This window comes from Taudactylus pleione, unplaced genomic scaffold, assembly GCF_031769625.1.
Source record: "Taudactylus pleione unplaced genomic scaffold, aTauple2 ptg000615l, whole genome shotgun sequence".
Lineage (NCBI taxonomy): Eukaryota > Metazoa > Chordata > Amphibia > Anura > Myobatrachidae > Taudactylus > Taudactylus pleione.
The window spans coordinates 3,125,451-3,269,629 of record NW_028285017.1 but is presented as its reverse complement, the minus strand read 5'-3'; the positions used below and the strand labels follow the sequence as shown (position 1 = coordinate 3,269,629).

The 144,179-nt window shown below is 43.5% G+C and overlaps 1 protein-coding gene across 2 annotated transcripts; it reads right to left on the bottom strand.

Moving 5' to 3' along the window:
• Positions 1-24,439: 24,439 nt before the first annotated feature.
• LRIG2 (leucine rich repeats and immunoglobulin like domains 2) lies at positions 24,440-136,926 on the bottom strand. Of its 2 annotated transcripts, none has more exons than XM_088454428.1 (19): positions 136,625-136,926; positions 102,033-102,104; positions 93,055-93,129; positions 89,698-89,832; positions 80,255-80,398; positions 79,680-79,823; positions 67,054-67,197; positions 63,977-64,120; positions 56,252-56,332; positions 55,655-55,726; positions 54,322-54,390; positions 53,665-53,828; positions 52,054-52,374; positions 50,469-50,750; positions 48,565-49,014; positions 40,018-40,167; positions 37,032-37,181; positions 35,198-35,452; positions 24,440-30,317 (listed from the first exon to the last, which is right to left on the bottom strand). In XM_088454428.1, the coding sequence occupies exons 1-19, from the start codon at positions 136,798-136,800 to the stop codon at positions 30,082-30,084; spliced, it is 3,264 nt and encodes a 1,087-aa protein (XP_088310554.1). In that variant the 5' UTR covers positions 136,801-136,926; the 3' UTR covers positions 24,440-30,081. The 2 variants fall into 2 exon arrangements, with proteins under 2 accessions (XP_088310554.1, XP_088310555.1); XM_088454429.1 differs by lacking the exon at positions 136,625-136,926 and adding an exon at positions 133,351-133,419.
• Positions 136,927-144,179: the final 7,253 nt, after the last annotated feature.

Genomic DNA, 144,179 nt, shown 5'->3' with positions numbered 1-144,179 from the left:
AAACACGAAAAGTGGCCGGTGCACACCCCTACTATAAAGTGATGTGTATTTATATTATATAGGGTCCAAACAGTAATTTTATGTGAAGCAATATCTTTTTATGCTGTAGAAATGTAGCTAGGCATTTATGTACAATTCATCTTAATATGTTATGGTTTATAACTGTTTTTTTCTGCTTTCTGTCTAAAAGCAAAATACATTTGGGATTTTGCTAGGATATTATGTAAATGTTTTGTTACCGATGTGTTCCTTTAATTATAAATGAGGATACATGTTGGTTGAACATGAAGGCTGATTTTACTCTTGTGCTTTTATTGTTTGGCATTGTTATAAATTAAATATGATATTTAATTGGTATAATACAGTTCAAAGTCTGCACATAACTTGTAGACATTATTTATTGTATACATTAGAATAGTTAGGTGCAGGTTCGGCATGGGCAGCCGGGGAGTTGGAATGATCCCCGGTGGGCCCCTTGCTTCATAACCACACCCTCTATTGTGGAAGCATGGGGCCTACAGAGCCGTTCACTATAGAAAGGCGCAGGCTGCACTGCAGCTGTTTGCTGGGCAGTCATCAAGGCTGCTTTGACTGACCTGGCGGGCAGCTGCACACCAAGTACAGGAGCACATTGCATGAATGGATAATTCCCATGAGACTCTGCAGTGGGATCATGTGCTGTACTCAGATTGGAGAAGCCCATCAGATGCTCCTCTGACTCATGGAGATCAGCAGCAGTGCAGCCTCATTGTAGTGACTCATCAGAGACTGTGCTTGCTCTGCCAGCTGACTGAGGGTTCTTGTGAGTACAGTGTTTCTAAAAGTCTGCTGCTGTGTTTCCCCCTCTCAGCACCCCTTCTTCAGGTTGCTATTCCTCCCTCTCCCAGTCCCAGCACACATTCTCCCAGTATGTTATATCTCCCCTCTCACTCCTAGCACCCCTACTCCAAGTCCCAGCACCCCATCTTCTTGTCTGCTGCTCTTTTCCTTCCTGGTCCCAGCATTCCTGCTCGCAGTCGCAGCATCTCTGCTCCAAGTCCCTGCACCCCTGCTCCAAGTCTGCTGTTCCTTCCCTTTCCAGTCCCAGCACACGTTCTCCAAGTCTGTTTTCCCTTCTCCACCCAGTCTCATCATCCCTACTCCCAGTCCCAACACTCCTAGTCTTAGCACCTCATCTCCTAGTCTGCTGCTCTTTTCCTTCCAAGTCCTAGCATCCTTGCTTCCAGTTCCTGCACCCCTGCTCCAAATTTTCTGTTCCTCCCCTTTCCTGTCCCAGCACACATTCTCATAGTCTGTTGTCCCTTTCCCTCCCAGTCTACTGTCACTTCCTCTCCCAGTCCCAACACACCTACTCCCAGTCACAGCATCCCTTCTCCCAGTCTGTTTTTTCCCAGCATCCCTGCTCCAAATCCTCTTACTCCAAGCCTTCTGTTGCTCCCTCTTCCAGTCCCTGTACCCCTGTTTCCAGTTGGTGGTCCTTCCCTTGCTCCCTTCCTGTCCCTGATTCCCTTCCTATCTCAGTCCAGGAATGGTCTGGGAGCTTGTCTCTCTTCTCTACTATTGACAGGTCAGTGGTCAGGGAAGTCTTTTGGGACAATAATTAATGTGTGTTTATATTTTGTGGGGCCAATGTCTTTTGTTTTTTAATTCTGTGGGAGCCAATGTTTTTTTTATTTTTTTCCTGTGGAGCCCGATGTGTGGGTTCTTTTTTTTTCTTGGGGGCCAATTTGTGCGCTTTTTCCCATGGGGGACTGATGCTGTGCCTTAGAGATGCTAAAATCTTGTTAGCTGTTCCGCAAGTTGAAAAAGATTGAAAATAATTGGTGTATACAATTACAGTGGTGTCCTTAACACTCGGTCTCCCCCTTTGTAAGCTGACCATATGTACAAATGATGTTGTAAATAGTGATTGTGTAATCTAAAACTTTCTAATTTGTTTTTAAATGGGGAGCAAAATGACATCTCATTGAGAATCAAAAAAAGGTTCTGATTCAGAGGTGTACACAGACACGCAGGCAGCAGCAGCAGCAAATGCCACTACATAATCTGCAATTTTATGCAACTGCCACTATATACTCATTCCCTGCTATACATCCATGTGGCTGAATGTGCATCCACTGAGACGCCCATTTTCAGCATTTGTGAAAGTAGTAATACCGATTGGTGCAATCTTAGATGCCACCATTGATTGCACCATAGAAACTTGCACTAGCCCTATGACATGTTCAGTTTGTTGACCTGACCATGCCCTCCTATGTCCGTCCATCTCGTTCACAACAGCGCCTTTGTGTGTACACTCTGTGTAATGCATTAGCCATACAAGTTTATAGAAATGTTCATGCATGCACAGTTGCAAAAAATCACTTAACTATGTGGACATCTGCATTGAATGCGGTTTGCATGCTGCTCTGAATCAGGCCGTAAGTACCATAAAATACTGAGAGAACAATGTTAACTTGGACACATTTTGCACCAAATATACAGGCATAAAATGCTCCATAAGAAAATATGTATTTTTTTTCCTGCAGTTTGCAGAGTTGGGCGTATCCCAAACTGCGTCCATCTCTGTAACGGCATATGCACCAGTTTTATGGATAGGGAACAGTTATATACAGTAGGTGGCAGGTTGAAGCCAGGAGAAAACACTAGTACAAGATTTGCCTGTTTTACTGCAGGATCATCCACTAAGACAGTGATAGCCAACCTGATACACTTTGGGGCCACACTATGAGGCCCTTTTAACCTTTATAAGGGTCAGGGGTTAAAGTGGGCTGGAATGGGGAGGAACTGTGTTCCATCAGCTTTAATGGAAGCCTGAAATAGTTCTGCCACGTCCCTGCACAGAAGTCCCACAGAGAGTCAATCTGTCTGGCAGCGGCTGCTACCCCCTCCTCGGTTTCCGGCTACATGTTCCTCCTCTGTCCATGGCCCGCCCTGCGAGTCACTCACTTTGTGGGCCTGTGTCCCGGTGGCTCCTTTTGCGGCACAGCTTACATGATATCATGCTGTCACCGCCGCTGCATGGTGCACTGAGGAACTGTTAAGAGGAGCAGGGGCCAGGGCAGGCACAAAGACGCAGATTCAATGGTGAGCTGCTGCTAATGGGACACGGGGGTGATAAGATGCTGGTGGCAGAGACACAGGGGCAGGGAGCTGCGGCTGCTAGAGGGACCTGTGGGGTATAAGCTGCTGATGGGAGAGAAGACACAGAGGCAGGAAGCTGATGGTGGGGTATGCAGGGATAGGAATCTTCTGAAAGGACACAAGGGGGTAAGCTGGAGACACACCGGGGGATGGTGTTGGAGTGAAGATACGACAACGGCACAGGTGAGATGCAGGGGAGCTGCTGCTTGTGAAACACAGGAAGATGGTGCTGGTGAGATGGTGGGGGGATGGTGTTGGAGAGACACAGGGGGTTGAAGCTGGTAAAACACAGGGGGGATGGAGCTGATGAGCAGCAGGGGAGATGGCACTGTAGAGATGCAGGGTGATGATACTGGAGAGATGTAGGTGGATGTTGTCTCTCCAGAATGTTTGATCAAAGAAGTTCACATTTTGCCCTACCCAAAACATATAATACTATATATTGTCTGGTTGAACTCTGGGTAGGAATAATATTTCATCTTCATACAAAACAGGTCGCTACCGTACCACGTGATCTCCTATATGCATACTGAATACTGGCTCAAGACACTGGACTTCATTCAGAGGCGGTCGTTAGTTGCAAGCGGTCGCACTGAATCAGGGCGGCTGCTTGCATCCTGAACGACCGCCTCCTTTACACCCACAGCTCTAGTGACCGACATGGGTGATGGTCGCGATGGTCAAGACTATCGCCGCTTACGACCAGACCCTAAGGTTGGGTCTAGGCACTCGTAAGCCCCAGGGAGCTTCCTGCTCTGATCGAGCAGGAAGCTCCCCACTGACATCAGCAATCATGTCAGTGGGGCCACCCCCAAACGGCAAGCGTTCCGGTAGGAAAGCCTCCGTTTGGGCAGGCACGCCCCCTGCCCACCTCCCAAACGGGGCGAGCTGTCACTCACCATTGACAGCTCGCTCCGTCTGCTGTGAGACCCCTAGTGACGGAGCGTCCGTCGCTAGCCGGGTCTTGCGCATGCACACGACGGAGCCAGCTCCATCGTGCGCATGCCCAGTGGGGCAACATCGAGTCAGTTGCGAGCGCTCAGTGCTTGTGACCGACTCTGAATGACCCCCACTGTCTCCCTAGGGAGGCACCATTTTTTCATAGGTCCCTCATTGCATAAAAACCGGCATATAGGTAATAAAAGACTCAAGCTAAGGCGATACATAGGGGTTGCAAAAAAAACATGGGGCATCCAAGTGACATAGACTTGTTTGGGGGGACCCCATAAAAAAAAACCTCAGAGGCACGACAGAAAAATAATTTAGAGTTACACTGATGATATAAAACTTTTTGTTTTCTTTTAAGTGACACTGTCATAGCCGAAGCTTCTTGGGGCCTAAGGATCCCCCAGGCCCCCAGCCATTCATGGGTAAAGTTGCTATTCACTACAGTGTGTGCATGTTTGTGTAAAGAACAGTGGACCTGATTCAGAGCCGGACGCTCTGACAGAGCCCTTGCTCTAAATCAGGGCCGGCATTCTGTTTTTTTAGAGCGGCCTCCTGGCCGCTCGCATAGCTGTGGGAAACCACCCACAGCTATAGCGAGCGGCCAGGAAGAAGCAAGCGGCCAGTCAAAACCATCGCGACCATCGGACTTGAGACGAGACCCTTGTGGTAGGGTCTCATTGCCGCAAGCCCCAGAGAGATTTCGGCTCTCACAGAACCGAAATCTCTCCCACTGACATCACTCGTGCGCACTGGGCCACCATCGACCCGCTTGCGAGCGCATAGCGCTTGCGAGCGGGTCTGAATCAGGCCCAGTTTTCACAGTTGATCTGCCTTCTCAGAGTAGCTACACCTTGCGTGGAAGGGGGAAGTGGGGAGTAGGTGGTGGAGGAGATGAATACCACCACCTCTCCAGGACCACTTTAAGCCCTGATAAGGGCCACACATGTGGATAATGTAATATAGAAGTCCTGCTAGCACAATGGTGATCAATGATAAATGTGTAACTGGCCTTATTTGAAAGGTTAATTTTTTTATTTAAATACTATACTATGATGCTCCTATAATGGCTTGCCATTCCTTGCTGGCCAGATGGCCACACCCCTTCCAGCAACTAGCCATGCCCCTTAGTTGGTATCTGTGAGGGACGAATTAGCTGCAAGAATTATGGACATTTACATTTTGCATTTTTTTTAAGTGTTTTATTGTGTTATAAAAAAGGTTTTTACTTAGGGGAGAAAAACATTCATTAAAATTTCTTTAAGTTTGTGAATTGCTATTAATTTGTGACAGGTGGTTGCTGTTAATTAGGAAGTTGGTTTAGTACACACTATATACTGTATACCATTAAACCATCTCTCCATTATTCCTCTGATGAAATTATTTCCCCATACAATTAAACACACATGAATTCTAAAAACCTTCATGGAAATCAACATATTTTTATTCTAAAAACTCACTATTCCCATTTAAAGCATATTTACAACTTGGATATTCATGCAAGTGGAACGATCAGTTTCAGCTACAGTAAGTCTTTACAGAAACTGGAATTATAGTGAGCAGCCTACTGTATATTATTATGTAAAGTGACACTGTAACGTAGCATTTCGAATTCAGATATAGCCAAAGTCGCATACAGAATATAGGCATGCTGCATATTATTTTAATTAGCAGAAGCTGCTTTTGCATCCTATTCACTTGTCGCTTGCTGTGGAGCCCCGGAGATTCAGATGTTTTATATCACTGCTGGACGCGCTACTGCTGTTTAAGTGGAAGCTGGGCATATCAGGAGATCCACAGGATCATGTATACCTGACAACCGTGTAACCTTGGAGACATAGATACACTGCACAGCTGATACACTGTTGCGATTAAGGTTGAGGCTGGGCATAACACGTGAGTTACAGGATTGCATTTATTTGACAGATAGTTGATGCCTGGTACCTCCATTTGGAGACGTGCCTCCCTTTGTCCACATATATATATATATATATATATATATATATATATATATTGTGTGCACAAATATATTGCATCAATTGATGTGAATTACAATCCTCGGGTATCACACACTACAAATTTTTATACTGGTAATATCAGGTTTTTTAGGATCCACCTCCTTCAGGTTTAAATATATCTTGTAGTATAACATTGATTTATCTGTTTTATATCTATACACATTTTTTGTAGACAGTATTATTGTCTTTTATGTGATATTTATTATGTGACCGGTCATATTGTTGTTTTTAGATATTAAACTTCCTTTTATTTTTTGAAAAACGTATTGTGGTTTATTTCAGTCTAGTCCTCTTTATACTTTAATAAGCGCAGAGAATCTAAATTATTAGTGCATCCTATTCACATCACTTTGAGAATAACACATTTTAAGGGAAAAAGTCACTTGAAAAGATGCTCGGAGCTACCAAGTCGCATGGCACTCACGTGTTATGGAATGCAACTTGTAGCACACGGAGGATAGATGTATGTGGACACATCTGTAGCTTACGTGTGATTAGCTGAAACAATTGCTCTTTGCTTCCTGGAGTAGTGAATGTTGAATGAAAAGCCCTCCCAACTGCAAATGTAGCTCTTATTATCTCAATTGAATCCTGGACTGCCTCCATTAATTTCTTTTTTCAAAATATTGTAATTTTTTTTAATCAAGATAAGGTTGTGTTCTGAGCTGGGTACACACATGAGCAATCCAGGCAGGTAAGTAATGTGATGCACCAATATATTGCATCTCCGTACACACTGTACAATCCGCTGTACGACAATATATATTGTTACATTATTAATGTAAATGCACCGGATTGTCCATCACATCTTCCCATCTGATGTGCCGCACATTCCAATGGGAAGATGTGATCTTGTATGATGAATTGGGTGGTCCTCAGGGTACACTCTATACGATGGTCGTTCCATTCCGTTGCAGATTATATATCACATGATATATCATATAGTGTGTACCCAGTTTGCAATGAGGTGTTGGGGAGTTGGATGAGAAAACATAAACAAGAAGTAGAGCATAAGACATTCATAGAGACATAAGCAAGTACAGGATATTATTAGACAAGTGTGGGACCTCTTTGTTTTTTTAAATGTGTTTTACTAACATAGCCTGTATAGTACAGTATGTGCTATGAATAAACTCTAGGGGGCTAGAATTACTATCTATCTGATTTTCAAAGCTGCCGATGATCAGTGGCTTTGACCGATGGATTTCAAAGGGTACAGTAATTAATCCTAAATCAGGCTTGTATACCATGAATTACTATTACCCTATGAAATCCCCTGGTCAAAGATGCTGATCATCAGACGAATGGTAAATCTTCCTCTAGGATGTCTTGGGATATAATTGTAGTATATTTTAACACACATGGCTTCATATGACACACAAAAAAATATAAGTACATTTATATAATGCCATATCAGTTTATGTTTCAAGTTTGATTATTAAAGCATACCATATAATGAAAGCCATTTAACCAGTTTCAGTATACACGCTGTCCTACTTAAATAAAAGGAAAATGGAATAAAAACAGTTTGTACATTGGCACAGCTCACCACTTAACCATATGAAGATTAGTTAAGAATTAGTAGGACAATAGGGGATAGGAAAACAGGACAAATGTATAAGGCAATTGTAAGGATGCATCTGTTTCAGTATTTCTCCAAGGGAAACAAAGATAATTCATCTTGCTAGCGCGAGGCTGTAATTTAAATATTTAAATACTACTGGGTAAATGAGAATATTAAATATTCAGTGTTCCAAACAGTGTCTGTCGTTTGTTTCAAAGCTGTAGCAGCAAAGCTTCTTTATACAAGTGTTCATTTCAATTCCAAGAGCATTTCAGGATAGCAAGTTTTATGCACATTAAATTTGATTTTCATTTCCTTTGGGTCAAAGTATCAGTTATATTAAAACTTACAGAATCTGGCACCTCTAATGTTTATAGGAAAAAAAATAAAAATAAAGTATAAGAAGCTGCCCCCTGAACATTAACAACAATAAAACCATGGGTAGATTAGAGGGGGCATTCAGGGCGATCACATCAGATACTATTATGCCTCCTGGGCTCTTCCAGGTTTAATGTTTTCATGGCTGTGACCACGCACTGAATAGATGTGCCTGGTGGCTGAGAGGCAGGCAAAGGATTCCCAGCTGCTTCAGAATGGCTGGGCAACATCTTCTGCCTGCTTCCCAGCTGCCAGTCACAGCCATACAGTGGGATAACCAGTAGCAGACTTTTTGATGGATTATGCTAGCCAATCACCATTTGGAGCAGTTTGAGATCTATAGAGATCTGGGGTCTGATTTGTTTTTATTTACTACTACTACTACTACTACTACTACTATAGAGAACAGGGGAAGGTGGGGGATCTTAAATTACCCCACTCCAAAGGAGGACAAGTCTGGATCTGCCATTGAACTGGGCATGGCTTGTGTAACAGTAGGTGGTGTACATGTTTACCGAGTTAGACATCTTGATACCCCTGCTGTCCAGTGTGCAAGTGCTGAGGATAAGTGAAGTATGCCTAAAACCTTTTACAGTAACCATTTTCATTAGACAATCTAATTTAAGCAGACAATAACTAAATGGGGACCAGTTGGATGTAACTGGAATGCAGCTAGGTGATCAGAATGTCATCAGTTTATGCAGATTTTGTGTATAGGTTCACATTTACACAAATTCAGGCCTGAACACTAATAATATTTTTTCCAACTGATCATACATATACTGTAACAGAGCAAACTCTGTTAGATAGAATCATAAAACTGAATCCCAGACAGTTCCAATGTTCTGTGGGAAAGTCCTGATTTTAGACAAATGAGTGTTGTGCATTAAAATTTGTGGACAGTGACCCAATGACTTGGGGCATGGTTAGAGGATACTCTAGACCAGGGGTGGGGAACCTTTTTTCTGCTGAGGGCCATTTTGATATATATAACATTATTCGCAGGCCACACTCCCTCCATATGACGTCACACAGGGCGGGGCCACAGTCGCCAGTGATTACAGCAGTGCCCAGGGCATCCTGAGGATGGTCCTGGGAGCTGTAAGCGCAGCGGTGTAACCATCTGAAGCATCCTAAGGACGCTCCTGACGGCACTGCTGCATAGATTCTGGCTGCAGGGTGCCAATCTAGGCACTGTGCTCGCCAGTTGAGGCTAGCAGAGAGAAGCTCAGAGGGCCAGACCAAATGACTCCACGGGACTTATATATCCTCCGGGCCTGAGGTTCCGAATCCCTGATTTAAACCTGTCTGGCCAACCTGTGGCTCTCCAGCTGTTGTGAAACTACAAGTCCCAGCATGCATTACCAGCTGATCGGTGGGAGGGTATCACAACAGCTGGAGAGCCACAGGTTGGCCAGGCCTGCTCTAAACACTTTAGATTGGGAGTACAGAGATAAATATGCATTATTATTAATAAATACATTTATATAAAATAAATTAAAATAACAATATAGAACCAGTGACACATGAAATATTTGGAATATATCACAGCTATTCCTCAGATGTTCAAATTTCCATAAACAAATCAGTAACAATGTTGATTGTGAGTTGTTTACTAAGGGATGACACGGTTATTGTCAGCTTGAACTACAGAAGGTGTCTGTATATACAGCATGATCTGCTGATGACATCTTCCCTGCTATACCGTCTCATATTATATTTGCATAATGTTTTACAAGTGGTTCAACATGCATTTTGGATGCATCTGGAGAGATAAGTTAATCGACATAAAACATTTTTACTACTAAAAGATATCAGTATGACACTTGAAATACATAGTGCTTAGCATTGCTGCCTTGCAGGGCATAAGACAGGAGTTTGTTGACCAGGGCACTATCTCTGTGTAATTGTTCATTTGAGTCTCTTCCCATAGGTAGGTTACTTGGCATCTGAAAAATTGCCCCTAGGATATTTATTATCAGTTATTTATATAGCGCACAAATGTTACGCAGCGCTTTACAGAAATTATTTTGCCATAAACATCAGTACCTGCCCAGTGGAGTTATATTCTGCATTCCCTTTCACATGAAACACACAGATTATTTTTTTGTCAGTACCTACCAGTATATTTTTGGATTGTAGGAAAAAGGCAGAGCAGCCGAAGGAAACTCACATAAACAAGTAAAGGATATACAAACTCCACACAGATCCTGGGTTTGATTCCCACCTTGACTCTCAGTGCTGTGAGGGAGTAATGCTAACCATTACATCATCCGTGCTGCCCAAGGGAATTTAGGGAAATGGGATGTACTGTAGTCAGGTCAATTACCAAGTACGTTCTATAAAACGATAGCTAGAAGCTGATTGGTTGCTAGGAGGCAACTTATCCATCTGTACTCTTTAGAAGGTTTGGTATATCTCACCCTCAATTTTTGAGTTTGATTGGGACAGAGACTGATGTGAATAATTAAACATTCTCTGTAAAACAATAATACATTGGTGATATATAATTAAAAGAAAATACTAAATCTTACATAAGGTGGTGGCTAAATAGATTTTTACAGATGCCAGCCAAACACTAGTCTAGAATAATACAAATTGAGATTTTATTTTTTTCTTCCCTAGGTTATATGAACCTCATCTCTATCTGCACAGACTACATAGTATGTGTAGATTAATAGATAAGTTGCTAAGATAATAAACATGTATCAAAAATTACATTTAATAAAAACACTATACAGTGTATTGTTAGTTCCTGTCAATGATATCACATATCGCAGCATACAGAACAACAAAGACAGATGGCCCTGTATAGATGTCAATACATAACACTGATTAGGAATTAGAATCCAAACCACAAAGAAATTCCCTACAGGGTACTCATGGACAACATGTTACAATATGATAAAAATATATAGGGTATGCTTTAAAATATTACACTCACCTACTGAAATAGAAAATGAATTTTAAAAAAACAATACAGTAAGCTAAATATGAAAGAAAAAAACTGGACCCAAAAGGTGAGAAAATAAAATATACATATATATATATATATATATATTATATACATACATACACAGTATTTATATATTTTCTATATATTTTTTATAGTTTTATTTTCTCACCTTTTTTAGTTACGATTTTTTTTTCAGATTTTGCTTACTGCATTGTTTATATTAATTTTCTATGTTAGTGAGTGTATTATTTTAAAGCATACACAATAAACCATATATCTTTTAACATATTTTAACCTGTTGTCCATGAGTTATCCAAATTCAAAATTTAGATGTTTAAATGTGCAACTGTCTGAACTCAGATGCCAGAAGCAGTAATACACAAAGGAACAAGTCTGTCACTCCCTTTTTCTCTTGTCAGCAACTAAGCATCTACTCTTCATTTTTCCAACGTACATTTTAAAACCCTGCTTAACTGCAGTATTTATATTCTCATAAACACATTTCTTCTTTCTCTAGTTCTATATAATTTATTTATATTGCTATACTGTCTGGATACAGTTGTAAATCCACCAATAATGAAGCCCTACCATCAGGTAATAATTTATCAAACAGCCAACCACACAGCCACCCAGTCTTCAGTCTTTTCCCCTATGTAATCTCATGGCCTTTGCTATGCTCTGTATGTTATCCATGGGAATATTGGCCCCAGTTACTGACTTCTCCTTATCCAGGATCTTTTACCTCGGATACCCTGTTTCCGCTACCCAGGTAATGAGCCTCACATGGCCTATCTCTTGTTTTTGCAATTATAGCCAACTCACATGTATATGATCTGCATCCAATTAGGCCTTTCCAGTCTTTAGGTCACACATACCTAAGATGACCACTAAAGATCAAGGGAGGGGGTTGTCTAGGTGCGATCTGTAGGGGCCATGGTGCTGTGAATAATGTCATTACAGCCCCACTCCCCATGGTGTAATGCAATAGCCATCAACCCTGCCAACTTCATACACATCACTCCACCTACCTACCTCCGTTGCGTCTGTTTCTTGGAATGCCAGATTTGCCCTGCAATATCTTAATTTTCACTGGCTTTACTTCCATTACCATGGATGACTTCAATATTCTAATTGACTATACCACCTCCATAATTATCTGTCTCTCATTTGGTCTCACATAATGGATTTCCTCTGTCTCTAACTGTAGTGGCTACTGACTTCATCTGTTTTTTTTATCACCTGTACCGTTTGATTTTTTTTTAACTTCCCTTCATTTCTTTCTGACAACCATATCCTCTCGTTTGGCCTCTCTGGGAGTCATCCTCGATTGCCCATCCTCCATCTCTCCCGTATTCAGTCCCTCCCCCAATTCTGTCACTTCCACAACATCTCCTGGATCAGATCATCTCTCATAAAAGATGCAAACTCTTATACACTCTTGTTATATCTCACATCCCTAATTAAACCTGTATCCTCTCCACACTTTACCCAGTGACTGTCACTTCACCTACCTAACACCAAGATTTCGCCCCTTCCAGCTCCTCACCTTTGGAAAACACTCTCATACATAACCAGACTACCCATTAGTCTACAAGGCTTCAACCATGTTTCTTCCAAACTTACTGATCCTCTTGGTAACCCATCACCAACTACCCACTCACACCTACACACCAACTGCATGTCACCTTCTTTTGTGTCTGCCCCTCCTCTCTAGATTGTAAGCTTTCAGGTAAAGTGCACTATAGGATTTTTTTTTTCTTTTTTCCTGCTTACTGCTAACCTACAACATTTCAAGCCCTGTAAATTGTCACCATATTCCTGGGTACAAGCTACTTAAGTACTAGTATAATCTCTGTTGTCCTTGTTCACCTTTTGTACTATTTCATTCATTATTGTTTGTTAATTGTGTAATACACTGTATAGCAATCAGAGCATACGTAGTAGATCGAACTGTAAACTGAAATCAGAATTTCCAATTCTGAGTAGAATAAATGGCGAAGGGAGCTCTTGTTTTGCAGTACCTTAAAACTTGATGTTGACATTTTGTAAAACTATAATTTAGTAACCAAAGTTATTTAACATTTCAGTTTATAAATAATGTACAAATTATCATTTATCAAATAATCTAAATGTAGAAAAAGTTAAGTCTTAATTACAATAATGGAATAATTAGGAAAAGTATAACAGGCCTGCAAAATTTGATTCATTGAATTCCAAAGGTATTCATTTTGCTGATTTAAAAAATTAACGGAATATTTCTCTAAGATGTAAGGATTTCTCATAAAATTTATGTGAAGATTTGGGAAGTCTATTCACATGTATTCTGGTGAAATGATTATTTTATTACTAAAAGTTAAAATACATTCTAATGTATAAAAAATATAACAAATAACCACATTACAATGTTACTTATATTTACAAATTCTTTTACAGTCTTTTTATTTCCTTTCAAAGCTTAGTTAGTTACTTTTATTTTATGCACTGCTAGCTGGTCTTCTCTGACATTCCATCTCCTTCATATCTTTCTACTCATTAGTGCCCCCTAGGTTTCAAGAAAACATTCCAAGTGATTGTTCAGAAAGTGCACTTTGAAGCTCATTGAACAACATACCCTTTCATATATATATATATATATATATATATATATATATATATATATATATTTTAGCACGTTTTCCACTATTTGGCTGTAGTTGGGTTCTTTGAAGTTCCCCAAGAACTTATTTAGAACTTCTTCAAAAGCATTCAAGCCTCTTTTTCAACAGTTTCCATTTTTTCCAAACTCATTGGGGGGGGGGGAATCCAATTGGCCACAGGCTAAATACACTTGGCCGGCAATTCAATCAGCAGGGTTAACTCTGTGTGACATTGCCCATCGGTAGACTTTTCCTTGCAGCTGCAGGAAACACGAGCGAGGAAACACATTGATTCCTCAGTTTATGTGGAATCAGTGGGTTTCTATGCATTAAACCCTGACTTACAGCATGGTGAAAATGCTATTTCACTGAATACCATTTCAATTTGCTAATCGGAGAACCCCCCCCCACAGTCTGTAAGGAATTTTTAAATGTCTGGTCTAATGAAAATGCCTTCTTTCAATTAGGCATCTGGCAGTCTCAGAAACTCCTTACACAGATATTTAACACTCTTCTTCTTTTTGCAAATCTTTTACAAACTTAAAGTCCTACTTTGATGTGAAGATGGGTAGGAAGGTATTTTTTGGGATCAGCTAAACTTTCCGTGATGAGCCCTGTTATCAGTTGATTTTGATCCAGTTTTGTCCCTTTGCTCAGTTGTTGGCTGTATCATTTGCACGAAAAGCATTGGTACTTTGTGGATTGTCCTTGCTGTACAAGAAGCATGGACAGTACTCTAAGATCACCAGATATCATCCATCCACAATCCTTCTGAAAATGTAGCCTTCGTTCTCATAAAGCACATCTATAAGTTTATTTCAGGTTCACTGAATAATCATCTGGGACTGTAGCATGCTGGCTGCTATTATTCAACAACACTACTTTGAGACTTCTTTTCAATGAATTAATAGTCTCCACTCATATAGATTGTACTCAATGTTGAACTTCTGCATCAGTCCATTAAGATCATTACAGTGCACATAAATAACCAGAGCAACAGGGCCCCCCCCTTTCCCGTCCCCAAAACCTGCATCCCCATATATGAGCACATACCACAGAATACTCTTGCTTGGAGAGGTTGCTATAGATGCTGTTGGGCACAGACGATCAGAATGGCACTGTACAGCATACTGCATGCACGGAAATGGAAGAGGACAGTGGGAGGTACAAGGTGTGTCTAGAAGGTGACGTCCAATTGGACTGACATATCATAGGTCGCCTAGTTGGACGTATACGCTAAGCAATATGCATCATATTGTTAGTGAGGTCATCATGTTTGATATGCAGCACATCAAACCTGATGACATCACATGTGACCACAGGAGCGCGCATATTGAGCGTACACACTGAGCGATGTAAGCGTGTGTACCCAGCTTAAGGAGTTTATTTATCAAGTGTTGCATTGTAAAACCCCACTCTTCTGTATGTGTTTCTGCTTGATAATTAAAAGAGCAGTGCTTTTACTAGCCGTGTATTGCTTGTAAAACACTGCCTGTGAGGAATATAGCGATATGGCACATAGCGCAAATTATAGTTTTAATGTCATAACAGAGTGGTAATTTAAAAGCCATAGCATAACTGTTTTATAAATGGGAGGGCAGGAGAGCTGACATTCCTTATTAGGTCATGTATTCTTTGAGTCCTGTTACAAGTTAATGAAAGGCAGGGAAGATGGAAACTAACCCTTTGACATGCAAATGGAACCTAGCTCTGTATGTTCCTGAAAGGGCCTATTCTCACATTTCGGAGCCACAGCTCAATCTTAAGAATTGTTAAATGTAACATATGGCTGTCACATGATAATTATTCTTGGAAGTGTACAAGGCAGGAAACCTTTTGGTTAAAGTATTGCCCAGGTAATGAAATTAACAGGGACAGGCTAAGTTCCCTGTTAATGAAATTAGGAAGTACAACACAGATTTGTCTATCTTATGGTGCATACACACGATCAGATTTTTTCTTCAGATATGGACGATAACGATTTAAAAATCGTTCAGTCGTTCATATCTGATGAAAAATCGTTCATATCTGACATGCCTGAACGATGGACGATCAACGATGCGCGTTCCCGTTTGTCAGATAACGATATCTGACATCTGATGGGTTTGCAGTCAGACTTGGACGATTCCATTCATTTTAATGCAGTTAAAAATCGTTCAATCGTTCAAATCGTTCAAAACTTTGTTCAAATCGTCCAAATCGTTTAATCGTTCAGTCGTTCATCTGACAAATCTGACAAGTCTGACAAATCTGACCGTGTGTACGCTCCATTAGAGCCTATCTGTGTTTCCTTTCAATTATAATAACATTGTCACCAGGGCATGTGTATAGCTCAGCCTTTGTGTCTGCATTTATAGTCAGGCAGCACCATAGGGGGTAAAACAAATAGAAACCAGGCTGATGAGATATGGCAGATCAATGATCAGTCATATTTGGATGGTTTATGTGACAAAAGTGATGTATCAGTGATAGCTGGAAGCTTGGAAAATTTTATATAACTGGACTCCATATCCAGGTTGTGTGTGATTCCCAGATCACTGAGACATACAGATTTGAAGATATGAGATATCTCAGGAATGCACTACGACAACCACATCATATTTACACTTGTATAACAGATAAAATATGGACAACTATGATGAATACCCCATATTGTAGGTAGTCCTTCCACAGGGGAAGTTATTAGGTTTATTCTGTTATAAGTTTAAAGGGATTTAAACTTAGCTGGGAGGTTCCTGACCTCCAATCATCTCATCCACCAATCAGAGCAGGCGGTGATGACGTCACCTGAGGTGTGATACCCTTCTGATAAAAGGAATTGAAGCCCTGTGTTCTGGGTTCAACTGGGGGATCAATTTGTCGCATTGAAGTTTAACCTGCAGTCTCTGCATTTCTTACCATTCCTCCTGGGCGGAACGCTACGTGTTTCTAACGCAGCATGTTTTCCGTAAGTCTACCTCTACCATTTTTATTTTATATTGCTGTATGTACCTTTCTAACCATTCTTTTTTCTGTAACATTCTTTTTTAAGCATTGTACTACCTTTTGTGTAAATAAAGTATTCTTCATTCGTTTATTTCATATATGCTCCAAACCCTAGTCTTTGAAGAGATTATTAGTGACGCTACACATATTGTTAAGTATGGGAAGCAGAGGGTTGGTCTCAGCGAACTGTGTGGTCATCTGGGACGCCGAGTCTGCGCAATTGTGGAGAGGTTAAGCAACAGATTAACTGCGTGGGAATCTTGTTGCTGAGCCTGTGCAATTATTGGGATAATAGAGGACCGGTGGCCTCTTTAAATTGTTTCCATCGGTGGTGGCAGTTTCGTAAGTAAGGTATTTGTATTACGGCGCTCTGTCTATAGCAGAGGTGCACACCCACCATGTCAGGGATACTGGCTACGGGTCCCTGACACTGCCCTTTAAATTATTGGGCAGAAACAAACACAGAAGTGTCGGGTTTTACAACCCAGCACTTCGTAAATAAACCCCTAAGTCACCATCTTCAGAGTAGGGAATGAAACCTCTATTTCTATATTACGAGAAAAAAAGTGCTTATTTTCCTTAAGCCTAAAGGCGGGTGTCCACTAGGCGATTTTGACAGGGGATTGCACAATAACTACGTCTTTATCATTGAATTTCCCCGCAAATCAGGGATGTAAATGACAAAAACGACCATCGATGCGAGTACCCTCTGGTCGTTTTTGCCATCCATCATCGCCCATACATGCTGGTCAACCTGACGATCCTGTCAGGTTCAGCTTGTACGGGGATGATGGATGTGCCTGGAATGAACGAGTGCACATTCAGGCTAGGCACATCACTAGACATACAAAGGACAGCACAATTGCAATGTTGTTGTTTAAACAGAGGGTGTTTGGATTTAGGGGCTGGCTTATCATCCTCTGTAACCAATACGTATCTGACCGCACGCACCAAGGCAGGGATATTAATCCTAGACTTAGTCTCTGCCTCTTGAAAAGGGGGGCCTGGGTTAGAGGTGTCAGCTACTTCTCCATCATCAGAACACATCTCAGACTCTGATAGCTGAGTGGATTGAGATGACACTACAGGATGCTTAGCTGGCCGTACAGGTCTCTCATTCAGCAACATGGCCATAGGAGGAAGCTGACAGACACTGCACTGAAGTAGAGAAAACATCTACCCATGGCGGAGGTATACCCTGTGGTAATCCCGGAGTGGGAATCACAGCCTGCTGTGACACAGGAGGGGTCTGCATAATGAGCGGTAGTGTCTGTTAGGAAATTACAGGCTGCTGTGGTGGCCCCATAGGAGGAAAAGCAGTCGGGACCCAATGGGGCTCCTGTACCAATGTTGGGGGATTTGAGCTAGCCGGTGGATTATAACACCTCACACATAACCCATCCCGAACCAAATCCTCCTCACTGAAAACTGCCGTACATAATCTGCAATGGGTGCAGAAATGTGTTCAGTACCCTTGTTGGACATCTCTGCAGGGTAAAATAACACACAACATGGCACTGGGGGGAAGAGCCGCTCATAAGCGGCTCGCAGCTGACAGGGGCTGGCTATTCAAATTCCTCGCTCGCACGGCAGACCATAAGAACACCCTCTATTTCTCAGCGAGCGAGAAAAATGTGATCGCATTTTATTGAAATACCGCTCCTTGCCGCTCGCAGCTAACATCATCTCCAGGAAGTGTTTAAAGCCATCGTTAACATCGAGTGCCATCGGAAGCACACGCACTGCTTGTGGTAGACCTTACCCTACCGCAAGCAGGGCGAGTGCTTCTCATCAAATTACACCTACTGCCGCATCATATGACGAACCCATGATAATTATGGACGCCCTTAAAACGCCATTTTGACGGTCAGACATGCCTGCATTAGCAGCACCACTCCCCCGTTCACAAGTACCTTCCCCTGTTACCACCCACAAACAACTGTCACTCAGAGTAGCGCTCATTGTTTTACGAGCGCACGATTTCCCAGCGCACAGACTGGTTCATGCATGCGTATTTAGAACCATACGCATGAGCGGATGGGAGAAAATCGCGAGTGGCTCTGAATCAGGCCCTGGGTACAATGCAACCACGAGTATGTACAAATACTAGCAGGGAAGTAATATACTGGTCATGTCTTAAGCTTGGGTAAACTGCTGCCTAAATATGGCATAGTACAACACGCAACAGTATGTGACCGACCTCACAAATATTGTTTATATGAGGTTATATATGAACCACCCTAACAAGACCTGTATTGGGGCACGAAATAGAGAAAAGGTATAACCATATGTTGACAGTAGAGAAAAAAAAAAGACAGACAGGCAGCGCTAGCACAAGTCAGATACAATGCAGGAATTACTGCAAATGGCATTACACTCAACTACACAGTCTCAGTGTCTGGTAGGAAATAATGCTACATACGCTGACCCTGGGGAGAGGTATGTAGGGAGACTGGACCATGCATTGTCCTGGGAGAGCTGCGACTGCACCATGAAGAAAATGGCCACCGGAGACCTTGGAGGGGGCGTGGCCAGAGAACAGCTCAGAGAAGCCAGGCCACATAGGAAAGGCGCAGCTTAAACAGGGAAGCCGTCTCCCCTGGCCGATTATTAACCCATGGTATGCTGGTTTCCCACACCAAAATGTCCCTGGTGGTGTAGTGGATCGTGATGTCTGGCATCGCGGCCCGGAGGGGTGACGGAGCAGCAGCGCAGGTCCCTTGGACAGTCTGCTGCTGCACACTCAAGATGAAGTATAATGAAACTAAAATAACAAGTTTAAGGGCTGCCTAAGCAGCCCCCTGCGTAACGGTGATCCGACCGGGAACCAATGAAACTGAGGTGCCTCTGATCGGGGTGGGATATAGGGAGAGTGGACCCAGTGCATTCTGGGAGCTGAAAGCTTTAACTGCGTGGTGCCCGGATTCAGTTCGATCACCTACACCCCAAGGTCTCCCTGTGGAGCCTATGGACCCTGAAGAAATCCTCTTAGCTGCTAGAAACTGCTGAAACATAGGAGAAAGGCTGCACCCGGTAGAAAACATTCCTTCAGTTAAGCAACATACAGTAAATAGTGTGTCACTGCACATAAAGATAATGCAAGCCTCTTTATCCTTCACACAAAACAAACACCACTATCAGCCCGCACTAGCTACACCTCAAAGGAAACTGGGAAGAGGAGAAGCTCCTAAGTATACCATAAGGGAGCATACCAAACACTGTCTCCACCTATCTAGAATGGAACTTAACCTAATGTAATGGTTGTGGAAGAAAATAACATATGTGGTCATGGTCACTAACAAAAGTATAAGTTTCAGATAACAGTTTCCAGCTTTTTGTCAAATCCTGTATTTTTTTTTTCCCCTTTCAGAAATGTCCGGTGTCACAGACGTCCAGTCAACCACGTTTATTTCTCAGCCCAAAGTTGGTAAAAGATAGGGAAATTCCTTTGGGATGAGAGTATTATATTTTAGGGAACACTTTCTTAAATGAGACCCAATACAAAAAAAACACTACTACTACTACTATACCATAATATATTTGAGGAAACCACTGTATAAATGTGTAACTATGTAATGAGTGGAAACCACCACATAAGATGTGCCACCATAGATACAAGCCCCATAAGGAAGCTATAGAAGTAATGTATTTTTCCAGTCAAATTCCTAATACAATCATAGTTTCCATGCATGCATGTAATATCATAGAATTTAGTGGACTTATATCTGTTTTGGAGGAAGTTAAAATATATAGAAAACTCATTACCAAAGATGTTTTGGAACACCAGATACCAGCATACCTCCTACAAATGAATTGTTCAGATTTTAGCTATCCCTGGTGACTGTATTAGATATGTGTGCTGTGACTGTTTCCTTTTATTCCAGTTTTAAGAAACCTGTTGCATTTACATTTCTCTATTTTAATCTGATCTCCCCATTTTTATTCTATAAGTTTTGGGACTTGTCAAACTTAATTTACTAACATACTGTCTTTGTGTTGTTAAATAATCCATGTGTAAGATAGGCTTGATTGTAATAACTACATGAATACAGAAAATCGTTTACTTTGCAGTAACTGAAATTAAACTCTGGCTACATCTTGGGATCAGAGTAACTGAAGACTTTGTGATGGAATTAATGTCATATATATATCTCAGGTTTTGCAAAATATGCACTATAGCACGTTTTTATGCGCTACAGTAAACTGGGGACCCAGATTTAAAAACTGATCGGGTCCTGTAGGACCCGCTGGCTCTATTTGTGCTGCTGTAGCCAAACGCTGCGCTGCAGCGTCTCCCCCATCCAATGGCCCTCGTCGCACGACTCCTGAGTCTGTATGCACTGCATACTTTGGGCAGCAGAATTGATGGTGGTGCGAGACCCTCAGGCAGCCTGCGCTCCTTCAGCCAGCTGAGCTCTCAGCACGCAGGCGGCAGGGAAGGTGGACACTCCATGGGACAGGAGGAAGCTGCAACAGTGACCCGGCTGGGGGCTCCCAGCAAAAGAAAGTAGGTAAACACTACCCCATCTTTATCCCCTCCCTACCCTCAGTTCTGCCCCAGCTGTTATCCTAACCCTCTCCCTAACCCCAGTACTGCCCCCAGTATTGCCTGCCCCTAACACCCTCCTTGCCCCCAATACTGACCTAGTTATCTACCGTTACCACTCCCTACACCCAGTATTGCTTGCCCCTAACCTCTTCCTTGCCCCCAGTACTGCCCTAGCTGCTATATGCCTCCCATACTGCCCCCTCTACCCCCAGTGCTGTCCCAGCTGCTATCCTGACCCAGCTCTGCCCCTAACCCCTTCCTTGCCCCCCAGTACTGTCCTAGCCGCTATCTACACTGGCCCCCTCCCTACACCCAGCACTGCCTGTCCCTAACCTCCTCCTTGCCCACAGTACTGCCCCAGCTATCTATCCTCACCCCCTCCTTACCCCAAGCACAGCTTGCTGCTAACCCCCACTGTACCCTCCTAGGTACTGCACCAGCTATATATACACACATACATAGATACATACATATATATATATATATATATATATATATATATAAATATACAGCGGTTAAAATAAGTATTGAACATATCAACATTTTTCTCAGTTAATATAATTGTAATGGGGTTATTGTAATTAAATTTTCACCAAATGTCAGCAAAACCCATGCAAAATCCACACCTGCAAAGAAATCAAACCATAGATGTCCATAAATTAATCTGTATGTAAGAATGTGAAATAACACAGAGAAAGTATCATGCTTACTGAACTTTATTTAATACTTAGTACAAAAGCCTTTGTTGGTAATGACAGCTTCAAGACGCCTCCTGTATGGAGAAACTAGTCGCATGCATTGCTCAGGTGCGATTTTGGACCATTCTTCCACACAAAGTCTTCATATCTGTAAAGTTCTGTGGGCCTCTTCTATGAACTCTGATCTTGACAAGGGTCAGGATTGCTTTCCAATTACTGACAGATATCAGCTGGTGTCTTCGCTTTCCATGCCTTTTTGTACCTCCCTTTCTTCAATACTTTTTTCCTGTCGTTTCACATTATTACACATAACTTAATTTATGGACATCTATGGTTTGATACCCTTGCATGTGTGGATTGCATTGGTTGTTGCTGACATTTGGTGAAAATTTCATTACAATAGCCCCATTACAAATATATTTACTGAGAAAAATGTTGATGTGTACAATACTTAGTTTACCCTATGTTTGTGTGTGTGTGTAATATATATATATATATATATATATATATATATTCCCCTCCTCACAGTTTTACTACTGGCAAATGCGTCCCTGAGCGCTGTACTTAAGGGAATTGTGGATCGTGATTCTGGCAGTGATGAATGCGGTCGCAGACTGACTTCCGGTTCCGGACGCATTACATGCGACCACTCCAGTTAAGTGGTAACACTTCTAGAACACTCTTGAGCTATTGTTTTCTCCAGTACCTTTGAAAAGAAGAAAACAACTACATGGCATTCCTGCTACATACTGTAAGCATCGAAACCACCACATCTCCCAGCAGTATAGTAGTTTTTTTTTTTTCAGATATAATGAGCTGCTTTAGCCAAGTGCAATGTAAAATTTATGTGTAATTCTATCTTCATGTACTTGTACTCTGAATGCATTTGGCTTTAAAAGAGATTCTGCTACCTACACCCAAAGGCTTCCGAACAAGTTATTAAATTATTCAAAGAAAAACAGACACACAAGATGTTTTCATACAGATTATATTGTGTGAATGCAGGAACATTAGCTTCAAATAATTGCGTTATGAGTACAAGAATATAGCTATCTGCTGTGTCACTGTTCAAAATTACATGCACTGATGATTGTGCTGCAAACATAGAAAAGTGGCGGATTACAACATCTAGTTTCCACCAAACATGGGAAAGTAGGAGCCTCTATTAAAAGTGACTCCGCTGTTTTCAGACATTCCAAAGCAAAAGATGATTTCATGTTGCAATATTCTACAAAAAATAATTTGGTCTAACCATTTTACACAATGGTAAAGAAAATATTGACTACATAAAATGGGTTATGTACACATGGTGTTAGCCGAAACACAGGTTTTATAAAATAGTGTTAGCATCTTATCGCTGCAACACATGACAAAGGCCTAATGCTGGCCATACACCAGCGCGATTGTCTCAATTGCATGATTTTAGACACCTCTTACGATGCATTGTTTGCAAATCGTGCAGTATTTAGGTACGAATACGATCTGATGCATACTCCCGCCACTCTTATATCGTATCTCATGATCAGACGTGCAGCCCGTATTATCCGTCGTAATCGTATGCAGATCGTGCCGTGTATTTGCACATTCGATGCATCCGACCGGCGTCATCTGAGTGACATTTTCCTCTATTTAAATCCAATATGATTGCATGTTTTTAGTGAGGCATACGATCGATCGTATCACGACCTGTCGTATAGGGGCAAATGATCGTACGTGAGATCGTATGTACACTGTTTGTCAAAAAGCACCAAATTGTGCGGCCGGGACTGCCAGGGAGTCCAAGGGAAATCGTATGCTGAATCGCATCTTATGCTGGTCGTACTAGTGTATGGCCAGCATAACACACATGTAATCGTATGCAGATCGTGCCGTGTATTTGCACATTCGATGCATCCGACCGGCGTCATCTGAGTGACATTTTCCTCTATTTAAATCCAATATGATTGCATGTTTTTAGTGAGGCATACGATCGATCGTATCACGACCTGTCGTATAGGGGCAAATGATCGTACGTGAGATCGTATGTACACTGTTTGTCAAAAAGCACCAAATTGTGCGGCCGGGACTGCCAGGGAGTCCAAGGGAAATCGTATGCTGAATCGCATCTTATGCTGGTCGTACTAGTGTATGGCCAGCATAACACACATGGCTTGCCTCAATGGAAGAGTTCCAGCTACTCGACCTTGCAGCTGGATCAATTGAGGAATCAATTAAAATAAAATAATTGCAAACACAGGCTGATAGTTATTTTTCAACCACATTTATATTCCTATTAAAAATTATTTGGAAATGTAAAAGATTATTAACATCCAAATTTGATATTGAGGAAAACGTGCTGCAATATCAGCCTAATCGATGCAACCTTTGGCCAACATAGGTAGTAATGATTTGCGTGTATATGTCAAACATGATAAACTCTGAACTTAATTCTAACAGGATGGTTATTAAAACCGAAGAAATATATTATATTCTAAATGTATAGATAGAAAAAAAAAAAGTTACCAATACAAGAATATGAGAAAATAATGGGTATAGGATTGAAATCTGTTTATTTTTAATCAGAATAGGCAAAGAATGCAAAATAATTTTCTCTACTGTATGTATAGTACTCTTAATATACATTGCATAAATATCAAAATTATACATTTAAAATTACTGCATGTGCCAAGTGAGCTTATATACTATTGAAAAAACTCTTTGTGAATTTCTGTACTATATATGAAATACGTATACATGTGTCCTCATAACCTAGCCTCAATACGGCGCAATGGAGCGGCTCAGATGTCCAGTGTGCTGTCCGTTTCTTAAAAGTTTGGATCTTATTTGCATCGAAATACAGCAAAACACCATTGTGTATTACAGACGCTGGGCTACGATTTTAATCACACATGAATTAGTTTTAAACACATACAAAGTCGCAGAAGAAACACACCAGACCTTGGTGTGAGAAAAAGCCACTGCATCGTAGCACTTTGTATACAACTTGAGACTCATTCACACACAGATGTACGTATGTCACACATCAAATCTGATCCGTGCAATTTAGCAAAGTTGTTTTGTCGCTTTCAGTTGTTTTATTTGTGCGAATAAGACTCAGATTTTGAGCAAAAAAAAAAAAACTTGGCGCGACTGAGCCATCTGGGACCTGGTGCGCAGAGAAGGGCTGTTTGTCATGACTAAAGGCACAGTATATGAAGACATCCGAAAAATCTACAGTAAATTTTAGTTACAATGGACTTAAATTTAAATCCATTACATCAATTGAATCATATGCTGAAAGATCATGTATGCTGAAAAAACATGATGGGCAAATGTAGCAATAAAAAGACAAAATGTTGGTAAAAATACAATAGTGTCAAATAATAAAATGCTGGTTTACATTTTATTGTTAATAATTTAGAATACAAGTGGAGATCTTTACGAACTAGGCCCAAATGTCTGATTTACATGTCCCAGCGAGATAGCTGTTAAGTAGTAATTCGTTTTAATGCAAAAATAAACTGATTTTGCCTTAAAAATAATTGCTGCTTTAAATCTATAGACTATATGGCCAGAATCACACCAGGACCAGCAAACCGGAGCCTGTTACATTTGGGGGCTGCTAGATTTTGTCATCTATCTAGCACATAATTACAGTAAACATCTGACTGCATAACATTTCTATCAAATATCCATGAACATGATTTCAGAAACATTCACCAACTAATTCAATGTTGTGCAGTAAATCTACATTTGTTGAGAAATATACAACTACAAGCATGATCTAAAAATGAGATGTTCATAAAATAACCTTTGCTGGGTCTTTAAAAGGCTGAGATACCATGTTCTGCCAAATACATTTTTATTATAATGAAATAAAGAGAACATGTAACAAAAAGTGCACAGATAATAACAGAGACTACAAGGAGTGTACAATGATATGACACAAATTCCGCATTACCCAAAGCATCAATGTTGTCAATGTGTAGAATACATGACATTTTGTGGTAGAAGTTACAATCACAGATCTAAGAAAAATTTGCAATTGTATATGTATACCCATCTTAGAGTATTCTACTGTGTCACGGTGGATGGCTAAAAATGTTGCCTTTTGAAGGTCATAGCTTAAATTTCCAGAGATCAAGGAACTGCTGGGACAGATATAAAACAGCTCCACGTCTGCCAGGAGCCATATAAATTCATTGTAGCAGCCCATAACACGTAAGCTACCTTATCAAAAACAGGTGCAATATAAAAGGCAGCAGACTCCGCATTCCTAATATTCTGCTTAGAGCTTAAATAAAAAAAACAAACATATTTGTCCTTTGCTCTACTCTAAATATGGGTTTTAATTTCATGGAAGATTAACCATTAAGTTTAGAGCTTATTCTTAACTGAAACGGTTGACCCAAAGAGTTCTGCATTGAGAATGTTTTCATAACATGTCATTTCTAAAATCTCATAGCAGGCTACCAAACTGCCTGATTAACATAACAGATTTTTGGTATATTTCTAAGCGAAAAAATAAACAAACACATTTACAATAATGAACAACAGTTATGTGTACAAAAATATTTTATCATTACAAGTATATTAACATATTTTACAATGAACCACAAAGCCTATATTCTTTGGCTGCCGCACTCAGTAAATTATTTAACATGGAGTGGAGTTATAGTGCATGGAAAAAAGTTTATGACATTTTTACATATATGTCATAATAGTGTATGAATAGACCTGGAGATATACGATTTGCATGCAACAATCCAGAATAAACCATTTTAAAAAACAGTTGTGAAATCAGATTTCTATTACTTTTAATTACTGTTCTTCTCCACGGCTTGCACATCACTTGTACAAAGCAGAGGCAACACTACTCAATGGGTTAACTTGTTCCTAATGAATTGCTAGGCTGCATACCTAAAAATGATTTCACCCACACAATGGATCCCACAATTCGTGTAGTGGACAGGTGCACTGTAATAGCAAGGAATGTGAACATATAAAATATTCCTAAAAACAGAAGAAGCAGCTGTATAAATACTACAAGGATAAATAGAACTCAAGTTATCCATTTCAAGGGTTCTGTGAAAGGAAAGCAGCCAATATGCTTTGTAATAAAATTCAAAAAAAGAACAAGAAAGAAAAATTATACAAAAACAAGACTTTGGCAAATGAGGTACACTGAGCATATTCAAAGTAAGGTGCAGGATGTGGTGTTATTAAGCATCAATTTATGCTAAGGGTTATGTGTAAATGCTCAATATGCTGGGTTGCATATAATTAAGCCTACCATTTCTGTAATAATAAATTCCTGCTACTTTCAAAAGAGAACGGAGAGCTGCATTTTTGAAGAATTTTGGTTCTTCTTGGGAATGTCTCACACACCATTGATTTATGGTGACTTTAAACTGACAAAAGTCAATACACTCTAGAAATAAGAATTTTTGTGCAATAATTCAAAGTGCATTGCAAAATAGAAAAGGAGGCAAAATACGAGACTACATACTATCAACTGGGCATGTGCAGGCAAATTTCTTAGAGTATCACTCATTAATAAGAGTATACATAAAATGTAAATGCATATCACCCAGTGACTTTGGACTGGGAATGTTTAATATGCTTTGTGTCCAATTTGTTTTTATGTATGCATTTGGTCTCTAACATTAGCTATTTTTTTTTTCCAGCTGATGCCATCATTGTTTCTGGAGTGTGTATTCCATTAGACAGACATTTTTGGGTTCATAGGCCAATGTCGTGTTTTGCAATCCTTTTCATACTGAAGTTGTTGTAATGCCAATGTTGCGTCATACATTGAATACATTTGATTATGTAAAGAAGAAAATGCATTACACTTCAGAAAATGAAAATATTCTGCTGGAAATCATGAACAAATGATGAATAAAAAGTACTATTATCTAAAAGTCTGTATTTGTTGATCAACTAAATCTCCCAACATACCTTTCCCAGCCACTGGTTTCCAAGGAGATTACATGGATATGGAGTTTAAAATCAACTGGAAAGCTCAGTTCTTTTTTTTTTTTTTTTTTTAAATTAAAAAAAAAAAAAAAACTAACTAAGAGACCATATGTACATAAAAGAATATTTTTGTAGTGATCATCAAATAAGGCAAATAATCAATAAATAAGTTCTTAATGTATCTACTGAAATAGATGAAAATTAAACGCTGTGAAAAAAATTACTTGCTGTCCTGTATCAAAGCTTTCACAAGTTGTTCTCATGGGAGTAATTTTGCAGCGAGTAGCAAACTATCAGGACATCGAGAGTGATGGTCTAGTTTTGAGTTGACAGTGTAGTTTAATTCTGCCTAAGTGTAGGATCTACAGCATTACTTGGTGGCTGCTGTCTAACAATGACAACACTTCTGTGTGTTACTTATGGAGCCCAGTTATGTGCCCACAGCCCCACTAATGTGTAGTATTTTTATGGAGGAATAATTACACTATACTGTTAGTTAAAACATGATCAGTTCTCTAAATCAGAATCTGGATATTATTGTTAGGTAGAAAAAGAAAGTGTAGATTTCACCAAAAACTAAAATAATTGCATAAATGTAGATAAACTACAAGCTACATGAACAGGATTCACTTTATGAGGATGAATGTAGTACACAATATTTGTAATGGGGTAACTAAAGTAGAAATGAACAAGAAAAAAAATAGCAGATTAAAAGATTATAATGGTAGCTGGATGCTGCAGTTCAGATAAAGTAATGGAAGTTGTACATTACTATAGGAGTGCATTTAACGTTAAAGTAAATAATTTGGGACTGATTTTCCCTCATAGTAAATTAACTAAGAAGCAAAATAGATATATAAATGAAATACATTTATGCAAGCAAATGCTCTGGATTTATGTATTGGTAACATACGCATATTTTGCTCCTAACAGTATAAAATGGGAAAGAGCATGCTGTAGAAGGAACATACATCGCAGAGCATTACATTGTAGCTACACAATCCACAAGTTACCATTTTAGCTGACACTTTGATTGCTCTCATGGGGAGATGTATCAAACCTTTGAGAGTGCTAAAATGGAGACGTTGCCAATAGTGTAGCAACCAATCAACTTCTAACTGTCATCACATAGACTGCTAGATAAATGACAGCTGGAAGCTGATAATTTTTTAAGCAACTTCATTTTACCTACCTCCAAGGCTTGCTACATGCCCCCTTCAGACTGGTCTCAATTATAATGTTTATGATAAGAAAAAAGTTTCCACAGCAATGGAAATTAATTTCTCCAGTTGGCCATCAAAATATGGCCAACTGTGTATATACAGCCATATACAAAATATGGCCTCTGTACATAGCTACAGACCAATGCACTGATTATCCAAAAAAAAAAAAAAAAGAAAGGTTGCAACCAATCAGATTGTGTAATTTTCTAGGTTAGTCAGTTTAGAAAACAAGAGAAAATTTCTAAATTGGTTGCTATTAGCTACGCTTGCACCAGTTGTAAGTGCCCCGAAGTATGCTTCATCCTACTGTTATCTGCTTTGGTGATATAAAAGTTTGATTTCTCGAAAAATGAATATACTACTATGGAAAATAAGAAGTTCTGCAAACTTTCCTTTGTCTTGGAATGTCTCTATGGAAATTCTACATTTAAAGACAAGTTGCAAGTTATATTCCATAAATTATTTTAGATTTTCTGGCTAGATCTGGTAAAGTAAGGTTGTATATGACTGGTGTCACAGTCACTGCTTCAATGTTCACCAAAGTAAAGTTAAAATCATTAAGGTTTATCACAGTACATATGTATTTGGAACTGTACCATGTGTATAATAACAAGGTTTAACGAATAGCAACAAGGTACATGCTTGCTTCTCTGCATGTGTTCAAACAGTTGCACTGCATACATTTTATAGAGTTGATCCACTTGGCTGTGCACCTGCGAGAAAATGTTAAAATATGTAGTTCATCTCAAAGCCAGGATCCTGCTGATTCATCCATTGCAACAAATGTCACAGTCCATTGATTCAACTTGTTCTCTGATGCAAATAATCGTAGAAGCGACAAGTGCTCACATAATGACCGATCCAAGCTAGATAGTATTTTACCCACCTGCAATCTTATGCAGTGGATTTTTGCATTGGTCCACTCAACGGGTATGTAAACAAATTTACTGTAGCACTGTTTGGCCATGGAACAGATTCTGAGGTAGTCAATACAAAGTCTGTTGACTTGTTGATTTAATTGGTCTAATTAGGTTGCTTCCTTGTAATCACCAATATTTGGAGTCCTGCTCAAGTCATAAGCCTGATCACATGACCTCAGGCTAGGTCTTGGGAGGGGATGCTCTTCTGCCTTTAGTGAAGATACTGCTTCATTTCTTAACATTGTCTTCTCATTGACTGTTACAGGATGGTGGCAGAAGTGAGGGTGTGTGGCAGATAAGATTCCATCTGTCTTCATATTCCATGACGGACATGGAAATGAATCTGAAAGTGCAATAAAAGAATAAATTAATAAAACAATGCTAATTCACCACCTGTTGCCCACAGCTAAGCGTTATTTATAAGACCGATTTAGAGACCCAAACTCAGCTACTACATAAGGAGATTTATGTGCTTACCTGTTAAATCCTATTCTTCGATTCCATAGGGGACACAGACTTTACGCTGGGTATAGGTTGGGGGGTTAGAGTCTGGGCACCACATAATTAAAGATTGAAATCCATCAGCCCAGGCTCCCCCCTATACTCTGCCCCCAACCACAGACACTTCAGTTAAGTTAACAAGCCTAAGGCAAGGAGTGAGGAGGAGAAGGACCGGCATGAAATTCGGTCCAAACACACAGCAGATGTGAACAGAAGAAACAGAAGCAGAGCAAAGCCCCGCAAGCCAGGTGTGTCAGGGTGGGTGTCCCCAATGGAATCAAAGAAAAGGATTTTACAGATAAGCACATAATTCTCCTTTTCTTCTTCCTCCATAGGGGACACAGGCTTTACGCTGGGGCGACCCAAAGCTAATCCTCTAAGGGATGCTCCTGCGCTGAGAACTCTTCGCCCCAAAAGCAGCATCAGCCGAGACAAAGGTGTCAAAGGAATAGAACTTAAAAGTATTGGCAGAGGACCACTCGGCCACTTTACACAGCTGCTCCGCAGAACACCACGTCACACTGCCCACAAAGTTCCCAAAGATCCATCTAGCCAGCGACTGCTTAGCAGCTGACCAACGCCATTAGTGAAAGTCATACAGAAGAAAGAGTATCTGTCCTACACAGGTCCTGTCCACATAAATCCGGCGGGCCGGCACAACATCTAATGATGCCTTCTCCGATGTAGAATCTGGAACCTGGAAAGAAGGAACCATAATCTCCTGATTGATGAGGAACCTGGAAACAACTTTAGGAAGGTAGCCTAATTGCATTAGGACGACAGGTCTGTCCTGGTGAGAGATCAGAAACGGAGAGCGACAGGACAATGCGCTCAAGTCCGACACCCGCCGGGCAGAAGCTATGGCAAGCAGGAAGACAGTCTTCCAGGTAAGCCAACGAATGTCCACTGTGTCTAAAGGCTCAAAAGGCGAAGACTGAAGGGCCCTCAAAACCCAATGGTAAATTCTACCCAAAGAGGGCATACGGGCATTGAGCATAGTGTTACTGACTGACCTGGAGTACCCCTTAGCTCTCAAGATAATTGTCTCAAGAGCCACCCCGTCATAGCGAGACGGGCCAGATCCGGATGGAAACATAGGCCCTGGGACAGAAGATCTGGCCGCAGTGAAAGACTCAGAGGAGCATCGATGAAGAGGCACTGAAGACCCGTGTACCAACCCCTATGCAGCCAATCGGGAGCCACTAGTGTAATGTGCCGCCTTCCAACTTCAACTTGCAGAGGACCCGTGGAATCAGAGAGATTGGGGGGAAGATGTAAGAGCGGGAAGGTCCACCAAACTACCAAGGAATCCACTAGAAAGGCCTCCAGGACTCTGGTACGTGGGCAGCACCTCAGAATCTGGCGATTGTGCCGAGACACCATCATGTTGATGTCTGGCAAGCCCCAGCAAAGATTCAGGAGTTGAAATACATCTGGATGTAGGGCCCATTTGCATGAATGAACGTCTTTGCGGCTTAGCCCACATCCCAATTTTGCACCCTGAGGATGTAGACCTTTGACAGGGACAAAAGTTGCCTTTCCTACAAAGAAGAATGCGACTGACTTCCCTCACGGCGATGAAACTGCCGCCCTGGTGGTTTATGTAGGCGACAGCCGTCGCGTTGTCGGACTGTACCTGGACTGGGCGACTCTGGAAGAGAGGCAGAGCCATACAAAGAGCTCTGTAAACCACTCAGAGCTTCAGAATGTTGATCAGGTGCTGGCTTTCTTGAGCCGACCACTGAAATTGAAATGTTTGCCGACAGGTCACCGCCCCCCACCACCGAAAACTTGCGTCGGTGGTGAGGTGTATCCAGTCCGGAATCCAAAAGGGGCATCCCCTGATCAGATGGGACCCCTGGAACCACCACAAGAGGGAATGACGCACTTCCTGAGAGAGAACAATCATCTGAGACCTGAGCTGTAGATGGGATCTGTTCCACCGCGCTAGATGTCAAAGGCGGAGATTAAAGAGCCCAGAATCCGCATGCAAAAGTGTATTGACACTGATGCAGAAATAAACAAATTTTGGTCTGCAACTTTGTCAGCTGGGAGGAACACTCACTGAACTCTGGAGTCCAGCAAGGCCCCCAAATGCACCATCTCCTGAGATGGAGTCAGAGAGGATTTCTTCCAATTGATGACCCATCTGTGGGCCTGGAGAAGGTCCATTGTGCCCCGAACGTGTTCCTTGAGAACCTCTGGAGACTGGACCAAGAGAAGCAAGTCATCCAGATAGGGAAATATTCGGATTCCCCTGCTCTGACGATGAGCCACCATGACTTTTGTGAAGACACAAGGAGCCATGGAAAGTCAAAATGGCAAAGCCCGAAACTGGAAATGTTCCTCCTGGACCGTAAACCTGAGGAATCACTGGTGACTGAGACGGATGGGAACATGCAAATAGGCATCCTGGATGTCTAATGAGGTCATGAAATCCCTGGTTTTATAGCTAGTATAATGGATCAAAGCGATTCCATTTGGAACTTGGGAATCCACAAGTACATGTTTAGAGACATCAGGTTGAGAATCGGTAGGAAGGACCTGTTCGGCTTCCGAACCAGAAAGAGACTAGCATAGAAGCCGTGCCCCGCTGAGCCAAGGGAACCGGAACAATGACCTTGGAGGCCAGTAGAGAGCGAATGGACTTCCCCGAGGCTCTTGCTTTCTCCTGATTGAAAGGAAGACCTGCAAAAAAAAACAGGTTCTTCTGACGTTCAAGGTGAAAAAGACGTCGGAAGGACATTGAAACAAGTAGGTGCCAGCTTTGCACTTACTGCATCCCGAGAAAACCACTAAAATCAATACCGGGATTCTCTGGTTTTCACCCGGCTTGTACCCAGCCACACGGAAATATAGAGCGGCCATCCAGAAAGCCGCTTGAGAGCTCTCTCCCCAGCCAACCGTGAACATGGCTTCATATCACCATGAAAGCCAGAGATACAGCGAGTTCGAGGCGGGACACTATTTACTTGCTCTGCCGACCATAACTGGGTCACATGGGAAATTAGAGCGGCACTCCAATACCATCTTCAGTGGCTCCCCGTTTGTCGGGTTGAGCTTCACTGCCAGCCAACTGTGGACGCAGCTCACACCAGTGAAAATAAAAATAAAAAGTGGAGTGAAAAAAATGTAAGCTGTTTGCACAGCTTACACACTGTACCGTTGTTGGTGCCTGCAGCAACATAAAACTGAAGTGTGCCTGTGGCTGGGGGCGGGAGGGAGCCTGGGCTGATGGATTTCAAGCATTAACTATGTGGTGCCCAGACACCAACCTATACCCAGCGTAAAGCCTGTGTCCCCTACGGAGGAAGAAGACTACTATATTTAAGTATGAATGTATCGATGTTGATCTAAAAAATTCAATTGTTTGGCAAAGACGAGCATCTACTACTATATGGCAAGGTCCCTGAAATGTTCTACTACTTGTGGTTCATGCCAGGAAAAAAATGTTAAGTTTGGATGACGCTATGATTATTTATCCAACAGAGTGAAAGAAGATTAATAATTTGCATAATCTTATGAATTAAAAAATATTAAAGTAGTACCTTCTTAAATCGTGTTTTAGAGATATAAAATCTTAATACAAAATAGTGGTTGCTCATGATCAACTTAATAGTTTCTCACAGGTGCTTGTAAAAGGAGGGGTTTATTCTAGGCTAGAAGAAATTTGCAAATATTATCATGTAGTCTTTTTGCTGGTTTATTTGCAATGTGGTGGAGAGAGAACTTTTTTTTTTCTAGCCTAAAATATGAAACCTTTATAGTCTATTTAAAAACAGCTGTCCAATTAATACATTTAAGTCAAAGTAAACTTATTGTGGTTGTTTTCGCCACTGCACGAAACCTTGGAAGATTCATACAAATTCGAAACTAATCTGCCAAGAGCCCTTCTGTAAAGCTATTTACATAATTAGCACTAACCCCTTCACCTCCAGATTATGCTTGCTATTTCTATCACATAACATACAGATGTGTCCTCATACATCTAGCCTCAATACACCACGCAGCATGACTTGCCTGGAGTGAGTGAGCCGCCAGGTCTCGTGCACCTCTGCTAGCGTCGGGCGTCTTTTTTGCAAAAAATGCGTCTAAATCGCAATGCGATGGTATTAGGACGCACCATCTGACTGTGCTGATTAATTTGATATGCAACACTTAATATCTGTGTGTACCAATCTGTATATGAAGCACAACGGAACTTGGAATTAAAAAAAGCTAAGCTACAGCTGCTACACTGTAGCACTTTGTGTGCGACTGGGTTTCTGTGTCTGTATACGGATACACAAGTGACGCATATCAAATTAATCAGAACAGTCCGATTAGTCGCATCGTATTGCGATTTAGAAGGATTTTTGCAAAATAGACGCCCGCCGCTAGAAGAGCCTCACGGAACCTGGCTCGCCGAGAGGCGCTTTCAGGCGCAACTGCAGCAAACATTTATATTGCTATGCATGCAATCAATGATTCATATTCAAAAAGAGAAAAATAATTAAAAGTATTATGATTATTGGGGAAAAATGCCATAGCTTTAATCTATAAAAAAAAGAAGAAATTAATTTTTCATCCAGTGGGCTTTGTGAAAAGAAATTCTGGTGAAAGATGACATAAGGATACACACATTTATTATAAGTAGAAAGCAAGCAGGTGGACAAATGGCATTCCAAAAATAATCTCAAACATGAGATTTGCAATCACATATGTAAAAGTTGGATTGCTTACCATAGCTGGGCTTTACTTCCTCATCTCGATCATAATTTGTCATGAATGCAGAGACATCCCTCTCAGGAGCAGATACAGACACCTCATGAGTGTGTGGCGGGTATGTGTCCTTTGGAATATGCGTTATAAGGCTGGAAAACGTTTGGTCCATTGGATCCTCCTCGGTTATGTATGTATACGGACAGTATTCCCTGGTCCGGGAGTAGATATTGGCATTGTCATAACAATCAGAACAGATCATAAGTTGTCCAGCACCTACAAGTGTAAGAAAAAGTTATCAACACTGGATCAGTTTGTTTTATATTTCAGGTGGTAATAAACTGTGAGCTTTCATTGTGGGAAAAGTGGCACATTAAACACTCATGACCTTTCCTGACATAGTAAACCTTATTGCATGACTGTGGGTCAACTGTGTACCATAATAAAGACTACTGATGCCAGCGTTTGCATGTATATATCCATCATGCTCTTTTACTTCTCTGCAGCAAGTTGCAATGTTAGGAGGTTATTCAATATGTAGACACAAAGATAAGTATAAAAGACTTAAGACCCCCCCCATACATCATGCAATGTATTGTTCGATCCTGCGATGGGATCGGACACGCAGATCCGCTGGTCGGCCTCCATCGATGTTCTCCAATCTGGAGGAGAATTGGTAAAATTACACACATTAAATTTCACAGATTTGCAAAGCACGATCATATTTTGATCATTCTCAGCAAATCTATGAAATCCAATATATTGAATTTCACAGGGGATCGCAGAATCATGGCAATCAGGCGCTGGTGTATGGAGGCCATTACTTTCAGGAATGCACAGCATTTTAACCTGCAACAAAACACTGTCCTGATGGGGGAGGAGCATCAGCTGTTTATGATTAATAAAGTAGAATGCAGTTCCTAGTTCAACAACCAAAATGTAAGGTTGAAACCATAATGCTGACCTGTTAATTATGTGATTTAAAGCTTTTTAAGTGTTGGCTTTACAACTTAAACATGTTGCTTTACCATCATGTTTGACGTTGTAAAGCTGACATAACTAAAAGGCTTTAAAAAACTAATTATTAACAGGTCGGCATTACAGCTTTGACTTTACACTGTCCCCTTTCTAAGTATCGACATTTTGATTGATGAACACTCCTACCCAACCCGACTGAGTAATGCTTTAAGCACCTTTATTGGAAGGACAGTTTAACACTAATTTTATCTTCATGGCCCATATTTGAACATTTCAATTCTGGTGTTTAGTTTGCCTTTAAAGCATTGTATATAATCTGTAATATCCAAATGCCGGATAATATAATCAAAATAAGATTATTGCTGTATACGTTATTAAATTTGGCAAATAAAAGACTACAGGGCCTATATCATCTTTTAACAGTAGTAAACAGATAGTTAAGCAGAGCAACCCATTGGTAGTATCTGGGTTTCATTTTACTACTGAATATCTGGTAGCAAGTTCTAGTTTTTCTGATCAAAGTCTTCCCAATGTCTGCTTTTTTTAAGTTAAATAATATTTGGACTATCCTATAAATTAACAGTCCAAAACTATGACAGGTTTGGTAACTAAAATAAACATTATTAAATTTAGAACTATTAAACAAAAGAGGATTCACTTCAATATTTTAAAACAACTGTTGCAGAACATCACTTAACGAATAAAACATTGTGTTAAAAACAGTCAAAACAGTTAATACCATCCCCAGTAAAAGAAAGGAAGAAAAAAACACAACCACCAACCTGGCTGAACATTAAGAAGAAAACGTAAGAAAAAAAAAAATAAAAAATCAGCAATATGGCAGAAAATCACTTTTCATGCAATATATAATTCTCACCTGGCACAGGCAGACTGTCTCGTATTTCTGTTGTGTGCATACCTCCAGTGCGTCCATATAACTGGGGTATTCTGCCGTTCTGCATATTAGGTGCATATTGCGTGTTCAGGATTTCTGCATCTGCCTCGCTACCAGTGTCGACATACAACCCTTCAATAGAGAAGAAATATACATGTTGGGTCAAATCCATGTGGCATGGCCCAGCCCTGGTTGTTTGACCATTTTTATTTTTTGTGTTCGATGACCCCTGTAAGTTACTTGACAGAAAGCACCATTACTCTATTTTTATTTACCTTCATATGAAGATGGTAGCCATTTTTTGTATCATGGTGTATGACATTTTTCACTGTTGCAAACGTTTGCAATATCTCATAGTCATAGAAAGCTGGGATAAGAATACATTATTTTCAGCACATTTCAAGCTACATTTTTGTTACTTCACTTCCTTATGACTGAAATATAAGCCCAAAGTTAATTGCCAGATTTAAAAAAAAAAAAAAGTATTTAAAAAATGTATTTCAGTGGGAAGGCATAACATTTCAGAGCTGTAATTTTTTGGGGGGGAATAGTTATATACTCAAAAGATTTGCCAAACAAATTTTGAGTTACCTATCTTGTCTACTTTAGTTTATTAGAGCACTTTGAAATTGCTTGTTTTTCACCTAAATTGACCTCTAATATCTCTGGTGGGGGCCTCATAAAAATTTAAAATTCACAGCATACCTAGTATTCTATGAGTGATAACTGTAAAAACAATTTGGAGTTTGATATTCCATGTGGAATGAAGTTACACCAAGCTGAAAACCTTGGAAAACCCATATATTACATTTAATACCTCTGTAGGTAAATATTAATTAAAATAGCCTACTTATTTTTTTTTGTCAGAATGTAAAATAGTGATTAGCAAAGGCAGAAATGGCTTGTAGTTATACATTTCTGCCTTTGTTAATCACTATTTTACATTCTGACTAAAGTATATAGCGATTGCCAAATAAAAATAAAAAATACAGCTCTGAAATTTTATTCCTTCCCACTGAAATACAATCCAGAAAATATACTTTTTTTTTTTTTTTTAAATCTCACAAATAAATTTGGGCTTAAATTTCAGTCATAAAGAAGTGAGGTAGGGAAATAGTTATACGACAGCTTAAAATGTGCTGAAAATAATGGTTTTTATCCCAGCTTATGACTTTTCTGAGCTGAGATATTGCATTTACCCTAAACCTCCGTAACAGTGAAAAAGTCATACGTCATGATACAAAAATGGCTGCCATCTTCATATGAAGATAAATAAAAATAAAGTAATGGTGGTTTCAGACTACTAACTTACAGGGGTCATCACACACAAAAAAATTTAAATTTTTAATAATGGTCAAGCAACCAATTGATTTGGACCATTTGATATGGATCGCCCAGTCACTTTTTTAAAGCCCATTAATTGTAATAAATACGTTTTTAAAGGGAATGACATCCGTGTTTTAAAAGTGTTAAGAAACAGTATTAAGAACAATGACCTCTATTTCACTAAGCTTTTCACTGTTGTGATTAGGGGTGTTCTACTGAATGTCCATAGCACCATTGCCTACTGTGACATTTAAACTAGTTCTTTCAAGCAATACAGTGCCAGTAAGCCAATTTAGGTCATCAATATTATATATAGAACTAAATTATATACCCAAATTATTATACAAGCTTTCCAAACTGTTAATTTTTACACTTTGAATTATTATGCAATTGAGAAATGTTCTAAACACTTCATGTATTTTATCACTTCACATAAACTTAGTAAAATATGTAAATAAAAAATAGCGCTCTACTATAGATTGAGGGTGATTTGGCGATTGAACTTCTCCACAACTCCCATTTCATGACTGTGGTCGCCGCCTTTTATGGCCGTCAAATCCAGTAGCAAAACAAGTAATTATTTTGTTTAATGAACCAGCAATGTGAATGAATAATGTTTAAAACTATGCTGTTTGCACAATATAGATTGCTCTGGGGTAGGGTTAAATGAAGAACCCCAGAAAAAAAAGTCTTAATGTGCACATAATCATGAGAAAAGTGTATTTTTTCCCAGGAGATATATTTTTTCGAAAATAATCTACATAAAATAACACTTTAGTGTAAAGCCGGCCATACACGGTGTAATTTTATGTTGGTAAAGATGTGTTGTACGATTGCCCTTGAAATTCTTCCCTTGAAATTCTCCATACGACGTGGTCATATGGTGTATGATTGATCGTTACGATCATACGATGCATACATGTGTATCACATTGTACACAATAGATCGTAATCTTAGGGTTTTGCAGTAAGATCTACAATCCAGCTATACTGGGGGGAAGCACATCGGCATCGTAAACGCACAGAATCAACACACGATGTGCACGATTGATCATTATGATTGATCGAAATCATACACATCGTGCAAAAAATTGCACCTTGTATGGGCTGCTTTAGAAAAAAAACAATGGTACACTGTGACTAGGATACAAAATTTAATTCCTAAAGAAAACAATCCAGCATTAATTTCTTCAGGAATATTTTTTTTAATTTGTATTCTAATCAATCACAATGTAAAATGGTTCTTGAATAGGTTAAACATCACTGGTGTAACACTTTGTGGAAGAAATACTTATAAACCTGGGCTGTGGAATCGGTAAGCCAAACCTTCGACTCCTTAATTTAAGCTTAGTTTAGGTCAATATACTGTATAATAGAAAAAAACATGTAAACTATGACAGCAGGATGTGTTATTTATACCGTAGTGTAGTGGATGACTAACAGGACATGCACAAGTATATTTCTTACAGATCAAATTTTCGAATGTTCAGAATCAATAATTTGACAATTACACTAGTTACATTATTATTAAATAGGACAACCCTATCAAAAACAGTCAACTGTAAAGTCTATTTTTTTTTTCTTTCTGGTAAAAAAAAAAAAAAAAAAAAGTGTTTGTGCCTGCCATGCAAAGTAGCACTTACCATCTGTTCCTTTATGAACACAGCCACTGGCAGGTGGCATCAGTTGCTGATGGCTGCCAGCCTCAGAGTTACTATATCCTTCCGGTGGCTCAGACAGTGTTCCCTGGGAGGACAGGTAGCTGGGAATATCAGCTGGTAGGTTCATGTCCTCTGTGGAAAAGAAAAATAGATGAATGTAAACAATGACACGGCAGTCTCTTAACCAATCACAAATCAGCCTGGCTAAAAATATAAAACCTAATAAATGGTAAGTACTAATGTTTAAAGATGCGCTTTAGCTGAACATTTGAGTCACAGAGGTTTGTGCCGTACCACCTCCGGTACTCAGGGGAGGCAATTCCTGCCATTCACTTTTCATGTTGAATTTTCAGCACCATGGGCATAGCCTCTGTCTGCATGCTGGTCTGAGGTACACACATGTATTTTGCATGTGTGACTGGTGATACTGCTAACATATTGTGAATTCAGAAACTATAGTGTCTTATATGAATTTGGAATACAGAAGTTTGGTATATTATCAATTGGGGGCACTGTTCTGAGGCATATCAAATGGGGGCACTACTATGTGGCATATTATCAGTTGGCAGTACAGATGTGTGGCATATGAATTGTGAACACTGCTTTGTGGCATATTATGAATTAGGGCCACAGATGCGTGGTATATTAAGCATCTCATCCCAGAGTAAAATGTAAATCTAAAATAGTAAAAAGAATATATTTTAAGATATACGTAGCTCTTGTGCAGCCTATTCATTACAGTAATACTCTGTATGTCTATGAGCTGTATGTAGTCCAACTATTTCCATACAGAGTAAACTTTTATAAGTTGTTCAGATAACAAGAAATGAAGCATGCCAGATTGTATACATATATTATTATTTTGTAAAGGGAAACCGAGTATGTTACTTTGTGTTGTCATACATAAAGTTTGGCATCTCAGCGCAGTCAAAACAGTAGATAAGGTGCATCCAAACTTTTTTTTATTGGAATTCCATATTGAGAAAATGACAACTTTTTCTCAGTCAGCCTTCTGCATTTGGATAAGGGTTCTTTGCTGAGTAATTGTATTCTAAGAAATGCTAAAACTCTAAAATACTGTTTACGTTTACTGGGCTTTATTTTCACAATAAGAGCAGACAACCTGCACGCGTTCTGTACTGTATATAAATATTGTATTTAGATGCTTGCTATATGACATAGATGGTTAAATTACTACTGGACTCCCCAATGTAAATTAAATATTATATTAGAAACAAGCAAGGACCACTGCAACCATAAATTAGCACAAGACTGTAGGCCTTTATTTAGGTCATCGAATCCTTTAGTCACATGGGGGAGGGATTCAATTGTTTTTAACGTAAACTTAATTAATGGATGCCCAATGGAGCAATTCAATTATCGCTCCATTTGGGCACGAGAGCCACGGGCGCACACATTTCTGCTTGAAGCCTTCTGAGATGGCGAGCAGAAATGTGCTAAAAACTCTGCACTGTAGTTGGATTTAGCTGCTTTACATGGCTAAACCTGATGCCTTTAGGCGCGCCATACGCAAAAATTGGCGCCTAAAACAATTGAATAGCGCAATCCGAATACCCGTCACTTTAGATGGGAGATCAAGCGTGAAAGAAAATTAGATTCCCCCCTTAATAGCAATAGAATTTCCAGTAGGGCATGCATCCCATAACATATTATTCTGGAGAAACACTGTTAATATCACTTATATTAACATGGTTATTTATGCACTCACAGTTAATAGATACATATACCAATGTAATTATATAGAACTACTTTGAACCGTGCAATCCTGCCAAACCAGTCTCAAAAGTGTTGGGAAAGCAATCAGTAAATCGATTAATATCGTTTACTGTAGAAATCGCCACCACAACTGATGAGAATGGGAGACTATTAAATAGATTCATCACACTGTATGTAAAAATAAAAAAGTTCTTCTGTCACTCTTCTTCCAATTTCAAAATAATGCCTTTAAAATTCCTCTTATTTGTAAAAAATATGAGATATGGTAAGAACTTACCTTTGTTATCTCTATTTCTACGAAGTCCATAGGGTTCCACAGGATACCTTGGGGTATAGGTGATGACGTCAGGCATCGGGCACCATAGAGTTAAGTTTACAGCCTCCCAGGATGCACTAGGGTCCCCCTCCTATACCCCGCCCCCGAGCGAAGGCATCTCAGTTACGTACCAAGCCAGAGGCCGGAGGAGGAGAAGGAAGAGAGAGAAAAAAGATCTGGACACACACAAGAATCACATTCTCACCAGAGGAAAACGGAAAAACCGGTGACCAGAGTAAAGCCCATCTGCAGCACAAGGGCGACAGGGCGGGAGTCCTGTAGAACCCTATGGACTTCGTAGAAATAGAGATAACAAAGGTAAGTTCTTACCATATCTCATATTTTCTACTTCAGGGTCCATAGGGTATCCACAGGATACCTTGGGGATGTCCCAAAGCAGTATCCTTCAAGGGTGGGGACACTCCTGTGCTGAAAGGAGAATCCGCCGCCCGAAGGAAGCATCCTGAGAGGCAAAGGTGTCAAACACGTAATACCTCACAAAGGTATAGAAAGAGGACCACGCGGCAGCCTTGCAGATCTGGACTGCAGAGGCACCACGTCGGGCTGCCCACGAAGGACCCACAGACCGAGTGGAATGAGCCCTCACAGAGGATGGAACCGGAAGGCCCTCATGAAGATAATCTTCTGAAATGGCTATACGAATCCAGCCTGCCAAAGTTTGCTTTGAAGCAGGCCAACCCTTTTTACGGAAGCCATAGAGGACAAACAAGGCGTCCGACTTACGAAACGAGGAAGTGCGGTCAACATAAATTCTTAAGGCCCGCACAACGTCCAAAGTGGCCTCACCCACTGAAAGGTCGGGTGAGTTAAAAGCCGGCACAACGATTTCCTCGTTGATATGGAAACGTGAAACAACTTTGGGAAGAAACTCAGGACGAGTGCGCAGCACTGCCCTGTTTCCATGAAAAATCAGGAAAGGGGGTCTACAGGATAGAGCCCCTAAGTCAGAAACAAGGCCGGCCGAAGCAATGGCCAGAAGGAAAATTGTTTTAGCGGTCAGCCATTTAAGGTCCACTGAGCCCAGTGGTTCAAACAGCGGTCCCTGGAGAGCCCTCAGGACCACAGCTAAATCCCAAGGCGCCACCAGTGGAACAAAAGGCGGCTGAATTCGAAGAACACCTTGCATAAAGGTGCGCACATCAGGGATTGTAGCAATCCTACGATGGAACCAGACGGACAGGGCAGACACCTGCACCTTCAGAGAAGCAAGGCGAAGCCCATGGTCTAGTCCCGCCTGTAGGAAAGCCAACACTCTAGACAGACGGAACTCCCGAGGTGCATAACCTATCGGCCGACACCACTGGAAGAACGTATGCCACACACAATGGTATATTCTTGCAGAAGGAGGCTTCCGAGCTCTTAGCATAGTTCGTACTACAGAGCTGGAAAACCCCCTGGACCTTAAAGACAAAGACAGCCGAGTCAGGTCCGGGTGAAGACAAGGACCCTGAGACAGTAGGTCCGGTCGCAGCGGCAACCGCAGGACTGTCCACGGACAGACCCTGAAGGTCTGAGAACCAGTGCCTCCTGGGCCACACGGGAGCTATCAACAGGAGCGTTTTTCCTTCCTGTTTGAATTTACGGATTACCCGAGGAGGAAGGGAAAACGGAGGAAATAGATAATCAAACCGGAACGTCCACTGGACGGACAGAGCATCCACCAGAGACGCCTTTTCGTCTCTTGTGCGAGACCCGTACACCGGCGACTTGTTGTTGTGCCGTGACGCCATGAGGTCAATCTCTGGAAGACCCCACCTGTCCACCAGAAGTTGAAAGACGTCCTGGTGCAGTGACCATTCCCCCGGATGAACGTCCTGGCGACTGAGAAAGTCTGCCTCCCAGTTTAGGACTCCTGGGATGAATACTGCTGATATGGCCGGGAGATTGCGCTCCGCCCAAACCAGGATTCGGGACACCTCTATGAGCGCCGCCCGACTTCGGGTTCCTCCCTGCCGATTTATGTAGGCCACGGTGGTGCCGTTGTCCGACTGTACCTGCACGGGGTGACCTTGGAGAACCCGCTGTGCCTGCTGGAGAGCATTGAAAACGGCGCAGAGTTCCAAGATGTTTATTGGAAGCTCCGTTTCCGCCTGAGTCCATCTTCCTTGGAACAAGTGTGGACCCGTGACCGCTCCCCAGCCCCGCAGGCTGGCGTCCGTTGTCAATAGGACCCAGTTCTCCACCCAAAACGGACGACCCTCGTTGAGATGGGCCGTCTGCAACCACCAGGCAAGGGACAGGCGAACCTCCAAAGTGAGCAGCATCATCTGGGACTTTAGACTCTGAGGCAGTCCATTCCATTTGGACAGAATCAATTGCTGTAGAGGTCTGGAGTGAAACTGGGCATATTCCACCATGTCGAATACTGACACCATGGGGCCCAGTAACCTCATCGCCGAGTGTAGAGACACACGGCGACTCTGCAGACAACTGCGCACCCTCAACTGCAAGGCAGAGATCTTTTCCCCCGTCACAAAGATCCTCTGCTGACTGGAGTCCAATAAGGCCCCGAGGTGCAGAATCCTCTGAGACAGGATCAGGGTGAACTTTTGCCAGTTTATCAACCAGCCGTGGCATTGCAGTACTGCAATCGTCAGATCCAAGTGGCGTAGAAGGAGCTCTGGAGACCCTGCTACCAACAAAAGGTCATCTAGGTACGGCAACAAGCCGTAGGAGACGCCGCCATGACCGCCATAACCTTGGTCAATGCACGTGGGGCTGTCGCCAGGCCAAAAGGTAACACCCAGAACTGAAAGTGATCGTTGCGGATTGCAAACCTGAGGAACTGTTGGTGACGCAAAAGAATAGGGACATACAGGTAAGCGTCCTGTATGTCCAACGACACCATGTAATCCCCAGGTTCCAGCGACAGAATAATGGACCATAGGGTCTCCATCCGAAACCGTGGTACCAGCAAGGACTTGTTGAGGGCCTTGAGGTTGAGAATCGGACGGTACGACCCATTGGGTTTCTGCACCAAAAATAGATTGGAATAGAAACCCTGGCCCCTCTGGGAGAATGGAGCACGCACTATAACTCCAGCTTGGAGCATAGTGTGCAAAACCCTCCGCAGTTCCACGGCTTTGGTCTGGTCTAAGGGAAGACCCGTGGTGAAGAATCGGGATAGGGGCCTGTGCCGAAAGGAGAGGGCGTACCCGTGAGAAACCACCTCGTGAACCCAAGTGTCTGTCGTGGTTGCCGACCAATACTGGGCGAACTGCAGCAGGCGGCCTCCCACTTTGGGATCCCCCAAAGGGAGGCCCGGACCGTCAGGCCGCAGGCTTGTCATCAGACTTAGGGGCCGGCGTCTGGTACTCCAGGCCTGTTTCCTGGGCTTGGCCGATTTATTGGGCCCAGCCTGTCTGGGAAAGGACCGTGCCTTAAGGTGCCCACACACATAGCGATATTTTACACGATCTGGCCAATTCCGACGAATCGTGACGACAGATCGTGTAAAATATGGCCAAATCGTGAGGAAATCGTGAGTCCTAACTCACGATCACGATGCGAGTCCGCGCTGGTCGCACATCGCATCATCAGATCTGCCGTGCAGTAGGGCAGATCTGACAATCTGGGACAAAATGCACAGGGAAAAAAAAAGTTAAGATGCACGATAGATCTTAATGTTTTTTACTCCAAATCGTGTGTAGGAGCTGCCGGGGGAGAGTTCAGGGGAAATTGCACACATCGTGGGATCGTGTGCAGATCGGTATGTGTGTGGGCACCTTTAGGCCTACCCTGGGCCCTATAAGGCCGAAAGGACGACGTACCCGAACTGGAAGGGACCGCAGCAGACGGGAGACATGCAGACTTGGCTGCCGCCAGTTTGGCCACAATTTTGTCCAGATCTGGACCAAAGAGGACTTCTCCATTAAATGGCAAAGCTTCCAATCCCTTTTTGGAATCAGCGACTGCCTTCCAGGATCGCAACCATAAGGAGCGACTAGCAGCCACAGCTGCCGAGGAAATGTGAGAAGTGAGGGTACTAATATCCAAGGCCGCTTCATTGATGTAAGTGGCCGAATCCCGGAGATTGCCTATCACTCGGACTGTTCAGCCGAACAGTCGGAATCCAAAGACGCCTCCAAACTGTCGGACCAGCGCTCCATAGCTCTGGCTACCCAACATACGGCCATAGGCGGTCTGGATGCCCCCCTCGCATGGGAATAAATGGACTTCAGGCAGATCTCCACCTTACGGTCCGTAGCGTCCTTCAAGGAGGACATGGGCAATGTGGCACTTCGGACTAGGCGTGTCACATGAGAATCCACCTGAGGGGATTCCCACATAGAGAAATAATTGTCCGCAAATGGATAAGCCACAGCTAAACGTCTTTGAGGCTGATACCGTTTGCCAGGATGTTTCCACGCAGCCTCTAAATGGTCTACTAACTGACCCGAAAGAGGAAACACTGTGGCGTCACCCTTAATATCCTTGAAAAAGGCATATTTGGACTTGGACACCGGAGGATCATCATCCTCAATAACTAAAGCTGCACGAATAAGGCCAGGAATATAAACCTTAGACTTAGCGTCCAACTCTTTAGTTCGGGGAGTTTCCTGGTCAGAAAGATTCAGAATCTCCCCATCATCGGACGTCCTGTCGTCATCCTCCTAAGGAGCAGACAGAGACGCCACCGGCCGCAACACAGACTCCCCTTGTAACACGTCCGACAAATGCTGTACAGAGCTTATCAGCAAATTAACCCACGCGGGCTCCTGAGAGACCTGAGGAGGGGAAATAGGGAGACTGTGGGGTACCATCAGTTGTCTCGGGAACTCCTGCATGGGTGACGACACCACTGACTGCTAGGACAATCCCATCTGAGAGAATGCAGGTTGCGGAGCTAACTGGCCCAACTAGGGTTGTAAGCGCTTTGGCGAAACAAGCCCAGGGAGGTTCCTGTACTGGAGCCGTGACAGTAATTGGTCGCGCCAATAAAAAACACTGCCGATAAAGCCCCTCCGCGCTACCCTCCCGCTCCGCTATAGGTACCTTGGACGTAGTACACAGAAGCTGGAGAGGAAAATCACTCTCAGACATGATGGCAAGTATGTGACCCCTCTCACTGATACTCGTTAGTATAGTGGGAGAACCGCCCTGCAATCAACGCACCGCAAGGGCTTTAGCAGAAGAAGAGCAGGGACAGTGAAAAAGCTGACAGTAGAAAGTGAAAGTACTGGCAGCAGACGCTAGCAGCAGTCACATGCAATGCAAAGAAATTAATCCCTGCACTATCAGCGCTGATCCTCAACTACGCAGACCCAGGGCCTGGTAGGACACAGTGCTGCATACACAGACCTGTTCCAACGGAGGAGAGGTATGCTGGGGGACCCAGACCACGATGCCACCGATCAGCAGCTTTCAGCAGCGTTCACCATGCTTCCATAAAGATGGCCACCGAGGAGCAGAGAGGCGGCCGGCCAGGGGGAGGAGCGCTGCCATAGGGCCAATCGGCAGTGCAGAGAGGGCTGTGTGCAGCGGGGGAGGCGCCGGCTGTATACAGAGAAGGCGCGCTCCCCTGGCATGCAATTAATCCCTGGGATGCCGCAGCGCTACCGCTCAGCTGCGGTCCGCTGTCCCAGGGGGTAGTGGAAGCGCAGGTTTGTTACCTGGCTCCACGCTGCAGCCAGTCCCCAGGGAGCCCCCTGCCTGGGGACTCAGGACCATGTTTCAGCGGTGACCCACCGCGGGACCCCGCTGCTTACCTACTGCCCCCCTTGAATCCGACCATGGTCCAAAACATCTGGGGTCACCGCCTAGCTGTGACCCCAGATGCTTACCAGCATCCCCGGATCAGTACCGGTGTTCTGTTACCGGCGGGGGTGTAGGGAAGACAGCATAGACGTCAGCAGCGACTGTCCATGCTGTACTTCCAGATAGGCAGCCACAGCTGCCTTGAAGAAAACTTCAGGGGCTATCCTTAGCCCCCCTCTAAACAGGTGCTCCGACTCCGAGCCGGGCACCAACGAAACTGGGATGCCTTGGCTCGGGGGCGGGGTATAGGAGGGGGACCCTAGTGCATCCTGGGAGGCTGAAAACTTAACTCTATGGTGCCCGATGCCTGACGTCATCACCTATACCCAAAGGTATCCTGTGGATACCCTATGGACCCTGAAGCAGAAATACTACCTGAACTATAATAATACATATATGTAAATGTTTATGTCATGTTGCCTTCTATCTTGTACTTTGCACATGTTCAGCGCTTGAAGACTTGAGTATTATTGTGCAGCTCATACACCATTTTAGTAGCCTCTCACTGACTTCTACACTGGCTTACTTGCTTTATACTATCATCTGGAAGTATAAGGTCTCTTTACATTGTTGTTGTTTCCGTCATAACATCACCATTCTATTAAGGAATCTGCAGTAGGTGTAATAATGAGGTATTGCAAACCAAAAATAAAAATACAGACCAACAAAGGGTGAATATGAAATTCTTAAACACTTACCAGTATTGGTTATGCTGTAATCCTCACTTTTCCTCCTCATATGGTAAATAACAATCACCCAAACCAAAGATGTTCCCACTACACAGCAAACAACAACGATTATGACAATGCCAACCGTAGTCCAACCATCATCTTCATAGCCAATGACAGTCTGTGAAGAGTCACAGTTAGGCGATGACAACACAAAAAGGTTGATGTGACCCCTCTCAGTTCCAAGGGTATTAGACATGCTACATGTATATTTCCCAGCATCCTCTGGACCAGCATCAACAATGATTAGCAGCTGATTTGCAGCGGCGAAGAAGTGTCGCTCTGTTACCACGAGTGGGCCGTCATCTTTAGTCCAGTTGAGGCGAGGAGCTGGGCTTCCCCCTGCGATACACTGCAATACAGCAGTCTCCCCACGAGCAACTGTCCTATCTTCTAAGGGCCTTATAAAAGATGGAGTTTCTGGATAATGATGGATATAAACAAACCGTTATAATCTGCATAAATGATTAAACAAGTGCAGCTAAATTAGAGTCAGCAGGAACATATCGACTTTGTCACATATACTGTGAAGTCCAGTTATATGCACCCTAACAAAATGCATATCTAAGATTCTCAGTGCAGCCAAATCATATTTCATGCTGCAGCATTAATCTTTATAAGCTATGAAATTAAATTTTTGTAAGAAAGTGCCACTACTGAAATAGAATGGTACCTTTGTGAATGAATAGTTGAAAATGACCATCAAAGCAGCATGCCTGAAAGTGATACATATATAAATTTCTATCCGTACTCAGGTGGGAAGTTTGAAATATCCCATCATTTGATGTGAAGTACTAAATTTGTAGTGTATCTTCTACCTTACCCATGTGGTCTTCACTATGTGGGCAAGGCAGAAAGACAATTTAAAAAACGGATGGCACAGCACCGCTCCGCCATCAGGACTGCCTTATCGTCTTGGTCCAGTGAACAACCTGTCGCGCGGCACTTTGCTTTGCCAAACACAGTATTGCCACCCTTAGATACTGTATTATAGAACAGGTACCTGTCTCCTTAAGAGGGGTTGATAGGGCCAAAAAGCTGCTTAGGCTGGAGACAAGATGGATATTTTTGTCAGACACTTTAGCCCTGAGGGGGTCTTAATGATTCTCTGGGTTAAGTTGATATGTTTAATAAAATGACGGCTATAATTATGCTGCTGACGTACACTGTTTAACAGATTTGTATGTTTATTACATGTTTTTGTTTTACATATGTTCATTGTAACATTTTTTATATCTGCTGGAGTGAGCACTACATGGTCTCCATGACTACCCCACACAGCTGTTACTTAATTGCTGTGCTGGGAGGTTCTGGCATCCATGCAGCTGCACAACTGAGCTGATTACATATCTGGTGGTCTTACGTGGTTGTTAATTTTGTGTGTCCTGATGGGAGTGCTGCCTCATCTCTATGCTGGATTACTTTGAAAGTACACTGACAGGAAGAAGTTGGCCTTTAGAAACTAATCAAGAGCCGCCTTATTCTGTCGGAAAAATAATTCTACTATTGTCTATCATCTATTTTAAAAATCTCGGCACAAGCTTTTTCTGGATTTAGAGCCTGATTCAGACTTGGGAATAGAGAGAGATATCTCTCTCAACTGATCATCTTGGTGAAACCATGCAGAGGGAGGTGTCCAAACTGACATCTAAAGTGCAGTGTAATATTAAAGCTGTGCAGTATTTGTGGGCTACATATAAAAGCAGCCAGTATTTACCCTACATGGGGAAAAAAAAATTTATTTACACCCCTTGCATTGCAACATGGTCTGTCCAGGTACACAGTTAAGTGCTATCTCTCTCTCTACTCCCAACTCTGAATCAGGCCCTTAGTTCTATGCCGCGAACAGAGTTTTTTTATAAACATTTTCTTACCTAAAACCGTGAGAGTGACATTGGTGGAAATGCTGCCTGCAGGGTTTTGTGCTGTACAACTGTATAGCCCCATATCTTCAATCTTTACATTGACAATAAACAGGACCTCGTCTTCTGGCATAACATGCATGCGGCGCTCTCGGGCTGCAGGGAAATCTGTCCCACCATCTTTCTGCCACGCAATTTGTGGAGTCGGGTTACCTTCGGCTGCACACTCTAAGCGTGCCATGGCTCCGGTGCGAATAGTCAGGTCCATCGGGGTTTTCAGAAATGAGGGCATCTCTGTCATAAAACATGAAAAAATGCATGGATAAATGCAGGAAAGAACAATGAACATGTATTGTTTCTTTTAACTTAATGCACCATTCACCAACTAGAGATTATTTTAGTGGACCTGTCCGTTATACATTTGCGTCGCTACCTCTCTATCATAAAGGCTATTAGAATTGTTTAAATAATCTGTGGGTAGATGTCCATGTGACACTCATCTCATGTGATCATTCAGAGCCAGTACAGAAAGCAGACTTGTGATGATGACCAAGGATGTTTCTTACTAGCACAGTCACTAGGTTCCTGCCAGTACATGTTCTGTTCATTTCTCAATGCTTATTATCAAGCCAAAGTCATGCTAGCATGAAACCTGTATACAAAAGAAACTATACAATCGGAGTGCATAGTAAATGTAAATATAATTTATTTGTTTGTTCAGATATATGCAGTGCTGTGTGACAAGCATGTATTTACTTACACTCTATAAATATTACATTCTGTGAATTTGTTTTGTTTGGAATGGAGTTAAAGAGAGATTCTTGATGTGATCAATATTACTCCGCTACACTAGACAAACACAGGCACTCAAAATGAACATTATAAGAGAAAATATTCATAATGAACATGCGAGCAATGAGAACAAAAAGATGCATGGCATTATACACCAGCTGAGACAGGAATATTGCCCTCTCCAACAAGTGGCAATGGTCAAAGTATATATTAGAGGGGAAAAAAAAATCAAAAAAACCTATAAAAAAATTAAGTATATATTTTTTTTCTTTCATGAAACATATCTAATATCCCTGTGATCAGCGAAAGTTACTGAGTAAATTAAAGAGTGTTCATATCTGGGAGTGACCAAATTAGTGCCTTGCCGGGATTAGACAGTCGGGAAGCCGGCGGTCGGGATTACATCCTTCGGCTTCCCTTTCACAGACCAGTTACATTGACAACAGTGTGTGCGAAATAGGCAAGGACAGAATTGGTGGACCATTGCGGACAATAAGGTAATTTGAATGACCACACATAAGTAAACTTCACTAATTGGACACTAATTGGTACACCTGCTTGTTCAGGCTAATATCTAATCAGCAAATCATGCTTAAGAGCATACAAACATGGTCAGTCAGTTGTCGTTCAGACCAGACACTGCTTGTTTTTATTTTTGTTTATTTAATGCAATTAAACAAATTACAGAAACCTACAGTAAGCTCCAAGGACTAGTTGAAAAAACAAATCTCTAAACGTGCCTGACTTCTAGCTTATCATCAATACCATTATTTTAAAGACATTAAACACAGAGGAGAGAGCTCACCATTAACTGTGAGTTTAGCTTTGCTGGAATAATTGGAGCCAAAGTGGTTGGTTATGACGCACTGGTATTTCCCTTCATCTGTAAAATTGACATTGAAAAGATGCAAAAAAGTGGTGTACTCTAAGAGCTCGGCCCCGTGTTTCTGATATCTGGCAAAGGTTTCTACTTTTGCATCATACAGGACTTCACCGTCTTTCCTCCACGCTGTAGACATGGGCGTGTCGCTGCTGCTGCCTGCAGCACATATGAGTGTCACATTCATTCCTCTCAGAGCCACAGTTGTTTCTGGATGAACTTTGATTTGTGGTTTGGGAAAATTATCTGGGAAGGCAGAGGGCAGGAGAAACAGAGGATGATTATTAGGGATACTTTAAACATATAGAAATGGAAAGGTAGGTTACATTGTAACCATAGCAGTCATTTATTGTAATGATTTGCTAGACATAACATTAATAAGTCCCTTTCTCCCAACGGAGTGTTCTCTGCGCGAGTTGTCGGGTGGTCCAGCTGGCAAAAATCCCCTACCACTGTGACGCGGGCCAAAGACACGCTGCACTGAACCGTGTGGCACAACCATAAGCTGCACTGCACTGACGTTCCATAAGTGAAGCGCGACTTTCAGCCATGTCACAGTGATGAGCGGCGAAGACTGCAGGGCAAAGAAGATCCCTGCAGCTATATAAAAGGAAGGGTGCTATTGAGTGAATAGAGTGGTCTCCCGGCCTCCACACTCTGCATTTTAGCGGCTATTTGTTTGTGGGTGCTGTTAAAAAAAATTAATTGCGTCAAAATAGCACTTTTTGGCCAGTATCTGGACACTTAAAAATGTCCAAAACGCAATTATTGAGCAGTATATGGGCAGCACTGCCATCTGTGTGCAGCCAGTAGGTGGGTTGGACTATCTGTGTCCAAAAAGCAATATCTGGGTGCTGTTAACACAAAAAAAAAAAAAAAATATGTGTGTTCAGCCAGCTGCTACCCATACTTCCATACTTAAAACTTGTGTAAGGAATCACATGAAGCAGAGCACACTAAATGATCTGATGCGGATTTCACTAAAGGTACCAGACCCTATAGATTATGACTGGGCATCTAAGAAGAAGAATTAAAAAAACATTTTTTTATATATATATATATATATATATATATATATATATATATATATATATATATATATATATATATATACACATATACACACATATATGTATATATACATACATACATATATATTTACATACACACACATACATATATACATAAGCACATGATATATATATATATATATATATATATATATATATATATATATTTATTTAAGTCCTCAAGTTTAAATCAATATAGGGTCCGGATTTCAATATTTGATTATTGCATTGGTCCCCCCACCTAGCTGGCAATTTTTTCTAGGGAGAACACTACAACTAAAACAGCAGATACCTGATATGTAACAGTAATTATTTTGGTCATAATTTAATGAAGTCTTTACTTTATTAACTGAAACACAACTAGTTTGGATGGTTATAATAAAAAACATATAATTGCTTCTTCCTTTTATAAACTGGCAAAAAGTACAAAATAGATAAATTAAAAAAAGCTGGAGAAAATACTAACCACAGATAAAATCTTCAGAAATCACACTGAACAGAGAACGTCCAGAGAGACCATCAGGGTGAGCACAGCTCACATTAACAGAATGTTGCAAACCACTGTCAATTAGCCACTGGGGAAACCACTTTAGCTGACAGTCACAAAGCAAATTGCTTGTGTTTAGGATTCTGCAGAAGATTCACACAGCAAGTTACCAAACAGACAAAAAGCAGCATCTTATTTTAGAACAATCATGTATACAAGGTGGGATATATCTACAGCAATAAAATGTACTTCAAAGAAGACGTTAATATGTACCCAAGGTTGTGACACTAAGAATCGTGACGCAATGTTCTAAAACATTCTAAATACCAAGTTAAGCTCCTCAATGGAATAAGCATAACCAAAAGAGCTATTATATTGAAATTCTCTAAACAGCCCACTTCCAAAACAAAATCTTAACCCAGGTTCTCAAACTCGGTCCGCAAGGCACCCTAACGGTTCAGGTTTTAAGAAAACATTCTAGGTTTGAGCACAAATAACCTAATGAGTAGCTCAGCTCAATTCAAGCATGGACATCTTTAAAACCAGGACTGCTAGGGTGCCATGAGAACAGAGTTTGGGAACCCCTGACTTAAGCTAATTAGACCTGATCCAACCAAGAATTAGGACAATACTTACAACTCTTTGAGATTAATGTGAGAAAAGGCGTTCTCCTGCACAGACATAATCCCATTATTACTCAAGTCACTGCGAAGAGAAATAAACACATCTCACATTAAAAAATAAATACATTGCAAACAGAATTAAAGCACCTCTGAAAAGTCTATATAAAGTGTTTATTAAGTGAAGCAACCCCATTAACTATGCATTATAGAAACTGAAGTTTATTGGTGTCTGTAGTATGTATCTGAAATAACATTGAATCAAAGTGACCTTTTAACACTATATTATAGGGCGCATTATCACAATAATCAGTATTGTAAATACTTGTTGAAGAAAGTCACTAACATTGGTATAAGTGGTTAGAAGTGTTGAAACACCGCACTGGAACCTTAGAATAAATTTGACAGACCCTAGAACTGTCTATGTAATTAATGTACAGAGGGTAATACCATGTTTGCATGGATTCTTCCTCATGCTTCAGTTACCTCCCATCTTCTATAAAACATATGGATAGGAAATTTAGCTTCTGACTAAACAAGCACTTTGGTATTGTTGAGGCAGGGACTAAACATTGCGATCGTGCAGCTCTGTGTAATATATGCATGCATTATATGAATATGATACAACAGCAGCACTGGTGCATTCTCTTACGAAACAAATAATGGAAAGTTCTTTTATAATCTACATCTGTTTTTCATTATGCAAAATTTGTATGAGATATTTCTCCACTTAAAAATGTCAAAGTAAAACATTTTATATGGTGTTTTGCCAAATGCAATAAACCACCTACATTACCTTCCCATACAATAATATGTCATCATATAGTCAAATTGTCCCTCTTGAGCTAAACCAAAACTAAACACTGGCTTAAATCATTGTTGAGCTTGATGGACAATTTAGTTTAGAAGCATTTTGATAGTCACAAGTCACTTATTCTTTAAATGACAATTGCTGCTTTGACAGAGGCTGGCAAGAGAAAATATTTGAAAGGGCGTTCCCTGCAATAGTAAGCAGCAAATGATTGGTTATGAATGGTAAACAGGCAAATATTTGACGATTTTTATGCAGCTTTTTTTTTTTATTTGAAACAAATACACACCCTACAACTACAAACTGCATTGTATTCACATATATCAGCATGCTGAGATATAGTCGCAGTTTATCAACATTTTTGACATTTAGATGAGAATACAGTAATATTCTCATCTTTCTCATACATTTCTGTATTTTACCATTTCCAGTATCAATATGGTGACCAGGACGGACTGAGAATTGCAACACATTGTGTATGTATTTGAATAAAGCAATGTGTCTATGATTTCTATTCACATAACATACAAATACTTACAGGTGCTGAAGAGAATCCAGGCCAATGAAAGCTTTCTTTGTGATGGATTTAATCTTGTTCCCTTGCAAAATCCTAAAACAAAAGTGGTAACAAATCAGCTAATAAGGTCTCTGGTCTAAGTGATGATGTACTTCTCTATTATGCATACACCAAGGAAACTACAATATTTAAATTAGTAAAGACCCTTATTTAAAATTCCAATTAATCTTTCTTAATGAAGCAGTGCAGGGAATCCTAGGATATACCCAACATAGCCTAGTTTTAATACTTGCAATCAAGATCAAATTACTGTGCTTGGGGACCAATCCCAAAAAGTGTGGAAGGTTACAACAATACTAACCAAGTGTCACTAACAGATGCATTCTAAGCCTGTGACCTCCGTAAAGATGACCAGAGGACAATAATGTAGCAGCCAGCAAAAATGGAAATGATCAGTTCGATATCTTTAACATGTACCCATGTGCTCCCAAATTAAACAGTAAATACAATTAATTTTCTTCCCAACGAATGGCAGATCTTTATATTGCAAACAAAACAGTGGCTGAAGATCCATATTACAATATCACACTACCAGAAATTTATGTATTGAATACTTACAGTGTATGTAGCTTCAAGAGACCAGCAAATGCCTCATTGGAATCTTCAATAGCCCAAGAGATCTCATTGTTTCGAAGGTCCCTGTGATAGGCATTTGTTTTAGTAAATACTCAGTGTCAGGTCAGAAATAGAAATGGATTAACTATATGATTTTTTGGGAAAAAAATAAATCTAAAAGGTCTTAGATTTATGCAACATTTTATTGGTAAGTACATGGTATAATTGATATATGAATCAATTATGTTCCATTTGCAGTGATTTAATAAAGGCATTCATTTTATGTCCTGGCATCAGTAAGGTTAAGAGTATAAGTTAGTGCACAAAAAAAAAACTAAAAATAAAAATGAGTTGCAGGAGACAACCCAACTTCCTTGTCTGAAAGAGATCCCTGCTCATGCTTCGTTAAGCATCAGTGATTGGAGCCCTGTTAATCAGTGCCGCCCTCCTGCTTGTGAACATCTGATGACCCTGAACTGCATAGTCTGCCTGTCATCTGCTTACGCCTTTCCAAAGCTACAAAAAAAAAAGTCTTAATTAATGTATTCTTGTTCTCTTTCATGCGGCTCTAACTCCCCGAGATTGTTTTTAATTATTGCATTAGAAAGGTTGCACAAAGGTTAACAGAATATGAATGCATTCAAGGGTTTTCCTCAGCTAGAGTGGAAACAAAGAAAAAATCTTGGATTATTAATTGGGAACAAGCCGTTAGATTTCCACACGCTCACCACAGTGTGGGAATTGAGTGTGAACGAATATATATATATATATTTTTTTTATGGTTGAGGGTTTATTAGACTTAACAGCTGTCCATTTAGATATATAGACTTTACTGTCATGATTAAAAAGAAAAAGTACATTTATATTGAGAGTAAACCCATTACATAATTGTTTCTATCGTATGAATGTCCCTTTCTGTAGAAAGTAAAAAAAACACCAAGATCAATATTCTATTTTATGTAAGTTCCTTATATAAAAGCAGATCTTTCCCTATCGCATCACATTTCACCACAGAAACAAAAAAAATCAGAGCATATATAATGAGGCTATAAACACCAAATGTTACCAAATAAACAGACTTTGTAAATATCTAAATCACTTGGCTAACAAAACACAAAACATGACCGTCCCCAAATTGAACCTATAAAGCATTCATAAAGCACTCATTCAAAACATCTAGCAAATTAAACTATCCGACCACTATACCTTATGATTTTAATTGGGGTGTAGACAGAGATACTTTGTGATCTGCAACATGTAATAGTACTGCAGCTCATAAAGAACATCATAGAGGATAGGAGACAACCTTCTGCTCTTTAGTCACTCAAACCACCATGGTGCTAAAGAATTTGACAGATCTGCTCGTTAAGGTAGTTATGTTTCACTGCCTGCATTCCACGGGAACAGGAGAGTCTTTCAGCCAACACATATTTGTGACCTAAGCATTCATTTGCAGATGTTTGGTATGTTACAAGATATTTGCCTATGAAGACAGGTGTTACATACATTGCTAGAAACGAACATACACAGTTAATGTGCCATTATACAGACTTCATTTTAAAATACATAGTTTGTAGAGCTTATACCCAGTAAAAGGGTACATACTGTATATCACAACAGACAAGTAGGGGGGGAATTCAATTGTTTTTCTGCGCCCCATCTTCCATCCGAACGGATGGGGAAATACCGTACTTAATTTTTTCAGGTTTTCACACATGCCACTCCCAAATAGACTAGTTTTAGCTGCCTAAAACAGAAATCATGCATTTGCGCCAGTCGGCAGAAACAACTGAATAGCTCCGAAGGGCACGCAAAAAACCTGGGGTGTGCAAAAACAATTGGATTCTTCCCTCAGTATTTAACAAGTACATATGTTAAACATATGGTGCAAAATAATCTAGTAATAAAACTGACAGCCATTATAAATGGATAATAAAGGCCATAGCCTCAAGATGTTAACGGGGGACACGTTTAGTATCCAGACACAGGGGATGCCGGCATTTAGAATTCTGTCAGCATCTAGACGCCGGCATCCCGAAGGTAAGTAGTGAGGTTTGCGCGGGGGTTAGGCACTTGAGGGAGGGTTAGGGTGCAGGGAGGGGAAGGTTAGGTTTAGGCACTAGGGGGGAGGTTATGTTCAAGCACCGGGGAAGGAGGGTTAGGGTAGAGAGAGAGGGAGGGTTAGGATACCTACCGACAGATATTTGTAGCCTAACCCTGTCGGGATGCCAGCTTCGGGATTTTGACCGCCGGCATCCCGTACCCATACACTACTGCCAAGAGTTGTTAGTTAATTTTATCTAAAATGCATCATACATCAGATGTATTTGATGGTGCACTTCTAATAAAGCATCTGTATCTGTATGAGGCATCTATCTGCTCTCTGCCCTTCAACTGATTACTGGTTCCTAGCTTAATGTGGAATGAAAGTTTTCTTGTATGTATTTTTGCCATTTTCATTTGCAGAAGAGAGCTGCTTGCTTCTTCTGTTACCACTTATTTATTGTTACAATTTCCTGAAGGTAGAATTACCCAATGTCTTCTTTGTGGGTTCTGAATAAAAAGGACCACAGTGACAGGAGCTCCTTTTATTATAAGGTATATTTGATAGTATATTTAGATTTCAAGTATTTTTATAAGGGTTATCCACCTTGATATAGGTGAGTCCTATTAGGATTAAAGCACTATAAATACAATATTAGATTTTGCCACATTTAAAAATACATTGATTTTTCTTTCTGAAATACTTTATGGATTTTTAGCCTGGTCTTCATTTAGTTACAGTTGTTTATTTTCATTACCATTTGATGAAAAAGTTGGTCTCTGGATACAATTATATCAAATGCAGAGAGATAAGCAGAGCAGTCTGTACCCAGAGAAAAAAAGAAAAACTCAAGATATAAAAATATGACTAATGGAGCATACACACGGTCAGATTTGTCAGACTTGTCAGATTTGTCAGATGAACGACTGAACGATTGAACGATTTGAACGATTTTACCAAAGTTTTGAACGATTTGAACGATTTGAACGATTGAACGATTTTTGACTGCATTAAAATGAATGGAATCGTCCAAGTCTGACTGCAAACACATCAGATGTCAGAAATCGTTATCTGACCATCGGGAACGCGCATCGTTGATCGTCCATCGTTCAGGCATGTCAGATATGAACGATTTTCCTTCAGATATGAACGACTGAACGATTTTTAAATCGTTATCGTTCATATCTGAAGGAAAAATCTGATCGTGTGTACGCACCATAACACAGAACCAGACCTGATCCTAAAAGGGCCTATCCATTAGCAGACAAATTTGAACGATGAACGATTTATCGTTCAGTCGTTCAATTTATCTGCTAATGGATAGGCTCTGAACGATAAAATTGCGCACTCCCGCGGCGGACAAATTTGGTCTTTTGTCTCTCCAACATGTTGGTCAATTATCGTTTATCGCTGACAGATATTAGAAATATCTGTCGTGGTAAACGAAGAATGATTTTTTTAATGAAAATGAATAGAAACAAAAAAAAAAAAGTCCACTCCCAGAATGATGTCATGCAATATCGTACGCAAAAATCTGTCATGTACATGACATATCTGTCACAGCAGCCCCAGGAATTTTCAAGGGATAAATCTTTTGTCTTTCATCTTACAGAAAGATCTGCTAATGGATAGACCCCTTTAAGCAGCTGAAAACAAAGTTGCAGAAGTTGCTACACTGCTCTAATTAGAATATTGCTGTGTGTACCAACGGTAGTACTAAATGAACCTCTTCAATAGAGGGATTGGATACCAATGTGTGGCAGAAAAAGTAAGTTACACCAAGTCTGATGAAAAATAAGGCACTTTTTTTAACCAAGGAGGATAACAGAAACATAAACCAAACAAATAGTAAAAGATTAAAAGTAGCAGTCTTTCAACAGGCAAAATCAACCTGGTTTTGCGTATTAAAAGACTGCTACTTTTAAACATGGGACAGTCTCACACAGGGCTCGCCGATGTTTCAAAGCCGCAGCCTATTACATTTACTCCATGATCTTATAGATGTCCAGAAAGCCCCAACACTCCCACGGTTGATGAAAGTTGGGGACTGTGGGTGCAGGCCTGTCATTGGCTGTGGCACTTGAATATGGGCCAGATTTGGCAGAAATATGAGAAGGGATGTTTAACCAGATCCCCAAATTGGAGGTCTAAAATGTGGTTTGCATGAATATACCTAAGGAAATAAGATCTCTAATTCAGGAACAAAAGGGACAGGATAAGGTAGTGGAGCTATGAAAATGTTTGCAGATGTGTTTTTAACCAATTGGTGGAGTTTGTTTTTTTTAGTTCCAATGTCCTGTCAGAAATCTAAAGAAAAAAACAAATAAAGTGATGGGTAAACAGGTTGGCACACATTGGAAAGCTGAAGGATGAGGGATATACATGTGCAATTGAGTATATCAGATGAAAGACATAGCAATACAACAGTTGCACATGTATTTTTGTGGTCTTAAACCTTTAAAAAACAAAGATGGCAAATCATTAAGGAATGATTCGCAGCAAATTGGGTCCTACAAATTGAAATTGCAAGTCAAAAAATTTGATTAATTTCCAATATCGAAAATGTATGTAGAGGTCTTTTATTCATGGTAAAGGGCTTCTTGTATTTCCAAATGGGAGTTGTCTGAGTATTTTACCAACTTTTTAAGAACTTGTATTTGCCCAAAAAACACTTGCTTGCTATAATTTTCCAATGTTAATAAAAATGGTAAAAATCAACCACCTAACACTTTTTAAAGCCTCCAATAATTTGCTCAAGCCCACTAAAAACATTCTATACTGTTTTGATGTCTTATTTACCATTTTTTGGGGGGTCCAGGATAATTTCCCCACTTTCCTTCACTTCATCTAAGTAGTGCACCGTAGAATCAGTGTCAGTCATAGACTATATACCGCGAATGGCCGTTTACAGCTGAATTTAATAAATCAATGGTGCAACTCATTAAATTACCCGTGAGATGTGTGATTTTTAAAACATACACACACTTGCAAAATCGATTCCAATTGAATTGACCCTTAAATGGCCATATAAGTCTACAATGCCTCTGCTACATCATTTTAAAGAGATCCGATTGTTTGAGACAACTTTTAAAATAAACTGTTGCATACAGGCAACAGAAGTGGTTCAACCATTAAGAATAGGAAATGGGTTAGCAGGACAGCAATGAAAGAATGCTTCAGATCACATAGAATTCACATGGACCGTGGTAATATACTGAATAGTTTCCAAATCCTTTTCAATCTATGGAAATTAGCCTCAGGTTCTGACTGCATCTTGCACGTCTTATGTTTCCTTCCCACAAAATAAAATTATGAAATATATTGTTTATACAATTTACATTCCATAAAATTCAGGATCAAACTTACACTTAGGAGGGTTCCGTTAAATAAATATGAAATGGCTGACAATTTGTATGGACAATACATATAGAATTACATGTTTAAACTTCCAGAACATCTTCTTAAAAGTGATGAGTGTACAGTGACTCATGGCACATTCCTCACATATCATCACAGCAAAAACTTCAACTCTGCAGTACGCTCGCCCACATCCATTAGTTCATGCATGGCAAGCGCTTTAGCCCTGGAGCACATTGGCATATAGCACAGTGGTTTTAAAAGGGAAAATACAATTTCTACAACAGGATTTTAATCTCTGTTTTACTCAATACTTCGTTAAAAATAAAGGCTCAGGAAGTTTTGCATTGTGAACTACCTTCTTTTACAGAATATGTTTTAATATGGAAGCTGCCACACTGCTAAGATCCCCTACAGATAGCAAGTGTGGCCAGTTAGGACTGCAAATGATTGTTTAGTTGCTATTGCAAATCCCTATACAGCAAACCTCTCAAGGTTGATACAACCAATGTTTTAAATGAAGAGCAGATAAAATAAGTAGTAAACTTTAAGTTAAAATTAAAAAAACATTTAAAATGTTTATTTTCTGAACACTATCTAGCCTCCCATCCCAAAATGGGCACTCAGGAGCACAAACCAACCAGATTTACCTTACAAAAAAAAACTATTTTGTGATTGGTAGAGTAAATGCAATAAAGATGAATATCCAACCAGATTATTATAGTTATTCAAAACACTACCAATATGTGTCTTAAAATGATCGCTAGCCAAAGCCTAGAGTCATAAAGGCATATCTAGAAAAACAAATCACAGATTGAGACCTGCCACCTCCTATATTTCAAAACTATGTTTATACCACTTAACTGAAACAGATCTCCCCACACTCCAAACACAGTCATAATATTTCAGTACTTATTTAAGATGCCTCTTTACAAAGAAATGGTCTAAATTTCCTACCACGAATGCCAAGGCTCTGCAATCCAGTCTCATCCTATATGGAACCAGTTATTTACCCAGACACCTTGGGATAAAATAAATGGTCAAGTAAAACTTGTAGATTCATCTACAACCTGTAAACCCAATTTGATGTCTGAAATCTATTTTCTTTATTATGAAAAAAAATTACATCGGGAACGAGTTAGGGGAGTTATCTATTTTCTGTAAACATTTTGGGAATTTTCAAAATTTGTCAAAATAGTGGGAACATCCTAAAATGTGTCTGGAATAACAAGTCACTAAAGTCTGAATTCCTACTGACCCACTTGTATACATCCTAATCAAATCATTGAAATATTTGCTCGGACTAAAGGATAGGTTGCCACAGCATATGTGCAATCCAGATATATTCTTATTTGCTAGAGATTTGAACCCCCCCCCACAAGGAATGTAATTTTATTTGTGTGGACTCTTCTATGGAATACATTTATGGCATGTTGAATAACATCACAACATACCAAAAAGTGTTTAAGACAAAGGGCCTGATTCATTACCGTTCACAACTGCGAATGCAATAGCGATTACGCATGAATTTCAACTGCGAATTCATTGTGATCGCTATGCCACCACAGCACTACACAAGGACGCCCACTTTACCTTACAAACATCCGTAATGCTCAGCAAGACTCTGCGAAACCATCGGTACAATCGAGTACCATCGCAGCCTCACACACACACTTGCACTAGCTCTGACCTTACTCAGAAATTGCTAACTTCATCGCACGCTATGAGGTCTCAGGCTGCGTAAGGCTTTGCAGTGAATAATTTATGCACGCCTCTACAATGGCGTTCAAGCGCACTGGCACTCCTGCGTTTCTTAAACCTCCCCCCACCCTGTCACCACCCAGAAACGGCACATCCTGTCAATCACTGAGATAGGTCTGCGTAGTCACAGAGATCGCAGTCCCGATCGCAGTGGCCGGTTCGCGCACTGCGATACATAAGCATGTGCAGTACGCAACAATCGGCCGATTGTGTGCGTATTAGCAACTGTGATACTAGCTGAACCTGGCAGACAGTGCAGTCTTATTCTTGCAGGATTTGAAAATATAAACCTCTTCCACATAGAATCATTGTATTTGAAGTTAATAATGAAATACGAGGGTAACCACTAAATCGCAAAGGCCTACCACAAACTGTTGCAATATCTCATGTTAAACTAAATTAAGAAAATCTGCACAATATATATAGTTCCAATTAGGACTACTGGAACCTATAATTCCTGCTTGGGTTTAAGTTTAATCTTGAGAAACAGAAAATCTGATGTGGGAATTTAGTTAAAATTGTAGCTTAGACTACACAAAATAGAAGAAAATGTTTAATCCACTTACAATGTCACAAGGTTTGCGAGTCCCTTAAAAACACCTTCAGCCACATGATTTATCCGGTTATCACCAAGGTTCAATTTTTCCAGCGAGGTCAGCCCAACAAATGCAAATTCATCCAAACGGTTCAGTTGGTTGTCAGACAAGTCTCTGGGAGAAGAAAAATATGCAGAATGTCAGCCAGGCAGAACAAATCATGGCACAATTTTTTTAAATTGCATCCACTGCTTATGCAAAGAAAAGGAAAATAATGTTTCAGTTGCAGCACGAACCTAAACACCAGCACCAAATGATGTATAAGAGTATAATGGGATTTTTCTTTTTACACTAACATTAGAGGATAGTTCCACTTCACCTTACTTTACAAAGTGAAATCGCTCTAATGAAATAGGACCCTGTTAAAAGTTATGATTCCATGCAGAAGCAGTTTACCATACGCATTACGTTGACCCATGTTGCCAAGAGCAACTACAATTAGGGAACAAGGCAATTTGAATTGTTGTGCCCTCTGTTAAACATGGTAGAGTAATGTGGGCCATACATCTACGGGCGAAGTTCCATGTTCTGCCAAAGCAGATCATCGATGATTGGCGATCCGTCGGGTAATCAGCAAAATACAAATGTAAAAATCCCAAGTCGACGATTCCGATCATTTTTATGTCAGAATCGTCGGTATCAGGATTACCCAATGCGCTGGGTTCCACTGATGTCCTGAAATTGGCAGAATGGGAAATTGTAACAATAGCTGCCAGATGTATGGGCCCCATAATTGACAGCGCCAGATTTCAATCAAGTGACCCTGCTGTGGAAAGCGCTGTAGCAAATTTAAACTGTCCTGATCTACCTACTGCTGCTACTAGCAAAGAAAAAAATCCATTAACCACCATCACTGTCGGTAATATACACAATCGAGCAAATCGACAACTGAACCGTGACCTTAAAGTACAACAAAATGACCAGTCGTAAAAACAGATACACACAGATGGTCATAAGAGTTGGTAAAAAAAAAAAGTTGGGATCGGAGCCTAAGGTCATGAAGCACTGTATACAGAAATATATGACAATACTGAAATAAGCTATATAAAGACACAATGGTCCAGAGACAGGAGATAACAAAATTAATAAATAATTTCTGTATTAAGATCGAATGAGCAGAAACCTAAAATGCAGTCAGGCAGGACAGAGAAGCAACCCTTAAGGTGCCCACACACAGCGATTTTTTTCCCGATCTGGCCGATTCCGACACATTGGAACGACAGATCGAGTTAAAAAATGCCCAAATCGTGAGTCCCCACTCACGATCACAATGAGATGCGCGCCCCCGCAGGTCGCACATCGCATCTTCAGGTCTGCCGTGCAGTACGGCAAATCTGACAATCTAGGACGCAATGCACCATAAAAAAGTCTGGCTGCAGGAGATCGTATGAAAATTGGACAGCCGATTGTGTGCTGATCGTGTGCTGAGCTGCCGGGGAGAATTTCAAGGGAAGTCGGACACATCGTCGGATCATACGTATATCGGAATGTGTGTGGGCACCCTTAGAGCAAACATACTATATATAAAAAAAAAAAAATGTACACAATTCAAAGACATATCATGCACTGATGTGCAACAAAAACCATTATTATATCTAATCCACTATGTGCTAGTGACAAGCTATAACCTCATGTGTGCCAGGCCAGTACATCTTAATATTGCATTCCTGGTTCTTCTGTGTTGGTTCAGACTACTTTTGAAGGAAGTTTTCAAAGGCCTGGTTACAGGAATTTTAGTTTAACAAACCATTGTTCTAAATTTTATGCATTTACAATATTGTGTGTGCTGTTTTAAGTACATTTAGTGTTTCAGTGCTCTCAATGGTCAGTATTTCCTACAGTGACCTATCATGTAGAGTCACACGAACTAGAATGGTTAGAGGAAAGGATTACTACTCCAGTCTTCTATAAAATCACTAGTGTCCAATTTAGAGAAGGAAAAGTCTAATTGCTTACAGGAACGATAGCTAGCTCGCAGGTTTCCAATGGCTTTTATAAACACTGTGTGGCATTGACACTGTTCATAAAGTCAACTGTTTTAACCATATCTAGGAGGTGACCAAGTATGTTTAAGACAAATGGTAATGCACAGTAATCTTGTTGGACTGATTAATATATAAGGAAAAAAAGGTAATGGTTATATTCTAGCCTAAATAACCATACAGGTCACACAATACAGAGATGAACCATATTCGTAGTTTGTTGCATAAATAAAATAGTGATGCAGATATCTTATCTACCTGCTATAACAGGGATTCTCAAGAAAAACAATGGAGAGGGCAAAAACGAAGCAAGAGAGACCATATGAAGTCAGCCGTAATTCACGTTCATGCTTGTTTATTCTGACATGTTTATAACAATAATTAAAAGAAAAGTACCACAATAAAATTACTTATATAGTATTTATACAATACATAATAAGACATAAAAACATTATTGGTGTTCTAATAAAGAGTTAAAGATGTTACCACTTTTGGACAACATCTGAAATACAACTAGGCAAAAGATATAAAGCAAATTGCCCCTTTACAGAAAACTGCCTAAAATTGAAAGCCAGCTTACACAGATGTAATGTTGGCGTCAGGCAAGATAAATATACTACAATTAATATTTTCCTGTGCTGTAATGTAAACAACAAAAAACCCCACTAATTTTGCTGTAATGAAATGTGGCTACTTTTTAGTGGTTGGTTTTCAGTTAAGGCTTGTATGCCTATTTTTCTCTTCCTAACCATTACACTCCAAACACATAATAGTTAAAATACGTAATAGTTAAATTCAGGGGGTCTGGAGCATTGACAAAAGTTCAAAAGAACAAACAAACATGGTGGTCCTGGAAGTAAATGTCTGAATGTCAATTGGTCAGCAATGTGAAAGAATCTGGGAAGCCCATCTTGAATGATCACCCAGTGGAGCTATTAAACGTATGCTGTTTATCACATTAATGATGGAATGGCACCCAGATGCAGAAAAGAAACACCCAGAGCTGGAATCTTGCACAATGTCCCACAAATACACATGCTAAGCGGAATGCACTTGAACACTTACAGATCCAAGAGATTCTGGCAAAACTCCCATGCATCTTGACTGATCTTTTGCACTGCATTTTGGTTCATGTAAAGTTGTTGCAGAGACCGTAAGCCATACAGCCAGCCTTTGTTAATGTCTGTGACATTATTATATTCTAACTCACTGTAGGAGAGAAAAACAGAAATATAAAAACAAAAGCTACAAGAAAAAAACGTGGATCAATGGAAAAGCAAACCTCTTATGAAAAAAATATCTACTAATAAAAGGCTAAATAATGATGAAAACTAGAGTAATAGCAATTATGTGTTGCAAAGGTTATACTAGACTTGTCTGCCGGGTCTGCCTTAAGGGCATGTAGAAAAAAAAAAATGAGCGTTATGGTAGACTTACCATTGATAACTTTTCTTCGAGGTCCATAGGGTCCACAGGGATACCATGGGGATAATGTGGTGGGAGTGATCCAGGCACCAAACAGTTAAAGCTTTCAGCTCCCAAGATGCCTCCTCCACATATATCCCGCCTCTGGCCACAGTTATTCAATTTTGTAACCAAGCCCAAGGCAAGAGAAGGAAAGAGGAGAAGGAAGAACAATCATACACCAAAACACTCTCAAACAAGATGAGGGAATCCGTGACAAAAGAAAAATTACCCAATGCAACCAGGTGCGTCAGGGTGGGTGCCCTGTGGACCCTATGGATGTTGAAGAAAGTTATCAATGGTAAGTCTACCATAACTCTTATGGTGCATACACATGTAGCGATAAAAATGCACGATTTGAATGATGTTATCGTTTAAATTGTTAATTTTTAAACTCACCGACGACCAACGATGCACGGCCACGTATGGACGATAGCAATATTGTCAATCGGCCGTGCATGCAGGTCACCTTGCTCAATATTGAGCAAGTTAATATAGGGACCCGCGATCGTTGATCACAGGTCGCTATAGTAGTCGGTGAGTAGGTGGTGTGCTGGATGATCGATATCGATCATCCAGCACACCAGGGAGATTGCAGCACAATCAGCCAGCAATACTGTATCGCTGGCTGATCGCTACGTGTGTACGCACCATTATTTTCTTCTTCCGGTTCCACAGGGATACCATCGTGATGTCCTAAAGCAGTTCCCCTAAGTGTGGGGACGCTCCTGAGCAGAAAGGAGTACTCGTCGCCCAAAGGAAGCATCCCGAGAGGCAAAAGTGTTAAAGGCTTAGAACCTGAGAAAAGTGTGAACAGAAGACCACGTGGCTGCCTTGCACAATTGCTCAGAAGAGGCACCACGACTAAACACCCAAGATGGCCCTACAGACTGAGTAGAATGTGCTGTCACTGTGTTTGGAACAGAGAGATCAGCCTGTGTATATACCTGAGAGATAGTTATACATAACCATCTAGCGAGAGTCTGTTTGTTAGCCGCCCATCCTCGTTTGTGAAAACCATATAACACAAAAAGAGCATCTGATATTCCAAGAGAGTTTGCACGCTCTCTATATATATATACATATATAACGCTGATCTCTTGGAGTCGTGAGTCTCATTTATTTTTCAAGTCCTGAGAGTGCCGCTGTTTTTCCACATATATATATATATATATATATATATATATATATACATACATACATACATACATACACATATACACATATATCTATCTAATATCTCTCTATCTAATTATATATATTATTTCTGAAATCCGAACCCCCCCGATCCGAGTCAGGCTCGACTTTTCCCGCCTGACTCGGATCTGAAATCGAGGCAAAACGTCATCATCCCGCCTTCCGAGTCTCGCGGGTTTTGGATCCTATATAAGGTACCCGCGTCGGCGCCATTTTCTCACTCGGCTGTGGACAGTGAAGAGGGAGGGTGGGAGTTAGGGCTGGCTGGGCTGTGTAGTGTAGTGTAGTGCAGAGTAGTGTTGTGCTGTGCTGTGCTGCTGTTGTCCATTACTTCAAAGTCCATAGGGGCTGGCTGTGTTGTGCTGTGCTGCTGTTGTTAATAGGGGCTGTGTCCACTACTTCAAAGTCCATAGGGGCTGGCTGGACTGTGTTGTGCAGTCAGTTCTCCATAGGGGCTGTGTCCACTCCAAAGTCCTGTGCAGTGTCCCAGTCCTAAAGGGGTGCTGTAGTGTTGTCCAGGGGGTGCTCTGTCCATCAGGGGTGCTCCCCCCAAGTGCTAAAAAAATAATATTTTTTCTGTGTTTGTGAATTGTGTGCGCAGTAGCCACACGTGCATCAACAAAGTAGTGCCAAGCGTGCGCCTGTGTCATAAGTAAAGGGCCGGCTGGCTTGACCGTTAAAGGGTGCTGTAACCCCCAAAGTACACTCCAACCCAAATAACAAAATATTTTTTCTGTGTTTGTGAATTGTGTGCGCAGTAGCCGCACGTGCATCAACAAAGTAGTGCCAAGCGTGCGCCTGTGTCATAAGTAAAGGGCCGGCTGGCTTGACCGTTAAAGGGTGCTGTAACCCCCAAAGTATACTCCAAACCAAATAACAAAATATTTTTTCTGTGTTTGTGAATTGTGTGCGCAGTAGCCGCACGTGCATCAACAAAGGAGCAGCGCCAAGCGTGCGCCTGTGTCCCATAAGTAAAGAGCCGGCTGGCTCATTTCTTAAAGGGTGGTGTAACCCACAAGGTGCACTACTCTCCAGCAAAAATAAAATATTTTCTGTGTTTAGCCGCACGTATATATCAAATCGATATAACATAAATGGAGGACCAAACTTTCTCCGATAAAAATAAAATAGAGAAAGATCAAGAACCACTTCCTCCTAGTGCTGAAGCTGCTGCCACTAGTCATGACATAGACGATAACATGCCATCAACGTCGTCTGCCAAGGCCGATGCCCAATGTCATAGTAGAGGGCACATACAATCCCAAATGACAAAGTTCAGGAAAATGACCTTGAAAAAAACATTTAAATCATCTGAAGAGAAACGTAAACTTGCCAATATGCCATTTACGACACGGAGTGGCAAGGAACGGCTAAGATCGATCCCTAGTATGTTCATGACTAGTGGTTCAGCTTCACATGACGATGGAAGCCCTCCTCCCACTAAAAAAAATCAAAAGAGTTAAGCTGGCAAAAGCACAGCGAAGAACTGTGCTTTCTAAGAAGATATCACAAATCCCCAAGGAGAGTCCAAGTGTGGTGGTGGTTGCGATGCCTGACCTTCCCAGCACTGGACGGGAAGAGGTGGCTCTTTCCACCATTTGCACACCCCCTGCAAGTGCTGAAAGGAGCACCCACAGTCCACTTGCTGATATGCAAATTGAAGATGTCACTGTTGAAGTACAACAGGATGAGGATACTGGTGTAGCTGGCGCTGAGGAGGAAGTTGGCGAGGAGGATTCTGATGGTGATGTGGTTTGTTTAAATCAGGCTCCGGGGGAGACAGTTGTTGTCCGTGGGATGAAAAAGCCCATCACGGTCATGCCTGGGCAGAAGACCAAACATTCCACCTCTTTGGTCTGGCAATATTTCTATCCAAATCCGGACAACAACTGTCTTGCCATATGTACCATATGTAAAGGTGGAATAAGTAGGGGTAGGGACGTTAACCACCTAGGAACATCCTCCCTTATACGGCACCTGCAGCGTGTTCATAATAAGTTACTGTCAAGTTCAGAAACTTTGGCTAAGACCGTAAGCAGTCCAGGGACACCTAAATCCCGTTGTGCTGTTGTATCCAAGCGCCTGCAAACCACACCGTCAACTCCCTCCTCGTCAATTTCCTCCTTAGTCAGGATCGGAAGTAGTCCTGCAGGCCATGTCACTGGCATGACTGACTCTCCTATTCCGGGATTCCTCCGGAGGATCCTGCATTGCTACGCCTCCTGCTGCCGCTGCTGGGAGTCGTTCATCATCCCAGAGAGGAAGTAGGAACACCACTACTTTTACTAAACAATTGACCCTCCAACAGTCCTTAGCGAGGAGGATGAAGTACGACAGCAGTCATCCTGAAGCAAAAGGTATAACTGAGGCCTTGACTGCTATGTTGGTGTTAGACGTGCGTCCGGTATCCGCCATTAGTGCAGTGGGATTTAGACAATTGATGGAGGTAGTGTGTCCCCGGTTCCAAATCCCGTCTAGATTCCACTTCACTAGGCAGGCGATACCGAGACTGTACAGAAACGTCAGAAAAAGTGTCCTCAGTGTCCTGAAAAATGCCGTTGTACCCAATGTCCACTTAACCACGGACATGTGGACAAGTGGAACAGGGCAGACTAAGGACTATATGACTGTGACAGCCCACTGGGTAGATGTATCACCTTACGCAGCAACAGCAGCAGCGTCACCAGTAGCAGCATCTCAGAAACGCCAGCTCGTTCCAAGGCAGGCTACGCTGTGTATCACCGGTTTCAGTAAGAGGCACACCGCCGACAACCTCTTAGAGAAACTGAGGGAAATCATCGCCCAGTGGCTTACCCCACTTAGACTCTCCTGGGGATTTGTGATATCTGACAACGCCACCAATATTGTGCGGGCATTACATCTGGGCAAATTCCAGCATGTCCCATGTTTTGCTCACACAATAAACTTGGTGGTGCAGAATTTTCTGAAAAGCGACAGGGGCGTGCAGGAGACGCTTTGGGTGGCCCGAAAAATTTCTGGCCACTTTCGCCATTCAGCGACTGCATGCCGAAGACTGGAGCGCCAGCAAACACTCTTGAACCTGCCCCGCCATCACCTGAAGCAAGAGGTTGTGACGCGGTGGAACTCAACCCTCTATATGCTTCAGAGGATGGAGGAGCAGCAAAAGGCCATACAAGCCTATACATCCACCTATGACATAGGCAAAGGAGGGGGTATGCACCTGACTCAAGTGCAGTGGAGAATGATTTCTGTGTTGTGCAAGGTTCTCCAGCCCTTCGAACTTGCCACACGTGAAGTCAGTTCAGACACTGCCAGCTTGAGTCAGGTCATTCCTCTCATCAGGCTTTTGCAGAAGCAGCTGGAGAAAGTGAAGGAGGAGCTAAGACGGAGCGATTCCGCTCGGCATGTGGGACTTGTGGATGAAGCCCTTCATTCGCTTTGCCAGGATTCCAGGGTGGTCAATCTGTTGAAATCAGACCACTACATTTTGGCCACCGTGCTCGATCCTAGGTTTAAAGCCTATGTGGTGTCTCTCTTTCCGGCCGACACAAGCCTGCAGAGGTGCAAAGACCTGCTGGTGAACACACTGTCAGCTGAAGCGGAACGTGACACGTCAACAGCTCCTTCTTCATTTTCTCCCGCAACTGGGGCTGCCAGGAAAAAACTTAGCTATCCTAAGCAACCCGCTGGCGGTGATGCAGGGCAGGCAGGACCAAGTTTGGACATCTGGTCCGGACTGAAGGACCTGGCAACAATTTCTGACATGTCTACTGTCACTGCATATGATACTGTCACCATTGACAGAATGGTGGAGGATTACATCGGTGGCAGCATCCAAGTAGGCATGTCAGACAGTCCATACCTGTACTGGCAGGAAAAAGAGGCAATTTGGAGGCCCCTGTACAAACTGGCTCTATTTTACCTGAGTTGCCCCCCCTCCAGTGTGTACTCCGAAAGAGTGTTTAGTGCAGCCGGGAACCTTGTCAGCGAAAGGCGTAGGAGGTTGCTTCCACAGAATGTGGAGAAGATGATGTTCATCAAAATGAATTATCAGCTCTTCCAGGGAGACCAGCCTCCAGAACGTACAGAGGGACCTGTGGTGGTGGATTCTAGTGGGGACGAGTTAATACTCTGTGAGGATGAGGATGTACACACTGAAGAGGGTGAGGAATCGGTGGATGAGGAGGATGAGGATGACATCTTGCCTCCGTAGAGCCAGTTTGTGCAGGGACAGATTAATTGCCAGCTTGTTTTGTGGGGGCCCAAACGAACCAATCATTTCAGCCACAGTCGTGTGGCTGAAATGATTGGTTTGTTAAAGTGTGCATGTCCTGTTTATACAACATAAGGGTGGGTGGGAGGGCCCAAGGACAATTCCATCTTGCACCTCTTTTTTTTCTTTGCATTATGTACAGTTTGGGGCCTAGTTTTTCAAACTGCCAACCTGTCTGCCACTGCAGTATCACGCCTAGATAGGTCACGTGTTTGTGCCGCCCACTCGTGCCGCTTAGCATAGTCATCCAGCTACCTCGGTGCAACCTTTTGGACATAAAAACACTATTGTGAGGTGTTCAGAATAGACTGGAAATGAGTGGAAATTAAGGTTAATAATAGCATAGGAGCAGAAAAACCTATAAATTCTGTGATTTTAGCTGTTTTTATGCTTTATTTCAAAGAAATACAGATCCAAAACACAAAACACGGAAGGGTGGTTTTGGCAAAACCAATCCAGATCCAAAACACGTAGAAAGATCCAGATCCAAAACACGAAAAGTGGCCGGTGCACACCCCTAATATATATATATATATATATATATATATATATATATATATATACACACACACATATATACATATATATATATATACACACACATATATATACATACACACACATATACACATACACAGAGAACACAAACTACATCCATGGAGGCTTCCCCTACAGAAAGATCTGAAGCCTGAAAAGCTGGAACCACAATTTTTTCATTCGTATGAAAATGGGACTCTACCTTAGGAAGGTAACCCTCCCTTGTATGAAGAACAACTCTACCCTGGTGAAAATAAAAAATGTCAGTGCTCTCTTGTCACTCCCCAAGTCAGACTCTGTGTGCAGAAGAAATAGGTGTCTTCACCGTCAACCATTTCAAGTCTATAGAGTCCAGAGGTTCAAATGGGGGAGCTTGAAGAACCAAAGATAAATCCCACGGTGCTACCGGTGGGACAAAGGGTGGCTGAACTTGGAGAACCCTCTGAAAATTTTTTTTAACATCTGGTAAAGAAGCAATCTTTCTCTGGAACCAGACTGACCGTGCAGAAACCTGCACTTTCAAAGTGGCCAGGTGAGAGACCAAGGTCTAATCCAGCCTGGAGAAAAGTCAGTACCCGGGAAACCCTAAACACCTTGAGGTCATATATTCTGTGGGAACACAATAGAACAAGAGACTGACAAACCCTGTAATAGATGCGGCAGAAGGCAGCTTTCGTGCCTTAAGCATTGTCTGAATCACAGAACTGGAAACACCTTTGGCTTTTAAGATGGAAGATTCAAGAGCCACGCCGTCAAAGACAGATGAGATAAGTACGGATGCAGGCAGGGAACCTGTGCTAACAGTTCCGGCCATAGAGGAAGAGGATACGGACTGTCTATTGATAGATTCTGTATGTCGGAGAACAAATGACGTCTGGGCCAAGCAGGAGCCACTATTATTATTACTGTTCCGCCTTCCTGCTTGAATTTCCTGAGGACCCTTGGGAGGAGGGAAATCGGAGGAAAGAAATCGACCAGCTTGAAGTCCTAATTTAATGCCAGTGTGTCCACGAAGATTGTCCATATTATAAAGGTGGAATATACTACCTATACAGAGGAACAAGCTGTTCAAATAAATACATACCTACTGGAGAAGATTTCCCCACACAAAGAAGTAGTTACATTTATGGGTCTGTTTTTTATGGATACAAGGAGAAAAATCATTACAATAAGTTGCCATTTTGAAATCTTGGTAATGTTTTTAAATACTGCTCAAGATAGAGCATTCAGATCATTCTTGTGTTTTATTAAGTATAAGGCTGGGGATATTTACCCTGTATGTTTAACCTTCTAAGCCAGGGATCAGGGAACTTTTTTACCTTTTACCCCAAAATATATTTAGATACGCCGACGTTACCCCCTTGATTTAAAAGGAAGGAAATTCTATAGTAGTGCCCCCATAGTTATGCCCCTGTAGTACGCCCCCATATAATGCCCCTGTAGTAGTGCCCCCATATAATGCACCTGTAGCAGTGCCCCCATAGTTGTGCCCCTGTAGCAGTGCTCCCATAGTTGTGCCCCCATAGTTAAGCCCCTGTAGAGCCGCTTGTACAAAGAAAAAAAAAAAACACTTACCTTAATCCCCGTCCTGTGCGCCAGGCTGCTCCTCGGAACTATGGGAGAGAAGTCATAACGTCTCTCCCATAGTGCGCATGGGGAGAGCCGGAAGCTGGAGTTCAGAAGAGAACTCCAGCCTCCGGCTAACGCGGTGCTGCATGGAAGAAGCTGGGCACCCGCTGGTAATAACATCTCAGCGGGTGTCCGGCTTGGAGCCTCCCTGCAGCGCCGGGCTGGAGGTCACTGGCTCCAGCTCGCCCTGTTTTACAGGGGGGGCGGCTACACAAACGGAGGCGTTCCTAATGGAACGCTTGCCGTTTTGTGGGTGGCCGCACTGACATCAGCAGTGATGTCAGTGGGGAGCTTCCTGCTCGATTAGAGCAGGAAGCTCCCTGGGGCTTGCGGTTGCCGAGACCCAACCTTAGGGTCTCGTCGCAAGCCCGGTGGTCGTGATGGTTTTGACCATTGCGACCATCACCCTGGTGGGTTGCAAAGCTGTGGGTGGTAACCCACAGGCCGCACTAAGAAAAAAAAAGTGGCCGCCCTCATTCAGAGAGAGCGATCGCTTCTTGCGACCGACTCTGAATGAGGGCCTATGTCTGGTAGTACACATCTGCTTCCCAATTGAGAACCCTCGGAATGAATATTGCCGAGATAGCCGGAAGATGAATTCTGCCCAAATCAGAACTCTTGTCACTTCGTTCATTGCTGCATGACTTTGCGTGCCTCCCTGATGATTGACATAAGCTACTGCGGTCGCGTTGTTAGACTGGATCTGGAGTGGCCTTCCCTGGAGCAGGTCTATTGCCACAATGAGTGCTTTGTATACTGCTCGAAGCTCCAGAATGTTTATGTGCAGATGATTTTCCTGATTTGTCCATCTTTCCTGAAAAGTGTGATGACCTGTCACTGCACCCCATCCGCTTAGACTGGCGTCCATGGTGCGAAGCACCCAATTTAAAATCCAGAATGGGCGACCTTTGTCCAGATGATCCTTTTGTAGCCAACACGAGAGAGACAAACCACTAGATTGAAGAAGAATCCTCTGGGACCTTATTAGATGATACTGTCCGTTCCACCTGGAGAGAATCAATTTTTACAGAGGCCTGGAATGGAACCGAGCACACCCGACCAAGTCGAAGGTGGATACCATTGACCCCCAGGACCTGCATCGCTGATAGAATGGATACCCTTCACATGCGTAGCAATTTGCGTACTCGCAACGATAGGGCCGCAATCTTGTCCTCTGGCAGAAACACCCTTTGTGCCTGAGAATCCAGAAGTGCCTACCATCTGCTGTGATGGAGAAAGAGAGGATTTCTTCCAATTGATGATCCAGCCGCGCTTCTGTAGACCGACAATGGTCAGTTGGAGATGGTGTTTTACTGTGCCAATATCAGAAGGTCGTCCAGATATGGTAGTAATCTGATTCTCTGACGCCTGAGATAGGCCGTCATAGCCGCCATTATTTTGGTAAAGACTCGAGGGGCCATAGATAGACCAAATGGCAGTGCCTGAAACTGGTAATGTTGTTGCAGGACAGCAAACCGTAGAAATTGCTGGTGGGATGGCGTAATAGGCACAAGCAGATACCCCACCTTGAATGTCCAGGGATACCATAAAATCCTCAGGCTCCATTGTCAAAATATTTGACCGAAGAGTTTCCATACGAAACTGGGGTACAAGGATACATTTGTTGAGGGTTTTCAGATTTAGAATAGGGCGATGAGACCCATTCGGTTTGTGAACCAAAAATAGATTGTAATAATAACCCCTTCCTTGTTGCAACAAAGGAACCAGAATTATTACCCCTGCCTGCCGCAGGGAGAAAAAGGCTTCCTGAAGTGCCAAGTTCTTGACCGCATCTGATGGAGGATTTGTGCAAAAAACAACTTCTGGGGAGGATGCCTCCGGAAAGTGAGGGCATACCCCCGAGAGACCACTTCTCCGACACAGGCATCTGTTGTTGTTTGATGCCAGTACTGCGCAAACTGAAGAAGATGGCCCCCCACCCTGGGATCCCCCAGGAGGATGCCCACTCCATCAGGCCGAGGGTTTGTCGTCCGGCTTAGAAGCTGGACGTCTGGCCGGCCCAAACCTTAGTTTGTCGCCTGGTTGTCCTGCAAAAACTAGACGGCCTGAAAGAATACTATTCCTTTGCTCATCCCTGAGGACAAAAGGCCCAAAAAGAAAAAAGCCTAGGCTTTAATGTAGCCGTAGATGGCAGGCCTGCAGATTTTGAAGCTGCCAGAGTAGCTATTATCTTATCTGATTCTGCTCCAAACAGTGTATTTCCATAGAGAGGTAAGGATTCCAGAGCCTTCTTTGACCCTGTATCAGCTTTCCAGGACCTTAACCAAAGGACCCTACGAGCTACCACTGAGGCTGCTGATGCTTTAGAAGCTAAGGGTCCTGCATCTATTGCAGCTCCTCACAAATAGGAGGCTGCTTCCCGTATGTGGGAGATATATGTGAGCTGTTTTCTGGTAGCATCTGGTAGAGAAACCGTCCATTCTTCGACCGCTTTGGCTACCCAAGCCACAGCCATAGCTGTACGAGTAACAGCTCCAGATTATGAAAATATTGCCTTAAGACATGTTTAAATTTTCCCATCTGTAGGATCTCTGAGAGAAGATGCTGATGGAATAGGTATTCCTACTTAGTACATTCAGAAGCTGGAAAAGGAAACAATGATGCAGCTAATCTTTTAGTAACATAAAACTGGTTATCCGGGTTACCGCATGCCTCTTTCATAAGTTCAGTGAGCTGCTCGGATTTAGGCAACTCTGCTTTTACCACCTTTCCGGTGTTTAAAACTGGAGCCTTCTTACTAGGAGCTGGTTCATCATCCTGTATATCTAGGATTGATTTAACCGCCCTCACCAAAGAAGGAACATCCAATGTAGAAGGATGGTCCTCCTCTCCCGAGGTAGACCCCGAAGAAGAACCCTGCGCATACTCTGATCCCTTTGATGATGCATCTGAATCCATATGCTCAACAGCATGATAAAAAGATAACTTCCGTTTAGGCACCTTAGTGACTAACGGTCTGCTTGCAACAGCTGACTAAGCCATACCCTGACTTAAGTGAGCATAAGCATCCATTCAGGAAGGATGTATAGGAGGTGCAAACATATAGTAGCATGCTGTGGTACCCCATACAAGGAGGCAGTATCAGAGTATCATACGAACCACAAACTGCTTCATTACCTGAGACAAGAAGGACACACAAGATGGCTCCTGTAAAGGGACTGGTATACTGGACTGATGAGGTGGCTCTTCATAACAGACAGCACACAAACCATAATTTATAAAGTCCTGAGAGGACAAGTCCGCCAAACAGAATTTACATGAAACTGGCACAGGGGCCTCCCCCTCCTGATTCCCTTTAATTGTTGACATATCAATTATAAAGGTAACAATGCAAAATAATGTAACAGTCTTCACAAAACAAGTAAAAAAACCCATACACCTGCAACAGAGGGATGAGGAGAAAAACACTGATAGTTATAACTGAGTTAGAAATAAAAGGAAGTATCAATACTGCAGCTAGCAAACAGTCACATACAATGCATATGCAATTTAGTTGCAATGGGCTCTAAATCAACTACTCAAAACAGCACTACATACCTGACCCATGGAGAGGTATACAGGGAGACTGACCCAAAACCTCCTGAAACCAACAGCTGCGCACCGATAGTGGACTGTGAGCATCTCATATACACAAGGCGGGTAGGAGGCGCGAACCAGATGCGCGAAAACCTCTGAAGGAACTGCATCTGGGTTGAGGGAGGAGCTGCAGGGGGAGAGCCTACCTCCCCTAAGCTGCATCAACCAGCCGGGTAAGCTTGCCTCATGGCCGCAGAAGCGTTTGCTGCCGATCCCTGGCGTCAGACGATAAGTCCCCCGTGGTCTAGTGAGAAAGCAGATGCTCCAGGCCCACACTGCAGCGGCTTCCGGCGCCGGAAGCCAGGCCTGCCACGCGCGGTCCTCCGTTAGTGCGGAATCGCCTTACCTGACATCACTGTGCATCTGGTTGCAGTCCGGCCGCCAGCATCGCTGCTAGCAAGCTCTGCCGTGACCTGCCAAAATCACCAGAGATGTTACTGGTGTTGCGGCCTGGCGGAGGTAGATGGAGTCACAGTGCATGCATGGAGCACTGCTACGTCAAAACATAGAAAATAAAATAAAACATAAAATAAAAGATTAGTCCCGTTACAAAGGTGCGTCTGAATCCTGCCGCACCAAACAAACAGGGGAGGGGTATATGTGGAGGAGGACCAGAGGCATCCTGGGAGTTGAAAGCTTTAACTGTTTGGTGCCTGGATCACTCCAACCACATTATTCCCATGGTATCCCTGCGGATCCCTATGGAACCTGAAGAAGAAAAAGTGGTTGTATTTTTGTCGCTTTCCATCCCTTTTGCATACTATACTGTGACTCACTTGAAGTCCAACCCCACAAACCCAACCACTGACTTCCCCCAGCTACACTCATGCAACTCTAACACACAACCATCACTAATAAATATGCTTATTTCAGCCTAACCTACAAATAGAAGAAATGTGGAGAAGCAGTAGAATCTAAGGCCATCTAATTTTCACTGCATGCACTATGTTTCTAGATATGTAGAAATTAGATAGTAAACTTTATGTCAAAGATTAGTAAAACAATTACGTACAGATGTTCCATATTGTCCAGCCCAAAGAATGCACCATCCATTAGCTTGTTGATTCCATTCCTCTGGAGTTTTAAAGATTTCAGCGAGTCCAGTCCTTGGAAAGTCAAGCTTTCTATAATTTGCATTCGATTACGTCTCAACTCACTACAAGAATGAAAAAAGTACAGTTACATATTTTACTTACAAAATGTATTGTTTTGAAGTAGTAGGCAGAATAAATCGTAGTATCAATATGTTAATTACATTGAACATCCAGCTTTTTAAAAAAAAATACCTATAAACTATAGGGGCCCATACAACTCAGATGTATTACCCCAAATCCCCGTTCTGTTAATGCTGGCAAATTGTGGAAATTCAACATGTTGGAAATCCTCAACTCACCGATCCCGAATCACGGAATTTTTAACATGCAGTTTTTCCCTAATCTACTGACATATCGACAATTGATAACTGACCGGAAGAACGGGAAACAAGGGCTGTAAATGTATACCCGCATAATTCATGTTGTCTGCTGGATGGACACAGCACATATACTCTGGTCACACACAAAAACAAGTAAAAGGAAAAATACTCACAGATACTGTAAATGAGGGAGCTTTAAACTTTTGGGTTGAACCACACTAATTTTGTTCCTGTTCAGTTTCAAAACTATTAATGATCCAGATAAGTTGTCTAAAGACCCAAATTCTAAAGCAGCAATTTTATTATTGCTCAAGTTCCTGAAAAATAAGTAAAATAGACAAATAAGCTCAACAGGATGAAAGCCAGATTGTTTACAAAACACAATTGAAACCTAATTTAAATATTTGACTTAACCAAGCAAAACATTAGATAAGGACTAAACTAATATCTCCATATTATCAGGTGCAGCCCTGATACCTAGAAATCTTTTTTTCCCCAAAAAAGTTATTATAGATATGATTAACATGCAGAACTGCAAGCTTTGCCACAGAACACTATAAACATAGATCACCTTTATGGTAACATGCTTCCCACCTATGCTTCACTGACATGGAAAAGTCTGACTAGCCATGGTATGTTACCTCAGCCTGCTGGAGGCTGGACTTCCTGGGCCCACGTGTACAGCCATGGTCAAAAGTTTTGAGAATTACACAATTATTGGTTTTCACAAAGTCTACTGCTTCAGTTTTTATGACGACAATTTGCATATACTCCAGAATGTCATGAAGAGTGATCAAATGAATTGCAAAGTCCCTCTTTGCCATGACAATGAACTTAATCCCAAAAACATTTCCACTGCATTTCAGCCCCGCCACAAAAGGACCAGCTGACATCAGGTCAGTTATTCTCTCGTTAACACAGGTGAGTGTTGACGAGGACAAGGCTGGAGATCACCCTGTCATGCTGATTGAGTTAGATTAACAGACTGGAATATTTAAAAGGAGAGTGGAACTTGAAATCATTGTTCTTCCTCTGTTAACCATGGTTACCTGCAAAGAAACACATGCAGTCATCATTGCTTTGCACAAAAAGGGCTTCACAGGCAAAGATATTGCTGCTAGAAAGATGGCACCTAAAACAACCATTTATCGGATCATCAATAACTTCAATGAGAGAGGATCAATAGTTGTGAAGAAGGCTTCAGGGCGGCCAAGAATGTCCAGCAAGCGCCAGGACTTTCTCCTAGTTTACTCAGCTGCGGGATCGAGGCACCACCAGTGCTTGCTCAGAAGTTGCTCAGAAATGGCAGCAGGCAGATGTGAGTGCATCTTCATGCACAGTGAGGCGAAGACTTTTGAAGGATGGCCTGGTGTCAAGAAGGGTAGTAAAGAAGCCACTTCTCTCCAGGAAAAACATCAGGGACAGACTGATATTTTTCAAAAGGTACAGGGATTGAACTGCTGAGGACTAGGCTAAAGTTATTTTCTCTGAGGATTCCCCTTCAGATTGTTTGGGGCATCTGGAAAAATGCTTGTCCGGAGAAGGAAAGGTGAGTGCTACCATCAGTCCTGTGTCATGCCAACAATAAAGCATCCTGAGAACATTCATGTGTGGGGTTGCTTTTCAGCCAAGGGAGTGGGTTCACTCATAATTTTGCCTAAGAACACAGCCATGCATAAAGAATGGTACCAAAACATCCTCCAAGAGCAACTTCTCCTAACCATCCAAGAACAGTTTGGTGATGAACAATACCTTTTCCAGCGTGATGGAGCACCTTGCCATAAGGCAAAAGTGTCTAAGTGGCTCTGGTAACAAAACATCAACATTTTGGGTTCATGGCCAGGAAACTCCCCAGACCTTAATCCAATTGAGAATTTGTGGTCCATCCTCAAGAGGCGGGTGGACAAATAAAAACCCACAAATTCTGACAAACTCCAAGCATTGATTAGGCAAGACTGGGCGGCCAGTCAGTCAGTATGTGGCCCAGAAGTTGATTGACAGCATGCCAGGGCGAATTGCAGAGGTCTTGAAAAAGAAGGGTCAACAATGCAAATATTGCCTTTTTGCATAAACTTAAAAATTAATTGTCAATAAAAGCCTTTGATACTTCTGAAATGCTCGTAATATTGCTTCAGTATACCATAGTAACATCTGACAAAGAGGTCTAAAAACACTGAAGCAGCAAACTTTGTGAAAACCAATACTTGTGTCATTCTCAAAACTTTTGGCCATGGCTTTATTTCACCATTGTGAATTGCAAGTATAGTTGTGTTGCAACACATTTGCTTGACATGCACAGGTTAGAGCTGTTAAAAACCATAGATTTGCTTTTGAAAGATGTCAGGCACTGAGCATAGTGTTCCTCTGTGTAACTTCTCACATGTATTTTACTAGCTTAAGCAAAAATGTCATAGAAGGCACTGCATGCATCATGATCTGTACATGACTGTTCACATAAGCATTTTTAAAATGCAACACTGGTTAAAAAACATTGAGGGTTTTTTCTTGTAAATAACAAAATTAATTCTTGTGTAGTCTTAAGTCTGTGCAAGTTTCCGCTATTTCATCACTAATAACTCCTCTTAGTACTGTATTTTGCACTGCCAATGGCATGCGACTATCATAGGTATGTGATACTTTTGAAACAACTGGTGTGTGAAGTCTTCTTTTGATCTTTAATCATTCTTCAGACAGCGCTTACCTATTACGAATCGCTTTATAGAGAATATTTAAATATTTACATTGTCTTCTGCGTCAACCTAGCCCTAGTTATGACATTTTAGGGGCATGTGGAGTGGTCTGATGTTATGTAGTGGGATCAGATGGGCATTTAAGGGCATGTGGGTGGCCTAATGCTATGTAGGTAGGCACATAGGTGTTCAAAAACAAATTGTGATAGGACCCAGAAACAGTGAAGTAGAACCAATTTTTTACGTACTCTGGTTACATTTTTTTTTTTCTTTAAATAATTAAGAAACATGTAAATATAGATGATATTGTAAATTGCACACAACAACAAGAGATATGGTAAGAACTTACCTTTGTTATCTCTGTTTCTACGAAGTCCATAGGGTCCACAGGGTTGACCTTGGGGTATAACTGGATCTGGATCCATGGGCACCACGCAGTTAAAGCTTTGCTGCTCCCAGGATGCACTTGGGTCCGTCCTCCTCTATACCCCGCCCCGGCCACAGGCACCTCAGTTGGTAAGCAGCTAAGGCCGGAGGAGGAGACTAAACAGAGAGAAGGAAGACTGGAACACACAAGAAACCATACTCACAGAAATGGGAGACGGAAAACCGGTGACCAGCCACACAGCCCATTTGAAGCCAGGTGCGTCAGGGCGGGCGCCCTGTGGACCCTATGGACTTCGTAGAAACAGAGATAACAAAGGTAAGTTCTTACCATATCTCTTGTTTTCTACTTCAGGGTCCATAGGGGGTCCACAGGGTTGACCTTGGGGATGTCCCAAAGCAGTTCAACTAAGGGCGGGGACGCTCCTGTGCTGAAAGGAGTACCCGGAGCCCGAAGGATGCATCCTGAGAGGCGAAGGTGTCAAACACATAGAACCTCAAAAACGTTTGAATTGAAGACCAAGTGGCCGCCTTACACAGGTGAACAGCGGAGGCGCCACGTCTAGCAGCCCAAGAGGGACCCACAGAACGAGTGGAATGAGCCTTAACAGAGGCTGGCACAGGTAAACCCTCCTGTGCATAAGCCTCACAAATAACGGAACGAAGCCAACGGGCTAATGTTTGCTTGTTGGCAGGCCAACCTCTCTTGTGAAAACCGAAGAGGACAAACAAAGAATCCGACTTCCTAACCGAAGCAGTCCGATCCACATAGATTCTAAGTGCCCGGACTACATCTAAGGAAGCCTCACCAGCTGAAAGATCAGGCGAATGAAAAGCTGGCACAACAAGTTCCTGATTAATGTGGAGCTTTGAGACCACTTTGGGCAAAAACTCAGGACGAGTGCGGAGCACCGCTCTGTCCTGATGAAAAATCAGAAAAGGAGGGCGACAGGAAAGCGCCCCCAACTCTGACACCCTCCTGGCAGAAGCAATTGCTAGGAGAAAAACGGTCTTGAACGTCAGCCACTTGAGGTCCACCACCTCAAGAGGCTCAAAAGGATGACCCTGCAAGACCCGTAGCACCACCGCCAAGTCCCAAGGAGCCACAGGAGGCACGAAGGGAGGCTTTATCCTGAGAACACCCTGGAAAAAGGTGTGAACATCCGGTAATGTAGCAATCCGACGCTGAAACCACACGGACAATGCAGACACATGAACCTTCAGAGAGGCCAGGCGTAAGCCGAGGTCCAAACCTGATTGAAGGAACTCCAAGATTCTGGAAACCCGGAACACCTGAGGATCATAGTTTCTGGATTCACACCACTGAAAGTAAGTGCGCCACACCCTGTGGTAAATCCGTGCGGAGGCAGGCTTGCGTGCCCTAAGCATGGTACCAATGACTGAACTGGAGAAACCCCTAGACCTCAATACGGCTGTCTCAAGAGCCACGCCGTCAAAGACAGCCGACCCAGATCCGGGTAAAGGCAGGGCCCTTGAGACAACAGGTCCCGACGCTGAGGAAGAAGGTACGGAGCGTCGATGGAGAGACACCTCAGATCGGAGTACCAAGGACGTCTGGGCCACGCCGAAGCAACCAGCACGAGTGTGCCGCCGTCCTATTTGAATTTCCGCAGAACCCGAGGAAGTAAGGATATCAGAGGAAACAGATACGCCAGGTGAAACGTCCATTTCACCGACAGCGCGTCTACCAGACTGGCGCCTGCGTCTCTTGTCCTTGACCCGTAAACGGGCAACTTGTGATTGTGACGGGAGGCCATCAAGTCCAGCTCCAGCAGCCCCCACCTGTCCACGAGTAGCTGAAACACCTCTAGGTGAAGCGACCATTTCCCGGGATGCACGTCGTGACGGCTGAGGAAGTCCGCCTCCCAATTGAGGACTCCGGGAATGAAGACTGCCGAGATCGCTGGAATGTGACACTCCGCCCAAGCAAGGATGCGAGACACCTCCGACATTGCTGCCCAACTTCGAGTTCCTCCTTGGTGGTTGATATACGCCACCGTGGTGGCGTTGTCGGACTGCACCTGAACCGCCCGTCCGTAAAGAGCGGGACCGGACGACTGCAGGGCCCGATAGACCGCCCGCAGTTCCAGAATGTTGATGGGAAGAAGAGCTTCTTCCGCAGACCAACGACCCTGAAGTGACAACGAGCCGGTCACTGCCCCCCAACCCCGAAGACTGGCATCCGTCGTGAGCAGGACCCAGTCCGGGATCCAAAAGGGACGCCCCTCGACCAGATGAGCTGTCTGAAGCCACCAAGCCAAAGACTGCCGAACCTCCGGGGACAACACCAGCAACTGAGAGCGGATCCGGTGAAGTAACCCGTTCCATTCCGATAGAATCAGCCCCTGCAGAGGCCGGGAATGGAACTGGGCAAATTCCACCATTTCGAATGTTGACACCATGGAGCCCAAAACCCTCATAGCCGAATGGACCGACAGGCGGCAACTGCTCAGGCAACTGGGTATCCTCAGCTGCAGGGAGGAGACCTTCTCCGGGGTCAGGAAGATCCTTTGCTGCCGAGAATCCAGCAGGGCTCCCAAATGAACCATCCGCTGAGATGGAATCAGGGAGGACTTTTTCCAATTTATCAGCCACCCGTGCGCTTGCAGGCAAGCGACCGTCAAGTGGAGATGATGAAGCAGTACCTCCGGGGAACTCGCCAGCAACAGGAGGTCGTCCAGATACGGTAGTAGCCGTACATTCTGGTTCCGAAGATGTGCGGCCATGACCGCCATAATCTTCGTGAACACCCTCGGTGCCGTGGAGAGACCAAAGGGTAGCGCCCGGAACTGGTAATGGTGTTGAAGGATAGCGAACCTCAGATACCGCTGGTGCGAAGGTGCTATCGGAACATGGAGGTAGGCGTCCTGGATATCCAGGGACACCATGTAATCCCCCGGTTCCATCGCCAGAATGATGGAACGTAACGTTTCCATCCTGAACTTGGGAACTCTGAGGAATTTGTTCAGAGACTTCAAGTTGAGGATAGGGCGATGAGAACCATTGGGTTTCCGCACCAGAAAGAGAAGAATAGAACCCCGTCCCTCGTTGTAATTGAGGAACGGGAACAATGACCCCTGCTGTCAGCAAGGACTCTATAGCTTCCTGAATCTGTAAAGACTTGGTCGTATCCTGAGAAGGACTCGTGCAGAAAAACTGGTGGGGCGGTCTGTGCCGAAAAGACAGGGCGTACCCCTGGGAGACCACTTCTCGAACCCAGGCATCCGTGGTGGTATTGTGCCAGCACTGGGCAAATAGAAGAAGTCGGCCTCCCACTCTGGGGTCCCCCAGAGGGAGGCCCGTCCCATCAGGCAGAAGGTTTATCTTCCTGCTTGGAAGAAGGGCGACTGGCACTCCAGGGCTGCTTCTTGGGCTTAGAAGCGGCCTTGGTCGTCGACTGCCTCGGGAAGGACTGACCTTTTGCCTTGCCCTGAACCCGAAAGGACCGAAAAGCAGAGCTCCGTACCTTGGTAGGAGCAGAAGCCGAAGGGAGGAAGGCTGATTTAGACTTAGCCAGAGTGTCCACAATTTTGTCCAAGTCTGGACCAAAAACCAACTCCCCATTAAAAGGTAAGGCCTCCAGTCCCTTTTTGGAGTCAGCGTCAGCTCTCCAAGACCTCAGCCACAAGGACCGAAGCGCCGACACAGCTGCAGCCGACACCCGAGAGGTTAGCAGGCTTGCGTCTAACGATGCTTCCCCAATGTAGGAAGCCGCATCCTTCATTTGACCTATCAACGCTCTCTGGATCTCCGGAGCATCTTCCGGAAAGGTATCCTCCAAAGCATTGGCCCAGCTCTCGATGGCCTTAGCCACCCAAGAGATGGCCATGGACGGACGGGCCACCGCCCCCGAGAGAGAGTAGATAGACTTCAAACAAGTCTCCACCTTCCTGTCCGTGGGATCCTTCAGGGAGGAGATCGACGGCAAAGGCAACGTAGCGCTTTTAATTAAGCGGGTAACGTGGGAATCCACCGCTGGAGGAGTTTCCCACTTCCTGCAATGAGCCTCCGGAAACGGATAGTTCGAAGCCAACCGCTTCTGCGGTTGGAACCTCTTGCTGGGCAACTGCCAGGCCCCTGCCATATGATCCGTCAATTGATCGGACAGGGGAAAAACCGTCGAAGCTACCGTGGCCTTTTTAAAATTTGGGTATTTTGACCTGGGGGCGGGCACATCCTCCTCAATGTGAAGGATGGCCCGCACCGCCCTAACCAATGCCGGCACATTAATGGAAGACTTAGCCTCCATCTCCTGGGCCCCGGCATCCGAGTCAGAGTCTTCATGGATCTCCCCGTCATCCGAAGACACGTCCGTGTCCGTGAACTGAGCCGCCAGTGAAGCCGGAACGGAATGCTTGGACGCCCGTGGGGGCAAATCACTGTGCAACATATGTTGAAAAGCTGATGACGAAGCTGCCAGACTCTGAACAGAGCTGGAGAGGACGTCCACCCAAGGCGGGGGTACTGCCTGAGGATACCCCTGAAAAGGTACCATCGACTGCTGCGGCACCGTGGGGGTTTGCACGTATACCGGCAAACCCGCATAAGGACCCACAGTCTGAGACCCGGGAGGAGACTGCACCAGACGAGTCACACCCGGGGAACGGGGCATGGTAGGCTGGGGCAACGCCCTAGAAGGGGCCGCAGTCGGGACCGCAAGTCGGTCCGCGATTGACGCCAGCACTTGCGTAAACATTACCCACGGAGGATCCTGGGGTTTAGAGGGTCCAGGTACCAACTGGCACCGCCCGCACAGACCGTCCTGAGACAAATCTGCCCCGTCAACCCCTGCCGAACAGCGTCGGCAGGAAAACAACACAGGAGCCTCGGAGCGCTCATTCCCCTCATCAGACATGACACAAACTTTTTGCAAAAAAAGTGTCTCACCGAAACGAGGTAAGGCGTATAACACCCACGCACTCCCAAGTATGCAACCCAAACAGCCCACAATATGGTACTGAGGAGCACACCGCAGTATGTGACGGACCTCACAAATACGTAGATTTATATAAGTGAGGTACACAGAAAGAACACCCCTCCCCCACGCACCTGCGGGCCGTAGGAGAAGGAAAGGGATAGGTAAAAAGCTGACAGTAAGTAGAAAATAAGCACAGACAGCAGCACTAGCAAAAAGTCACATACCATGCAGAGAAGTTATACTCACTGCACCTTCCGCTACAATCAACCTCCCAGATTCAGTGTCTGGGAGGGCTATAGTGCTGCGAACACTGTCCTTTGCAGGGGGAGAGGTATGCAGGGGGACTGGTCCACTGGAAGCCTGCCTGGGAGCTCTGCTATGCTGCCTGAGGAAGATGGCTGCCGGAGAGCTCTGAGGAGGAGTGGCCGAGCGACGCCAGCACACATGAGAGAAGGCGCGCTGGGCTGAGGGGAGGAGCGCTGAAGCAGGGAAGGCTGCCTCACCTGCTAGTACTAAACCCCCGGGGAAGCCGGTTCCCCGCCGGTACTTACACCCCGGGGGCCAGCGGACACGCGGGGTATGCCTGAAGAGGGGGAGCCCGCCGCCGCTACTAGCGCCGCCGGTCTGTCCCCAGAGACCGGCGGCATGAAGACTGCATTTTCCCCGCGTGCAGTGCTGACAGCGCTGCACGCAGCTTACCTGGCCCCTTCAGTCCGGCAGCAGTCCTTGGGAGGTCCCGGAGCCACGCTAGTACTGACTCCGGGGTCCCGCTGCGATCCCCGGATCAGTACCGGCGTCGCAGCGCCAGCGGGGCTGTTGGAGCGGCAGCGTAGACGTCCAGATGGACAGTCTGATGCTGCCGCTCTGAAGACAGTAAAAATAAAATAATAAAATCTTCTTCTTTTTTTTTTTTAAAAAATAAAGAATAATAAAACTGAGGTGCCTGTGGCCGGGGCGGGGTATAGAGGAGGACGGACCCAAGTGCATCCTGGGAGCAGCAAAGCTTTAACTGCGTGGTGCCCATGGATCCAGATCCAGCTATACCCCAAGGTCAACCCTGTGGACCCCCTATGGACCCTGAAGTAGAAATACTATTGTCATTTTTGTCTTAAAGGCTTTTAAAATACAAAAAAACAAAACTATGAACGTAGTCACAGAACTACTAAGGGGGCCCCTCGATTCTGCTCAATGTTGGGTCACGATGTGCGCATGGTCATATATCATGGTGTCCCAAAATCGCCAATTGTCCTGTGCACCTCTATGGGCATCGAGGCAAAATAAGAAATGTTGGTGAGTGCGATAAGCTGTTCTAGAACGCACATGACGTCCATCGCACAGAACTGAAACACACCCAAAGAGGTTTTCTGCAGGATCAAAACAATCACAGTACTATTAATACAGTAGGCGCTGTATCTTGCTTATCCCGATACTAGGATGTTGTTCTATATGATTATATGCATGCCAATCTAATAATATTGTTTTCTGCATATTGCAACCAGACTACATAATTTCAGCCAAGCTATGCCCACACCACATTGAATTTTACAGCAAAGTGAATATTTTGTGCCCTAAAATCTTTCAAACAAACTAATGCATCACTCACAAGTACTTCAAAGGAATTCGTGGGAAGGAAGAGCTTTTTAATTCTGTGAGAAGATTGGAGCTCAGGTCCAACGATTCCAGCGAAAGATACTGCTGAAGCAGCTCTCCATTCAACTCAGAAATTTTATTATGTACTCTGCAAAAATAAAAACACACTATAAAACAATCCACAATGCAATAAAAGTCAATGAAATAAAACTGCATTGCTGCATGACCTTACAAAAAGCTAATATTTAACTAACCTGCTATGAAATGACAGGGCATGCTCTTGCAAGTGGTTTATTTAGTTTTCTAGAAACTGCTTAGAGAAATCTTCACTGTAAAAGACATTTTACTCTTAATGTAAAGGTGCTCCAAAAGTATTTCTTGGATTTATCTAGCGCTCCCTCTAGGCTGTTTCAGCAAGGCGCTGCTCCCTGCCTGACTTTAAAATTTAAAAAATGCGCCCACTGACATCAGTGTGGCCATAGCGTCCCATCTCCTAGGGAAGCTGCTCCCTCTAGTTCTGGCCGCCGTGTTATCGCGCTCCCCACTGTCTGCAATTGGATTGAATGCAGTTGTCTGATTTTAGGGGATGGGTACATGTTCCCAGCGTTCAAAATCTCGACAACGGCATCCTTACAGGGTTAGGACACGGACACCTGTCGGTCGGTATCCTAACCCTTTCCCTTTTCCTACCTGATGCCTGACCTTAACCTCCCTCCCTAGTGCCTAACCCTAACCCTAGTGCCTAATCCCTAACGCCCTAAACCTGCTACTTACCTTCGGTATTCCAGCAGTTGGGATGCAGGTGCCAGGATTCTGATAGGTGTCGGGAACCCGGCACCTGCATTCTGACCGCCGGAATCCGATCTGCCTGGATACTGAACATATGCCGATTTTAGAGACAGGCAGGTGGGCTGGGAAGCTGCAGCTTACTGCTCTTTTTCCAAAGAGAGGAGGAACGGAGCCCCCGGACAGGGAGCAGCATCCCTTCCCACACCTGGCCCACTGCATGGTTGCCTTCCAGGACATGGTGGAGAGCCCGCAGTCTGGGCTCCCGGGAAAAGTCTGGGAGTGCTGGGAACATCCCTAGAGTGGTGGAAAGAGGGACGTACCACAAGGTCACACCCCCTCCCCACAAGGCCAAATCCCTTTTTCAGAGGAAGTGTGCCCTCCTCTGTGATCAGCACCCTGCCCTACAAAATCGTACACTATTATCTGTACACTGTCCCAAAACAAGCATGTATTCATTAGGCTATATTCACAGCCAAGTCAATATTATATTTTGTTGATGTGCCCATTAATCAGAAAACTATTATTATTGTTTTAATTTGTTCTTAGTAAAAAATTGTGGGGGGGATTTTGTAACCAACAGAACCTTTTGGTAGAATAGCAGATAAAATATTTACATGTTAGTTCCTGCTGCCGGAAAATATTTTTTGTTTAAAAGTAAGAGAGGGGGCAAGCATAAGCACACATCATTTTGAATAGTAAGTGTCATCATACTCTAACTGGCCACTGGCGATTACCACCTGTAAAGGCCTCTATATATCTGTGATGCATTAGGTCAACTCCCCGATCTCCAGAGTCGAGGCATCGGTGAAATTCAACATGTTGGAATTCACTGATTTGATGATCAAAATATATATCGTATTTAGCAAATCAGGGATTTTTAATATGAAGAATTTCAGATTCCCAGACGGATCAGCGATCATCGATGGCTTATCGCCATTTCTGACCAGCGGTTTCTGGTGAAACGGTGTATGGGAACTTTATGCCACCATTGAAACACTGAAATCATTAATAATAAATACTACTTAAAGGCAAAAGTAGCATTAAGGTAACAGAGGTAGCAGCAGAACAAATACGGAAGCTATTAATATTGGACAGAACTGGCAATACTACCACTGAATTGCCAAAAGTCATGGGATTGCAGAATGTAAAGGTAATGGTAGATGGCGTCACCATACTGTGATGTCTTGGAAATTCTCAGACCTGCATCAGTTGTAATCTGATATCTCGTCAGTCACTTTGAACACTGGCTAGGCTGCTCATGACAAGTGAATTATCGGAGTACGAACGGGGCATGATAGTGGGTGCCCAACGGATGGGATATTCCATTTCTAAAGTTGTGCGGACATATAACCTTCCTTGATCTACGGTGTCATGTGTGTACCGGGGATACCTCATGGAAGGCATTACCACCACCCACCATGGACAGTGCAGTGGCTGACCATGGGTGCTTAATGATCGTGACGAGCAGCGTCTGGCCTTGATAAACACTGACTCAAATCACATCCACATTCAATGCAGGCGGTACCAGACACATATTCAACAGGTCAGTGCAGTGTTCTTTAGCTTCCATGGGATATGGGAGCAGCAAACGCACCATAGTGCCCTAGTTAACACAACAACAAAGGACACTGCGCCTCACCTGGGCTCGTGACATCGCTAATTGGACCCTGGAGGACTGGCAACATGTGGTGTGGTCTGATCAGTAACAGTTTCAGTTGTTTCAGGTTGATGGTAGGGTTAGGCTGTGGCGCAAATCCCATAAGGCCATGGACCCCAGTTGTCAACAAGGCACTGTGCAGGCTGGTGGTGGTTCCATAATGGAGTGGGGTGTGTTCATGTAGCAATAGTTGGAGCCCCTGGTCCGCATGAACATGTCATTGACCAGTAACCACTATGTTGCATGGCTTGATGAGCATTTGCAGTCCTTCATGGACTTCATGTACCCCCACAACGATGGAATATTTTAGCAGAATAATGCAGGTTGTCCAGAATTGGTTCGAGAGGCATTCTGGAGAGTTTCGACGAACGGTGTTGCCACCACGTTCACCAGGTATGAATCTAATCGAGCATTTGTGGGTCATGGTGGAGAGGTCCACTGACATCCAAGATCCTGCACCTACAAATACCAGGGAGCTGTGGGAAGCTATCCAGACAGCATGGGTCAACATCTCTCCAGGAGGTCTTCTGTCCACTTTTGGAATCAATGCCAAGCTGAATTGCTGCACTTCGCTGGGCTAGAGGGGGTCCTACACAATACTAGGCATCTATCCCATGACTTTTGGCACTTCAGTGTACTTGTAGATCATTATACTCAAATTGCCATTTTATTGAGCATTATTGCTGCCATATTACAGGTCAGAATCATTAAAAGAGCACGGCTGCTATTACCACCTGTTTATATGTTAACCAAGCCGATGTCGAAAATGCTAAAGGTGGGCCTGATGTGGTTAAACAAGGCACATTAAAATCATGTATATTACATCTATACACAATAGAAGTTCCCAAACTGGGGAAAGCTATAGTATCTAGAGAGGATGGAATGGCATCCCTACACATATAAAGCATATGTGATTGCACTTACAGTGATAGAAGGGTGATGTTAGATGTTGGTTCTCCAAGGTGAGGGATTGCAGTTAACTCATTATAATTCATTTTCCTGAAAGGAGAACAAAAAATCATCAATGCAGTAAATATAGTGAGTGAAAAATATATACATATATCTTTATACATACATAAACACATATACGCACAACTGCCATGTACACTTCTTTGGTGAAAATGTGCCCTGCTGAGAATTTGTACCATAAACATGAAAGAAGAAGCGCCACTCTGGGTATTCAAGAATAATCAAGTGTATTACACTGAATTTACCTTTTCGGAATGATTAAAAATATATCATATGCTTGTAGAACAAATTAAATGTCATATTACCTGCCTTATAACAAAGACACCCAACCAAAACGCAAGAGCAGAGACTGAATACGGGACACGACATTGTCTCCACTACCTGGCTGCCATTGACAAACCAGTAGAGTGCATAGAGACCAACCTGGATCCTTAGAAACACAGAGGCGTGTGATGAGTTAGAGAATTGCTGTGGTGGGAAACAGATCACAGCACTACATATAAATCCCAGCATACCAATAAGTAACCAAATGACTATATGTACACAAACTATGAACTACAACAGTAAGAAGATCACAGGTGGATTAGAACTATAGAAGGAGCTGATCTTCAGAAATATAGTAGCTATGACTTACACAAAATAAATTGGAAAAGGAGAACTATAAAGAACATAGGAAGAGTAGGAATTGAACAAAAATGAGAATGTTGCAGATTACAGGAGTGCCGAACAGACCAAGAGGAATGCACAGATGCAGAGTGAGAGGTATAACTCACATACATGGAGTCAAAACTCTTAGATGAAGCACACTACAACATTTATGCAGTCCTGTGCCTTCAACTGTTACAGCAGTGATTTTTAACTGTTGTAGTTTAGTGCACATATTGTCACCAGGTTACTTTTTGGCAGGCTGGGCTTTATTTGTAGTTGTGTGATCTGTTTCATGGCACATGTCTAACTCATCACATACCGTTGTGTTTCTAGGTACGCAATGGTTCTCTATGCATGCTGCCGGATTTACAGGAAGTGGAAGCCGGGCCCTCAGTCTCCACGCTCTCTAGTGGTGGTTGCGAGTCCTGGTCATACATACAGGTAAGATTATATTTGCTTTCTTTAATACCATGATGAAAAATTGTCTATCATTCTGAAACAAATTATTTCAGTATAGTACACTTTATTATTCTTAAAGACACAAAGTTGCACCTTCAGCCACAACAGTAGAACACCTTTGAACGTATTAGGAAATTACAGTGTGCAGGCCAAGCAATCTGTATTTAGAAGAGTGCAACTGTTTTTTGGCAGGGCAGCCAACCCGTCTAACCATAGCTGCTTTTAATCAGAGCAGCATAGAGTCTAGTTCCTACCAATGTTATTCTGGTTTAGGAGGTATGAAAGGGGGAAAGCCACACGTTATAATATTATAAATTGTTAGTGTAGGTAACCATCTGAAGGAAGTGCCATTGCCATGGTAGATGGGATCTGCAGTTTAATGTGCACCATGCTTATTTTAGAGGTTACAGTATCAAATGTATAAAATTGCAGAGTTAAACAGATATTTGTTTTAATCTTGTTAAATAAGGTCTTAATGATTAAAATGTGCACCTGCATCTCACAACGTGTATTGAACTTTCAGTCCCATTTCCAAATATTCAGAAATACGGAATATTCCAAAATACAGAATTTGTTTTAGCATGACTGAGATGATGACACTTTTGCTTTTTGTTGGTTCAGTGTACACAAAGTTTGGTTAAGGCACAAAATTATTATAAAATAATGTATAAAATTACCTGCAGGCTGTGTGTATAAGGTGTATATAAAACAAATGCATTGTGTGTTTAGATTTGGGTCCCATTCCCAAGATCTCATTATGGTATGCAAATATTCCAAAATACGGAATATTCCAAAATCCAAAATACCCCTGGTCCCAAGCATTTTGGATATGGGAGACTCAACCTGTATTTGGAAATTAGAAAGTGTGCACCAACCCCCTGAAAATATGAGATATGGTAAGAACTTACCCTTGTTATCTCTATTTCTACGAAGTCCATAGGGTTCCACAGGATACCTTGGGGTATAGGTGTGACGTCAGTCGCAGGGCACCAAAGAGTTAAGCTTTCAGCCTCCCAGGATGCACTAGGTCCCCCTCCTATACCCCGCCCCCAGGCCAAGGCACCTCAGTTAGTTACCAAGCCATAGGCCGGAGGAGGAGAAGGAAGAGAGAGAACAAAGATCTGGACACATACAAGAATCACATTCTCACCAGAGGGAGACGGAAAACCGGTGACCAGAGCAAAGCCCATCTGCAGCACAGGTGCGACAGGGCGGGAGTCCTGTGGAACCCTATGGACTTCGTAGAAATAGAGATAACAAGGGTAAGTTCTTACCATATCTCATATTTTCTACTTCAGGGTCCATAGGGTATCCACAGGATACCTTGGGGATGTCCCAAAGCAGTATCCTTTAAGGGTGGGGACGCTCCTGTGCAGAAAGGAGAATCCGCCGCCCGAAGGAAGCATCCTGAGAGGCGAAGGTGTCAAACCTGTAATACCTCACGAAGGTATGGACAGAAGACCACGTAGCAGCCTTGCAGATCTGAACTGCCGAGGCACCACGTCAAGCTGCCCACGAAGGACCCACAGACCTAGTGGAATGAGCCTTCAGAGAAGGAGGGACCGGTAGGCCTTCATGAAGATAAGCTTCAGAAATAGCCATACGGATCCAGGCTGCCAAAGTTTGCTTTGAAGCAGGCCAACCCTTTTTACAGAAGCCATAGAGGACAACAAAGCGTCCGACTTCCTAAACAAAGAAGTGCGGTCCACATAAGTCCTTAAGGCCCGCACAACATCCAAAGAGGCCTCACCCACGGAAAGACCCGGTGAGTTAAAGGCCGGAACAACTATTTCCTCGTTAACCTGAAACTGGGAAACAACTTTGGGGAGAAACTCGGGCCGAGTGCGGAGCACTGCCCTGTTCCCATGAAAAAAACCAAGAAAGGGGGTCTACAAGAAAGAGCCCCTAACTCAGAAACACGTCTGGCTGAAGCAACGGCCAGAAGGAAAACAGTCTTAGCTGTTAGCCATTTAATATCCACTGAGCCCAGTGGTTCAAACGGCGGTCCTTGGAGAGTCCTCAGGACCACAGCCAAATCCCAAGGCGCCACAGGTGGAACAAAGGGCGGCTGAATACGGAGAACACCTTGCATAAAGGTGCGCACATCCGGGATTGTAGCAATCCTACGGTGAAACCAGACAGATAGGGCCGAAACCTGTACCTTCAAAGAAGCAAGGCGAAGCCCATGATCTAGTCCCGCTTGCAGGAAGGCGAGAATCCGAGACAGACGAAACTCCCGCGGTGCATAACCTCTCGGTCGACACCACTGGAAGAACGTATGCCACACGCGATGGTATATCCTCGCGGAAGACGGTTTCCGAGCTCGTAACATGGTACACAGCATAGAGCTGGCAAACCCCCAGGACCTCAGCATGGCCGTCTCAACAGCCACGCCGCCAAAGACAGCCGAGTCAGGTCCGGGTGAAGACAAGGACCCTGAGACAGAAGGTCCGGTCGTAGCGGCAACCGCAGAGGACTGTCCACGGACAGACCCTGAAGGTCTGAGAACCAGTGCCGTCTGGGCCACGCGGGAGCTATCAACAGGAGCGTCCCTCCTTCCTGTTTGAATTTCCGGATTACCCGTGGAAGAAGGGAGACCGGAGGGAACAGGTATGCGAACCTGAACGTCCACCGGACGGACAGAGCATCCACCAGAGACGCCCCTTCGTCTCTTGTGCGAGACCCGTACACCGGCAACTTGTTGTTGTGCCGGGACGCCATGAGGTCGATTTCTGGAAGACCCCACCTGTCCACCAGTAGTTGAAAAACGTCCGGGTGCAGGGACCATTCCCCTGGATGAACGTCCTGGCGACTTAGAAAGTCCGCCTCCCAATTTAGCACTCCCGGGATGAAGACCGCTGATATGGCCGGAAGATTGCGCTCCGCCCAAACAAGGATCCGAGAGACCTCTACGAGAGCCGCCCGACTGCGAGTTCCTCCTTGCCTGTTTATGTAGGCCACGGTGGTAGCATTGTCCGACTGGACCTGCACCGGGTGACCCTGGAGAAACCGCTGTGCCTGCAGGAGAGCATTGAAGACCGCACGGAGTTCCAAGATATTTATTGGAAGCTCCGCTTCTGTCGGTGTCCACCTGCCCTGGAACAAGTGTGGACCCGAAACTGCTCCCCAGCCCCGAAGACTGGCGTCCGTTGTCAACAGGACCCAATTTGGAACCCAGAACGGACGTCCCTTGTTGAGGTGGGTCATCTTTAACCACCACGCAAGGGACAGGCGAACCTCCGGGGTGAGCACAATCGTCTGGAACTTCAGAGACTGAGGCAGCCCGTTCCACTTGGACAGGATCAGGTGCTGCAGAGGTCTAGAGTGAAACTGGGCGTATTCCACCATGTCGAACACCGACACCATGGAGCCCAGTAACCTCATCGCCGAGTGTAAGGACACCCGGCGGCTGTGCAGACAACTGCGCACCCTTGACTGTAAAGCAGAGATCTTGTCCTCCGTCACGAAGATCCTTTGCTGTCCCGAGTCCAATAAGGCTCCAAGATGCAGAATCCTCCGAGACGGGATTAGAGTGGACTTCTGCCAGTTAATTAGCCAGCCGTGCCGTTGCAGCAGTGCAATGGTCAGGTCCAAGTGGTGTAACAGGAGCTCTGGAGATCGTGCCACCAATAACAGGTCGTCCAAGTACGGCAACATGCGGACTCCTTGCAGCCGCAGAGAAGCCGCCATGACCGCCATAGCGTCCTGTATGTCCAATGACACCATGTAGTCCCCAGGTTCCAGCGCCAGAATGATGGACCGTAGGGTCTCCATCCGAAACTTCGGGACCCGCAAAGACTTGTTGAGTGCTTTGAGGTTGAGAATCGGACGATATGACCCATTGGGTTTCTGTACCAAAAATAGATTTGAATAGAAACCCTGGCCCCTCTGGGAGAATGGAACAGGCACTATAACTCCAGCCTGGAGCATAGTGTGCAATACCTTCCGCAGCTCCGTAGCCTTGTTCCGGTCTGATGGTAGACCCGTGGTGAAGAATCGAGCCGGGGGTCTGTGCCGGAAGGAGAGGGCGTACCCGTGAGAGACCACCTCCAGAACCCAAGTGTCTGTCGTAGTGAACGACCAACACCGGGAGAACTGCAGCAGGCGGCCTCCCACCCTGGGATCCCCCAAGGGGAGACCCGGACCGTCAGGCCGCAGGCTTGTCATCTGGCTTGGGGGCCGGACGTCTGGTACTCCATGCCTGTTTCCGGGGCTTGCCCGATTTCTTAGGGCCAGCCTGTCGAGGAAACGACTGTGGTTTGGGCCTGCCCTGGGCCCTAGATGACCGAAAGGACGATGGTCCAGAACCAGAAGGAGCAGCGGCCGACGGGAGACAAGCAGATTTGGCTGCCGCCAGCGTGGCCACAATCTTATCCAGATCCGGACCGAAGAGAACTTCTCCGGTAAACGGCAACGCTTCCAGACCTTTCTTGGATCTGCGTCCGCCTTCCAGGATCGCAGCCACAAGGTGCGACGAGCAGCTACCGCTGCTGAAGAAATTCTAGACACCAGAGTACTAATGTCTAGAGCCGCCTCGTTGATGTAGGTGGCCGAATCACGGAGATTGCCAATCAACTCCGCTTGTTCGGCCGGACAGTCGGATTCAAAAGAAGCCTCTAATGAATCCGCCCAGCGCTCCATCGCTCTGGCAACCCAGCAAATGGCCATAGCCGGCCGTGCTGCCCCCCCTGCAAGGGAATAAGCGGACTTCAGGCAGATTTCTACCTTGCGGTCCGTAGCATCCTTAAGGGAGGACATGGATGGCATCGGCAATGTGGCACTACGGACAAGACGGGTCACGTGAGAATCCACCTGTGGAGGGGATTCACACTTAGCAAAATAATTATCCGCGAACGGATAAGCCACCGCCAGGCGTCTCTGCGGCTGGTATCTTTTGCCAGGTTGTTTCCATGCCTCCTCTAAATGGTCCACCAACTGACCCGAAAGAGGAAAGACTGTGGCATCGCCCTTCACATCTTTGAAAAAGGCATACTTAGATTTAGCCGCTGGGGGAACTTCGTCCTCAATCACCAAGGCTGTGCGGACCGCCCGAATAAGTCCAGGAATATATACTTTGGACTTAGCATCAGCGTCCTTAGTATGGAAAGGTTCCTGATCGTAAGGATCCAGAATCTCCCCATCATCAGACGTCCCTTCGTCATCCTCATAAGGAGCGGACAGAGACGCCACCGGCCTTTTATGAGGCCGCATCACAGACTCCCCTTGCAATACATCCGACAAGTGCTGTAAAGAACTCGTCAGGGAGTTAACCCACGCTGGCTCCTGAGAACCCGGGAGCGGGGAAATAGGGAGACTGTGGGGTACCACCAATTGTCGTGGGAACCCCTGCATGGGTGACGACACCACAGACTGCTGGGACAAACCCATCGGAGTAAACGCGGGCTGCGGAGCTAACTGGCCCACTAAAGCTGTTAACGCCTGAGCGAAACAAGCCCAGGGCGGCTCCTGTACCGGTGCTGTAACCGTAATAGGCCGCGCCATGGACAACACTGCCGGCAAAGGCCCTCCGCGCTACCCTCCCCCTCCGCTAACGGTACTTTGCACGTGGTACACTGTAGCCGGAGGGGAAAATCACTTTCAGACATGATGGCACCACGTATGTGACCTCTCTCACCAATTAAGTATTAAATAGGCGAGAGACCACCCTGCAGCACCGCACCGCAAGGGCTTTAGCAGAAAGAACAGGGACAGTAATAAAGCTGACAGTTTAGTGAAGAATAGTTACAGGCAGCGCTAGCACAGTCACATACAATGCAGAGAAATAACAATTCCTGCACTAACAGCGCTGATCACTCAACTACACAGACACAGGGCCTGGTAGGACACAGCGCTGCATACACAGACCTGAGCCACAGCGGAGGAGAGGTATGCGGGGGGACCCAGACCACGATGCTTCCTTCCAGACTTCCAGCAGCGTTCACCATGCGTTGCAGAGAAAATGGCCGCCGAGGAGCAGAGAGAAGCTGGCCTGGGGGAGGAGCGCTGACACAGGACCAGTCAGCACAGTGCAGAGAGGGCTGTGTGCAGCGGGGGAGGCGCCGGCTGTGAGACAGGGAAGGCGCGCTCCCCTGGCATGCATTTAACCCCTGGGACGCCGCAGCGCTACCGCTCTGCTGCGGTCCGCTGTCCCAGGGGGTAGTGGAAGCGCAGGTTGGTCGCCTGGCTCCACGCTGCAGCCAGTCCCCAGGGAGCCCCCTGCCTGGGGACTTAGGACCATGTGATCAGCGGGGACCCACCGCGGGACCCCGCTGCTTACCTCTGTCCCCCTTGAATCCGGCCATGGTCCGGAGCATCTGGGGTCACCGCTAGCTGTGACCCCAGACGCCCACCAGCATCCCCGGATCAGTACCGGCGTTCTGGTACCGGCGGGGTGTAGGGAAGACAGCATGGACGTCAGGACTGACTGTCCATGCTGTTCATCCAGTTGTGCAGCCACAGCTGCATGAAGAATAAGCTTCAGGGGCTCTTCTAGCCCCCACTCCAACAGGTGCACCCGACTCCGGCCGGGCACCAAACTAAACTGAGGTGCCTTGGCCTGGGGGCGGGGTATAGGAGGGGGACCTAGTGCATCCTGGGAGGCTGAAAGCTTAACTCTTTGGTGCCCTGCGACTGACGTCACACCTATACCCCAAGGTATCCTGTGGATACCCTATGGACCCTGAAGTAGAAATTATATTTATACAGTATTGTATTGGAAATCCTCATATAACTGATGAGAAAGGTACAATTTATTAGGCCATATAGATTTTGGCAAAGTGAACAAGTCACCTGCAGCTGTTTGGATCTGAGTATATTCTAGTACCTAATTATCAAAGTTCCTACACATTGATCTAAATGGCTGCTGTATCTCCACCCTGACCCACACCGGGTCAATGACTTAAAACATCCTTTAAATAACTACTACGGCTTAATTAAACTTGCATGTATATAAAGTTTTATTAAACAGTAGACAATCATATACAATTCATCCTGTAAGTTTGCCATAGTCATTAAAATTTTAATTTCTCTCTACATATGGTTTACTGCATATGGATAATATTTGATACTAGCACATCCTTCTGAATGCAGCAGTTGTTCCAAGGAAAGTTAGCAAACTTTTACAGTATGCGGTAGTGCAAAGCTCTGCACAATGTGGATATTTTCAACATATACTAGACAGTTTTTCCCATGTGTACACTAAGCTCACAAATATTGCAGGAACTGTCATTATATACTGTATGTATGCTCCCCCACTCTCCCCAGCCACAGAAAAAAAGCAAACAGGTGTGTATGCACACAAAATGTTGTGATGACCCATCAGTGTTATTAGCCCAATTAGCACCTGTACATGTAATTTAGGTACATCTGATCATCTTAAGGCACACATCCACTAAAAGACATCAAAACGACTGCATGATGACAACATTGTAATTGTGCAGTCGTTTGTCAGTCTGTGATGTGCCTTCACTGAACGAGCAGTCGTTCAGTGTAGGCACATCAATCATCTCCTAACATGCTGAACCTATCGCAAGGTTGTCCAGCATGTTTGCCCGAAAATAGATGTCTAAATGAGCAGCGGGAGCGCGCATCACTGCCCGTTTTAGACATTTTTCTTAACGATTTGCAAGCGATTTATGAATGATTGAATTGCTCAATTTAATCGTCTAGGGGATGTGTGCCTTTAGAGTAAGAAAATTGTTGAAAAAAAACACTTTAGTAATGGTTATTAGATTTCAGATATGAAATTACTTCTACAAACACATTTCCCTCACCCACTTCAATTACACAGGTCTGTCTGGAAATATAAAAAAATGTTTAGAACTTACACTTCTTGCAGAGAATACAATTCTGGCACCAAACTGCTGTTTGAAACAGTCAACCAATTGTGGCTAACTTCCCTAAAGGTAAAATGGAGAGAAAGTTTAAGTTACTTATGCCGCAGAACCGCCCACCACTTAGAATACAGGCTACAGAATTTCACTATTAGTTGTCCTATTACATGCAATCTGCCAGAAGACCACTTACAACTGTATTCCAGAGGGCGTATGCTTTGCAGTTGTAATCATATAGCTGGTAGTGTACACAACACAAACACAATGCAGAAAGTATCATTTCCAGATTAGTTGTTTGTTTTGTGACCCATAACAACAAAAAAAAGAGAGCCCTGTTTACAACCATTAGTACATGCATGTTAGATAGCTGAAGCCTATACTGCACAGTAGGGTTGTATGTAGGGTTATCGGACACTCAGAATTAGCTCAGTCTATTAGGTAAAATCGATTAAAATTAATAATAATAATAATAATAATAATAATAATAATAATGTAATTTTGAGGAAGGGGAGGGCATCCTCCTTCAATGGTAGTAAGCCTTACTCAAAAGTAGTTATAATTATATTAAAAAAAATAATAATGAAAAAAACTTAAATTTCCGGGGATCTCACCCAACACAAAAGTAAAAATAAGCAAAGCTTAGACATTTTGAATTATGGAATATAACATAACAAGGAATATCTGATTTTCAATTCAGCGCAATGTTGAATAGCCTCGGAAAGGAGTTCTGGTAACTATTCAATTGACCGCACTGTTGAGCCCAACTAGAACCACTTACGTTGGAGCATGCCAGTTTCCGTGTCTTAAGCTGGGTGTCATGCCAACAGGCATTCTCTGACTAAAGTGCCAGCCGCAATGCGGTTAGCACCGCGCTAAACCTGAAAACAGCATCGCGGCCAGCACTTAAGTCGGATTTCTAGTCGCACCTCAGTATGGTGCGAGCAGAAATCCTGTAGTTTGACAGGGCTATTCAAAATCACATTTAATTGAATTTCCCCCATGGCATCTCCATAGCTAAAATACAAAGTTCCAAAAACAGATTTACTAAAGCTCCTAAATGGGAAAAGTGTAGATATTGCCCATAGAAACCAACCAACCAGATTCTAGGTTTCATTTATAGAGGGGATTAAATTGTTTTGCGCTGTCTAAAGTAACTGGAGCAATGCAATGGTTTGTGCTGATGGGAACGAGAGCAGAGGGCACCCATTATTTCTGCTTTGACCCCTAATGAGGTGAAGAGCAAAAATATGCGAAAAGTCTGACTTTTGTGCATCCAAACGTAGCGTGTCCAGTACTTTACATGTGTTTAGCTGCTTTACACGTCTAAGCCTGGTGCATTTGGGTGGACAAGTAATAGATGTCCATTAACTTGCGTCTGCCAGCACAAATTGAATATCGCCTGTACCCTTTAGGCAGGATACCAGGGACGAGAAAACAATAGAATTCCTCCCACATAGTGCATTCTAAAAAATATATATTTGTTTCCTTTTTGGAACAGTCAGCCAGGAGTGGGGAATCTACCACACAAACAGTTTTTATAGAATATATTTCCATTAACACAGAAAAACTAAACAAAAAAGAAGCATAGTGCATACTGTAGTGTAGAGTAACTGAGGGGCCTATTTAGGACACCTAAAATCATGCAGTAAAATAGTCATTTCTGCATGAATACATTTTAGTATTAGGGCTATTACCAAAAGTGCTACCTCCTACGTTCAGCTAACAAACACATAATATGTGTTGACACTTAACACTTAAACATCAGGTATCAGCCACAATCAAATCCTCATTCTTTCATCTGAGGAACATAGCCAGAATCAAACACTTAATTCCCCCAGAAGATCTGCCTAAAGTCATACATACATTTATATCATCACGCCTAGACTACTGCAACGCCCTCTACCTTGGACTTCCAGCAAAAGAATTGCACCGCTTGCAGATGGTACAAAACGCAGCTGCCAGGCTATTAGCCAACCAGCCCCGTTTCAGCCACATAACACCCACTCTCTGCTCCCTTCACTGGCTGTCTGTTAGATGGCGAATTGCTTTCAAGATTGGCTTACTAACTTACAAAGCCCTACATGACCATGGCCCAAGGTACCTAAAGCAGCTTCTGATTCCTTGCCGTCCCACTAGATTACTGCGATCTGTTGATGAAGGACTATAACAGTACCTAGAATCTCCCGGAATTCGTCTGGGGGTCGAGCTTTCAGTTTTAGGGTTCCAACCTTATGGAACTCACTTCCCCGCACAGTTCGAGAGGCCTTCACTCTAGAATCCTTTAAAAATAGACTGAAGACCGACCTATTCACCCAAGCATTTCACTAATGTCCCTTGTTTAAGCTTATTTTGCATTTTGTACTCTAATGGCAAATGTAAAGCACTTCGAGTTCTTTAGGAGAAGAGCGCTATATAAATAAAATGATTATTATTATTAATATTGCAGTGCTCGTAACGTAGACTATTTGTCGTTCTGAAACTGCAAATCTGCCCGACATCGCTCAGCTTCTTGAAAAAGCTGACACGTGCAGAGAAACGCGTTGAAGTTACGGATTCCTGTTATACACCTTACTACCCGCTGTCACTTCAGCGGCTGCTCTCCATTTCAATTGTCGGCTCCGGCTCACAAGCTGTACCAGCAGCCTTCAACTTACCGGCACTTATTGCAATTAATATCTCAGCACAGATGCTTGGAGTTACTAACATCTTAAGAAACCCCACGACAGGCGCCTGCACCATTGGCCCGGGAGGGCTATTGCTCTGCAACACAGTCTGCTCACACATCGCTCTGGTATCCTGACAAAAATTAGACCACTTACATTATGAGCTTACGGAGCATAATTGACATTCATTATTTATACAGTGCACCGTGTTGAGACTGACGAGGACTAAACAGAGTCTCTCTTCACCACGCTATATCATAGGGCTTAAATCTGCTAAAATATTTTTGTCTCAGCCGGCACACATTGGGTGCATTCACACAGTGACCGTCACCTACTTCTGAGAGCTGTTTGATTACATTGATACATCATATGTGACCCTTCAAACTGGCAACTGTGTCTTGTACACAGATCTAGACAGCGATTAGTTACACTGTATTATTTAATTGATTTATCCACCTTGTGTACCGATTTTTATCATTCATACATTTTCCTTTGCATATGGTGTTTGGTGTATATATTCTTTTACAAATTATTCATGTTGTTTTATTATTCCACGGAGACTACATGTTGTGTATTTTATTTTATTGCATTTATATTTCATGCTTTTTGTCGTACACATAAAGCAGCGCCACCTGTATATTTATTTTTTACTCTGTTTGATCGCTCCAGTGTGTACCCAGCTTAGTAAGCAAGAAGTGAATTAAGCGGAAATGAAGCACAAAAATTGCAGTCACAGCCTCCTATCAGAAATACTATGACTGTAATGGTAAATTGCCTTGTTAAGTCATCCATCCATTAATGCTACAAACAGAATCGATAACAGATATTAATTAATGGGGTAAATTAGGCAAATGATAAATAGACCCCAGAATATTATGCAAGAGAAATGCATTAATCCAGATTTGCCTAGACAAAAATCACAATCTCATAGTATAGCTCCATAATTCAACCTACACAATGCAAGTACTGCGGCAGGATCTCGTCCCAGACTCATGGATTTCTGTGCATAGCCCTATGTGCTACATACAAAATTCTGCGAGTGCAGAGGTACCGTAAGTGCAGCATTAAGCAGCACTTACTTGGGCCGCGAGAAGACTTGTGTGTAATTTAATTGACCCCGGTATATTTCAAAAGTTATTTAGCTGCAATTCCTGCCTACGCATTTATTTTACGTCATGTTCAACAGATAATAATGGTAACAGCATTTATGACTCCTCCTCTGCTAATCAGAGAGTTTTCCTTTCTCCTCCGCCACCTAGTAAGGCACATTCAGCAAATTCCCTGCGTTCACACATAGCTAAATAAAATGTGGTTTGTTCTTATGGTTCAGAGAATGACCATGTAATAATGAAGTGCCACAAAGACTAGCCTTACTACTTGTCTAGAAGAAGAGCAAGTTGATCCTTAGATCATTCACTATTGACAGACTGTGAATGAAGTGGCTAAATATTTCACAAGCAGAAAGGGAGCATGTATCTCAGTGAGATCATCCAATTCCCTGTAGAGATTTCCTGAGTATTCTTATTAAATATTAAAATTCCTCATACACCGATTCCCATTTAAAACATCCAGACACTCTTTAACTACACCTACAATATATAAAATAATAATATATGTATGTGAATATAAACTGTGTGGTTCATATATTGATGAAGCAAACAATATCCTAGCATGGCTAAGATCAAGTGTATAAATTGATGGACTAACCTGGTTGCCTTTGATTGCGGCTAGCATTTGTGCCAGAGAAGATCTGATTGACTTTGAAAATGGGATGACGGTTGAGGTGTTTTTGACAGGAGCTTCAATTTAACAAGACCGTTCCTCCTGCTAGTGTTTGATAAAAATTGACGTTGGTGAGCTGCACTCCCTGTATGATAATGGTAACTACTGAGAGTCTGTGCTGCCACTGGATACTGCTGAAATCATCTACTTCGTTAGTAATTACATAGAAAATTATTTGTTTTCTGGTGCAAAATAGTCTCTCTGAGGCGAGTACTAAGTTGTATATAAAACACTGCGGGGAGTGTAAGGGGTGTTTTTGAAGTGGTCATATATAAAGAACTGCCAAGAGTGCAGGTTTTGGGTAGGGGTAGATAGAGATGGGTAAGTATAAAGAGAATATGGGAGGAAACAGGTGCTGGGGAAGTAGTCAGCATCCCGGCGTGCAGAATGCCGATGGTCTAAGTATCGGTGCCAGAATCCAGACAGCATCGGGATCCCGGCTCTAGAATCCTGAATGCTGGGATTCCGAAGGTATCAAGGGTTAGGAGGAGGGTTGGATTAGGCACCAAGGGGGAGGTTTAGGGTGTGGGAAGGGGGAGGTTAGGTTCAGACACCGGGAGAGGGGGGGGGGTGTGGTACAGGGGTAAGGGTTCGTGTTAGAGAACTTACCTGATGGCGTCGGGATTATGACTACAGGGATGCCACTGTCGGGATTCTGACCGGCGGCATTCCGACCGCCGTGATCCCATACCCAACCTGGTGCGGGGACTATGAAACATTTTTATACCCACACATATAAACTTGTTGTGTGAAATACGTGATCACCCAGTGCACAAGAACATTTTATTAATACAATAAGGTTCATTTACGCTTTTAGATCTCTAAAATTGTGTGCCAGGTATGTGGATGTCACTCTTCAGTGTGTCAAGGGCAGGATCCAAATCATTACTTAATGGTAATGAGTGATCATCAACACCCTGTGTTGGCATAAGGTAAGTGGACTTTCTTGTAGAAGACTTGTGCTTTATCAAAGTGGCACACTAAATTTGTCTGCAAGGGAAATTTGTCATCTTATTTTTGAGGAGTATTCCAATACAAAAGACAATTTTGTATTATTCAACATATTACTTATGATATCCAGCACTTAGCATGAAACCAGTGCAGCAAAACATGGGGTGGGTAACAATATAGGGAGTGGAGCCTGAACCAAAATGATTGTATGAAAGGACTCAAGAAGGGCAGGTAGAGCATAGAGAGAGGATGATGACCCGTAGGATTGCTGCCAGCATTCTTCCAACAGGCAATCTGCAAGCTACTACAGCAACACACTCTAGAGAGCATTGTTAATTTATGTTCTCCGCCAAATCATGTCAGTCTCATGTATACATTACCACACAAAAGGCTCTACAGGAGTGTTAGAAATGCAATGTTTCCTGCACAATTTCAGATATTGGTACCATGGTGCCTATCTTGTGGTCCAACACTCTTGGAAAATGTATTCAACCCACTCACCAATAAATTCTAGTTATCACACTTAGGGGCACATTCAATTCCAAGCGAAAAGTCCCATACTTTTCGCATGCCGGACTTTTCTCCGACATTGCTGGTTTTCAATGCGAAAAAGTATCGCGCGCATGCCCGTTTTCCCCCGTATTCAATTACAAATCGTCGAAAACGGGACCCAGCTAAACTCAACATGCGAAAATTACTGTCAGATTTGGGGAAATCACTCTCGATTCCCCCAAATAGCCCTGCTGAATGTATTTGGGGTACTTAAACGCTCTCAATAGCTGCTATTTAGCATATTTGCATAAGTGGTGAAGAATAGCATTTAGCAAGGGGTTCTTTTGGTGAAAATAAGTAGTCCCAGCAAATTTGGGATACCTGAAAATGGGTGCCAGCATATTTTTACGATGCTAAAGTGAAGTTTTAAAAATTGTAAAAATACACCCGCCGCAAAAAACCTACAAACTTACAAAGACCTGGGGCATACTTGGGGACCCCGCTGGAGTCTATTTCACTAGTTTTTAAGTTTGTCCCCCAAATTTGGACTTTTTTGCCCCCAAAATAAGAATTTGTTCCCGCTGCTTTGCACCCCAAAACCCCAATTCTGCACTTTTTTTCGACACCTATTCATAGGCAAAACTTTTACGCAGGTTTCATTGCATTGAGTTTCCGTACCGGCGGAAAATTTTCGGAATTGAATACGGAAGAAACTTTTCGCGAGGCAAAATTATGTCACTCGCGACACTTTTCCGCAGAAACTGACTTTTCGCACCTAATTGAATACGGCCCTTAGGGGGGTATCCAATTAGCCCTGAAGTCGGCCTGACGCCGGCACTTATCTGGGTTTTTTTTTTTTTTGCAGTACCTGATGTGTCCCGAAAAAGAATCCATGATAACTGCCGTTTTTTCACCTGAAAAAAGGCGAAAACACATAGGTGCCGTGATAAGCTTGCGGACCTATGTGTTTTTGGGAGAACTATCCTATTATTTAGACCGAAATAATAAGATTGGGTGAGAAAAAACATTGGCGAAAATCTGGGATAATAGTAGAAAAATCCCCGTTTTTCACCGATCACGGGGGTCAATAAGTGCCCGAACAATGTTCGGGCCTAATTGGATACCGCTCTTAAGAGGGGAATTCCAATTCATTTGCATCAACACGATCTACTGTTACAAAACGGCACATTGTATCCATTGGGATCGCACGTTTTCCCTTTCACCCCATAAAGGGAAACTTGTGATGTTGGCAGTACCATAATTGGCCACTTGTGCTCAGCTGAGCAGTACATTGCATGGAAATGTAATACCCTCCTAAAAATCTCTCAGCCTAGAATTTTGCCAGATTTATGTTCGGCATACTCCCAAAAAAAGAAAAATATTATAAAATGAGGGGAAAAAAAAAAGAAGGGGGTTTGAGCGCCCTGATAAATGCAGGAAAATATTAATTTAATTTTCAAATATATAGACTTTGGGCCATCTCCACTGCCATGATCTAGATCCAAAGAGGATTATGTATGACAACAAAATAAAACAGTTGTTTGAAGAGCAGAGATTTTGATGTTACTGATCCATATTGAGAAAAGATGCAGCTTCAAAGCACTGTGGACTAAAGCACCATAAAATAACCCACATCATAAAGGGCAAATATACTTATTTCATAAGCTAATGTAACAGTAAATGAAAAACAGATTTAAATACAAACTATAGCTCATGGCTTTAAATGTTTATGGCTTATTTTTGCTTGATTTTTTTTTTAAGTTAAAATTAACAGACTGTACTTATAGAAGATATTTGTTTTACAAATGAACACTCATCTGACCACCTTTGGGCAACTTTAATTTATGTCTTTGGGCCCTATTTACCAAGCTTTTTTCATAAAATTATGAAGAAACTGCAGATTCTGCATAATTTCAAGAATTGTTGGTATGTACTAATATCAAAATGTAGGAGTTTCACAGCAATCTCCAGCAGAATGCTAATTAGCACTGCAGATTGCAGTCCCCATTATTAGCAATTGGGATTACGCACCGACCCCTATGGAGTTTGGGCCTCCTAGTTTACACCATCTGAAGATGGTGTAAACTGCTTTAAGCCTATGGAGGCCAAAGGTGGGTACACACCTGACAGATATATCAGGTGATGTTGGTCGTTTATACACACTGAACGGCCATCATCTGCTTGTGCCCTCGAGTCACGGCGGCAAGTTCCGTCGGCCGGGTCAAGGCCGTGTCCCGCCCCCTTCCTCTCGGCTGCCGCTGTGTGTATACCGGCGACCTGCCGATAGACAGATATGTCTGCAGACATATCTGTCCATCGGCTGTGCAGCACAGCCAATGCGATATGTCGGTGACCAACGACATTCACCAACATATCGCGGGTGTACAATGGCCGACGTGCAGCAGATATATTGGCAGATCAACTGATCGGCCAATGTATCTGTCAGTGTGTACCCAGCATTACAAGCAGGAGACATATCTGCTGGTCGGTGGAAACGGAGACTGTACACATGAACAGAGTCAGCTACCCCCGGAGAAGTCTTTTACAAATGTGAAAAACTTCAACAAAATGCCATGGGTATAACTTGCAGGGACAAGAGTTAGCGCAACTGCTGTCCTTGCGGTTTCCCCTTAGCACATTACCGGGAATATTTTTATAAAAAATTTAAATATCCGCCGCCGTATGGTTCCTTCGTAATCGCAGCAGTCCCGCGATTATTAATACATATGCCCCTATGTGCCTTCTTCTACTTTACTTTAAGTGTTTTTTTTCTCCCCAAGTCTGACTTATTTTCAGACTTAAGTTGCATACACACGGAACGATATATCGTTACGATTTGAACGATAACGATATATCGCTCATATCGTTTCGTGTGTATGCAATGAAGTCTAGCGATGCCCACTCCCCCTGGACGATAACGATATCGTCCATCGGGCATGCATGCAGACCAACCTAGACGATATCGTGCATTTTCCATAGGGGTTTGCGATCGTTGGTCGTTCATCGTTGGTAATATCTTTGGTGTGTGGATGAACAGTATCTTTAATCCAGCACACCAGGAATTTCAATGGAATATCGTTCGCTGAACAGATAGTTCCGTGTGTACCAGCATAAGGTCATAAAGCAGAGAATAAGCCAGAATTGTGGCAGCTGGCCTCTACACACAAAGAAATCAGATATGAGAGCGCAGTGTACTCCACATCATATGGTCTCCCACCTTCCCCTGCGAACTCCAGACTGAATATAAGCAATTGCTTGGCTGCTCCCCACAAAATAAACAATTACATTAATGATTAAATGATTAATTAGTTAAGTTACAAGATCAGATCATTTGTCAGTGAAATATGTGTTATGTGAGAGGTCCAAGCAATATGTGGAGGTCACACAGTATGTGGACCAGTTTAGATATAAATGCGGTGTCTGAGGGCATCTCAGGATAAATTATATAAGAGTGCAGGGGTCATTTTGGGGCTATTTTAATTATTGAAACTGAGAATAAAAGTTTAGCATCATATAACTGAAAAGCAAAAATTGTAAGCATGAATTTTATATATAGCTACATTATATTAAAAAGTGTTTTATAACTGGGCATTACCTTCAAACAGTGGTCAATTTACATGAAATGGCCCAATATCTAGAGCTGGCCACATACATCAATTCAATTGTAAAACTTGACTTTGTTTTTTTTTTTTTCTGTCAAAAGCAATAAAAAGAAAATGGATAAAAATATAATAAAATCTATATAAGCCTTCACTGCCTCACATGGGAATGACAAAAAAATTTAATTAATCTGTGTGTGTACTTGCAGCAATGAAGCTATTGTAAATGCAACATTTGGGGACCTAGATTTGCACTCAGGCCCTACAAAAATTAACATTCTTTTTCACTTGCATATAGCGTAATTTTTTTTTTGTACAGGAAATGAATAAGGGGAAGGCTTCATTGGTTAATGCCATCGAAAATGATTGTTTGTTATCGGGACTAAGCGTTTAGTAGATTGGTAAATTGGGCATTTTCTCAGACCCTACTTAAAGCTTTTCAGATCATTAAGAGAGGTCTTGGAAAAAAATTCTCCAAAAACTGGTGACGTACCCCCTTGTTAAATTTTCAAAATGGTAAAATATTGCCAAAACCCAAGCGCATGGAGGCTGCAGAAAATATGAGATATGGTAAGAACTTACCTTTGTTATCTCTATTTCTACGAAGTCCATAGGGTTCCACAGGATACCTTGGGGTATAGGCGATGGCGGCAGACATCCAGGCACCACAGAGTTAAAAAAGTCTCCATCCTCCCAGGATGCACTGGGGTCCCTCTCCTATACCCCGCCCCCGAGCCTCAGGCACTCAGTTTCGTCACAAGCCATAGGCCGGAGGAGGATAAAGAGAGAGAGAAGAAAGTCTGGAACACACAAGAATCACATTCTCACCAGAGGGAGACGGAAAAACCGGTGACCAGAACCACAGCCCATCTGCAGTACAGGTGCGACAGGGCGGGAGTCCTGTGGAACCCTATGGACTTCGTAGAAATAGAGATAACAAAGGTAAGTTCTTACCATATCTCATATTTCTTCCTATAAACAGAAGTGCGGTCCACATAGATTTTCAAAGCCCACACCACAGCCAAGGTGGCCTCCCCAACCGAAAGGTCCAGTGAAGTAAACTATGGTACAATAATTTCCTCGTTGATATGGAAACTAGATACCACCTTTAGAAGAAACCCAGGACGAGTGCGCAGCACAGCCCTGTGTCTATGAAAAATTAGAAATGGAGGTCTGCATGAGAGAGCTCCCAATTCTGAAACCCTTCTGGCCGAAGCAATAGGATGGAATACAGTCTGAATGGGTAGCCATTTCAAATCCACTGAGCCCAGTGGTTCAAATGGCGGTCCTTGAAGAGTCTTCAAGACCACAGCCAGATCCCATGGTGCCACAGGTGGAACAAAGGGAGGCTGAATAAGAAGCACCCCTTGCATAAAGGTGCGGACATCAGGAAGCATAACAATCCTACGATGAAACCACACTGAAAGTGCAGACACCTGTACCTTCAGGGAAGCTAGGCAAAGACCCTGGTCTAAACCTGCCTGTAGGAAGGCCAGAACCCTGGACAATCTGAACACCTGAGGAGCATAACTTCTAGTGCGACACCACTGGAAGAAAGCCCGCCACACTCTATGGTAGTCTCAATAGCCCCGCCGTCAAAGACAGCCGACTCAGGTCCAGATGAAGGCAAGGACCCTGAGACAGCAGGTCCTGACGTTGAGGCAACAACAGCAGAGTGTCCACTGAGAGACCCTGAAGATCCGTGTAACAGTGCCGCCTGGGCCATGCTGGACCAATTACCAGTAGCATGCCGCCTTCTTGCATGAATTTGCGTATCACTCGAGGAAGAAGGGAGAACGGAGGGAAGAGGTACGCATACTGGAAGGTCCACTTGACCGCTAGAGCAGCCACTAGACAAGCCTTTGCATCTCTTGTTCTTGACCCGAACATCGGCAGTTTGTTGTCGTGTTGTGAGGCCATGGAGATCTATCTCTGGAAGGCCTCACTTGTTCACCAGTAGCTGACACACTTCCTGGTGAAGAGACCAATCTCCTGGATGCACGTCTTGACTGCTGAGAAAGTCTGCTTCCCAGTGGAGAACTCCTGGTATGAACACTGCTGATATTGCGGTGAGATGCTTTTCCGCCCATACTAGAATGCGGGACACCTCTGTCAGAGCCGCCTGACTGCGAGTCCCTCTTTGGCGGTTTATGTATGCCACCGTGGTGGCGTTGTCCGACTGTACCTGCAAAGATTTTCCCTGCAAGACCTGTCTTGCTTGCTGGAGAGCCTTGAATACTGCCCGCAGTTCCAATATGTTGGAAGAGCAGCTTCTACCGATGTCCACCTTCCCTGAAAGAAGTGTGGACCCATCACCGCTCCCCAGCCCCGGAGACTGGCATTCGTTTTCAGAAGGGCACAGTCTGCGATCCAAAAGGGGAGCCCCTTGTTCAGGTGGACAGTCTGTAGCCACCAGGCCAGAGATAATCGCACCTCCGGGGAAAGCATCATAGTCTGTGTATTTATCCTTTGGGGCGACCCATTCCATCTGAAGAGGATCAGCTTCTGCAGACGTCTCGAGTAAAACTGGGCAACCTCCACCATGTCGAACATGGATACCATGGGTCCCAGTAACCTCATTGCCAAGTGAATAGACACCCGGCGACTCTGCAGGCAAAGACGGACCTTTGCCTCTAACGCAGAGATCTTTTCTCCCGTCACCAAGATCCTCTGATATTGGGAATCCAACAGAGCTCCTAGATGGAGCATCCTCTGAGATGGTACCAGGGAGGACTTCTTCCAATTTATCAGCCAGCCACGAGACTGCAATACAGAGACTGATAGTTGCAGATGGCGCTGAAGTTTCTCTGAGGACTCCGCCAGTAACAGGAGATCGTCCAGATAAGGTAACAGGCGGACTCCCTGCAACCGCAGGTGAGCTGCCATAACGGCCATAACTTTGGTGAACACCCGAGGTGCTGTAGCCAAATCGAAGGGCAGAGCCTGAAACTGGAAGTGGTCCTTGACCACTGCAAATCTGAGGAAGCACTGGTGTGCTGGGACAACAGGGATATGCACGTAAGCATCCTGAATATCCAGCGACACCATGAAATCCCCAGGTTCCACTGCTAAAATAATGGAATGCAGGGTCTCCATCTTTAACCGAGGAACCCTCAGAAATTTGTTGAGGGATTTGAGGTTGAGTATTGGCCGGTAGGACCCATTGGGTTTCTGCACCAGAAAAGATTGGAGTAATACCCCAATCCCTTCTGAGACAAAGGAACTGGCACTATAACTCCATTCTGAAGCATCGAGTGCATTACCTTCTTGAGTTCCTGGGCCTTGTCCTGATTCGAAGGAAGGCCCGTGGTGAAAAACCGGCGGGGAGGCCTCCTGCGGAAGGAGAGGGCGTACTACTGAGAGACCACTTCTCCGACCCATGTGTCTGAAGTGGTCAGACACCAGCTTTTTAGGCGAATTTCAGAAGTCTGCCTCCCACTTTGAGGTGCCCCAAAGAGAGGCCTGTCCCGTCAGGCCGAAGGTTTGTCACAGGACTTGGGAGTGGGACGTCTGGTACTCCAGGCCTGCGTCCTGGGCTTTGCAGGTTTCTTGGCGGCAGTCCTCCTAGGAAAGGACTGTACCCTGGGTCTGTTCTGTGGTCTATAGGCCCTTTTTGGAATCAGCATCCGCCTTCCAAGAACGCAGCCACAGGATACGACGAGGCGCCACTGCTGCCGAGGAGATCTTGGACGCCATGAGGCCCATATATCTAAAGCTGCCTCATTAATGTAGGTAGCTGAGTCCCTTAAATTACCCACCAACTCCACCTGTTCAGGTGACGAGTCTGGGTCCAGGGATGCCTCCAAGGTATCAGCCCAGTGCTCCATAGCTCTTGCCACCCAGCACACGGCCAAAGCCGGCCTGGACACGCCTCCTGCAAGGGAATATTTGTACCCTGCGATCCGTTGGATCCTTTAAGGAAGACAGAGGGTATAGGCAACGTAGCACTCTTTACTAGACGTGTAAATCCACTTGTGGCGGGTTATTACATTTTGCAAAATAATTATCTGCAAAAGGGTATGCCACCGCAAACCGTCTAGGGGGCTGGTAACGCTTACCCGGCGTTTTCCACGCCTCCTCTAAATGATCCACTAGCTGATCAGATAGGGGAAACACTGTAGTATCACTTTTAATATCCTTGAAAAAGGCATATTTTGATTTAGCTACAGGAGGAGCGCCATGCTCAATAACCAAGGCCGTGCTCACCGCACGTATGAGCCATCATCTGTCGTCACAGCATCCTGATCTTGATGAGGTTGCAGCAGACGCTTCTACACCCGCACAGACGACTAGCCCTGTAACACCTCTGACAGCTGTTGTACTGAGGTAGACAGTGAATTAGCCCTCACAGGTTCATGGATGACTTGAGGGGGCGACAACGGGAAACTCTGAGGTACGATTAACTGTTTAAGAAACCCCTGCATAGGGGACGACATCATAGACTGCTGTGAGACCCCCCATCTGGGGACACGCAGGGGTTGTCGTTAACTGGCCCACCAGGATAGTAAGTGCCGCAGCAAAACAAGCCCATGGTAGCTCCTGCACAGTTGTAGTGACAGAAGTCGGCCGTGCCACCGCAGGCACGCCTTACATAATCCATCAGAGTTACCATCACCCTCTGCCGATGGTACCTTGCATACAGTACACTGAGGCGGAATGGGGAAATCATGCTCACTGTCAGACATACTGAGTGTGTGACCGGGAGCTGTATGTGACCACCGCACTTCACAACAAGTTGTATAGTGAGGTATAAATCCCCCTTGCAACACCGCACCGCAAGGGCTTGTTAGCAGAGAAGAAAAACAGGGATAGGGAAAATAGCTGACAGTATGTGAAAGTAACAGACAGCAGCGCTAGCCCAAAGTCACATACAATGCAGAATATTGAATACCCTGCAGTATCTGCACTTCATCAACTAACCAGACCTCAGCCTGGTAGGAAACAGCGCTGCATACACTGACCTTGCACCGGAGAGGTATGCAGGGGGACCCGGACCACGATGCCCGCGTTAACAGCTTCCAGCAGTGTTTGCCACATGTATTAAAATGGCCACAGAGGAGCAGAGGGAGTGCTGGTCCGGGGGCGGAGCGCATGCAGATGCCTAACCACCTTGTGGAGAGGCCGTGTGCAGCGGTGGAGGCGCAGGCTGCTTAGCAGGGAAAAGGCGCTCCCCTGGCATGCATTTAACCCCTGGGACACTGGACATTTACTGTTTCTGTCCAGTCCTCAGTCCCAGGGGGTAGTAGAAAGCGCAGGGATCAGTAGCCTGGTTCCACACTGCAGCCAGTCCCCAGGGAGCCCCCTGCCTGGGGACTAAGGACTGTGCTATTCGGCTGGGACCTTGCCGCTTACCTGAACCCCTGTAAATCCGGCCACAGTCCGGCCAACCGGGGCCACCGCTAGCTGTGACCCCAGTCACCCACCAGCATCCCCAGATCAGTACCGGCGTTCTGGTACCAGCGGGGTATAGGAGCGACGACATGGACGTCAGTACAGACTGTCCATGTTGTCTGCTCATTAGATGTGCAGCCACAGCTGCATTGAAGAACTTCAGGGGCCTGCAAACCCCCACTCTGAACGGTGCATCCGACTTCGGCCAGGCACCAACGAAAACTAAGTGCCTGAGGCTCGGGGGCGGGGTATAGGAGAGGGACCCCAGTGCAGGAGGATGGAGAAGTTTTTAACTCTGTGGTGCCTGGATGTCTGCCGCCATCGCCTATACCCCAAGGTATCCTGTGGATACCCTATGGACCCTGATGTAGAAATATGCACAGGTACCCCAGCTCGGGTACATGCTGCTGATAATGCTTACAGTAGCTGCAATTTAAATCGTCCAAGATCATCCTACCGTTCCCAGCACATCCCAGCGACTAGGGCCCCTGCCAGATGCATGGCAGCAGCAGTAGGGGTTGTGGCGACACTGGTGAGATGCAGGGGGCAGGAGTGAGCAGCAGGGGACTGTGGTGAGATACAGAGGACTATGGTGACATGGCGTAGGTTGCTATGAGATGCAGGGGGCTGTGGCAAGATGAAATTGCTCCGTGCAAAGTCAGAATGGGTCACTAGTAATCGGTAAAAAAAAAAAAAACACTGTTGAATCATACAATTTATCATTTCCGCACAAGTTTAATGAAGGAGGACCTCATATGGACTAGCACAGTGTTTCCCAAAGTTTTCTGAATCACAGCACCTTAGAGTAGCAGCATGTTTCTCAAGGGAGGCAATCGGGAAGCCGACTGCCTAAATACCAGCAGCCGGTTTCCCGACTGTCTCATCCTGGCAAGGGTGAAATGCCAGGCGTCTAGATGTAGACGCCCGCATTTCCCCGACGCCGGGAGACCGGCGCCCGGCATCACGTTCGTAGTGATGCCGTGCGCCGTGAGCGGACAGCCGCGGGAGGGGGGGGGGGAAGGATTAGGGCTCCCGGGGGGACTTAGGGTTAGGCACCCCCCAGGAGGGTTAGGGTTAGGCTAGGGGGAGGGAGGGTTAGGGTTAGGCACCCCCGGGGGGGACTTAGGGTTAGGCACCCCCCCGGGGGACTTAGGTTTAGGCAGCGGGGAGGGGGTGGTTAGGGTTAGGCACTTAGAGGGGGGATTAGGGTTAGTCACTTGGGGGGGGGAAGTTAGGGTTAGGCACCCCTAAGGAGGGTTAGGGGTGTTAGGTTAGGTTAGTGGATACTTACCTGTCCACGATCGGGATTTCCAGCGCTGTCGGGCTTCCGCTGCATCGCACTCTGCCTCTGTCGGGCTGCCGCTGACGGGAATCGAACCGCCGGCCATGCGGCCGACGGTATTTCATACCAATTCCGTTTCTCATAGCTCACCTATACTTCTAAATTAAGTAACTGGTTTATCAGTCTTCCTTAAGTTACATTATGTGGCGGTGGTGGACCCGGTTGTGCTTCTGCTTGTTCACATATTTTAGGATTGGCAGTTATCCTATCACATTTATTATAAATAACCCGATTGGACCACCAACCCGTGGCACCCGGTTTGGGAACCACTGGACTAGCAGGTTTCAGTTTGACTTGGAGGACTGCAATATTTCTGACTACTAACTGACTCACATTTTTGCATAAATTTATCTCAGGACCTCAGTCTCTATTAAACTACGTGTCTAATGTATAAAAATCCAAGCCACAGCATCCACATGTAGCTGAACAAGCACAATAGCCAGATACACAATAACAATTTGTGCAGAAAGCTCGGCTTACAGACTCTCCTGAACTATTTAAAGCTTCTGGCAGACACCAGCCACTCAAAACCTATTGCAGTAAGAGATACCTGAAAGCCTCTTAGAATGGACTTATTATGGATTAACTAAAACCAGATGTCTGTGAACGGAGTATGTGCTCATAATTAAAATACTATGTAGTCTCTGCAGAGGGCTTTGCAGGAAGCAGACAAACATTTCAAGCAGAAATCCGTTTACCTATGCACCCTGCAGCAACTCCAGTCTGATTGGTGAAGTGACAGCCTGTTATGCATACCCTGGCTCAGCTGTCTGTGTGCTTGGGGGAAGGGAAGGGTGGATAAATACTTCAAAATAGGAGTATAATGCTCAGCAATTTGCTGCACGGAAATGAGCAATGAGTTTCAACTTGATAAAACCTTTCAAAACATGAGACAATTGTCACCTTGTATTACCTATTTACTCATACTTGCCACCTGAAAACTAACTGCTGGTAAAAGAAAGTATTACAATGTATTGATAAGTAGATCTCACAGTTATCTCCTAACTGTCAGTCTCTGTATTCTGATTCTAATGACTGAACAGTGAGTAAATGGAACAAACGCCTATGTGCATAAATTCTCTCTCTACTATATCCCATCATATTACATTCATCTTTTCAGCAGGGTGATTTCCTAGTGTTGCCACATAACCCTAAACTATACTCGTATCAAAGGGGATGCAGGAAGCTGCAGAGATGGCAGTGTGACAAGTGACTTCAAGTACAGTACCTCCCATTGACAGGTTGTGTGCCTGGCTTAACCAACTTAATACAATTAAATAAAAATATGTTGATTTATTTTACAATTCATGTCCTGAGTAGTGTCCCAATTGCAACTATCATATAGTACCAAGGCAGGGGGTCCAGAGACAAACTCTTATTATATTTAACCATGGTATACAACTAGGGGTATTTCATGTGCACAAATAGTGCCTTTTCCAAATCCCAGCCTCCCCAAGCAAGGCTTTGTAATCCAATTACCTCCATATCTCCCAAGAGAAATAAATTCCACAATATTGGTTACCCACCATGGACACAAGACTACCATATTTTTTACATCAGTGTTCTCCCCAGAAAGTTTTTCCAGCAGATTGGCATAATGAATCAGATGAGGAGTAAAGGTGCCCATCCACTAGAAGATTAAGTTTAGTGATTTAACGATAATGATCGTTCAATCGTTTGCAAAAATGTCTAAAATGACCAGTGATGCGCATGCCTGCTGGTCGTTTATAGACATCTATCATCCGTGTAAACATGCTGGACAACCTGATGATAATGTCAGGTTGAGCATGTTTGCAGATGACTGATGACCATGCACTGTACGACTGCTCGTTCAGTGTAAGCTCATCACAGACTGACAAACGACTGTATGATTACAATGTCGTAATCGTGCAGTCGTTTTCAGATCTGCAAGTGGATGGGCACCTTAAGAACTTGTGCCTCCAGGGGTGGGCTGACCATATCACAGGAGGTAAGCATCAGCACATCGTGTACCCCACTCCTGAATCTCACTTGCTGTTTAGTGGACTCCGGGTAGGAGAGGGGCGGGCTGTGTGTCTATGCTTTTCTCCAGTGTGGGGTAGGCCGTGGTTAAGGCAGAAAGTGTAAACCAGTGTGGGGTGGCCATGGTTGAGGCAGAGAGCCTCAACTGTGCATGGAGCTGCCCCCTCTTGAAAAAAATCTTTTTTCAAGTAGGGGCAGCTCCATGCACAGAACATTTCTGTTGCTTGCAGCATCCTCTGCTTGCTGGTGCTTTAAGCGCCTGCATACTCTTGTTTAGGCAACCAACCCTTTGTGCCTGCTGCTGCAACTCTACGACTGTCCATCACAAACACTAGAATGGAATGACAGCTGGGTGGTTAAAAATGCTGTGGGGAGAACACTGTACATAGCAGATGCTACCCAGGGTTTTCGCCTGTGCCTCCTTGAAGGAAATCCTGCAATAGCACATGAGAGCCCTGTATAATTAGAAAGGTGTAACTGCATACTGGACTGTATCACAATCAGAAAATGAAGCACAACACCTACATACCCCTAAATTCGTCACAATACACAGATCAGTCATAACATTAAAACCACTGACCGGTGAAGTGAATAATATTGATTATCTTGTTACGATGGCACCTGATAAGTGGTGCAGGTCCCATAACCTGTAAAATGTACAGCTTCTGCGTTTTTGCTTACTGAAATCGTCCCACCTGTTGGTGGCTATTCCTTTAAGTAGCTTTCATCAGGGGTCATCTGTGATACTATCCCGTGCCTATTTATAATGGACAGCAATGTTAGCCAAGGGAGCTCATGGGAAAGTGACTATTCTAAAAATAAAGCATATTTTCTTTTTATTAATATGGAATGTCCAGACTTCCATTTGTAGTGCCCCCGTGAGAACATGTATGCTCTAATTGGCAACTACTGGCTTGGTGAGCAACAAGACTTTTATACTGCTAACATGGTGACTTACTTTTTTTTTCTTTTTATTGCTATATAGCCATTAGTTGTGCTAATATTAAATCTTAATTTCATAGGGGTCTTGATAATTAGACTTCTTACTGATTTAAAATTATACCATTCAAAAACAACTGGCAATATAAATTTAGCTAACCAAGCTGTTAGTGAATTGAATCACAGCATAATCGCTAATTACATTAAGTTAAACTACAATGAAGGAAAAGCCAGACAGACAAAACTTGTTGTGTGCTGGTCCCATTAATTAAAAAGATGTTCGTATTCATTTCTACAGAAAATAAAGCAAAAGCCAGGTGGCATCAATTTTTAGGCGTTATGGCCCCCAACCACTTGGAAATTGTCAAGCAGGCCATAATCCTACAATCATTCAGATAAAACTGAGCGTTTCCCCACTCTTATTTATACTTTCATATGACCACATCAATTAAGGATTATTATTAGGAGCAACTATGTAATGGCGTAAAATGAAATGAATGCAGAGAACATACAATAGACACAAATGTAGATATACCGCATACAGTGTTAAAGACAGCATACGATTCAGGATAAGGAACATCTGGTGTGGATTTACAGAACTTAACATTATTTGTCCTGATTTAGAAGAGCTTAGCAATGTTGAACCTTCATTTTTCAAACATTCCCCTGATCAAGTGCAATCTGGCCTTTGGCAGAACCACTCATCTAACTGCAACCAAATGTTCCCTGGACTTGGACTATGTAAGCAGAGGATTTATAGTCATCGCAGCCCATGAGATTTTCCTCCCTATACTGCTAAAGTAGGATTTACTTTTCCAGCACTGAAATATCATTCTATTACTTCACAGATTTATAAACCACATCACACGGGTGGCGTCAAGCCAGATATATAGCAATCTAATCAAATAACCTCCATATTCCTCTTACTGCTTGGTAGGTCAGCCTGCTAATTCTCAACCTTATTTGAATACGGTGATCTTCCCAAATTGTAGTGTTACAGAGTATGCCGGCACAAAACAAATAAATATTAATGAGCAAATACATGAAGAACTTACATTGGCTATATAACATTCTAGCACGCATCAAGGTGTAAAAGACAGTTGAGCTGGGTGGATGGCTGTATTCAAGCTACGTACGTGCTGTAGTTGAAAATATTGATGAAATATCGATAAAGTCAAAGGGAGAGATGTTAATAGAGCTTATTGTGGCTCGGTGTCTACTTTGTAAGAGAGTTGTGGTATAGGGTATGAAATGGGAATCCCACCTACAAAATATATACGAGGGGTCGTATATTCCCAAAACAAAATGCTATCTATGCCCAACAGCCACATGGTTCATGAGATACTCACCATAAGTTTGTGGCAGACAGCCAGAATAAGTTAAAAGTAAACTGCAGGGATAGCATGAAAAAGCCCTAGCAGCCATCAATACTTCTTAGTTGTTAGGGATTGCAGCAGAGGGTACTTCATGAACCATGAGAATGCTGGGCATGGTACTGGTAAGTCTGCTACTGTGAACTGAACCGCCCCATTGATACTTATAATGAAAACAGAATATAAATAACAGATTCCGCAGTAGTCATAACAACTTCATCCATTTAAAATAAGTAATTTTTTTTTAAATTGTTACACAACACCTTTATCCACTCGCTTTGGAAATTACTTTCATTTTGTAAGAATACACAATAAATTGGTAAAATTACTACTGACACAATGCATTCAGGAGTAAAAAAAGTGTATCAGGGAGAGAAACTTTAAAACTCATAAGGCTAGGACTGACTCCTTAACGATAAATTAATTGGTATGCCTAGTTAAATGATTTGTAAAGTAAGTTATAAAATGTTCTTCCATTTTGAAAGCAAACATTTATTGTTAACAACTGCATATGCGATATAACTTTACCCGACATTTTAAATTCTCTCATTAAAACTTACCTAAAATTTTAGACTTTCTCCTAATAAATCCTATTCTAAGGATGATATGGTAGCAAGGGAGAGTGGATCTTTTCTGCTGTTGCATTACATTTACAAGAACTGTAAAATGTTCAAACACAACAGATATTACTGCCAGGAAGGTCCGATGTCACCTAAATTCCATAAAGGCGCAGCTGACTATAATGTCGTTCAGCTGAGCATTATTGATATATTTATGCAGAGGAATAAATATATAAACTTGAAGCTATGTCTTTACTCAATCAGATCCATTTTTATATGCTGATATTAATACGATTGCAGTAAAATCCAACCAATGACCTCGGCGCTAATGAACCATAAAGAATATATACAATCGACTAAGTGCTTCTAGGTCATCATTATTGAGATATCTATTTAACCGTGGATATTATTAGTTGTATTGTTATGAATGTGATGTGTGGTCAAATATATCAACTGTGATTAAATTATTAATTTTTGCATACAAGAAGCCCTGACTAATGTTATATATATCTGCCATCTTACAGTCTAGTAGTGTGTTTCTAATTAGTGCGGTCTTGTTTGGTTATTTACATTGATATTAATACGATGTCACTTACAAGCTATTGCCAATTTGACAATGTAGAAAACCTACTATGCAGAACAGGCATAATATTTTAAAAATCTAAATAAATAAAATAAATAAAGTTTTAATTTTGTTTGAGAATCAAACCACACTTATTGTGCGTACACACGGTATGACCAGTCAGTGATAACGATATCACTGATTGATCTCCCTGCACCTTCCCGATGTGCTGGATGATGGATATCGATCATCCAGCACACCACCAACAACATGCCAGCGACCCGCAATCAACAACCGCGGGTCCATATGTAACCTGGACGGTATCGACCAGGTTGGCCTGCATGCATGGCCGATGGTCGTTATCATCCATCGCTGGTCGTTTGAGGGTTGGATAGCACAAAAATATGCACGATCGGAACGATAACAATATGTGCATTTTTATCGTACCGTGTGGACACACCATAAGTTTAGAAATGGATTGTGTTCTAAAACCTTTTAGCTCATAAATCCTACCCTTTCACAAAGTAAAAATCGTAGGGCAAGAGGGTAAAAAAATGTAGCTCCAGTTTTTAGTTGAGAATGGTGTTGCAAAAACTTGCAAAATATTCTTTACTAAGTATTTTTATAAAAACGAACTGAGAATTTTTATTGACACATTTATGCAATTCTAAAAAATAAATGTTAATAGAAGCAATTAGTTGGACTATAATTTGAGGGAAAGATGGGGCTCTATTCGGACCTAGAGTCACTGAAATTTAGTAGCTACAGTGAGTCATCAATATAGATTGTAAACTTGCGGGCAGAGCCATCTTACCTCTTTGTCTGTCTGTCATTATCCAGTTTTTCTACTGTTTTGTTCCCAATTGCAAAGTGCATCGTTATATGTTGACACTATACAAGTAACTTATAAATAAATAATACTTAATTGAAAGCAAACATTTGACAACGTTTTCCACCAATTGTTGCCAACTACGGTTAACACATGATAATCTCTATGATAATCTCTTCTGTGATCAATGGGATTGACTATTTACAGCAACCATTTCCATATCTTCCATATGCAAACACACGCAATTAAGCTTAAAATGTATATGGATCGCTGCAAATTAATCAGAATTAGATTTTTTACCTTTAACAAAAAGCCTCCTATGATTAGAAACCATATCATTCTTAAAGCATTCACAACTCAGTGAAGCTTTAAAACATGACCCTTTCACAAGAATGTAGAGAAGAGAGGCAAGGGCAATAAAATGCCAGTGTCCTTGACTAAAAGTGCAATAAAGAGACAGTTCTGCTATTAGGTTTTGTGTCACCAAGAGAAAAAAAAAAAAAAAAAAAACAGTACTACAATGAATTTAAAAGGAGAAATAATTAGACAATCAGACATCTATACAGTTGTGTATGATGAAGCACTATGTGTACATAAGCAATGCCCCATCTGTTCTATGCACCAATCAGTCCGTGCTTCTTATGGAGCAGTGAGTCAGGTAAGTATGGCAGCCCTGCTCATTGTGGGGAAAGTGGCCTGTATGATTCATGGTGCTTATATTAACAGGATTAGACAGTGGCGCAGAGAGATACAACTTCAAAAAAAAATGGGATAACTTAATTTAGTTGGGAATGAGATCATGTAAGAGTATTTAAACCAACAGCAAGTCCTGGGAAGCTTCCCTTGTAGTACCAATGTGGCTTAAATTAAATGCATTTAACATACGGAAAGTTTTATTGAAGAAAAAAGGATTGGTTAGGACAGAGGTTCCCAAACGCGATCCTCAAGGCTCACCAACAGTTCAGGTTTTAGAGATATCCATGGCACAGGTGGTTAAATCAAATTGACTGAGGTACTAATTAAGTCACCTGTGTTGCCACAGGTAGGTTTTCTACATTGTCAAATTGGCAATAGCTTGTAAGTGACATCGTATTAATATCAATGTAAATAACCAAACAATTAAGTCACCATGGATATTGCTAATACCTGACCGTTGGGGAGCCTTGAGGACCACGTTTGGGAACCTCTGGGTTAGGACACCTCAGTAGGTGCCCGAAAGCCATTTCAACCACTCTCTGGCAGTGCACTATTTGGGAGAGTGAGGAGGTCCCAGATATGTAGTGGATTCAATGTTTGAGACAGTCGTAGGATTAATGGAGCAGTGGTTATAAACATAAAAAAGTATATTTCACTTTTTCTTTACTAAGTTTTAAAAATGTCATCTAGTCCAATTTAAGTCTCCCTTGCATTTGGGGCCTTTCTACCATACAAGGAACATCACAACAAATAAATTTTACAACTGCTGATATGCATAGAAAATGGAATACCATCTATAGATGTGTCCTCATAATCTAGCCTCAATACGTCACGCAGCAAGACTTGCCTGATGTGAGTGAGCCACCAGGTCCCGCGCTACTTTGCTAACGCCAGGTGTCTTTTTTTGCCGAAAATGCGTCCAAGTTGCAATGCAATGTGAATAGGATGCACTTGTATATCTGTGTGCACCTGTCTGAATAATTATAGAACTTTGTATACAGATTCAGAGACTCCATCGCACACAGATATAAAATTGTTGCATATCAAATTAATCAGCACAGTCTGCTGCTGCGTCCTAGTAAAGATGTCCGGCGCTAGGAGAGTCACGGGACCTGGCGCGTTGTGAGGGGCTTTTTAGCACCACTGCAGCAAAGATGTAAGGACACATCTGTATAAATGTGAAGATAAAATGGGAAAATAAAGGCACTTCACGTATTAAACTAGGGCTCAGCCTGTGTCGAAACACTGGGGTCTTTCCCCCACGACCCCAAAAAAATATTGACAATAAAAATGGTGTAGACACCTGGCGCTCCCTACTAGGACCAAGAGGATATGGGACAGGGGTAATAGGACTGTACTTAGTGATGTGTGGATTTATAACAAGGCCTAAAAATTTGTGAAAGTGTTAGATAAAAATTATATTATACATCCCTATTGGGGGGGTAATCCTCCTTTTGGATTCTTTATTTTCTTGTTCATGAACGTCTCCGTCAGATGTTGGCGTGGAGGGCATTAAGACTAGAAGGGGTAACAATATGTAGTGTGTTCCAAAAATCAACGATTCACAAAATCCTATTCTGGATAATAAGGCATATTCCACTTCCCGAATTATGGCCCTCATTCAGAGCCGGACGCTCTGAGCAGAGCGCTCGCTCTGAATGAGGGCCGTCCATACGAGCGTGCAGGATGATGGTCGCGATGGTCTTGACCATCGCCAGTGCGACCAGAAGCCTGTGGTCGGGGTTTTCCACCACAAGCCCTGGAGTGATTTTGGCTCTATCAGAGCCAAAATCACTCCCACTGACATCACTAGTGATGTCAGTGGGCCGGCATCTGACGGTAGGCGTTCCCTTGGGAACGCCCCCGTCTGGGAGGCACGCCCCCGGCACGCCCACCAAAGAGGGCGTGCTGTCAATCAACATCGACAGCACGCCCCCTTTGATCAGACACAACGAGCGAAGGAAAGTCCTACGCTCATCGCGTCTGTCGCATGCGCACGACGGAGCTCCCTCCGTCGTGCGCTTGCGCCGTGCACACCATCGACCCACTTGCAAGCGGACAGCCGCTTGCGAGTGGGTCTGAATGAGGCCCTATGTTTTTTAGATTGCAAACAAATAATGCATACCCCAACTCACAAGGACTGGGATATGAGAAAATACATCAAGGTCTCTTTCAGATAACTTTCCTTAAGAACCACTCTTAAAGAATGGGGGGAGGGGATGCGTACCCAAACTCACAATGTAGTGTATAATCAAAAAAATATAAGGATCATCAGGCCTACATCTGATGGTTGGAGAAATGTTTATGAACAAGAAAACAAAGCATCCAAAAGGAGGATATTCTCCCCCCTCCCACACCAGGGATGTATATTATAATTTTTATATCACACTTTCACAAATTTTTAGACCTTGTTATATATCCACACATTACAGTCCTGTCTATCACCCCGGTCATGTACAATCTTGGTCCTAGTAGGGAGGGCCAGGTGTCTACACCATTCTTTTATTGAGTCAACATCTGTATAAAGGTTGGGGACTAGTTAGCTCCCATTAGTGTACCAGGAGGAGAGCAAGGTAGATTATATCAAAATATGTAAAAGTTAGACACAGTGTTACTGTAAGTACATATGAAAAAGCAAAACGTCTGAAGAAAAATAAAATACACAGACAATAGTAACAGTGAGAAATGTTGGTCTGAAGAAACCTAGACTCAAAGTAAATTGTAATGACCAAATTACATATTGCCAAAATAAATTATATTGTGCATGCGTTTTGGGAATGTCTGAAAGGTTTTTTCAAGAGTCCTACAACGAAGACAGCTTTGTGGTTTGAAAGGCCCTGTACTGTATAATTTATTACAACCTATAAAGACATACCACTGAAAAACTGAACATACAATAAGGTAAAAAACTAAATATTCTAGTACAGGTTGAGGCTCCCATATCCAAATATTCCGAAATACAGAATTATTTTGGCATGACTGAGATAATGAAACCTTTGATTTTTGATGATTCCATGTATACAAACTTTGTCTAAGGCACAAATTATTTAAAATATTGTATAAAATTACCTTCAGGCTGTGTGTATAAGGTGTATATGAAACATCAGTGAATTTCATGTATGTACACAAACTTTGCTTGAGCCACAAAATTATTGAAAAATTTGAACAAAAATGACCTGCAGGTGTGTGTATAAGGCATATATAACACATAAATGCATTCTGGGTGTATATTTGGGTCCCATTCCCAAGATCTCATTATGGTATGTATACATTCCAAAATAGGAATATTCCGTTATCCAAAATAACCCTGGTCCCAAGCATTTTGGATATGGGAGACTCAACCTGTATACTATTAATATACAGTGTATCCGGAAAGTATTCAAAGCGCTTCATTTTTTTCACATTTTGTTATGTTACAGCCTTATTCCAAAATGGAATAAATTCATTTTTGTCCTCTAAATTCTACACACAATACCCCATAATGACAACGTGTAAAAAGTTTTTTTGAGATTTTTGCAAATTAAATAAAAAAAATAAATAAAAAAAAACTAAGAAATAACATGTACCCATCTCTGAACTTACCTGAATCTGCTGGGGTGCCTGTGGCCTTAGCTGCTGAGGCGGTCCCCACCCGTGATGTCTTTTTCCTGCCCCTGCACTGAAGCTGTCTCCATGACCACCGGGCTCTTTGATTCTTTCCGTGGAGGTTCGCTCCGGAACCTGCTACTGCTTGAGTGGTAAGTCTGACTACTACAGCCGCCGTAGGGTGGTGGATGTCCTCCCTCTTGCTTATCGGCCATTATTGGACTGCTCCCTCCTCAGCTCATGGTTTTGGAAATTCCTCTGCAGTCCCCACTGTTCTTATTTTCGCCTCTGCTAATTGTCCCCCTCCCATCCCTCTTTATACCTACATTTCCCCAGTGTGTTGTTCCCCTTCGGCTTCTCTTTAGTTTTACCCATTTCTTTGTCACTTGTTCTACCACCTCCTTCTCTTTGGCCCCCATTGCATTCTACATGTTGACACTGTTTTACCCAGAACCTCCAATGAGTCTTTTTTATCACAGCTAGCTTGGCCTGCTCTCTGTCTGCACCCTCTGGACCATTTACAATACTACTCTGCTGTTGAGTTCCTATTACTTGTGTAGGCATCACTCTCACTGTACCACATTGGTTGTTCTCACCTGTTTCACCCCATGGGTTTACTGATCATTTAATGCTATGGTTTATATCCTGAGCCTGCTGTGTTTGTTTTTGTTCCTATCTGGCCAATGTGTTTCTTTTTATTCCCTGTGGGCCCAGTGTGTGTGTGTGTTTTTAAAATAAATACAATAGTACTAACAATAATGAAAGTATTCATCATGGCTATAGTTGGGGGGGGGGGGGGGGTGCTAGTATACCTAGAGCCGGCCCTGAAATGGACACTGCGTGAGACAGGAGAGAGCTGCAGGTGGACAACAGTGACCCGGCCAGGGGCTCCCAGCATGAGGAAGGAGGCAACCACTGCCCCAACTGCTATCTACCCTTGCCCCCTCCCTACCCTCAGCACTGCCTGCCCCTAGCCCCCTCCTTGCCCTCCAGCACTGTCACAGCTGCTGTCTGCACTTACTCCTGCCTACCACCAGCTCTGTCTGACCTTACTCCTTTCTAGCCCTAGCTCTACCCCAACTTCTCCCTGCTTTTACCCACAGCTGCCAACTTTTACCCAACTGCCCCCAGCACTGTTCCAACTGCTGCCTGCCTTCACCCCTCATAATGTGTGATGGGACCCCAATTTTGTAAAGTGAGTGGTCCCTGGGACCCACAATTTATTTAGCTCAGCGCGATCACTGAAACTTGTTAAAAGATCAAGTATAAACACAATTTAACACACACACAGACATTTACAAACAAAACCTAGAAACGGCACAGAATTTTAATTGTATTTTCCAGCGCATGTGCTCCTGAATGCCATTCCCACGCATGGTGCATATGCCCCAAAACAGATCTCTGAAATCATCGGGGGACAGAGGAGCAGACACAGTGTGACATGGGATGCAAACATGTCAGTAATGAAAGCCCAGCTGGCTGTGGTCGCATCCCATGAAACAAAGTCAGATAGGTTGTAAAAGAAATCTGGTGTATTGCACAGCTCAATAACACATACAAATAGCCAATAACTAAATATGTGCACCATACTCTCTCACCGTTCGGATGTTAGATTGAGGTGCTTTGCAAAACTGCACAACAGGAATAGGTTGTCTCACAGCCTTGCAGAATTACTAATGTACAGCACTAGTCTCAGTTTTGCTTTGTTCTTTACCCATACCAAATCTTAAATATGTGGGATTAGCTGCAGCTGACTGTAATATAGTGGGAAGTTTATACTTTTTAATAGAACTGTGAAAACTTACATTTTGGAATTTAGTGGCCCTTTAAAGTCACACAAGCTCCTAACATGATTTTACTAACACCTACAGATATGTCCTCGCTCATCTAACCTCAATACACCATGCAGCGCGATATGCCTGGCATGAGGGAGCCGTCAGGTCCCCTGCAACTATGCTAGCGTTGGGCGTCTTTTTTTGCCAAAATGTGTCTAAGTCGCATGCAGTCTGACTAGGATGAATTCATTTGATATGTGACACTTGTATATCTGTGTGCACCTGAGACTGTAAACAGAACTTGGTGGGGAAAAACTATGGCTGCTGCATCGTAGCACTTCACATACTGATTGAGAGACTAAGTCGCACACAAATTCTAGTCACATCCCAACCTGTGGCGCGTCAACAACAACCTATGGCGCCCCCGCCCTAGCCTGTGACGCGTCAACAACCACCTGTGGTGCCCCTGACTCAAATGTGCTACGTCAACAACAACCTGTGGCGCCCCCGACTTGACCTGTGGCGCATCAACAACAACCTGTGTTCTAGGTGGTTCAAATTCCCCACAATGAAGGTATGATATGATTAAGGTATTTATAGGGGGATAATCTCCCAAATCAGGGTGATATCTGATCTTGATGTGTCAAACACCTCCAGTTAGTATACATGAAACTCCCAAATGATCATTTTTATAATATCAGTGTGTTAAATAATCATCAATTAAATTCACAAGTCGTTTAAGAGACTACAGGGGGTGTAATGGTAAAAGGGGGTAAACTGAAAAATCAAGTCTATAAGTAGATTGATAGCATTCCCGCTAGGCTGTTTCAGCATTCATTCACAGTGACAGCAGCACTTGGGGGCTGCCCGGCATGTCCATAAGTGCCAGGCACGCCCCCCAAGAGTGACAAAAAGATGATGCATCATAAAGACACGCCCCTTTTCATTGGACACACCCCTTTTTGGGCGCGTACATATGTGACCTCTCTCTAGGTCTGAGTGAACACTAGATTGAAACTACTGTCTATCGAAGGGTTAATATGCTAGGGATACGGTGGATAATGTGTCCCAAAAAGCTGCTGTGTAAATACTGCAAAATATATCCTGTCTAGTCACACGATTGGTGTTAACAACAGATTTCACACATACTCCATTTTGTATACATAATAACAAAAAGATATATTATATAGCAGCAGTATGGAAAAAATAGTCAGTGTGATACTGATACTCCTGTTGTCCAAAAGTTTGTTAATACAGTTAAAATTAAACTGGGTGCAGAAGCACAAAACTTCAGCTGCTAAAGAGAAGGCAAACTCTCTAAAATAGAAAATAAATATAGCTTCTTTTGTACTTTCTGCAGCATCCATTTCAGAGGAAACAGCAATGCTGTGAAGGTGCATGCACAGTGTTCCCAACCCCTCCTCACTCTAGGCAGCTAAGGTTCCATGTGACCCATGGCTGAAAGCAGGGATTGAGGTGACGTGAGGGTAATGTCTAAATCCCCTTCACGGAGAGGACCCTGACGCCATCAGCCAGTGTCAAGCGTCATTCCCTACCATCCAAGTGGGCATAGAGGGGGGCTATAACCATGCGGCGAGGGTAGCGAGCCACCGTGCCCGAAGCATGGCGAGCGCGAGCCCGCGAGGGGACAACGAACTTGTTTAAGTGGGGACAAAGTACTTATTTAGCTGGCCGTCATGGGCAGGAAGTGCACTTCCGCCCTCACTCGCGTCACTTCCAGGTCCCTAGGAAGAAGGGGAAATAAGCTCTACCGTGACGTGAGTGTTTCTACACTAGACAGAGGAAGATACATGCCACACTGAGAAGTCTCTTTCATTGTGCAACTGGCTTTTGAAGCAAATGGAGGTACAGGGGGATTTTAAGCAGAAGATACTTCATGATTTTCTTCAAGCCTTGCACTGACAGCGGTTACCAATAATGTAAATATCAATCCAAAAACACAATTATTTATTTAACATTAAATCATTACTCAAGATGTGTGTGTGCTCCACCTCTCAAGCAGAAGATACCCAGAATATGTTTCAGCATGCAGTTCCCAGGGTGCCATTAAAGGGCAAAGCAAATGGAAATGCTGCTTTTAGGAAGGAATCAAACTGCAAACTGGTACTCTTTAAGTCAGCTGTCTTTAGAGTTCCTGACTCCTGAAAGTTGTAGGACACAGATCTCTGTGGATAATTGGCTGCTGTGAACACCACCACCTCCAGCCAAAGGTGTCAGACTGCCAGGACACCAGTGTGACAAATGTATCCTTCTGCTTCCTTGTGGGCTACATAAGCATGCAAATAATTAAACATGGCTGGGGAGGGTAGTTGTTAATGGAATAAAGTAATTGATTTGCCCACTTATCCATTATAAAGCCACTCATGTGCTGCTTGAATAACGGCCCTTATTTTCAACTTCAGTTTCTTTAAAGCAATTGCCATATTATATGGAATTAGCCCCAACATACCACATTTGATGGTTAGTGTATGTACTGTATTTATTCCTAATATCCTGTCTGACAATGTACAACCATTTATGTTTAGCTTGGGTCTAGAAGAAACCTTTGCCATTCATATGACCATAACGCTCATAGTAACAGAGTATTTCAGGAAGTGTACAGTATGTGCTGAATTTGAGGAAAAACAATAACCTAACCACACATGTCATTGTGTACGTTAGAGCATGGCTTCATATGATATAGGAAATTCAATGATCCACATCAAAAGTGGGATAATAGAAGGAGCACAGTGGTTAGCATCGCTAACTTACACATAATTAGTTTGATTCCCAACCTGTCCCTATCCGTGTGGAACTTGTTTGTCATCCACGTGTTTTACAAGTGTTTCCTTTTGGGTAATCCAGTATACTGTCACACAAAAAAAAAAACATATGGATAGGTTAATTGGCTGCAGATTCAAATGTACTGTACAGTAGTGTGTGTGTGTGTGTGTGTGTGTGTGTGTGTGTGTGTGTGTGTGTGTGTGTAAGCAGTATTTCCCAACCTCAGTCCTCAAGGCACACTTATGGTGCGTACATACGGTACGATTAAAATGCACGATATGAATGATATCGATCCTATTGTTATAGTTAATTTCGTGCATTTTTTGGTCCCCACCAACTACCTGCGATGCGCGGTCACAAATGGACGATATCGTCCATCGCCGGTGCATGCGGGCCAACCTGGTCGATATCGACCAGGTTACTATAGGGACCCGCGATCATTGATCGCGGGTCGTTGGCGGATTGGTGGTGTGCTGAATTATCGATCGTTCAACGATATCGTTATCGTTGATGATCGTCCCATGTGTATGCACCATAACAGTCCTGGTTTTAGTGATATCCATGTTAAAGCACAGATGGTTAAATCAAAATAACTGAGGTACTGATTAAGTCACCTGTGCTCAAGTACGGCTATCCTTAAAACCTAGAGACTGTGCCTTGGGAACCATGGTTGGAAACCACTGTGTTAGGGAATTTAGGCTGTAAGCTCCTGGGCAGGGACTGCTGTGAGTGACAACATTATCTGCACTAAGTAATTGGTGGCGGTATATAAATAAATGAGAATAATAAAAATAAAAGCAGTAGGGTCCCCAAAACCATTAACACTGATGATAGGCTGGGTGCACACCTATACAATTCTCGGCCCGATCACTCTACTGTATATCGGGTGATTGGGCCAACAATTGTATAGGTGTATATGCAGGACCATTGCAGGAGCATCAAGTGCAGCCTTGGGTCTGGGCGCCCAAAACAATTGAATAGCTCACGGTCATTTTAGACAGGAGCTACGAGCACCCAGAACACTTGAATTGCCAACTAGAGCTCAAAGCCAGTAATAAAAGTTTCAATTAACTGCCTCAAAAGCTAGCCACACACAAGCACATATCATCTGACAATTTGGTCCTTTTCCCAATCATATGAAAATGTAAAACATCTGCTCCAATTTGACTAGGCAGAATGGAAAATCTGGCAAGATGATTGTCATAACTTGCATGTAATTCACAAGCCGAAAATAAGCACACTTTAACCTTGTAAATAATGTTGTTTCGACCATCTTTAAAAACAATAGCACACTGCTAATGCTGGAAAAATGACAACATACCACTAATATATCTAACAATAACAACATAATAAATATATTACCGCACACATTTTCATTGCCAAATATGAAGCTGTTAGTTTACCACAAACTTTTTTCTTTCCGTTCTATGAACAGTTTATGACTTGGAACAATTAACAATTCAGAAAAGCTATCTGGTCACTTCATCTTACAAAGCAATTAGTCCTGTCTAACACCATAACAACAAAATGACTTAGGACACTGGACTTGAAAATCTGGCTCTAATGGGGCACATCCACTAGACGATCTACTCCCTGTCCAACCTCTTAACGATTTTCCCTTGAAGTTTCCCTTGAAATTTGATCTTCCACTCTGAACTATTTGCAAAAGATTTGCAAAGGATTTGCAAAAGATTTGCAAAGGATTTGCAAAAGATCTAACGATAAACTATGTTGTTTCAATCTGTGATTGAGAGCTTTCAGCTGTAGTGGGCAGATAGTGGTTCATCGTTTGATCGTTCAGTGAGAACGATGTGTAAACGATGTGTAAACGATTTGTAAGCAATCAAGTGAAATTGACCTGCATGTTCAGTCGATGGAGGAGACGATCAAACGACCAGCGGGAGCGCGCATCGTACATCGTTATGGGGGGCATCCACTAGACGATTTTATCCCTGTCCAACCTCTTAACGATTTTCCCTTGAAGTTTCCCTTGAAATATGATCTTCCACTCTGAACAATTTGCAAAGGATTTGCAAAAGATTTGCAAAGGATTTGCAAAAGATTTGCAAACGATTTGCAAAAGATCTAACAATAAACTATGTTGTTTTAATCTGTAATTGAGAGCTTTCAGCTATAGTGGGCAGACAGTGGTTCATCGTTTGATCGTTCAGCATGAACGATGTGTAAACGATGTGTAAACGATGTGTAAACGATGTGTAAACGATTTGTAAGCAATCAAGTGAAATTGACCTGCATGTTCAGTCGATGGAGGAGACGATCAAACGACCAGCGGGAGCGCGCATCGTACATCGTTAGAAACAATTACTGCACGATTTGCAAACGATGTTCAAACGATGTTTGAACGATTATCGAACGATTTTGTCATTATCGTTCAATCGTTCAACTTTATCGTCTAGTGGATACCCCCCTTTAGAAACAATTACTGCACGATTTGCAAACGATGTTCAAACGATGTTTGAACGATTATCGAACGATTTTATCATTATCGTTCAATCGTTCAACTTTATCGTCTAGTGGATACCCCCCTTTACCCCTGACGGCCTCAGAACACAAATGTGGTAGTTTGCCATACAGCAATTACAAAATGCATTACAAGATAGATACTGTATGTAGACAGATAGGGTTGGGTATGAAAGTACTGGCAGTCGGGATGCCTGCTGTCAAAATGCCGAAAACTACATCCCGATGCTCGAAATCCCGACAGGGGTGGGGTAAGAATAATAACCCTCCCCCCTTCTCCTAAACCTCCCTAACAGTGGCTAACCCCAAACCCCCCCCCCCCCCCCCGGGGCCTAACCCACCCTCCCCTTCCCCGCGACTAACAGCTAAGACACCCCAGTGTACCTTCATCGGGATGGCGGCTGTCTAGATTCTAGCGTCGGGATATAGACTTGCGTTGGAATTTCGACACCTATGTTTAGTCTCGGGACGGGCTTTCAACAGCCAGCATACTAACTACATCCCAGAAAGATAAATACACACAGATATATAGATTATATAAGGTGCATTTAGATTTTTTACTGTCAGGAATGAGGCAAGCCCCTACAAAGCATAAATACGATTTTCATAATCCTTGGGAATTGATATGTATGAATAGACGCAGGGTGCCTACACACACAGGCAGGAGGGCAATGCTATACCTGAGCATTACATCTGTACACAACACGAGGCTCAGGGGAGCTGCTGCCACTAAGCAGAATACATACAGTTCTAGCATCACTATTAGGCGATAGCTACTCACAGGCTGGTGATTCCCTCCGGTAAAGGAACTGCATGGAGCCGGCCCAGCCTTCTCCTGCTGCAGTCCAGCATTCTACCTTCACACACACAAGGAGCCGGGCAGGAGGTATCCGAGGCCGCGGCCCCAAGCGCCAGCAGTAGGAGGATCCCCGGGCCGAGCTGCACAGCACACGCCATCTTATCTCTCTCTCTGGCTCCCGAGGCCCTCACTGTGGAACGGCCAGGCCAGCGATACGGCGAAGGGTCTGGGCAATACGGTGCGGCCCAATATCGCTACCTTCTCCCCAATTTTCTACGTAGTATCGCCTGCAGCCTCAACAGCCAGCTGCCCCCCGTCCTCCCGTGCCGTGCGCGGTGACGTCTCTCACTCACTGGGAAGGTCCAGGCGCCATATTGGTTATGGGCAAATGAGGGAAAACAGTGTTACAAAATAATTTAATGGATTAATACAGGTTTTATTTTTCTCTACGCCTTTTAACTTAATGCCGTTTAACTAATGCAACAATAACGTTGCGTCCCTGTTTCTTACCTACCTACAGTAATGACTGAGCTAATTAGACCACGCCCCGACCTAACATCACCCATTCATATGAATACAACCTCTATCTTTTGTTATTGGACACAACAGTTTAGGGCTACTGACAGACAAGTCATACAGCACTGTTCCCTTACGTTTAGCAGGTGTTCTCCAATGATTTAATTACTACACTACCGAATATACTTTTATACATCAGTGTGTAATTACTAAGCATTTGGTATGGGATCCCAGCTGCCGCATGACCGACAATTCGATTCCTGGCTGCGGCAGCCCGACAAAACAGCAGAGCCCGGCAGCGGAAGCCCGACAGCGCTGGAAATCCCGATCGTCCCTAAGGTAAGTATAAACTAACCTAACCAACCCCCCTAACCCTAACCTTCCTTAGGGGTGCCTAACCCTAACCTCCCCCCTCTAAGTGCCTAACCCTAACCCCCCTTTCCCCGCTGCCTAAACCTAAGTCCCCCGAGGGGGGTGCCTGACCCTAATTCCCCCCCCGGTGCCCTAAACCTAGCCTCCCCCCCCCCCCCCCCCCGCGGCTGTCTGCTCTCGGCGCCCGGCATCCCTCCGATCGGGATGCCGGGCACCTGTCTTCCGGCGTCGGGAAAATGGCAGGCGTCTACATTTTAGACGCCTGTCATTTAACACTAGGCGGGATAGAGGATTCGGGAAGCCGGCGGTCAGAATTGCGGCCGCCGGCTTCCTAAGTATCCAGTTACTAATGGTGATTGTTTACCTTTTATTGTTGTTATAATTATTGTATTCACCTAGGTGCTTCCTGGCTGTGTTGGAAATGGACGCATGGTGCTGCTGATTGGCTGTGCGGACTTGTGAGCTCCATACAGGGGAAGTACTATTATTCAGTAGGTCCAATTTGGGCAATGTGTGCACTACCAGTTGGGGAGGTACCCTGGCTCGCTGTGGAACGCATGCCATTGATTGGCAAGTGTAAGTAGCCATGTTATTTATTTTTATATTTATTTATTTTTGTCATAGAACACACAATAATAGATTTTTTTATATATGTATTTTATAGCCACATGTCATCAGGGACATCCTCCATCGACCCTGCATGCAGGGCTGACGGGGGATATAGTTAGCGCTGCCGGCATCTGCAAGTGTGTATTGCGCTTGATGATGCCGGCTCCCCCACTGGGTCCAGTCGCTGATGAGGTCAAGTGCACTAGACATCGTCTAGTGTGTACCGACATAAGATTGCTGGTGGGATTATCTGCTAGGGGGCACCAGTCCAAATTTTGCCTAGGGCACCAAATTGGCTAGGGCCGGCTCTGGTAAGCAGCGTTTGTGTACACAGTTTAACATGGCAATCACTTATGGAATCTATGTGAATACCACCACTGTTTATTAACAGAGACATTGTTGAACACTTTCAGAAAAGCTATTTCACAATATTGCATCTTCTCTTTGCAACAAAATTGGAACCTTGGGCCTGATTCAGACCCACTCGCGAGCGGATGTCCGCTCGCAAGTGGGTCGATGGTCTGCACTGCTCATGCGCACGACGGAGGGAGCTCCATCGTGCGCATGCGCGAGACGCGACGAGCGAAGGACTCGCTCGTAGTGTCTGATCAAAGGGGACGTGCTGTCGATGTTGATTGACAGCACGCCCCCTTTGGTGGGCGTGCCTCCCAGATGGAGGCGTTCCCAAGGGAACGCCTACCGTCAGAAGCCGGCCCCACTGACATCACTAGTGATGTCAGTGGGAGTGATTTTGGCTCTAATAGAGCCAAAATCACTCCGGGCCTTGCGGTTGAGAAACTCAACCGCAGGCTTCTGCTCGCAGTGGCGATGGTCGCGATGGTCAAGACCATCGCGACCATCATCCTGCACGCTCGTATATGCTGTGGGTGGTGACCCACAGCTACACGAGCGTTCAGGAGGACGCTCCATATTTATGGAGGTGGGCCCTGATTCAGAGCGAGCGCTCTGGTCAGAGCGTCCGGCTCTTAATCAGGGCCCTTGTCACAATATATCCCATATTAGAGGAGTTTTTCGGATCATTCATTTTTGTCATTGAGACTTTTTAGCTTTCTAGCAACTATCTTTCCCTTTAGGAAAGGTTGTTATTTTATATCTATTGATGTTTGAGATGATTAATACATATTGTCTATGTTTTCATTATGCTGGGACCCATGCATTAAATGTTATTATATTATATGTCTGAATAAGTCATTTAATTTTATTTCAAACAATTGAGCATATTTGGTGATTGGTAGAGCAGTTCCTTACTTATTTGTAAAATGCAGACATGTTTAGAATGTCAACATTTAACATGTCGACACCAAAATTACGACATAATTTTTATGTTTGTTATTTTAGCCTAAACCTAAGCCTAACCCAAACCTAACAATCGACAAAAAAACATACGTTGACATTTTGTGGTCGAAATGTTTAATGTCAACACTCTGAACGTCAATTTTTCTACGTAGTATCGCCGGCAAACCTTAACAGCCAGCTATCTCCGCATACCCTCCAACTATACTGTTTTAGCGGGAGGCAATCGGGACGCGAAATACCGGCAGCCGGCTTCCCGACTGTCTTATCCTGGCAAGGGTGAAATGCCAGGCGTCTAGATGTAGATGCCCGCATTTCCCCGACGCCGGGAGACCGGCGCCCGGCATCACGATCGTAGTGATGCCAGGCGCCGCGAGCGTACAGCCGCGGGGGGGAGGGTTAGGTTTAGGGCTCCCGGGGGGGACTTAGGGTTAGGCACCCCCCCGGGAGGGTTAGGGTTAGGCTAGGGGGAGGGTTAGGGTTAGGCACCCCCGGGGGGGACTTAGGGTTAGGCACCCCCCCGGGGGACTTAGGTTCAGGCAGCGGGGAAGGGGGTGGTTAGGGTTAGGCACTTAGAGGGGGGATTAGGGTTAGGCACTGGGGGGGGAAGTTAGGGTTAGGCACCCCTAAGGAGGGTTAGGGTTAGGGGGGTTAGGTTAGGTTAGTGGATACTTACCTATCCACGATCAGGATTTCCAGCGCTGTCGGGCTTCCACTGCGTCGCACTCTGCTTCTGTCGGGCTGCCGCTGACGGGAATCGAACCGCCGGCCATGCGGCCGACGGTATTTCATACCAATTCCGTTTTAGCCGGTACAGTACCGTTTTTTAATAGTCTGTACCGGCAAACAGAGGCTGTACCGGGTGGATACAATCACCCAATTTCTTAAGCAGCGCTGCTGGGACACAGGACTGCCGCAGTACTGCTCAGTGTCAGCCGGCTCTTCTCTGTCCTCCATGCTTCTCTAAAGTCTGCCCTGACCGTCGCAAGTGCCGGTATAGAGAACTTGCAGTATAACACATACTGCAAGTTTTAAACCAGCCAGCGCCAGCTGCCTCCAGCCCCTGTGGACACGCCCCTTTATCTGTGGCCACGCCCCATATCCCGGGTTCTTACTTTTACTGTAAAATATTGGAGGGTATGCCTCCGTCCTTCTGTGTCATACCTGGTAGGGTCCAGGCTCCATCTTGGGAATATGTGATAACCCTAGTTCTGGGAGTATCACTGTTGAGGGCCATTTAGTGTAAAATACTTATCTATGTATTTAATTCATGTTGGTCACTGTATATAAACAATGAAAATATGCAGTTCATATATTTACACAGTGTTAAATAGTAAAAATGCCAATATATACAGTATATGCCAATTTCCTTAATTTTCATGTGCAACCCCCCTCTTGGAAGGGAACTTGGAGCAGCCTGCCCTCTCTGGACTATGTGCATTGATGGGCACGCGGCAGGGATGTCTAAATTCAGCCGCTATATAGGGGAAAACTGCCCCATAGAACAAGCCCAGTATGTGAATGGGCTAAAGCAGCCCATGCGGGCAGCGGGAAGAGGACCTGCACGTGACCACTGATATATAAGGATCACCCACGGGGGCCACTGGGAGTTGGCCCGAGCCAGTGCTGTGGAGCGGAGCTCATGTGTAAAGCGTCCCGTACCTCAGGGACGTCGGTAACAGTGACGCAGGGGCAGAGAGCTGCCTGAGTGAGGAGGAAAGCGGGACTGACCTGACAGTGCTGGGCGGACCAGCCAGAGGGCTGTGAGGACATCGGAGGGACCACCCAGCTACTTCACTGGATGAGGTGACTGACAGCTGGGAGGCTGAGGGGCGGACCTGAGGCAAAGGGGCGGACCGGAGGCGGTAGCCAGATAAGGGGACTGAGACCTGAGGCAAAGAGAACAGGAAGCGGAGCTCTGCCGGAGCCCTTACCTGAAGGACAGCAGTCATCGAGAGGCACAGCTGCCTAGGTGGAGCCGGCGCGGGCCGGAGGAGAGCTGAGGCAGCCCTTCATCATGATCCCTGCAGTGTCAGTCAGTAGCCAGGAGGCGGGCAGCAGGTGGGACTAGGCGGACCCCTCTTCTATGAAACAGCGGGGAGGTGAGCCCGGCAGCTACAGGAGGTGTGACTCAACTACAGTTAGGAGCCGGTGTGAGAGGGTTACTACGTGAGTAGGAAACACTGATACACTTTCCCCATAGCTGCTCACCTAACGGTATCATACCGAAGCAGACAAAGGCCCTCATTCAGAGCCGTACGCTCTGAGCAGAGCGCACGCTCTGAATGAGGGCCGCCCTCCATAATTATGGAGCGTCTTCCTGGACGCTCGTATAGCTGTGGGTCACCACCCACAACCTATACGAGCGTGCAGTTTGATGGCCGCGATGGTCGTGACCATCGCGACCATCGCCACTGCGAGCCGGAGCCTGCGGTTGAGGTTTTCAACCGCAAGGTCCGGAGTGATTTTGGCTCTATCAGAGCCAAAATCACTCCCACTGACGGTCAGTGGGCCGGCTTCTGACGGTAGGCGTTCCCTTGGGAACGCCCCCGTCAGGGAGGCATGCCCCCAGCACGCCCACCAAAGGGGGCGTGCTGTCAATCAACATCGACAGCATGCCCCCTTTGATCAGACACAACGAGCGAAGGAAAGTCCTTCGCTCGTCGCGTCTGGTGCAAGCGCACGACGGAGCTCCCGCCGTCATGCGCAGTGCACAACATCGACCCACTTGCGAGCGGACAGCCGCTCGCGAGTGGGTCTGAATCAGGCCCAAAGTTAGCAATTGAACAAGTACTCTTGCCTCACCACGATAATTCTCCTGAGCCCTCACTAGAGAGACACTAAAGTGGCATTTAGTAAAGCTGGGGTGGGGAACCTTTTTTCTGCTGAGGGCTATTTTGATATATATATATTTATATATTAACCTTTATGTGCCATTGCACTCCTGCTGTTTGTTTACAAATGTGTTGCAAGTCTGCTAATGTGCAATATACAGTCAGGTCCATAAATATTGGGACATTGACAGAATTTTCATATTTTGGCCTCTATTCACCACCACAATGGCTTTGAAATTAAACAAGATGTGATTTATCTGCAGACTTTCAGATTTAATTTGAGGGTAATTACATCCAAATCAGGTGAACGGTGTAGAAATTACAACGGTTTCTATATGTGCCTCCCACTTTTTAAGGAGCCAAAAGTAATGGGACAAACTAAACAATCCTAAATCTAACTTTCACTTTTTAATACTTTGTTGCAAATCCTTTGCAGGCAATTACAGCCTGAAGTCTGGAACGCATAGACATAATCAGACGCTGGGTTTCATCCCTGGTGATGCTCTGCCAGGCCTCTACTGCAAATGTCTTCAGTTCCTGCTTGTTCTTGGGGCATTTTCCCTTCAGTTTTGTCTTCATCAAGTGAAATGCATGCTCAATCGGATTCAGGTCAGGGGATTGACTTGGCCATTGCATAACATTCCACTTTTTAGCCTTAAAAAACTCTTTGGTTGCTTTTGCAGTATGCTTCGGGTCATTGTCCATCTGCACTGTGAAGCGCCGTCCAATGAGTTCTGAAGCATTTGACTGAATATGAGCATATAATATTGCCCGAAACACGTCAGAATTCATTCTGCTGCTTTGTCAGCAGTTACATCATCAATAAATACAAGGGAACCAGTTCCATTGGCAGCCATACATGCCCACGCCATGACTCTACCACCACCATGCTTCATTGATGAGGTGGTATGTTTTAGATCATGAGCAGTTCCTTTCCGTCTCTTCTCTTCCCATCACTCTGGTACAAGTTGATCTTTGTCTCATCTGTCCATAAGATGTTGTTCCAGAACTGTAATGGCTTTTTTAGATGTTGTTTGGCAAACTCTAATCTGGTCTTCCTGTTTTTGTGGCTCACCAATGGTTTGCATCTTGTGGTGAACCCTCTATATTCACTCTCTTGATTGTTGACTTTGACACATATACATCTACCTCCTGTGTTCTTGATTTGGCCAACTGTTGTGAAGGGGTTTTTCTTCACCAGGGAAATAATTATTTTGTCATCCACCAGAGTTGTTTTCCGTGGTCTTCCGGGTCTTTTGGTGTTGCTGAGCTCTCCTGTGCGTTTTTTCTTTTTAAGAATGTTCCAAACAGTTGATTTGGCCACACCTAATGTTTTTGCTATCTCTCTGATGGGTTTGTTTTGATTTTTCAGCCTAATGATGGCTTGCTTCACTGATAGTGATAGCTCTTTGGATCTCATATTGAGAGTTGATAGCAAGTGATTCCAAATGCAAATGTCACACCTAGAATCAACTCCAGACCTTTTACCTGCTTAATTGATAATGAAATAATGAGGGAATAGCTCACACCTGTCCATGAAATAGCTGTTGAGTTGATAGTCCCATTACTTTTGGTCCCTTAAAAAGTGGGAGGCACATATTGAAACTGTTGTAATTCCTACACCGTTCACCCGATTTGGATGTAATTACCCTCAAATTAAATCTGAAAGTCTGCAGTTAAAGCACATCTTGTTTGTTTCATTTCAAAACCATTGTGGTGGTGAATAGAGGCCAAAATCTGAAAATTCTATCAATGTCCCAATATTTATGGACCTGACTTTATATATATAACATTATTCGCGGGCACGGTGCAGGCCACGCCCCCTCCGTGTGATGTCACATGGGGATGGGACCACAATCACCAGTGATTACACCAATGCCTGGAGCATCCTG

What these genes read in the sequence shown, in the direction of transcription:
- LRIG2 (XM_088454428.1), bottom strand. Translation starts at nt 136,800, where the DNA reads ATGGCGTGTGCTGTGCAGCTCGGCCCGGGGATCCTCCTACTGCTGGCG. An exon ending in CGAATTCCTTTGAAGTACTT is followed by an intron (nt 80,399 to 89,697) that starts GTGAGTGATGCA and finishes CTTATTTTTCAG; the next exon opens with GAACTTGAGCAATAATAAAA. An exon ending in CTGGATTCTCTTCAGCACCT is followed by an intron (nt 54,391 to 55,654) that starts GTAAGTATTTGT and finishes TTCTCTTCGCAG; the next exon opens with TGACTTGAGTAATAATGGGA.